Source organism: Siniperca chuatsi, linkage group LG7, assembly GCF_020085105.1.
Source record: "Siniperca chuatsi isolate FFG_IHB_CAS linkage group LG7, ASM2008510v1, whole genome shotgun sequence".
NCBI classification, from domain to species: domain Eukaryota; kingdom Metazoa; phylum Chordata; class Actinopteri; order Centrarchiformes; family Sinipercidae; genus Siniperca; species Siniperca chuatsi.
This window is the reverse complement of record NC_058048.1, coordinates 382,876-527,054: the sequence shown is the minus strand read 5'-3', so window position 1 is coordinate 527,054 and position 144,179 is coordinate 382,876. Positions and strand designations below refer to the sequence as shown.

The following is a 144,179-nucleotide window of genomic DNA, read 5'->3' as shown; positions in this document are numbered from 1 at the left end:
AGATTCTTCCAGGTTGTTGGAACACCATTTCCTTTCAAGTTTTCGTGATATTTGCTTTAATTTGCGGATTTGGGGGTTATACCATGGAGCTAACCTTCTTTGTTTTATTATCTTCTTTTTTAGAGGGGCGACAGAATCAAGTGTCGTTCGCAGTGAGCCTGCAGCACTATCAACTAGATCAATTGGTCTTGTCCTCTGTTATATTGAGACATAACATTGAATTAAATGCAGATGGGATCGCTTCCTTGAATTTAGCCACAGCACTGTCAGATAGACATCTAGAGTAAGAGTTTTTGCCTAATGGCATGTAGTTCAGTAATAGCAGTTCAAAAGTTATTAAATAATGGTCCAATAATGAACTGTGCATGCGCCAACGTGCATGCTGCCTGTTGCCGTAGCTCCATCTCATCGTCTTACTTTTTCCAACTTTTAGCTTTCCTTTTTCTTCAAATCTTGAGTAACTTGTGTGTAAGTATAATTTACACTATGCTCTTTTCGAAAATGAGAGTAGAAAGTGTTTTAGTACTTTTTTTTGCCGTGAAACTTCTTCTCCTGCTAATCGGTCAGGGCACCGCTGCAGAACAGCTGTTTGGCCGCATTGTTTACATGTGGGAACAGCTGATCACACTGAAGCCGAGCGGCATGGCGCCCAGGACAACCGATGTCCCCACTGAGATCTGGAGGAGGACACACAGAGGATGCAGAGGTGGAACGAAGTGGCGAGGGAAGAGAGAGGGGTCCAGACAAAAGAGACTTAAGAACAAGAGATTTAAGCCGTGTCTGCCTTCTCTCGTCATGGGCAACGTGAGATCACTGGCGAATAAAATGGACGAGCTAACGGCGTTAGCCCGGAGTCAGACGGAGCTCCTTGAGTGTAGTTTGATGTGCTTCTCAGAGACATGGGTACACCAGAATATCCTGGATCATGACGTTTCCATCGACAGCTTTCAGACTGTTCGGGCCGACAGGCATCACACCGGGAGTGATAAGCAGAAAGGCGGCGGGCTTGCTGTTCTGGTCAACAACAGATGGTGTAACCCTGGTCACGTTACTATCAAGCAGAGTATCTGTAGCCCAGAAATTGAACCAGAAATTGAACTGTTAGCTGTGGGACTCCGGCCATATTATCTGCCACGTTAATTCTCACATGCCATTGTTGTGGCTGTTTACATCCCCCCCTCTGCTAACTTGGCATCGGCGTGCAAAGCTATTCACACCGCCATAGCACAACTCTAGACTCAACACCCGAGTGCACTCATATTAATCTCGGGTGACTTCAACCATGTCAGTGTTTCAACAACACTGTCTAATTTCACCCAGTATGTGAGTTGTCCCACTAGAGAGGAGAGGACACTGGACCTGCTGTATGCTAACATTAAGGACGGGGGTAGCTCAGACCACAACCTGGTTCACCTCAAACCTTGCTATGTGCCTCTGGTTAAAAGGCATCCTGCAACCACAAGGACAGTGAGGAGATGGTCAGAGGATGCCTATGAGACACTGCAGGAATGTTTTGAGGTGACAAACTGGGATGTACTCTGTGAGCCTCATGGAGAGGACAATGATGGGCTCACTGCGTGCATCACTGGCTACATTAACTTCTGTGTGGACTGCAGTGTCCCAACTAAGATGGTCCATTGTTATCCAAATAACAAACCGTGGGTAACAAAGGACATCAAAGACATCCTGACTGCCAAGAGGAGGGCCTTTACCAATGGTAACAGAGAGGAGGTGAGGGCAATCCAGGCTGACCTGGAGCAGCATGAAGAGCATCACTGGCTTCAGACAGAGTGGCAGCAGAGGAGTTGAAAGCAGCTTGGACAGGGCCAGCGAACTTAATATGTTCTTTAACAGATTCGACACACCGACTCCTGCTCATCCCCCCTCTAACTCAGCTGCTGTCAGACTCGTCTGAGTCCACTGCTCCCCCCTCCTCCATCTTCCTGGGAGAGTCCTACTCCACCCTCAACTGGCTCTCAGGCTAACGGCCCTCTCATGACTGATGACTCCCACCCTCCCCCACCTGTAACCTCTGCTGTGTGCCTGACTGCTGACCAGGTGAGAGGACAGCTGATGAAATTCCACTTAAACACAGCTGCAGGCCCCAATGGCGTTTGCCCCGGAGTTCTAAAAGCCTGTGCCCCCCAACTATGTGGAGTCCTTCAGCATGTCTTCAACCTGAGCCTGAGTTTTCAAAGGGTTCCTATTCTGTGGAAGACATCTTGCCTCGTTCCTGTGCCGAAGACGCCGCGTCCTAGTGGCTCCAAGGACTACAAACCAGTGGCCCTGACCTCCCACATAATGAAGACCCTGGACATACTGGTGCTGGAACAGCTGCGGTCCATGGTCAGACCCCTCCTGGACCCCCTTTAGTTCGCCTACCTGCCCCGGCTGGGAGTTGAGGACGCCATCATCTTCCTGCTGAACTGCATCCACACCCACCTGAACAAGCCGGCAAGCACGGTGAGGATCATGTTTTTTGACTTCTCCAGTGCTTTCAACACCATCTGGCCAGCCCTGCTTGGTGAGAAGCTGGCAGCGATGCCCTCGTGTCCTGGATTGTTGACTACCTGACTGGCAGACCACAACATGTGCGCCTGCAGCACTGTGTCGGACAGCGTGGTCAGCAACACTGGGGCCCCTCAGGAGACTGTCCTCTCTCCCTTCCTCTTCACCATCTGCCACCTTCAGATGTTTTCTGATGACTCTGCTGTGGTGGGATGTATCAGCGGTGGTGATGAGACTGAGTACAGGGCTGTGGTGGGCAACTTTGTCTCATGGTGTGAGCAGAACCATCTGCAGTTTAATGCGACATAGTCTAAGGAGCTGGTTGTAGACCTACGATGGGCCAAGGAACCAGCGACCCTGGTTTCCATCCATCAGTGTGGACATTGTTGAGGACTACAAATACCTGGGAGTACACTTGGACAATAAACTGGACTGGGCTAAGAACACTCAAGCTGTTTACAGGAAGGGCCAGAGCCGCCTCTATTTTCTGAGGAGGCTGAGGACCTTCAACATCTGCCAGACAATGCTGAAGATGTTTTATGAGTCTGTGGTGGCCAGTGCTATCCTGTTTACTGTTGCATGCTGGGGCAGCAGGTTGAGGGTAGTGGACGCTAACAGACTCAACAAACTGATCTGTAAGGCCAGTGACATTGTGGGCATGTAGCTGGACTCTCTGGTGGTGGTTTCAGAGAGGAGGATGCTGGCCAAACTACATGCCATCTTGGACAATGTCTCCCATCCACTCCATGACGTGCTGGTCAAACAAAGGAGTACCTTCAGTGAAATACTCATCCCCCCATAATGCACCACAGAGCACCACAGGAAGTCATTCCTGCCTGTGGAAATCAAACTCTTTAACTCCGCCCTCTAAGTGTTAGTCTATATGACCCTAAGTTACTAAACTGGACTTTGGACCATTAACATCACTGCAATCCTTGAAAAAATTGTGCAATATTATCTGTTTAACACTCCGGTGCAATATACTCTGTTTTCAGTTTAATTTACTGATATTTATTCATCCTTATATTACTGCTGTGCAATATCCACCATCTCATAATTATCTTAACTTGACAGTACATGCACTATTACTTATTACTTATATTATTACATTGTATTATTATACCATACATACTTATCAGCCGGTAAATCCACTTTGTACTTTACACTTATTTTAATTTTATACTTATATCCACTTTGTACTTAATTTATCTTACCTGTACTACAGTGTATTATATTTTGATTTGCTTAGAACTTCTATTCCTGTGTGCACTGACGTGATTGAGCAGCTGTAACAAAAGAGTTTCCCCTCAGGGATTAATAAAGTATTTCTGATTCCAATTCTGATAATGAAGGATTCTGTGGAAAGACCACCAAATGTTCAATTTCAATGCCTTATACCAGAATAAGGTCGAGGGTGTGTTTAAAACAGTGAGTGACTTCATGTACACTCTGACAAAAGCCAATTGAATCTAATAATGAGATAAACGCACTACTATCATTTTAAACGTCGACATGAATATGGAAATCACCTACAATAATTACTTTATCTGTTTTAATGACTAAACTTGATTAAAATTCAGAATAAGTACCAGGTGCGATGTACACAATAACAAATAGAATTGGCTGTTGTGTTTTCCAGGTTGGGTGTGAAAGACTTTCGAATTAGTTATAAGTTTGTGGTTGATTTAATAGGCTTGAGTCGAAAATGGCTGCAACTACATCCTCGGCCGATGCCACGAGGAATGGGAGTATTAATATGACTGGGCGGAGTGGATTCATTTAGGGTAACACAGGGCGACTGTGGCTTAGTGGTAGAGCGGGTCGTCCACTAATCGGAAGGTTCGATCCCAGCTTCCGCCAGCCCCCATGTCGAAGTGTCCTTGGGCAAGACACTAAACCCTAAATTGCTCCCGAGGGCTGTGCCTTCGGTGTGTGAATGATTAGTTACTTTGATGAGCACTTCTGCCATTTGTGTGTGAATGTGATATGTAGTTGCAGCGCTTGAGTAGTCAGAAAGACTAGAAAGGTGCTATATAAATACAGTCCATTTACATATTCTTCATGACCCAGCCAGGTTTCAGTAAGACAAAATAAGTCAGTATGATACTCTGATATTAAATTGTTCACTAGTACACCTTTAGATGACAGAGATCTGATGGGTCCACGTTTAATTCTCCTATTGTTCTATTTCAGCATTCTTGTTTAGGTTTTTATGTATATCACCTCTTCTGTTAACTTTTGTTTTTATTAATTTAAGTGGTCGGGGGGCGGTTTTTGCGTGGGTAACTGCCACTGGAAGCGCAGAGAAGGACTGCAACTCTGCCTCCTGGTCTCAACTCTGAGTTGTCATGGTTTAGGTCCACTAATAAAATCAGTCAGATTTCTGGATATGAGAGCTGCTCCATCCAAAGTGGGATGAATGCCATCTTTCCTAATCAGACCAGGTCCCAAAAAGTCCGGCAATTATCTCCAAAGCCCACATCGTTTGCTGGACACCACCTCGACAGCCAGCAGCGGAATGAAGACATGCGGCTAAGCATGTCATCACTGGTCAGGTTTGGCAGGGGCCCAGAGAAAACTACGGAGTCCGACATTGTCTTTGCATATGTACACACTGACTCAACTTCATTACCACCAACATGAATAGCGATCTTACTGTATTTACGTTTGTCCCTAGCCAGCAGTTTTAAATAGGATTCAATGTCGCCCACTCTGGCCCCAGGAATACATTTGACTATGGTCGCTGGTGTTGCTAACTTCAAGATTCTCAAAATGAAGCTGACAATAATCAGAGTTGGTTACTCAGCGGGTGTGTCGCTGAGTGGGGAGAAATTGTTAGAAACAAACAGGTTGGTCATGAACCATGGGCTTCTGCTTAGGGCTATGCCTTCGGACAGTCACCTAGCCTCCCTGGTTTCCCGGCTGGTCTGGAGCTGCCGGGAAACGGCTAACAGGAGCTACCTGTGGTCGGTCCGCACTGGCTACTGAGTGGCTACTCACTAAGCCTCACCTCCAATGCCACAAACTACATTTATTACATGTACCATTATAACTAAAGGAGGCAGAGGAATAGCTAAACATTTGAAACACCAAGCAAGAGAGAATGAGAGGGAGAGAGAGAAGCCATTGCTTGCTGCTAAGCTAAAGAATGGTAGCTAGCAAAAAATGAATAGCGTGTAAACTGTGGGATTAGCGAGAAAGTTGTTAAATGAAGGAGAGAGCTATGAGTGCTTGAGCAGAACTAGTGTACGTATAAATGTATAGCAGATAGTTTGTCACTATAATGAAGAATCGAACAAAATTAACTGTGATGAGCTAGAGCAGCAAAAATACGCTACTAGTAAAACACAAACACCGGTGACCGGAAATGAGACAATACGCTTACCGCAGCACGTCAGCACGTGATTGTCTGTTCTTTGCAAAGAATAAAACTTAGACAAACACTTTGGTATTTCTTGGTGTTTATTTCAGGTCTCACAAGTGAATTCTTTTTTTCCAACATGGTGTTTTTGGGGAAGTATTGTGTTTTAACGATTGTATGCAAAACAAAACAAAATTGTGCTGCCACGTAGGGTTGGATGGTTGAACTTACAAGTGCTGGACTTTCTCTCTCTCTCTCAACCCAACCGGCAGCGGCGGTTCTGAGTCTGGTTCTGCTCGAGGTTTCTGTCTCTTAAAAGTTTTTCCTTGCCACTATTGCCAAGTGCTTGCTCATGTGCAAATTGTTGGGTCTCTGTTAATAACATTATAAAGAGTACGGTCTAGACCTGCTCTATAGGAAAAGTGCAATGAGATAACTTCTGTTATGAATTGGTGCTATATAAATAAAAAATAAAAAAAACTAAACTTTGACACTGGAGATAGGCTACAAGTCCTGTCTCCTACTTGTTGTGGTTGTGAGGTTTAGGTTTAGCTACTAAAATACGTGGCTAAGGTTAGATTAAGATGGTGGTTTTGGGTGGCTTCCAGTCAGTGGAAGCTTTTTCAATATTTAACCAAGACCACTGTCTTTTCTTTAGTTGTCAGAAGAATTTTTTTACATAAAACACTGTCACCCCATGGTTTAAATGAGGAATATGACATAAAACCCTTCTTATAAAAACAATAATTACAAAATATAATTTCCTTTATTCCCTCTTTGATTATATGTCTCTCCCTGGTGCCAAGACCTACAACAAATACTGACTTGTTTCAACCTATTAGAGATGGGCGGATGATACCGAAGCTCCAAAGCTTCTTTCACTCCTGTGAAGCGCACAGTTTCAATACACTGTGCCGGATCTTGTGTCAAATGAAGACTATCACGTGACTGATTATGTCCAAAGCTTCAAATGCCAGTGGTACTTCAGAATGCGCTTCATTCCGTTTGACAGTTTTGAAAGTTTTACAGCTAAACTGTGTGATCAGCACATTAGTGGGATAAGAAGATCATAAGTATGAGAACATTTCCTCCTGATACCAAGTAATAATGTAATAAAAATAATAAGTTAATTTAATGAATATCACTCTCCAATCACATCACATTGCGACTCATATGAAATGTCACATAAATATCAACCATGAAGTTTAAAAACATGAGCCAATAGTGACTAAACTACACCAAAAAGGTAAATTAATGTTTTGTGTCAGCAAGAATATTTTATATCTAGGCTTTTTGGATAACACGTAATTATTTTACTGTAACATATTGCACATCTTTATTTAATGCAGCACCTTTGAACAAAAGTATACACATTTAATAGTAACACGCAGGATTCTTGGACTTTTATTTCACACATATGAGACTACAACTATTAAAACTAGTAATATCAGCGAGGTGTGGTGGCGCTTCGGCCCCAGTCTTGAAGGGCTGCTATAAGTGTTACAAGCCACCAGATGTCACTGTGTTTGCTGAGTTTGAAACCCTGAAGCTTCAAATCACTACTTCTAATGCATATTCTGCACAGTGTACACATATTTCTTTTTAAAAATAGAAATGTATTACAAAAATGTAAAAATATAAGTAAAATTTAAAAAAAATTCAGAAATGCATATTCCATGTCTACATGGCTACAGTCCTTTCTTTTGGACGTTATGTGTTTTCACTATATTTAGCAAATTGACTGATGTATTATTTTGTATCACGTGATCTCCTAATCGTAGGTGGACCTTTTTCAGGTATATATAGCCAGTTTTTGTTCACATGGATGCTTGCAAGATCTTGTAGGTCAAAATGTGGCATTTTAATAAAAACTTTTGGGAGCTTGGAAATTTCAGTGTGCGAGCAGCGTCTCCTTTTTCTTTGTTGTTGTTTTTTGTCCTGTACTGTCCAGTCACTGTTCAGTCATACTAGAAATGATCAATTCCAGCATTTCAGATTTGCTTCTAGTAACAACTAGCTAGAAACAACTAGCTGCCTGCAACTTAGGAGAAATATACGGTGGCCCTGAGAGCTCAACGCACTGCACCTTAAGAAAACACATGCAAATTAAGAAAACATCTTCATCAACTGACAACACGAGCAGCATTTAGAAAACACACTGTAAATAGAGAAACACGCTGCAAATACAAAAAACACAACCAAATACAGAAACGCTGTACAGCGGACAGGGCTGGGACACACTTTTTGTCCCACCAAAAAAACATGGATTTTAGCTCCTTTTCCAACACCACTTACAGATAGCGGACTTCAATTACTTCATGAGTCACAAACCATGGCATGTCCCAGCCATGTGCATCACTTTTTAGTGTCCCCTGGAAACTGTGTCCCTTGTTGTTGTCTGTGCACCGTTTCTGTATTTGGTTGTGTTTTTTCTATTTGCAGGATTTTTTCTAAATGCTGCTCATGTGTTGGTGAAAATGTTTTCTTAATGTGCTTGTGTTTTGTCTATTTGCATGTGTTGTCTTAAGTTGCAGTGTGTTGAGCTCTCAGGGCCACCATAGAACACATTAAAATTGCAAAACACTATGATAATCTTTGAAAACTGGTCAGCAGAGATGTTAAGTATAAGACCCTATTCTGACACTCAGTGAGGGGGGGAGACACAGGTTTCCCCAGGCTACAGCAACATCTGGAGCCCTGCCTGCTCCTCCTCCAGGCATCCCTCTGTAGCCCTCACAAACACACGAACTTTTAACTGCTGTTTGTAAGTGTAAGAGGTAGCTCCAGGTAGGCAACTCTTTTTCAAGAATTCCAGGCATCTCTCTGCCAGCAGTGGGCTGGAGCTCAGTCAAATGCACAGTCAGTGTGAGTGCAGATCAATGTGTCCTCCTAACTCACTGTGGACTGACGCAGCTTTTAATCTGTTCCTGGACAGAGATATTCTCACAATCAGTTCACCCTGAGCAAAGAAATCACATTTATGATCTAAACTAAACACTGGACTGTTGATATAAAGCCTGGGGAGAATGTGATTTGGATTTGGAACAGTTAGAAGAACACAAAGACATTTACATCAGTAGAGCAAACCAATTCTCAAATAAAAGATAGTATTTTGATTGTGATTGTGATACAATCAAAAGCTTTAAACCAGCTACTAAATTGACTAAATGAGATTGTTTTGTCAACTAATGAAAACAGCGTTTATGTACAGAAACTCAAAGCAGCAGAGTTATTATAATTCATCCTGTGAGGAACGTGAATGTCTGTACCACATTTCATGGCAATCCATCCAGTAGTCGTTGAGATATTTCAGTCTAAACCAAAAATGTCAACCTTGTGGTGGTACGAGACAAAATAGTTCATGGCAATAAGTCCAATAGCTGTTCAGTCTGGTAGAATGACTGGCAGAACAACCAAGCAACCAACACTGACATCCCTACATCCATACCATCAGTGTGGCTAAAAACTGAACTGATATGACAGCACTGATGTACACATGTACACATTAACAAGTTGGTGAGAAAATGACATTCCCTCTAACTAAAGGTAAAATCAGTCAACAGTCCAGTCCAGAGTGTCAAATTAGCAGCCAGTGTTTGATGGCATGAAGGAGACCTGAAATGTTTGTTCTGCCTTTAACATGTTGCAAAGCAAACGTTTTGGGTCAAGCCTGTAGCCCTGTCTGACCTTGGACTGGACTCAAGGCAACAACAGCAACCCACATCCACACAACCTGGAATACTGTTACACTTATCAGATCCAACCAGCAGACTGTAATCTGATGCTGATAAGCTAACATTTCACACTGGCTGGAACCTCTTATAGGATATCAGCACCGAGCTGAGTGACAGTAACCAGCATATGCTGATTTGGCCTTTTGATTTGGGTGCTGTTCACATGATAGTTTCAAGGTGGATTCATATGGTTTTGAGGCTTGTTCATTTAAAAAAAACTGTATTTTAACCATTGGCAGCTAGTGGAAAATTTTCTAGATAGGGCTGTGCCACATCCAATCAATTTCAGCAAACATCGCAGTATGATTTAATGCAAAAAAGTGAAGGTATCATAAAGGAATTCCTACTTTGCAGATAAATATTTAACTATTTTTATCCAACACAAAACAAAGCAGTAAGTAATGCCTTGACAAACACATCAGTGCATCTTATTTTGGTCACCCACACAGGCGAATTCAGTATAAAACATGACACTTGAATGGACATAAGCATGGGAATCAAGTGCTCTGAGGTGTAGAGATAGTAAACTCTAGCAAACTTCTGCTTCAAAACTCTCTCACAAGTGAATTAAATTGAATTATACTTAAAAATAAATTGTGGGGTCCCTGATAACCTGAAGGGGTTATCCCAGCCCACATGTTTAAGTGTCCTTGGGAGTCTCAAGGGCTGTGCCTTCGGTGTGTCAGTGTGTGTGAATGATTAGTTTCTTTGGACTGATGAGCAGTTAGCATCTGCCATCAGTGTGTGAATGGGGTGAATGTGATATGTAGTGTGAAGCGCTTTGAGTGGTCGGAAGACTAGAAAGGCGCTATACAAGTACAGTCCATTTACCAATACAAAACAGTTACAATGTAATCCTTTAGCAGTGACAGCATGCAGTCCAACAGCTCTGTTTGTACCGTCTTTGACTGCTTTTAAAAAAACAGGAAGTTAGCTGTCAAGCTGCTCCTCCAGCACACTGTCTAGGCTACAAAATCCACCAATCCCTTGAAAATGCCAGGGTTGTCCGAGGAGTCAGTCTCGTCATGCCCTCGCAAGGGCAACTCAAAAGCCCCACAAAACTTCACACGGTCAATTATTTTGGATTAAATGAGCCTGTTTTTATCCACCTCCTCACTGTGTTTCCTCACTGCAATCCTGTGGCCGGCGTCCATCTGCCTAGTGACGTTCACTCTGCCTAATGTGGCTAACGTTAGCTGGACAGAATTATCCATGTGTGTCCTCATGTGTCCTTACTTTCTCAGGTGCTTCATATCCCTCACTCCTGTAACTGTCCATGCTGGATCTGTCCCCGTTGTTTAAAAAGCAAGCACAGGAAGCAAAATAAGGCATCAGCATGACTGTAGCCAGCTAACCAGGCCTTCCTGGTGTAGCAGAGAGAAGCCTCGCACACACTGCTTCTCTTTCTCGCTAACCTGCTGTCTGACTGCGACGTCAGGTTGATCTGGTTGACCTTTCGGATTAGATTTGAGGACGCTGATTGGCAAAATTTTATGTCATACGTTCATATCTTTGGCTAAACTGCTACACAGACCCGCCTCCTGTGGGCGGTTTCTCCGTCGACTCAGAGCTGCTGAGACCTGCAGACAGGCGGAGGGGATGTGTAGGAAAAGCATATATGTTGCAGATGATTTTCTATCATATTTTACACATATTACTGGGTGCACTCCATTTCAAACACAAAATAATTCATTTAATTTATTATTATTAGTAGTAGTAGTAATGTTTTGTTTTTGTGGCACAAGGGGGGGAGGGCGCCCTAGCGCCCTCTATTGACTAGCCGCCACAGCTTTCTTGGTTAAACAAGAATTAAAATCAAAGAATACATTAGAGCATCTCATCAGAAGCAGAATATGTGCACATACACATATTCATCTTACAGCTGCCTGGACTGACCCATCCTGTACTTCAGTCTGACACACTTGACAGTAATTTTGTTTCACAGGAAATTACCTTAATTCACTGAGTTCCAACTCAGTGAAATGAATTAGGGCAATTGTCAGGGGAATAAAAAACAAAACACAAACCAAAAAAGTCAGTCTGAGTCAGGGGACACACCAAATAGACCTGGGGATGATTCAACCAGATTTCTAATGTAGTTGACCCAAACAGAAAGATAACAGACAGCAGCATGATGCTCCAACAATTAAAAAACAGCAGCCTAGCTACCACTGAGGACACTGAGGTATTATACTGCATTTTATTTCATTTTATTGTGAATTTGTGGGATTTAGCAACCCGGGTTGATTTAAAAACTTCCACATGGTGGACATTTTATCAGCTGATTCCAGTATTCCAACTGCTCTTTAAGTGTTCCAACAAAAAGAACATGGAGCTGTTTTAAGCTGCTGATCAGTTCCAGTCTTTGTACAGAGAGCGGTAGCCGACATGAGTTCTCTGTGAACTGCTGCTGCTTCTCGGTGGAATCTTAGCGTAGAGCGGAACATCTGAGGTCAGGATGCTTTTTACTAGGAAATGATAACTTGAGATATTCTGTATCTGTCCTACGGACTAGCCTACTGAGGCAGTAACGGGGACGGTACATGAGAGACCAGCGGCAGAGTAAGCAGAACATGAGTGGACTTACGAGGTTACAGAGCTCAGAGGCTGCTCTCTGATCCATCTCCTCGGTGGGGACGGCATCTCCCCGAAACCCCCGATAAACTCCCGCTCCGTCTGTGTCCACGATCCCAGTCCTGTCTGCCCCCCCCTCTCTCTCTCAGTGTCTATGTCTAGCTCTCTCGACTCCTCCTGCTGAACCGTCATCACATGAGCGCTCACACAGACAGAGGCCGAGAGACATTAGGCATGAGCAAGGAGAGAGAGAGAGCTATCGCTCTCACCAGCTGAGGTGAAATTCTGTCAAATTCAAGTTTGCTTTATTGACATGAGTATCATTTAACATCGTATTGCAAAAGCAGGTTGTACAAGGTTACAGCGGTCTAACAGTTCATAATGTAAGAAAAAAAAGAACACATGGTCCGCATATTACAGCTACATTTATAGACACAAACTTGCCTACACTATAGCCTACAGCTTCTGTACAATCCTACCCTCATATACTATAAGGAATTGGCTGTGATAATGTGAATTAGCCATGGAAGATGACATAACCAAAAGGAGTCTGATTTCGAAGGAGCTCAGTAGTTTCATGCATTGAGGTTTCTCCTCAGGCTGTGACGTGCTCTGACAGATTCTGCTGCTTCCATTCCAATGTCATTTCCCAGAAGTTACTCATGGATTTTGTTTTGGTCTGAGTGTGTCCAATCTGTGATATTTGAGTTTTATTTTGGTAAAGAACTTGGTTCTTGTGTCTTTCTACAGGCTGCAGTGTGGCAGGAAGTGTTGCTCCATCTCTATCGCATGTTGTTGGCAGATCTGACTCAGTTTGTCTTCTCTGGCTTGCCAGGTTTGTCTGTGTCCAGCAGTCTCACTCTGTGTTCTTGTCTTTGTGTTCATGTGAAACAGCATCAGTCAAGGCTCAAGTACCGTCAAGTACTGTCCTAATGTGAACAAATGTCCGCATCTATTCAAGACAAGTGCAAAATCTAAGTGGCACATTGCCAAGAAATTTCATGAAGTCAATTATGCTCCTCCTCATCCACATTCCCTTTAGAGCTTTAGAGTTTAACTGGGCGCACAGACCAAATTGGAACTCCATAAAAAGGAGAAAAAAAACGCAAGGTGCTGCATTGGTGAAATTAGTGACCATAAAATACCACCCAGGAAGTCCAGTTTGAGTAACACCTGTAGATCTGTTTGTGGCTTTATCAGACATCAAATACAGCACTGCACTGTGCAGTGTCTGTGACAAAACAATCTCAACTTAGGTCCACTTACTAGCTTGGAACAATATCACACACAGTCTTCATTGTTGCTCAGTTGTTGTGGAACTGTAGTTGTTGAAACTTTCCATTGGTTGGAGATTTTTACAAGTTCTCGTCCATATTGGCTTAAAACTTGATCCTGAAAGTTCATTGTTGACTTTGGAAACAGCAGTTTGACAAATCCATCTCAACTCAAGTTCCACTTACTCACTTGATCCAAAGTGTTCAAACCTCTCACACAAACTTGTTCTTTCTAAGAGTTAGATATAATGCAGCTAAATTTGTAAAGTTAGCATTTCTACTAAACATAATTGTTGATGTCCTCATGCTCAGTCTGTAATGCCGTTCTGACAGGTTGGTACGGCTGCACATGTAGATGCAGCGGCTGGTTACTCCTTGCTATATTTTTGTTTTAAACTGTTAGTTTTTTCTGTCTTTATTGCTGAAACATCATTAAATGATGTCTGATTGGAGTTGATTTAAAGGGCTAAGCCAAACTTGTTCAAATCGACTGGATCAGGAGATTTTGACTGTGGCAACGGCTGCGCATGTAGATGCTGTGGCCTGCAGGCTAGCACCCAGACAGCTGGGATAAGAGCTATGCTGGCCCAGTTTGGACTAAAGGCTGCTCCTGATTAATGTCCGGTCTGGATGAAATGGGACTCAGGCTGGCCAACCAACAGGAAATCAGATACTGTTGTGCCCACATCTTTGCAGAGACCTGCTCTACCAACATCCCGGATCAAGCACTCGACGGGCGGACCGTGTTGCGTGCTGAAGGAGCGCAAGACTCCAGCAGGATGAGGGGAGGCGGACTCTGTGTTTACATCGATGGTGCTTGGTGCTCAAATGCAGTCAAAGTGGATGAACACTGTTTCCAGATGTTGAACATTTTATGTGAAGATAACAACCATATAATTATCTTCGCTGTTTTGATGCTGATGTCTTGCATTCCCCCAGACACAAATAAAAAAAATGCACTGAATTATTTCCTGGGTGTATCCGTGTATGTATATATGTAAATAACTGTAGGATGTATATATTGTATGTGTGCAGCATGAAGGACTACTAACTTAATTTTGTTGTACAACCTTGTGTTGTATAACGATAAATTAACCTTGTACCTTGCATAGGGACACAGGAGGAGAAACTTCCTCTGAAACTGAAAAATTGGATGTTTTACAGAAAGATGATGGAGTTTGTAGTTTTTCAGCTGGGAGGTTTCATCAGAGGGTCTGACTGTGGGATAGGGTGGTCCATATAAGTATAATAATATGATGGTCAGCAACTAGGACTCTCCAAGAATACTAAGTTAAAAATGTTGGTTATTATTATATTAGCCTGTTAGTATTTAAGAGACTATTAAGTGTCCTGCCTTAAAAATAAAATGACTGTTGCGGTTAGTCCATAAACTGTAGCACCATGGATGTATTTTCCAGTCTGCGGCACCCAATGAATAAATCCTCTGTGTGATAGTCAGCGTAAGCCATTTTGAAAATAGATGTGTCCCTGCAGGCTCATTCTCCAGAAATAGCCGTTTATTTGTCGGTAGTGACTAATAACTGAATTTAGCTTCACTGAGCAGTCTACTCAGCAGTCACACATTTACTGTATGCAGACTTCCTCTACTCTAACCTCTTTTTCTTTCACCTGGGACACGTTCAAATGGGCTATCACTGCATGATAACACTTAAGTCAAATTCAGCGTATGTGAACAATCCACCTTGAATAAGAGCAGCAAAGGCCAGTGGCTATTGAGTGAAAGGGACAAACTCTTAGCAGGGCAAAACTACCAAACCAGAGACTCAGAAACTATAACAGAATTTAAAAAGGTCTGTTTACTTTGAACACAAAACTGTGGATTATCCAGATTAGCAGCGACACTTACTGAAAAGAAATGTTAATTTTCAAATGTCCTTTTTCAGTGCAGTGCAGAGTATTTTTCATGTAAATGTTTTCTGGGAAACCTAGTGGGTGGGTGGGGGTGTTCTACAGTTAAAGACTCTAAGATCTTAGTGCTGCTTTGACACCACTGACCATCACATCCTATTACAGAGACTGGAACATGTAATTAGTTTTACAGGAACCGCACTAAGCTGGTTTAAAATCCTATCTATCAGATCGATCTCAGTTTGTACATGTTAACAGTGAGTCCTCCGTGTGCACCAAGGTTAGTCACGGAGTTCCGCAAGGTTCTGTGCTTGGACCGATTCTGTTTACCTTATATATGCTTCCTCTGGGCAATATTATTAGGAAACACTCCATAAACCTTCATTGTTATGCGGATGATACCCAATTATATCTATCGATCAAGCCTGATGAAACTAACCAGTTCGCTAAACTTCAAGCATGCCTTAAGGACATAAAGACCTGGATGACCTGCAATTCTCTGATGTTAAACTCAGACAAAACTGAACTTATTGTACTTCAAGACACATTATCTAAAGGTATAGTTACTCTAGATGGCATTGTCCTGGCCTCCAACACCACCGTAAGGAACCTCAGAGTTATCTTTGATTTGAAACAAACTTCAAGGACTGCCTTCTTTCACCTACACAACGTTGCAAAAATCAGGCACATCCTGTCTCAAAATAATGCCGAAAAACAAGCCCATGCATTTGTTACTTCTAGGTTGGACTACTGCAACTCCTTATTATCAGGCTGCCCGAATAAGTCTCTTAAGACTCTCCAGTTGATCCAGAATGCTGCAGCACGTGTACTGACAAGAACTAGGAAAAGAGATCATATTTCTTCAATATTAGCTTCTCTGCACTGGCTCCCTGTAAAATCCAGAATAGAATTTAAAATCCCCCCCCCCCCAACCGCTCTCTAAACCTCTCCCTCTCTCTCCATCTCTCTCTCCATCTCTCTCTACGAACCCTTCTCTCTCTCTCTCTCTCTCTCTCACAACCTAACACGGCAGCCGCGGATGGCCACCCACCATTGAGCCTGGTTCTGCCCGAGGTTTCTGCCTGTTTTTTCTTGCCACTGTCACCAAATGCTTGCTCATGGTGGGATTTGTTGGGTCTCTGTAAATAATATTATAAAGAGTACGACGAGTACGTAGACCTGCTCTATAAGAAAAGTGCATTGAGATAACTTCTATTATGAATTGGCGCAATATGAATAAAATTGAATTGAATAGAAGTGAGAGTACAGTGATGAGTATCAAACCTATCACCAGCAATGAGTGTTGAATGATAAACTGCTTCTAATGGGTTCAGAGTGGTGCCAGCTGCATTTCCATTTATTATGTCCCCGTATTCCAGTACAGAAAGAAATACTGACTCGATGGTCCTTGCTCTGCTAAATGGTGGAAAGCTATTTATTTATAAGAACGTGTTCTCATTTGACTGCAAAGTGAGTCCCAATAGCCAATATTTGGGTGTAGTTTTTATGGGCTTTATCAAAGATCGCCAGCTGCTGCGAGACACAAACAATAAGGTGTTCCACCATTGCTGTTAGAAATAAGTTGTTATGTAGCTGTTACTATGTGTGACGTTGCTTGTTATGATTGGCCGAACTAAACTTACTGCAGGCAAAAACAGGAGAACATTTACCTGGGAGCAAACAAAATAAATGCCACATTTAAGCAGAGTGAAATTTCACCTTGTATGTGTGTTGTCATCCATGTTTTTAAATGTAAATTTTAGGTTGTTATATAAGTTACAATGAACCTTCACAGGTTTATAAATTCTACATTAAAACCAACTTGAAGTTTCATAAAAACTCCATAGCTTTTTTTGCTAGTACTTCTATTCTTGTGTGCACTGACGTAAATGTGAGCTGCTGTAACAGTTTCCCGTCTGGGATCAATAAAGTATTTCTGATTCTGATTCTGATCCTCCTCTTGTACAATATCCAATCTTAAACAATACACCAGTTGAGTCTAAGCATTCAAAGGTATTTGAGTCCTGGTCACAGAAACTGCCCCCTTCTGTTCAGAGCAGTGTAGCCATTTTATGTGTAAGAGATGTTTTTCTTGGTGCCAAGCATGCCCATATAATCTGCTGTCTGTGCCTCCCTTGTGCTGCTGTAAGGGGGGGTAAAGGCTCCAAGGTTGAGGGGTGTTAGGGGGGCTTTTGGCCCACAAAAGACTCCTTTGTCTCTATGAACAGTGCCATGAACACAGAGGTAAAACGAGCCTGCACCAGTCACCCTCACAGGGGTAAGCATGGCATTGTTTAAGTCCTGCCCCCCACACACCCTTCTCCTCACTCCGTCTTTGCCCTGCGAGCAAGGGTGTAGGTTTCATTTCAACATTGGGGGGAACACGTGGGATGACTGTGGCTTAGTGGTAGAGCAGGTCGTCCACCAATCGGAAGGGTGGCGGTTCAATTCCAGCTTCAGCCAGCCCACACGTCGCAATGTCCTGAGTGTATGTGAATGCGTTACTTTCTTTCAATTGATGAGCAGTTGGCACCTGCCATCAGTGGGTGAATGTGATATGTAGTTGATGCAATTTTATTCGTCGAAAAAAACGGGAAAGGCACTATGTAAGTGGACAGTCCATTTACCATGACATAAGCGTGGGGTCTTTTTCAGAATTTAAGTCATTAAACTGGACATTGATCATTACATCTCTGCAATACTTGAAATAATTGTGCAATATCCTGTTTTAATACTCTGATGCAATATTCTAGTTTTTCCTATTTATTGATATTGATATTTATTAATACCTCTATTACTGCTGTGCAATATCCACTGTCTCATAATAATCTTAATAGGCTACACTTAACTTGACAGTACATGCACTATTACTTATTACTTATGTTATTACATTGTATTATTATACCGTATTATCATCATCAACCGGTAAACCCACTTGGTACTTCGCATTTATTTTATACTTATACCCACCTGGTACATAATTTATTTTCTGACCTGTATTATAGTGAATTGTATTATATTTTTTGCTAGTACTTTCCTGTGTGCACTGCCGTGACAGTGAGCTGCTGTAACAAAGAGTTTCCCTTTGGAGATCAATAATGTATTTCTGATTCTAATTCTGATTTTCATGCACCAATTGTGTCAATTTATGGTGAAAATTGTGGTTTTATTTGTCCAAGTTCTGTCTGAAATTTCTGCCTCCAACTCAATATAGTGGAGGTGAATTTAGTGTGTGGTGCTCACAGCGCTGAAATTTAAAAAAATTCTGAAGCAACTTACTCATAGGGACTTTTTCTTTCCTGCAAATATTTGCAGAGCTGAATTTCGCAATAATTTGAAACCTACGTTGTTAGCTTGCTGGCAGTCTTCCTTCTTGCCTTTGCTGGCACACTGCCACATTTCTTGGGCCGTTACCTGCTCATAAAAACTCCATAGCTCCATAGCACTACTAACCCCACTGGGTACTTTTACATAATATTTTATACACAAGTCATATGTTTGTTTCAGTTTTGAAGTTCTAGCATCCTTGCACTGCATTGAAAAAAATAGTCAAGTGCACTTGTTAACAAATTTTCTCACGATTCGAGTTTGGCAATCCATCACAGTATATATCACATCTGCTGCACTGCAATGCAAAGATAATGTACCTTTCACCAGAGAAACAGTTGGCAGTTGAACATGCAGATTGAACTGCATTCATATAATAGCAATAATAAGTAAAACAAGTTTTAAAGGGGCACTTAACTGATTTCATACATCAAGATACAAAAATATCAGCCTGTGAATAATACAAATAGTTGTATAATGTCTTGTGTGGCTCTGGAGGAGCATTGTGAAGTCTGAGAAAATAATCCTGATGATGTCAGTGATGGTATCAGGGTGATCATCAAGGGTTAGGGACAAATTCTTAATAGAAAGCCTGCATTACAAACTGGAGGTGGAGTTTGAAAGAGCAGTTAGAAACTAAAGGGCAATCCAACGCCTTTTTGAACACTTGCCCATGTCATGGAACAGATAGTCTTCCATTTGATCATAACAATCCACACTGACTCTGAGATGTGTGTGTGATGTGTCACTATGAATAATTTGGAAATGAAGTGAAATCAGTGGCTGCCTTGGAAAGTGGGACAACTTTCAACAACAACTCTCTTTGGAAAATGGTCAGCAGTTTTGAAAAGTACATGTGATTTGTAGCAATTGGGCTAAAACACATTTAAGGTTGGCCAACAGAGGGAGTTGGCAGTGAGAGGGAGGGTGGAACACTTGAGGAACAGCCATGACAACAAATTTAGGTTAGGTTAAGATTCTGTTGTCATCAGAAAAAGAAATCAAGCTGAACATGAAACATTGTCATACATCTGGAACTCAACTCAGGCTGTTGGATGGGTATACTGGCCCTTTAAACTCTAACCTGCCAAACACACACACTGAGAGGAGGCTCTCAGACTAATGGATCTCTGTTTCCTGTCACACATGTGTGTGACTCCTATTCCCTCTTCTTTTTAATCTTTCTCTTAAATTTCTCTCTCCCTCTCTGCTCTTTTTTCAAAATTTTCTTCTTCTCACACAAGCCATCAGAGTGATTTTCCACTTTCCTGCATTTTCCTCTCCTTTGCTAGATACTCTTTTACCACTCACACATGCAAAATGGCAATACGTCATTGGGGAGGATATATTAGCAGGAGAAAGATGCCTCTCCCACACACACACAAACACATGCATACACACACTCTCTCGGTCTGAGAGCAGCAGATTACAAGCTCCAGCAGTCATCAGTAGAAAGGTCAGGCCTTCACTGTGTCAGCAGAGACAGACTGGCCTAATTCGATTCCTCCTCGTCAACTTTCAGGGATACATATTCATTATGAACTCCTCTTGTCCTCAGAGAGCCACTGAAACTCTGTCTCTCTATGTCTCGCTCACTATTAGAGAGACAGACAGAGAGATGCTGAAAAACTGGAGCTGCTGTCAATGACCAGAATAGCTCCATGAAGTCAAAAGTGGATCATTCATCTCAAGGACAAATGGGCAGAGGGACAGTGTTTGAATGGAGACACTCTCAGCTTCTTTTATTGTAAATTTAGATGGAACTGACTGAAGATGTTTGCTCAACGAGTGGCAATGCCTGAGGACGGTGATGTCGATGAGTTAGTAGGCCAGATTTCAATTCTGGTTGGTTTGGTGACATCTGTGGTTACTGGTGGTAGCAGTATGTGCGTTTTAATAATACAGACTTCAGTTGAAAATTACTCGTGTATCTCCCATTGGGGACAGAAAACACGCCTAAAGCAGCTACTCAGAAATTCAACAGAAGAAGAGCAATATTTTTACAGTGCACCCGAAGAAACTGTGTGCCATGCAGACCCAGGTCCTCCCAAGAACAATGACACCATCCATCGGTCAAATGCCTAACTACAGCCCATGTTTACATTTATCTGTGAAGGACTTCAAGTGGCTGTATGAATTATGACTCTTGTATGTCAAGAGCAAAGATTAAAGTGGCATGACATTGTTATAGAGCCATAAAACGCTGTAGGAAGGAGGTCGATGTTGGAGGGTAGATTGATGAGTTGTCTTTCGAACTGGATTTTGCTGTTTGTTTCTATTTCCTACCAACAGTCAGCATTGGTGTCATCAACCAATACCATGATCAACCATGATCATTCCCTAAACTTTATAATAATAATAATAAAACTTTATTTATAGAGCACTTATCAAAACAAAGTACAAAGTGCTTCACAACAAGAAAAATAAAATAACACAGTGAATGACGAAATATAAAGAAATAAAACACATGAAATACAGAAAAGCAATAAAATAAATAGTAAAATAAACAGCCAGTTCAGGTAAAATCAGGATCTGCTTTCAGATAAAAATGTGTTTTGAGACGAGATTTAAACGAAGACACTGACTCAGACAATCTAATTTCTTCGGGCAAGTTGTTCCAGAGCCTCGGGGCCCTGATGGCAAAAGCTCTGTCCCCCTTAGTTTTCATCCTGGACTCAGGAACAGACAGGAGACCCCTGCCCGAAGATCTCAAACTACGTGAAGGTTCATAAGGGATTACAAGGTCTAAAATATAATCTGGGGCCAGGCCATGAAGAGCCTTAAAAGTAATCAACAAGATCTTAAAATCAATCCTAAAACCAACAGGGAGCCAGTGTAAAGAGGCTAAAACAGGTGTTATGTGGTCATACTTCTTGGTCCTGGTTAACAGCCTAGCAGCTGAGTTTTGTACAGTCTGCAGTCGTGTCAGAGTTTTTGATTAAGACAAGTGAACAGGCTGTTACAATAATCAAGGCGTGAGGAGATAAAAGCATGCACAACAGTTTCTGCATCACTAAGATTTAAAATAGATCGTATTTTTGCAATATTTCTGAGGTGATAGAAACATGATTGGACAAGCTTAGTGATATGTTGCTCAAAACATAAATTGCTATCAAACAGGACACCAAGATTTCGTGCAGCAGGCTTGATATGTTGTGACAGGTTACCAGTGGATGGCAGTATTTGTTTAGTGATGTGTTGGGGCCCAATAACAAGGATTTCAGTTTTATTTGAGTTGAGCTGAAGAAAATTTATCGACATCCAATTTTTTATGTCAGACAGGCAGTCCTGCAGAGAACTTTACCAAGTAGTTCTTCTTTTAACCATGATGACGAAGGTTTTCTAAACTTATTTTGACCCAAACCACAGTGTTTCCCTGAACTTAACCAAATAGTTTTTGTGCCTAAACCTAACCAAATCTTAACAATAGTAATGGCAGATCATAAAATGGTCGTATGATTTTTGTAACAGTGATTTGTAACAGATTTGGAAAGCACTGACCAGCGATGTCATCCTCCTGATATGGGAGTCAGATAATTTTTAATAGCAAACACAAAATATCTATTTAGTACTGTAGTTTTGAAGACTGGTTGAGATTTCGATTGTACCAAAGTATACTGAAACTTAGTGTCTTAATTATTAATTATTTATTGGCATCATAATTTTTATAGGGCTGCAACTAACAATTATTTTCATTATCAATTAATCTTCAGATTATTTTCTCAATGAATCGATTAATCATTTGGTCTATAAAAAGTCAGAAAATAGTGCGAATGTTTCTCAGAGTACAAGGTGACATCTTTAGATATCTTGTTTTGGCCGACCAACAGTCCAAAACCCAAAGATATTCAGTTTACTATCATAGAAGACTGAGGAAACCACAGAATAGTCATACTTGAGAAACTAGAAACTTAAAGCCACTGGCGAACGAAATCCACAATAGCCTTCTAAATATGTAATTAATGGTCTTATGTACATAATAGTAAGCATTCAAAATATTGTCATTTAAATTTTTGTACACTTTCCTGATATTGGGTTTGAACTGGGCGTGGTTACGCTCTGATATTTATTACTGATATTTATTGTGAAAATTACGCAATTATTTCCGTGAACCAAATCCAGGACCCACATAAACAGTTGCAGCAAAACCTCTTGGCTCCCACTCAATCTGCCTCTTTGAGTCTGAGCCAAGTCGTCTCTATTTAGCCTTTTGCACTTAGCTAGTTAACCATATATCGCCTAAATTTGATATCTCTCTCTCTCTCTCTCTCTCTCTCTCTCTCTCTCTACTCTTTCCCCCATTTTAATCTCTATCATTATTTTATTTTCCAACTGCGGTGGACTCCGCTTGTAGAGGAGGGCCCTCATGAGGGTTAAAACCCGCAGAGAATTTGCAACCTGGTGAAGATGGTCAGAGGCAGCCATTCGGCTATTTACACCCCACATGAGCGTCGTGCGCAGGTGATTGTTGGCAGCCGTGGGTGTTTAGTTTAGGCCGCGGGTGTTGAGTGTCAACCGAGGGAGATTATTGAGGTTATTGGTGTTGAGCGTTGGCTGCGGTTATCTATTTTCGTCCGTTGTATGGCACTAGCTAATGCTACAGAGCCATCATTTTGCATTTCATTCATTCATTCACAACAAATAGGGGCATCTTCGCTAACTATGCATGTATATGCTAAATATTCTACTCAGGAGTAATATGGATGGCAAAGCGTTTCTCACCATTCAATGACCAACTGAAATGAAAAATTTTCAGATGGAGGGCTGACATAGGCGGATCCAGGGAGGTTCATCCAGCACTGATGAAGAGCTCTTGTTGCTGCTGTGTATGACACTCTTCATTCACAGCTTGGATTCATAATTTTCTGTGTGGAGAAGATTTCTGACCAGTGTCAAAAAATAGAATAATAGGCTAAATATACAGTGTATCAGCGTGTTGGGTAGAGTACTCTTGACTGCTAAAGAGAGCAGATGCATTTTTAGTTAAAATTCTGGACGAATGGAGATGCAGACAGCAGACAATGTCAATAATACAGTAATGGTCGACCTGACACACACACACACACACACACACACACACACACACACAGCTGAATTCCCTCACAGTGGAACTCCCCAAAATCAGACATGCCCAGGAGTAACCACAGAGAAAGGGCACCCATACCAGCTGGGACTGGTGTGTGTTGTTGTTGGGACATCAATCTGTTTACACAGTCACATTGTGGGGACTCGCCTTCCTTTTGGGGACAAAACAGCATAATGTAAATCATACAATTTTAGGGTGAAGTCTTGGTTTAAGGTTAGGGTTAGGTTAAAAGAGAGGTGGTCTACGGGTTAGAATTGGGCAAGCAGGGGTTATGGTTAGGGTAAGTCTCCAGGAAATGAATGTAAGTCGATGTAATGTCAACTGAAACACGACTGTCTGTGCGTGTGTGTGTGTGTGTGTGTGTGTGTGTGTGTGTGTGTGTGTGTGTGTGTGTGTGTGTGAAGCTGAGAGCCTCAAGAGTTAGAGAGGAATGGTATTTATAGGTAGCAATCCACTTGCAAGGAAAAGACCTGCAGGGTTCAAATCACACAGAGGTCTATTAAAGAGAAAACCCTACAGGTGCAAGAAAGAAAGAAAAAAGATAGAACAAAAGAGAGAAAGAAAGAAAGAATCTTGTGAAATCCAAATAAACTCTTTCTTGCTACTCAAGGAATTTATTAAAAGTAAAACAAGGATCCCAGATTCAAATGACCATGGGAAGAAAAAGTAGGAGTGATGTTTGGAAGTCCTAACTGCCTCAGAGCACCTTGGTAGACGAGGGTCTTGTAAAACTGTCTTGCTGGAAGGCATAGCGGTGTAAATGACCAGTACAAGTTTATGAAAACATTCAATAAATAGTAGATATGGTGGTGAGCATAGAAACGGAGTATGTCCTCGGCGGGAGCTGGTGTTTTAAAGGCTGGAGATGGTGAGGATGAGGTCAGACAGGAAGGAGAACAGAGATTGTGACCCTGGCTTCCCTCATACTCGCCTGTCAGTTAGCACTCTCAGCTTTCCCCTGAAAACAATCAAGTTTTTATAAAGCTGAGGTGGCCTGTCATTTCCCAGAGTGCAACCTGAAATGTGACCCCACTGTTCACATATCCAACAACCCCCCAACACACACACACACACACACACACTCACACTCACAGACAAAGTATTAGGCCAGAGGCGAGAGTGGAGTATTTAGCACACACAACACTGAGAAATAACAGTCTCTGGTAGCTTGGCATTAGCAGGAAAGCTGATGTGAGCACCTACCAGAAGAATCATGATGCTTAACCATCTAATCAGACAAGCCAAAGTTGTCACAGCATTTGCAGTACCAGGAGGGTAGGCAGGAGAGGAACGTTACATGTTTGCAGCTCGGCTGCTTATATTTTATAGCAAACCAATTAAAAATACAGAAGTGGGAGGTGCTAGGAGCCCTCCAGCCCTATGAGGAGGGACATTAGCAAAGCTGCTACACTACATGTTCACTGTTTTCCTCCAGTGCACCTGCCTGCCTTCACAGCTGCACCTGCCTGCAGGCCTGTTGAGTTTTATGACTGCTATATTTGCTTTTATAGATTTGTGTGTGTAGAGCCACAGGCACAGTGTTTGCCATGAGTGAATGTAACATCAGGGTGGGAGTGAGGACTGTCTGACTCTGTGGATCTCAACCAAATGGCCACCCCTGTGGCCCAAAGTTAAAGTTAAAACGTGAGTTAAACAATGTGGAAGAGACTGTATGTGGAGATGCAGTACCACTAACTACCACCAGATACTGGCTCCAAGAAATCTCTGACTATATTGAAAAGTATAACTTCTACCTCATGCTAAGAGATGGACAGCAGGGGCCTGGGGTGCTGAGGTAGCTCCAGCCTCCATTTCTGCTCTGTTCTGCTCTGTTCGTTTAGTTTCTCTCTGGATCCTTATTGTTAACCGTTAACCTTCTTTATATTTTTGGCATTGTGTACATTTTGGATATCTGTTATTGATATTTTATATTTGCACTCTTTATATTTGCTCTCTTTCCTACTTTTTTCCCCCATTTCCCTCAATATAAGATAAGATAGAACTTTATTTATCCTATCACTTTTTCCATAAAGATTTAATAAAGATTTCATAAAGTTTTTGTTGATCACATCAGTATTTGATTACTTTTTAAATGTACTGTACTCTGCTGATAGCAAAATTCTAAGCACAGTGTCACTGTGTGTTTAGCATTTTGAGCAAAGAAGCCATAGTTTGTGTAATAAAGTGAATTTGTGAGAATCAGAGAGAGAGAGACTCCCCCTCCTCTACTTCAGTTTTTCAGCCAACAGATTGGTCTAACTTCCCACTACAGCATTTTTATTCTTCACATTCTAAGCCATTGGTACTGATGATACAGATGTTGGGATACCAGCTACACACATCCCACACACTCAAATACAAACATATCAGCTCTGCTCTAAGCTGCAGTATTTAACCACATTCTTTCACCCATGTATGAAATAACTGGAGAGAGAGAGACAGATAGTGTGTAATTAGTTTGGTTGTAGCTGTTATTAGTGGTGGAAAGTAAATAAGTATATTTACACAAGTCCTATTTTGTCACTTTAAGTATATTTCCAGTATTGTATGCTACTTTATATATTTACTCCACAGAGGGAAATGTTGGACTTCTTACTCCACTACATTTACTTGACAGCTAAAGATATTTTTCAGAATAACATTTTCATCCAAAACAAAGGATTAGTTTATTAGTTTATAAAACATGGTGTATTGATAAAAATTATACTACCCAACAACATAAAATGTAGTTTGAATCAGCTCCACCTCACCAAGCTTACCATTAAAATACTGCATACATGTTAATGCTTCAAACATAAAATAATCTACTATAAAACTCTGAAAGGAGTCATTCTGCATATACTTTACTTTAGATACTTAAATGGTCGGTCTCCAGCAGCTCCTGAGAGAAATATCTGGCTCTTTAGCTGCTAAATGCTCCACTATGTTCACCAGCTGCTCTCTGACTGTCTCTGTCTGCTGTTTGCTGCTGAGCAGCTCGTGTACAGCGGCTTTTTCAGAGCTTTTTCAAAAGCTGAAAACAGCTGCCTTCTGCTGCTGGAAACAAGGTTGATGAGAGTGTAGAAAACCAAAAATAAAATAAGCTATGAGACATTAAAAAGCTCCATAGAGCTGAGGGGACCTGCAGAGTCAGTGATAATTCTCTGTGGGTTCATCACTATGAGCGACATCTTTCACATTACATATAGTAATTTCATCAATTTTTAATATAAAAATATTGATTAGGGCAGCTTCAAGTAAAGTTTTGAATGCAGGACTTTAACTTAATGGCGTATCTTTACAATTCGGTATAATTTTTACTAAGTACATAAATGATTGGAATACTTCCACTATCTAAACACACAGAATACATTTTTAAAAGCTGAGAAGAAGCTGCATGTACTATTTTCCTTCAATGAACCATGCTGAAATTTGGACATTTATGGCCATTTTGGCACATTATTGATACAGAAGTAGTTTATGAATTTCAGTTTGCAATATGATTTTTATTTAACTTGTGTTGGGCCTCACCTAACCTCACCATGTGTGAGGGACAAAGACAGGCCTACCTGGAAAGGCCAAAGCCTAAGAGGCTTGACTGAGAAACAAAGAACAGACAATAGGAAGTTGCCAAGCTGACACAACCGTTAATTCACACCTGAATGTGAAATTGAGACGACATCTCGTTTGAACCATCAGTTGAATCTAAACAACGGACTCCTATTGGACGAGACATGCGAGACAGCTATGATGACACACCATTTCCACAGTAACCTGTTCACTAAAGGAGGCACATCCATCTCTCTCCATGATAACTGTCGTTACTACAAGAAGATGCTTTTCACGTGAGCTTTAATTTCCCTAGGAAGAGTCTTAACTCACTGGATGAGAAACAGATTTTGTGTTTGCTGAAAACTTTTTGGATCCTGATCGTTTACTCCTCATAAGGATCCCTTACCTGCAGAAGGAAGAGACACGGACTGACCGTTCCTTCACAGAGTGCAAGATCACCGCTGAACCCCTCTCCCTACCGACGTTGGCCACTGTTTTCCTTTGCTCCCCCGAAAGCCATTGGACCCGGCTTCATCAGCGTTCGAGCGGAACACTCCACCGGACAAACCCAACCAAACTGACGCATCAGTCACTAGCTGAGAGCAAATTCAAATAAGAGGCTTGTGTCTGGGTAGAGATATGTTTTATAACTGTGTGTTATTTTACCTAAATTTTATTGTTGTGAATTGTGCTTTGCTTTTTGAAAATGTGACGCTGCGCTCGAATTGCTGTGTGTTTCTCTGTGTTAAGACGGTGTAGTCCCTCATTCTTCCAGGAGTGTTCTATCGTAGAAAAGGTTTCAGTCGTAGTCATCTGGACACTGTTTTCAGAATCAAGACGTTTCGGCTCCCATCCGGAAGTCATTCTCTGGCTGCACTTAGCAGTGATGAAGTAGATGCAGCCAGAGAACAATAGGCCTGATTACTGATTACTGGGCCATCTTGAAACTATTATGTCAGTTTCAGGTGAAACTAGCTATTTACAGATACTCAGGCAGATTCCTTCCTGAGGGCAGGGCTTATGTAACTCAGAGTAGTTTAAATTTCCAGTTCCCGTCCAATTTTTTCACAATTGAGAATGACTTCCGGATGGGAGCCGAAACGTCTTGATTCTGAAAACAGTGTCCAGATGACTACGACTGAAACCTTTTCTCTGTGTTAAGCACGTTCCATTTTGTATCAGTGCCACGCTGTTGGGCCGTTTTAACCTTGTTAGCTTTAGCCACTGTGGGAGCTAATAATGGTGCTTTATCAAGGTCCAGTAACACGACCGTTGAATGAAAGTCTACTGCCGGATTACTGTGTAATAAACAACTATTACGCTTTGTCATGGCATTTGCCTGTGGTTATTGTGTGTACATGTTGTGATAATAACAACAGTCAGTGCTCAGATTCACCCTTCACTGTTCCCTCTTTTTAAATGTACAATAGTGCCTTAAATATCAACATTTTGAGACTGTTTTTCACATTTGGTTATTGGTCCCTGATCCCCAGGAAGTGCCCCATAATTATTAATCTATATTAATAATTTTAATCATATTAATAATTGTATTAATATTCATAAATATCTTTGATATTTCTGCTAATAAACAAACCTGCCCTACTTGAATCCCAACACTTCTAAAGCAAGCTGTTCTGGCCAGGACTGTATTTCCACTTTAGTTTTTGTGTGGGCAGCCTTTAACAGCACTCATTCCATCTATGACCCAGCCTGCTTTCATCAGTGTCTGCTACATGCCGATAGGCTCACTGAGCCCCAGCACACTTATCAGCAAATCAATAATGCTTTTTTAAACCTAGAATCTGCCCAGTGCAGTTTTCCACCAATCAATGAAACTCAACTAAACTTCCACAACCAGCTACAACAGCTATGCTTCAATCCACAGGCCTTCACTTCCTGACTCGTGTCCAACTATGTCCAAGCCCAGTGCAGAGTGCATTTTGAATTTGGCCAACATTGCATTAACTAGCAATTATTTCAGCTTCCAAAATGATTTCTATGTTCAATTGAAGGATATAGTGATGGGTAGGAAAATGGCTCCCAATTATATTAGTATATACTCTATAATATATGGGTCTTTTTGAAAGTGTTTTTGTGCTGAATCCAGCTAAGCTTTTTCTATGATATTATTGAACAAACTAGTGGGTTTTCATCAATATTTAAATTCTTGTCCTTCATTCATGTTCATTTGCACTTTACTCTGAAGTATGATTGTGAACGCATCAGAGTCCTTGATGTATTGGTGTATAAATGTGGTAACACAATCCAATGTGACCTTTTTGTAAGTTAATGGATAGAATTCTCCATTCTGAGAGGAGATTTTAGTTTTATCCTCAAAGATTCTTGAATCTACCCAGTAATCAGTTACATCGTGGTCGGATGCAGTGAAGACAACTTATTCAGCACAAGCCGCAGACCTATCGGATAGATTCTTAGTGAGAGATATAAAAAGGAGCGGATCGAGGCAGCAAGGGCATGTTATGATCAGGCGACCCAAGACAAAATTCTCGAGTCCAAGAAAACCCCAAAAAGTTTCCAACACCCCACTGAGTTCAACAAAGTGTTCACCGTTGAATTAAAAAAAACATAATTCATAAAGTTCAATAGTTCAATGTATTGTAATGTACTGTAATGTAGCACATTTTTGAGGAACCACCCAGACCCAGGAATTTGAAAAATTGTTTGGTTAGATCTGACATGCATACAGCTGAGTCAGTTACCCTACCCGTTCTTCCAGACAGTAATTACAAATAAGGAGATTGTGCCAAATGCTCAGGCCCATCCTACATCCAGGACAAGGTCAAACTATACACCCCAGCCTGTCCACTATGTTCTGCTACTGCCAATGGCTGCCCTCACTATGAGGGGGGCCCAGCTACCACTCAACAAAATCACGACTGTTTGCAGTCCTGGCGCCGCAATGGTGGACAGCAGAAACTCTGCACATCTTCTGTTGCAGACTGGAAACTCATTTGCTCAGACTGCACCTGCAAAATTTAAAACAAAACTTTTCTCTTTTCTCTCTTATTGTTTCAAAATGTAGCACTTGAAGCAGTTCAGCATATTTGATGAAGCTGATGTACTTGCATGATTCTTGCAGTTTTTGGATTGTATCAACATGGTTGAATGCACTTGTAAATCGTTTTGTGATACATTGGTACTGAAAAGGTGAAGAGTCCAAAAAGATGGGGGGGTTGTGAAAAATGGACTCCTCCAACTTGAGACTTTTTCTATATATTTTCTTAATACTTTGTCTTCCATTGGTCTTAAAGAGGATTTTAATGTAAAGCCGTTAGGGTTAGCTCATTCTCCTAGAGTTCCAGACCTTCACTGAGTTATTTATAAGATTTATTAGATTTGGGATGATTTTCGATTTGTTAAAATGTTTTCTAATAGTGTGGTTAGTCTATTTGAATTTTGTCTCCAAACATTTTGCCTATTAAATGTAGTCTGTTATGTATAGTTCTGTCTTGTTAGGCTGTACTTCTCTTTTTCAGAAATATATTTTTAACAAAAGAGTTAAAAAGAAAAAAAAGTTCATTAAAAAAAATTGTGAGGAAAAAAGCAGCACTGTAATATGCTGCTTTTTTCCTTCATTGAATCTGTTATCATAAGTAGAGGATGGGATGTGCACACAACTACTCTCTGTTAGAATATATCAGGGCCTTGAGAAGTCTGAGAAAAGTACTATGTCATCAGGAGTTATTATTTTTGTGTCCGTTTGACTCATTTTGTTTTGACAGAAAGCCTGCATTACAAACTATGTGCATGGAGTTTGAAAGATGGGTGTTTACCAGGTAGGAAGGGTCTAATGAAAGACACTATTGAGTTGCATTATGGGAAGTGTAAGATCCAGTGTTTTTGGAGCTTGAACTATACCAGGGACTAAAAGTCAGGATATGTAAACCATGAGGTTTAAACATCTTAAACAAATGCCACTCATATAGTTAGCTACAAATGGGTTTTGACAAAACCTTATTTAACCTGTGTGGGCAAAAACAAAAGTCATTATTTTAACATGGGCATTATCCTCCAACCAAATCCTCAAATCTCCTAGAAATTATATTTCTATATTACAAAAATATTTTCCCGTTTCCCATTTACGTTGTGATAATAAACATAATCGCTGCTTGGATTATGTTCAAAGGCAACGTTTTAGAGAGTGAATGCACTACATTTATCTGCAGCACTGGAGTCACATGAGGTAGTTGGGGTGGATTCAATTCACTTCAAATCAGTTTTATTTATATAGCGCCAATTCATAACAGAAGTTATCTCATTGCGCTTTTCCTATAGAGTAGGTCTAGAACCGTACTCTTTATGTGGATGGCAGCAGTACAAAGTTCAGCAGTTTGATAGCAGAGAGTGGTGAGTGCTGTCTGTGGTTTAGACAACAAAAACACTTTGGTTAAAGTTAGTGAAAGATGGTGGTTTCAATTAAATAAACATGTTGTGTCTCATATTTGTGTTGAACTTTACAGTCCATACACATAGCTGATGCTCTTATTCAGGAGATAGAGCTGTTTTCATCCAAATAACTCACTACTTCCTTTAACGTACTGCCTCTGTTTAGGTTCAGTTATTCCGGTTTATCTGTATTTTTAAGTTTGGAATACCCAACTCCCTACTAGTGGTCCTCTTGTCAGTAACGAAATGTTATGACTATAACTTCTGTTTCCCGAAAGAGAGGAATGATGTACCACATATGTACAAATATACAGTTCGATAGCCGCTCTTCACCAAGCTCAGTTCACAATGGGGCAACCAAGCATTGTTCCTTGTTCCTCTCCTTCAGGGAACAGAAGTTATAGTCATAACATTTCGTTCCCTTTCGATACCCTTCCTTTTCGGTACAACAAATATATCATGGGACATCAAACCAGAGTCAAACCCCCAGCACTCTAGTGCATCATAGACCCAGCAGAAAGGACAGAATGAGCCACCGAAGGGGCTGTCACATCCAAACGGTAAAACCAAACAAAAGTGTATATCACTTTTGATATCACTCACAGATACCCCTTTAAACAAAGCCCATAATATTGCCATGTCCCTGGTCAAAAATGCTCTCACACCATGAGGCAACGGAAGACATCTGCTACTGTAAGCCTGGGAGATAGCCTCCACAATCCAGTGAGCAAGCCACTGTTTAGACAGGGCCTTGCCCTTGGCTGGATTAGCAAAGCAAACAAACAACTGGTCACATAACGCACACTCTGAGTGCAGTCTATGTAGGTGCGTAGCACATGCACCCTTGTATGAAAGAAATTTCAGAATCAGAATCAGAATCAGAATTCATATCTGCAGATTCAATGGGCCACAAAGAGCCTCAACAAGCCTCATCCACCCCACAGTTCTTGACGCATATATCCAGCCAGAGGAAAGAGAACTGCTCTGGGTTAGCAAACTTTGTGCGACAGAACTAGCGCTGCCTGCTCTCTGTTGCTCTGGTAACCCATAGCAACGGTTCTCTCTACCCACTGGGAGGGTGCGCATGCACGCCATTGAGGGAGGTGAACTGCTAGCCGACTGACCTGCAGCACGGTAGGGGAAGGGCTATCGACCCCTTTATTTGAATTACAGTTTCTTGAATACTGTAGCGTAATCGTGCTACCGAGAGTTCGTCTTGGCCCTGAGATACCACGCTGACACCAGGGTTGCAGTGTATGTTCTTTATTTTTGGTTGTTTCTTTTCTGTCTCTTCTTCCGTCCGCTCTCCAACCGCCTCTCTTCCTCTGCAGCTTAAAGCTAACCATACCCACCTCCACATACCCCCACCGCCCGACTTAGGCCGGGGAGCCATCCGGCCCAACCTACTCCCCCCCCCCATGGGAACGGGAGAGGAAGTCGGCCACGGCCATCTGCGCCCCCGGCCTATGGATCACTTTGAACTTAAAAGGCTGGAGGGCCAGATACCACTGTGTGATCCGGGCGTTGGCATCCTTCATGCGGTAGAGCCACTGGAGGGGGGCATGGTCCGAACAGAGGGTGAATGGGCGCCCAAGCAGGTAATACCGCAGGGCCTCGACCGCCCACCGGATGGCCAGGCACTTTTTTTCGATTGTACTGTACCTGGCCTCCCGCTCTGACAGCTTCCGGCTGATGTATACGACCGGGCGGTCAACACCCTGCACCTGCTGGGACAAAACGGCCCCCACTCCCCTGTTCAACGCATCAGTCTGCAGAACAAAAGGGAGAGAAAAGTCAGGTGTGTGGAGGAGAGGCTCCCCACAGAGGGCTTGCTTTACCCTCTCGAACGCCAGTTGGCACCGCTCCGTCCACTGGACCGGATCTGAGGCACCTTTCCGGGTGAGATCGGTCAAAGGACTGGTCAGCTCTGCGAAGTTGGGAATGAATCGCCGGTAATAGCCGGCCAGCCCCAGGAACCGCCTCACCTCTTTTTTTGACTTAGGCTTTGGGCAGGCGGCAATCGCAGCCGTCTTGTCTACCTGGGGGCGCACCTGCCCTCTACCCAAGTGGTACCCCAGATACCGTACCTCCCTCCGTCCAACCGCACACTTCTTCGGGTTGGCGGTGAGACCGGCCTGCCTCAATGTCCCGAGCACCACAGCCACCCGCCGCACATGATCCGCCCAGCTGTTGTCTATTCACCGCCGCCTGCTCCTGGTGCATCGCCACGATTTCACCCAGCATCTGGGCCAGCATCGCCACCGGCTGCACTTGCTGCGGATCCGTCATAGTACTCTCAGAGCTAAGTTACGTCGGGCGCCAATTGTAGCGTAATCGTGCTACCGAGAGTTCGTCTTGGCCCTGAGATACCACGCTGACACCAGGGTTGCAGTGTATGTTCTTTATTTTTGGTTGTTCTTGCTTTCTTTTCTGTCTCTTCTTCCGTCCGCTCTGCAACCGCCTCTCTTCCTCTGCAGCTTAAAGCTAACCATACCCACCTCCACAAATACAAAATGCACCATTTATTGATTTCAACAGAGGAACGTTTGCAAAATTCACACAGTGAACTGAAGCCACCTTAATTAGGGTACTGGAAACGTGACAAACATTGGGAACATTCGTCACCTGAGAAGCATTTAACATTAACGCACCTAAACTGGGGGCAAATACCTGAGTTAACAAAAGTGCATTTGTGTGCATGGGGGCAATGTGCTTGGGAGACTATATCAGAAGAGTGCAATGCCTTTTGGGACTGGACCCCTGAACAGAACATGGCAGATGCCTCTTGGGCAGCAGTGTCTCCCTGCTGCTGAAGCCCCTCTCCACTCAGTCCCAGAGCTAGGAGGAGTGTGGTTTCTTCCTCCTAGGCGCTGAATCCCTCTGGAGGCCTGGCGGCAGCCCCTTGCTTTATGCTGAATAGCACAGAGTTTGACCGGGTGATTGCAGCTATGTTTGCCACAAAAGATTCAGTGGATGTATGAGCTCATAATTCATATATTAAATATTTTGCCAGTAAAAAAAGATCTATGTCTATAGGCAGTCAGTGGACCAAACCACTGTGAGGCATATGAGAGGATGTAATCTTCCAAAACTTAAAAGCGCATTAGACTCGTAGTAGAGAACGAGATCTGTTCAATTCAATTTTATTTATATAGCACCAATTCATAACGGAAGTTATCTCATTGCACTTTTCCTATAGAGCAGGTCTAGACTGTACTCTTTAAAATATTAATTACAGAGACCCAACAAATCCCACCACAACACTTGCCGACAGTGGCAAGAAAAAACCTCGAGCAGAACCAGACTCAATGATGGGAGGTTTAGTAATAATAATAGGAATGACAGCTATAGGAATAATAATGACAGTATTAGTAACAGAGCCAATAACAACAACTGTAGTAACAGTTGTCGAGCAGGAATACGGGGGCAGCAGGTGGCCCACAACCACATATCCAGTCTCTGCAGCTCCGGAGGCAGAAGTACCTGCTGAAAGCGACAGAAGGAGAGAAAAGAGAAACAAGAAAGCACAAAACTACTGGAGAGAGAAGATGTCGAGTTAGTAACATGCAGTAATAGGATAAAAATGCATACAGATGGAGAGGGAGAGAGGAAAGAGGTGCATCATGGGGAGTCTCCCAGCAGTCTAGGCCTATAGCAGCATAAGTAAGGGATGGTTCAGGACTCACCCAAGCCAGCCCTAACTATAAGCTTTAACAAAGAGTGGAGATGGTGTTTGTCTCCTGAACCCAAATTGGGATCTGATTCCACAGGAGGCTTTGTTACTGTTATTGCCATTATTATTCCTATGACTATCATTCCTCTTATTATTACTGTATTAATATTTATATTACCACTACCATTACATTATTGCTATTGCTTTTAATTAATTCTATACTGGTGAGTCAAACTTCTTCTCCTCCTTTCCAATGCATGCAATTTCAAGCCAGTGTTTGTTGGAATCAGAAGAACTTACTTTGCTTGCCTTAGTGGATTTAGGTGCTGATGAAAATTTCATGGATGAAAATCCTGTTTCCCAGGGGGGAATAACTTTGGAACCTCTGGCTACCCCGCTGAATGCTAATGCCTTGGATGGGAGACTCCTGAGCTGAGTCACATTCAGACCAGTCTCATTCTCTCAGGAAATCATCGAGAGAAAATCTGGTTTCACTTCATCTTGTCTCTTCACACTCCAGTAATTCTTGGACAGCCCTGGCCCATTGACAAAGTTGTAAGTTGGAGCTCTTTTTGTCATTCTTCATACTTGCAATCCTTCATACTTGCTCTCCCCCCTACTGCCAGTTTCAGTAATCCCAGATCTGTCCACCATTCCCATTGAATATCATGACCTCAGTGAAGCCTTCAGTAAACAACAAGCTCTTTCTTTACCTCCACAACACCCCTATGATTGTGCAATTGATTTACTCCCTGGAGCCCTCCTGCCTTCCAGTCGGATTTATAACTTGTCCCGTCCTGAAAGAGTTTCTATGGAAAAGTACATTAATGACTCCCTAGTAGCTTGTGTCATTCAGCCATCCTCTTCTCCTGTTGGTGCTGGTTTCTATTTTGTGTCCAACAAGGATTGCACCCTACATCCCTGCATTGACTTTCGAGGCTTGAACAACATTATAGTTTAAAATAAGTATCCACTGCCCCTGATCAACTCTGCCTTCAAGCCCCTTCACAGAGCTACCGTCTTCACAAAACTGGACTTAAGAAACGCCTACCACCTGATCAGATCCGAGACAGAGACAAATGGGAAACCACCTTCAAAACCCCCCTTGGTCATTTCAAGTACTTGGTTATGCTCTTCGGTTTAACCAATGCCCCTGCAGTCTTCCAGTCTTCCTTGTTAATGATATGCTTCAAGACCTTCTCAACCAAAAAGTGTTAGTGTATCTGGATGACATCCTGATCTTCTCCCACAACATCACAGAACACGTTCAACATGTTTGACAGGTGCTGCAACGGCTTCTGGAGAACAAGTGGTTTGTAAAAGCTGAGAAGTGCAAGTTTCACGTCAGCTCAGTGAGCTTCCTGGGTTACATCATTGAAGGTGGGTACCGTTATCCTAAACAGATCATACACATACACCTCTAGTTTGGCCTTTAAAGACAACTACACAGACAACAGCTCCCGCTTCACATGTTCCTTTGTTTCTGACCACGTGAGTTCATGCTCGTGCACGCTAGACATATGGAGGCAGAAAAAAGAAACATATACACATGTTTTTGCTTTGTTTATCTTTTTAATAAATGCTTGTGTAAAATTATGCTGGCCTCTTTAATGTTGCACAAGAGTGAGTAATTTGCTAACCTCTTCTATATTGAACTCCAAATCCTTCAACCTACTAGCTATCAATGGTAATTTTGGTTATAGTTGATATGTATTATCTTTAAAAAAAAAAAGAAGAAGAAGAAGAAATGCAGCCGTGCTAGTGTCATGGATCGTCGGTTTTGACGGTTTGCTGAACTTGAGCATGTTCTGAACTGTGCATTTTCAATAAAAACACTTAAACCAGGTTTTGGTGCTGTGTGTCTTAATGGGGGTCAAATGAAAGAATTTTACATTATTATTTAATTTCCAATTAATTATATTAGTTTAAGTTGGACAAACAAATCAATTTCACTTAGTTAATGTAATTATTTTATTTTAGCTGTATTTGACAAAAAATTGTTGGACTAACTCAATTCAATTATATTGCATGGATGTACTTAGTTTGAGTTGAGGCTACATATATACCTATATATGGAAATCCTGCTTGAATTGAGTTCATCCAGTGAGTTACTTTTTTGAGTGATGGCTAAGACTAGAAGACCATATTTTTGGCCAGGGACAGCATTCATTCAGTCCACCCCTGGTAATTCCTTTGTCCTTGCCACAGAAGGGACATGGGCAAGACAAGTAGGTGGGAGTGAAGTGACACAAACAGGTAGTGGAGAGGGAAGAAGGGAAGGAAAGAGCAGCTTCAGAGAGACCAGCAAGACATCTGTCCCCATTCAAGAAAATAAGTACCAAAATGATTGGTAATTGTTTTGTTGAAATAAATATTTATTTTTACTTAATTTAAAAAGTTTAACTCTGTTCTTTTTGTGGTACTTTCTTAGTACTGTTCTCTTTTAGTCGGCTAATGCTAACAAAGTTAGCTACCTAACACTAAATAGCTACACAGAAAGAGCTATCTCTGTAACGTTGACATTAGCTGTCACTCTCTTATTTACCCCCTATATATAATCTCTCTTCTAACAAAGGTGTGTTTGTTCAGTGCCATTTTTCTTCATGTTGTCACAATGAATCTTTAGTTACATGCCTGTAACTTTTAAGAAATCACTTTAAACATGAAAAAATAGTAGACTGAGAGCATAACCATAGGTAGCTATGCTAATAGATAACTCTAACAAATGCAAACTAATGTAACATAGCCCTTTCATGTTACTTATGTTACAGTAACTAACAACGTCATTACGATAAATCATTTTTTTACATAATTCACCCAAATTCTGTTGATGTCACTTCTTTTTTCATCTTTGTTAATGTTAACATACAACACAGACAGAAAAAACAAGATTCAAACATTTACTTATCGCTATATTAATTGAACAAAATGTCATAAGTGAGGCCAGCCTCAGCATTAAGTCAGAAATTACTCAGCATCTTCTCCTTGCCCTGGTGCCCTGTCTTGGATCCACTGTAATAAAAACAGTGTACAGTGATCAAACAAATAATTTGAAACTCGAAACTCTTGAAACACATTTTTTATGGTGGGGAAGAATGTCAGATAAAAAAGGGGAAAAACTATAGCAGGGAAACTCGTCTTCTGGTATTGCAGGAAGTGAAATGGGGGGAAAGCATAAGGAAAGTCTCTAAGATATGACACAAATCCACCTTGTCAGATCACAAGATAGGGAGGCATGATCGTGGTACCCATCCAAACATGACTATCACCTTGAAAAAGAAGAGGCATTAGTTAATTACATTGGGTGGATGGCAGAGCATGGATTTCTGTTAACAAAAAGTGTAATAAGTGTAAAATGATCAAAAACAAGTTTATTAGCCTGCGCTATGGTGGTAAACGCTCCACATAAGCACTGGGCAGAAGGATGCACTCTTGTTCACTAAGATATAGTTCCAGCATGTACACATAACACCCCTTAAAACCACAAAAAGTTGTTTTCATAAATCTGTTTGTATACAGATTAAACAAACAATATACAAAATGTTAACCAGTGAGCTTTATAAGAGATCTACACCACGGACTTCAACTACCACACAGAGTCCTGCCACCTTCAGAAGTTTTTTGATGACTGTGCTGTGGTGGGATGTATCAGCGGTGGTGATGAGACTGAGTACAGGGCTGTGGTGGGGAACTTTGTCTCATTGTGTGAGCAGAACCATCTGTAGCTCAATGCGACAAAGTCTAAGGAGCTGGTTGTGGATCTACGGAGGGCCAAGGCACCAGCGACCTCGGTTTCCATCCAGTGTGGACATTGTGGAGGATTACAAGTACCTGGGAGTACACTTGGATAACAAACTGGACTGGAGAGCACTCCAGCACCAAGAACACTCAAGCTGTTTACAGGAAGGGCCAGAGCCGCCTCTATTTTCTGAGGAGGCTGAGGTCCTTCAACATCTGCCGGACAATGCTGAAGATGTTTTATGAGTCTGTGGTTGCCAGTGCTATCCTGTATGCTGTTGCATGCTGGGGCAGCAGGCTAAGGGTAGCGGACGCCAACAGACTCAACAAACTGATCCGTAAGGCCAGTGACATTGTGGGGGTGGAGCTGGACTCTCTGCCGGTGGTGTCAGAGAGGAGGATGCTGGCCAAACTACATGCCATCTTGGACAGTGTCTCCCACCCGCTCCATGACGTGCTGGTCAAGCAAAGGAGCACCTTCAGCGGAAGACTCATCCCACCAAAAAGCACCACAGAGCGCCACAGGAAGTCATTTCTGCCTGTGGCCATCAAACTCTTTAACTCCTCCCTCTAAGTGTTAGTCTGTATGACCCTTGGTCACTAAACTGGACATTGATCATTATATCTCTGCCACACTTGAATAATTGTGCAATATTCTGTGTACTACTCCCGTGCAATATTTAGTTTTCCCATGTTAGTTTTTCCTATTTATTGACATTGATATTATATACCTCTATACTGCTGTGCAATATCGTAATAATCTCAATAAGCTACACTTAACTCGACAGTACATGCACCACTGCTTATTACTTATTAATTATTTTATTACATTGTATTATTATACTGTATTATCATCATCAACCGGTAAACCCACTTGGTACTTCACACTTATTTTATCTTATACTTATACCCACCTGGTACTTTATTTTCTGACCTGTTTTTATAGTGTTTTATAGTGTATTATATTTTTTGCTAGTACTTTCTCCTGTGTGCACTGACATAAAGGCGAGCCACTGTAACAAAGAGTTTCCCTTCGGGGATCAATAAAGTATTTCTGATTTAGAGATGCCGGTAGATGTATTTTTTTCATTTTGGCCCCAAAAGCGAGTTTGGACAGTGCCAGGCAAGCCGTTTACCATGTCCTGACTCCAGCTCGATACTGAACGCACAGACATGTAACTGAGATCAGTCTTCTTGTTTCACAATCAGAAAGAAGGATATAAGAGATTTGTTTCTTTTGCTGCTATTTTCCCCTTGCTCTAAGTGAAATTAACTGTAACAAAATCTTCCATGCCATCGGGGACTGGGACAATGGTGAGGCTGCCCCCTAAAACACAAACTGTTTGAGTGTGTGTTTTTTACTTTTACATCTTATTGTTGTTTGAGTTTGTTGCCAAGTTACCTTGTAGTCTCAAACTGTTTATATGCAACATTTCAAATAGGACCATTCCCAGCTGCAAAGGTAGGCAGAGGTACCTAGATTACACACAGACACAGGCGGCAAAGAAGAAAGAGAGGGTGATAAGGAGTGGGGGAGGCTTTGTTCAAATGAAATAGTCACAGAAAGGAAAATGAGTGAAGAGTGGAGCATAAGCCATTCATACTACCATAAAAAACACAGTAAAAAGATCCCTTCCTAACAAAGCAGCTCAGGCCGAAGTCAATCAGCCAGACTTGTAGGATGCTGTTGTCCACTTTGATGTCCCACTGAATATGTGTTTTTGACTCAAGGTCAATGGCTGTATCCACCCCCTGCCATAGTATTATCTAAGAGAGAGAAAAAAAGAGGTAAACTGTCCTGGTCCAAATCTCATTCAAACCCACTGAGGCTTTTAGATTATCTAGGCTCCTAGGCTGTCTGACAGCAGAACATTTTTTACAGCTAAATGCTGATAAGACAGAGGTTCTGGTTGCTCCAGAAAAAGTTGCCCCCATGATTATGCAGAATATTGGGCCTCTTTCCTCTGCTGCCCACTCCAGTCACGTAATTTAGGGGTAATATCTGATCAATCCTCATCGTTCAACACCCATGTTAAACAGGTGACCAGATATTGTTTTTTCCACTTAAGAAATATTAGTAATCTAAGATCTGTAGTTTCAACTGCTGAATTAAAGATGCTTGTACACACCTTTATCTCATCTCACATTGACTATTGTAACACACTTTTTTCCTCACTTAGCATGTCTGCCCTGGATCACCTGCAGGCAATGCAGGATGAAGCCGCAAGATTACTGACTAGGTCAAACAGACGGTCTCACATTACCCATGTACTCAGATCTCTTCACTGGCTCCCTGTTGCATACAGGATCCAGTTTAAAATTCTCACTATTAATTAAAGAGCATTGCACGGTCAGGTTCCTACATATATGGCTGAATTACTAGGCCCTTACTCAACAGTTCGCTCTCTTAGGTCTAATAAGCGAAATTTGCTGTCTGTCCCACGCACTCGCCTTAAGACCCGTGGTGAGGGAGCTTTTGAGGCCGTAGCACCAAAACTTTGCTCTGCCCAATGGGCTGCTGATACTATGGACTCTTTTAAAAGGCAGCTAAAAACGTACCTTTTTAGACAAGCATTTGGGTAATCTGTATGCACCAGGCCTGCATCTTATGTATTTATTGTGTATTTAACTACGTACTGTATATCTATTGTGTATTTTATTACGTAATTGTATCTATTGTGTAGTTTTATTATGCACTGTGTTTTTAGTTGTACTTTTCTTCATGTGGCTCAGGTGGTCATCTTATCTATCTCTTTCTTGTATGCTAATGTTTTAAGCACTTTGTGACTTATGTCTATGAAAAGTTTACTTACTTACAAACCAGCTAACCTTCATAAAGATCTCCATTTCTGGGACCTACAATGCTTTGTCACTTATTACTGACCCTGTCCCAACTAGCTTTAAGACTGTTATGGTTAAACCTCTACTTAAGAAACCACAACTTGATCCAGGGCCTAAAATCAACTAGCCTCTAACCTTCCATTCTTTTCAAATGGTACTAGAAAGTGTCTCAGCAACTTTCAGGCCACATATTTAACAGTAATCTTTTTAAACCTTTTCAGTCTGTTTTCAGGGCCTGTCACTCCACTAAAACTGTACTTACTAAAGTGTTAAATGATCTTGTGCTTACCATGGATTCGGATTCCACCTCAGTGCTTCTATTACTGGATCTCAGAGCAGCTTTTGATACCATAGAAAATTTCCTAGATAATATATCCAAGAGATAATACAAAGTAAAGCCTTCTCCTTCGCACATGTGAATCACACTTTTTGAGTTGATTTCTTTTTACTTGACAACAATCTATTACATTATGTTAGATCATGCGAATACCGTATCATAGCTACCTCAGATGATGCTCCAACATCAGTTTGTATTGATTTCCCCTTTGGTAAAACTTATAACCCCTAAATTATGGATATTTGGCTCGCACATGCTGTCAGACTGTGGGTTCAAAAAACAACAATATTAAATCAAAATTTTCTCATGTGAAATATGGAGTACCTCAGGGCTCTGTTCTTGGCCCTCTGCATATAATTTGGCCAAGAGGGGAAATATGAAGAGAGAAGGGCAGTCATGGAATTGTAGCGAGTTCAGGACACACCACAAATTCACCACAGCACCACAGCTCTTTTTGGATCGCTTTTACTGAATGAGCCTTATGATACAACATGTGACAGGGACTGCATCAGTTCACACCCTCTTCTCAGACTATATAACAAAATATTTATATACTCTAGATAACATCTATTAATTGAAATGATCATATAGTGGTTATTTTTGACAATCATACCTGTAATGATACATGTGTGAGGGACTGCATCAGTTCACACCCTCTTCTCAGACTACTGTGAGGGATGCTTCACATGTCTAATCCATCACTAGTACAGGCATTTAGTGACAAAAAAGGGGTGAACCTCGCACAAATTGCAACAGAAAATCTGACTAATGTTTATTACTCATAAAAGTCTCCTCTATAACATGTAAAAAGTAAAAAGAGATCCAAGTGGTGGAAAGTGTTTTTACAAAAGGTATATCTTAACCGTACCCTGGTAAGTTAACGTGTTTATGTTCATCAACATTTATGTTGATTAGTGCCAAATTGGCAGTCACTAATATTTTGATGTCCATGTATAGTGATGTTGCTTTAAAATATTATTTTTGGAAGCAAGACAGCACTGGCGAATCAATTGCCCGCTGCATGATAAGGCATAAGGGATGACAAAGTGCTGCTAGTCGTAACCAACAATGGAATCAATATTGTGAAGGCTGTACGCCTGTTGCGAGACTGAGAGGAGAGGTGGAAGGTCCCGCAGACTCTCAAGTGCAACCCGACACGGAAGCTGAGGAGACAGACATGGAATGGTTTAGGTAAGAATGCTGGAAAGCTAGCTAATAAGTTAGCTTAAAGGCTTTGTATGTAAGACGCCTACATATTATGTTTTTGTCAGGGAGCCTACACAGACACTACCGTCTCCACCCACCACAATCATTAGATCCCAATCACCAGGCTACTGATTACACTCACCTGTCAGCAATCACCCATCTGCACTATAAAGCAGCACTCCTCCCGTTCACTCACTGTCTGGTCTCAACCCTACCAAGTTGGTTTACCTGACTCACTTCCCCGCAGAAAGTCTACCTGTCCTCTGGATTCCCCTCAGCCCGTGTGTACCCTCGTCTCCTGGCTCTACAGCAGAAACGGACTTCCTTCATCAGATAAGACTTTAACAAAGACATTCCAATATCTCGTTTACTTACCTGCTGTTTGCTTCATCTGTGTCCATTGCCTGCTTTTGCAAATACATCAACCATCGTATCTGCACTTAACTCTGTGTTTGCCTGCTGACAGAAGACCAGACCTTTAAACATAATCATAGCCTGTTCATCTGGAGATGGAACGCTTGGCTCCCGCCACAGAAAATACCTTTGAAGGGCTGGTCAGCGCCCTTCGAGTGGCTCTATCTCCAGATCCACACCAACAATCTGCCTCTGCTAGTCCCATGGCCCTTCCCTCCAACTATTCGGGTGAGGCGGTTGAATGTAGCGGTTTTCTACTCCAGGTATTAGGGTTACATCGTACATAGGGTGCATCGAAATGCACTCGCATAAATTCACAACAGAAAGAGCTAAGAAAGAGTTGCATTCCTCATCTCCCACCTCTCTGGAAGAGCGTTGCTCTGGGCTCTAGCCATCTGGAACTCTCAATCTCCCCTTGTTAACTCCTTCGATAACTTTTCTTCTCACTTCCAGGAAGTGTTCGGTCTCGCTACCGGGGAACTGGCCGTGTCCGACCAGCTCTTCTGCCATCGGCAAGGCAGTTCTTCAGCACACTGGATAACTGCCTACTGCCAACGTCTCAATCCATAGCTCTGAGCCAAGATGGTTATCTATGATAACAACATAGGAATGGAAAGCTTTATGCAGAAAACCGTAAAATTCGCTCAGCTACTAAAACTAAATAAAAACTAAACTAAAACTACTTATGCACTCCTAAAACTAAACCGATGTCAAAAACCGAAATGAAAGACTAAGTAAAAATAAAAACTAATGACAAATTTCAAAACTATAATAACTCTGGTTGCAACTTCAGAAACAGCTTAAAAATCACATACCTGCTTCGAGCCATTCACCGAATAAAATTATCTTTGCCGGCAACAAGGAGGCACTTCAAAAGGATTCATTGAAAGAAATATTTGTTTCTCTCATGCGAAAGACTAATTTTTCAGTCCATAAAATTAATAGAACAGGTGACTCATTAAGTTGGTGTGCTAACATGAAGATTTTTTTTCTTTTTTTTTTACAAGGTAAACTTTTATAGATCCCTCACTTTTATCAAAAAATGGGTTTTCAAGAGTTTATTTCTGTTTAATATGTTGTATAATCTTGTGTTGATTTACTTTATTATTAATAATAAAACAGATCTTTTCCCAAAACTCATAAACCTTCTCAAATTCCCAGACCATATGCATGAATGTTCCCTCTTGCTGGTAGGGACAAAAACTACAGTGGGGATTTGCAGATAATTTAATGAGGAAGCGTTTCTTTGGTGTCCAGTACAATCTGTGACAAAATTTGAAATGAATTAATTGATGGTTTGGATTTTTTGATGCACAGAAAATATTTTTCCATACTGTCTCCCAATCAATCTGGTCTACAGATAGCTCTCTTGTCCAAATTGTGTGCAGTGGTAATTGTTTTTGCTTAGCTTCAAGAAGGTAAGGATAGACAGCTAACACTACCCTTTGTTGAGAAGGGTTAAAGAGCCAACAGGATGTGTTTCGAGAGCTGATCCCCATGGGACTCCATATGCTCTGAGGGCTGAACACAGTTGCAAAAACAAAAAAAAGGAAGATGCCGGTACATTAAAAGATGCAACTATATTTTGAAAGCTGAGCATCCCGTTATCATTCCATATGTCAGCAAGAGTCCTTATTCCCTGCTTTGACCACTGTTCTGATGTGAATGGTTCAGAACCACATTTAATATTCCTATTACGCCATAGGGGAGTCTGTAGGTGCCATTTGTTGTTGTAACTTAATTTATTTCTCCACTGCTATGAAAGTGTTAATGGTGTTTGTTACAATGCGACCGAAGGATTGTTTACAATACTTTAAAGAGAGTCCAGAAAACAGTACATCCTCAAGTCTGATTGGTCTAACAATTGCTGCTTCTGTTTCTCTGCAAGGTGTGGAAGCTATAGAGTCAAACCATGTCTTGACTGCTCGCAGTTTGAATGCTTTATGATATAGCTCAAAATTGGGAAGGGAGAGACCACCCTCCATTTTGGTCCGTTGCAACGTCACCAGTTTTAACTTTGGTTGTTTGCCATTCCAAAGAAAAGTGCGAATTAAAGAGTCAGGTCTTTTCCACCATTTTAAAAGAGGTGGCAAAAGAATCATGGCACTAAGAAAATTAACCCTAGGTAATATATTCATCTTCACAGTCGAGACTCTAGATTGCAGTGATGCAGGAAGTGTCCTCCATCTGTCAATATCTCTTTTAAGCTTTTGAAAGACACTATCATAATTGATATATACAATTTCTTTTAGAGAGGGCTGAATAAATATCCCTAGATAAGTTATCTGATTCATAATTAGGATAACTGATGGTGTCTGGGTACTCTGAGCTTTTTTGTTTAAAGGTGTAAGAGATGATTTGGGCCAATTGATCCTGTATCCGGAAAATTTCCCAAAGCAGTTAAAAATTTCTAGTATGTTTTGGATTGCGTCGAAATCTGAAAAATACAGTAAAATGTCATCTGTGTAGAGAGATATTGCATGTTGGGTATCCTTGATTGAAATGGAACAAATTTGGTCTTGTCTTATTTTTTTTGTGCTAAAGGTTCGAGAGACAATGCAAATAACATTGGTGAGAGGTGGCATCCTTGCCTCTTAAGATATCAAAAGGTTGGGAGTGTAAGCCAATCGTTGCTATAATTAGTGAGGGTTATAATAAATGATTTGTACTATATTAATACATTTCTTATCAAAACCAACTTTATCTAACACCATCCATAAATAATCCCAATTTAATCTATCGAAAGCTTTATCTGCATCTAAGGATAAAACTGCCCAAGGGGAATTTCTATCCTTACTTTCATGAATTACATGTAACAACCGATGTATATTGTCTGCAGCCAAACGATGTGGGATAAAGCCAGATCGATCGCTATGAACTAATTTACAGATATATTTTTCAAGATGTTCAGCTAAAACCCTAGCATATGTCAGAGCGGGAGCGTTAGTGCGCATGCGCCAGCCGCATGCTGCCTGTTGCCGTAGCTCCGTCTTGTCGTCTTACTTTTTCCAACTTTTAACTTTCCTTTTTTCTTCCAAACTTGAGTAACTTGTGTGTAAGTGTAATTTAAACTACGCTCTTTGCGAAAATGAGGGTAGAAAGTGTTTTGGTACTTTTTTTCGCCGTGGAACTTCATCTGCTACTCGGTCGGAGCACCGCTGCAGATCAGCTGTTTGGCCGCATTGTTTACACCAGGGAACAGCTGATCCCGCTGAAGCTGTTGGCCCGGAGTCAAACGGAGTTTCGTGAGTGTAGCTTGATGTGCTTCTCAGAGACATGGCTACACCAGGATATCCCGGACCATAATGTTTCCATCGACGGCTTTCAGACTGTTCGGGCCGACAGGGATCACACCGGGAGCGGTAAGCGGAAAGGCGGCGGGCTTGCTGTTCTGATCAACAACAGATGGTGTAACCCTGTTCACATTACCATCAAGCAGAGCATCTGTAGCCCAGACATTGAACTGTTAGCTGTGGGACTCCAGCCATATTATCTGCCACGTGAATTTTCACATGCCATTGTTGTGGCTGTTTACATCCCCCCCTCTGCTAACCCCGGTATCGGCGTGCAACGCCATTCACACCTCCATAGCACATCTCCAGACTCAACACGTGAGTGCACTCATTTTAATCTCGGGTGACTTCAACCATGTCAGTGTTTCAACAACACTGACTAATTTCACCCAATATGTGAATTGTCCTACTAGAGAGGAGAGGACACTGGACCTGCTGTATGCTAACGTTAAGGATGCATACAGCTCTTCCCCCTCCCCCTCCCCTCCCCTCTGGGTAGGTCAGACCACAACCTGGTTTACCTTAAACCCTGCTATGTGCCTCTGGTTAAAAGGCAGCCTGTGACCACAAGGACAGTGAGGAGATGGTCAGGGGAGGCCTACGAGACACTGCAGGAATGTTTTGAGGTGACAAACTGGGATGTACTCTGTCAGCCTCATGGAGAGGACATTGACGGGCTCACTGAGTGCATCACTGACTACATTAACTTCTGTGTGGACTGCAATGTCCCAACCAAGATGCTCCATTGTTACCCAAATAACAAACCGTGGGTAACAAAGGACATCAAGGACCTTCTAAATGCCAAGAGGAGGGCCTTTACTGATGGTAATGGGGAGAAGGTGAGGGCAATCCAGGCTGACCTGAAGGTGAAAATCAGGGAAGCCAAGGAGAAGTACAGGAGGAATCTGGAGCGGAAACTCCAGCAGAACAACATGAGGGAGGTCTGGAGCGGCATGAAGACCATCACTGGCTTCAGATCGACTGGCAGCAGAGGAGTTGAAGGCAGCTTGGGCAGGGCCAACGAACTTAATCTGTTCTTTAACAGATTCGACACACCGGCCCCTGCTCATCCCCCCTCTAACTCAGCTGTTGTCGTCCCTCAAGCTCCCCTGAGTACTCTGCTCCCCCCTCCCCATCAGGCTAACGGCCCTCTCCAGACCGACGACTCCCCCCTCCCCCACCTGTAACTTCTGCTGGGTGCCTGACTGCTGACCAGGTGAGAGGACAGCTGTTGAAGCTCCACTAAAGGCCTTAATTAATAATAATTGTGCAATATTCTGTGTACTACTCCTGTGCAATATTAGTTTTCCCATGTTTGTTTTTCTTATTTATTGTATTGATATTATATACCTCTATTACTCTTGACAGTACATGCACCTCCACTTATTACTATTACTTATTACATATTTGGTGACACTGTATTTTATACTGTACTTTCATCATCAACCAGTAAACCCACTTGGTACTCGAAACTTAGTTTATCTTATACTTATACCGACCTGATACTTAATTTATTTTCTGACCTGTTTTATAGTGTTTATAGTGTATCATATCGTTTTCTAGTACTTCTCCTATATGCACTGACGTAAAGGCAAGCTACTGTAACAAAGAGTTTCCCTACGGGGATCAATAAAGTATTTCTGATTCTGATATATTTTTAAATCTGAGTTAATTAAAGAAATTGGTCTAAAAATTTGAACATTTAGTATGATCTTTTTTTGGAATTAAAGAGATTAGAGCTGTATTCATTTGTTTTTCAAAGTGTCCCTTTTGGATTGCAGCATTTATTGCAGCATGCATAATTGGTCCTAATATATCCCAAAAATTAAAAATTAATTCTGGGGGGATCCCGTCTGGCCCAGGTGATTTTCCCTTCTTTACCGTTTTTAGTGCTGCATGCAGCTCCTCAAGTGTTATAGGTTGGGTCATTTGTTCAGATTCACTATGCGTTAATTGTGGTAAATCAATGTCCTGTAGAAATTTATGACATTCAGCCTTATCAGCCTTTGGCTGATATAGCTCTTTAAAATGTTCTGCAAAAGTATTGTTTATCTCTCTAGGATTTGTTACTAGGCCTTTTGTAGGTGAGTGAATGGTATCAATAATAGCCCTACCTTCACTTTGTCTGAGTTGTAGAGCCAGTAACTTACTGGGTCTTGGCCCATTATAATAATACTTCTGACGGACTCTATGCATAATGAATTCAGCTTTTCTTTGGAGTAAATCATTTAGCTTTGACCTAGAACTCTTTAAAGCATTTTCAACTGATCTTGAGAATTTCTTCTTCAAATCTTTCTCATAGGAGAGGCAAATTTTTTCTAATTCCTCAATTTGTGATTTTCTTGCTTTTATTTAAATGTGATGAGAAAGATACAACGAAATCTCTAATAAAGCCTTTTGTAACCATCCATACCATCATGTGGTTAACCACACCATTGAGATTTATGCTCAAAAAGTCTTTCAATTTATTTCTAAAATCTATTAAAAATGCAGAATTTTGTAGAAGAGATGTATTAATTTGCCATCTTGGAGACCTCTCATGTGAACAATAAATAAACTTTGTCAGAAGAGGGTTGTGGTCAGATATTACAGCAGGAAGGATTGCGATGCTCTCAAAACACATCCTGAATTCACAAGAACATAAAATATAATCTATTCTAGAATACGTCTGATGCCTTGAAGAAAAAGTGTAATCTCTAACCAAAGGATTCTGAACACGCCATACATCTATGAGATTAAAAGTGTGCATAAAGGACTTAAAGTTTACAGATGTTGTCTCTTGCGATTTGGAAAATATAGTAGTGGATTTATCAAGCATCAAATCAGCAAGTGCATTCATGTCCCCTCTTATAATAAGAGCATATTCATCCAGGAGTAGCAACTGATTAGTTAACCACTGAAAAAACTTTACGTCAAAAACTGCTGGGGCATAGACGGAGACAAAAGCTATTTTCTTGCCTTGAATACTTGTGCAGAAATAGCTCAACCTGCCAGATTTATCATTACTATATCTTTCAATAAAAAGAGGAAGGTTTCTTTTAATGAGTATAAGATATCCCTTTGATTTTGTTCTATCACTAGATGCAGCAATGACTTTATAAAATTTATTTTGTACACGAGCAACATCGCTTGTTTTTAGATGAGATTCTTGAACTAAAGCCACATCTACGTTGTGTCTGTTTAAACTATGCAGAAACTTTGTTCTCTTTATAGCACTATTTAAACCTCTGATGTTAACTGAAATCATTGAGATATTAACCATTATCAAAGGGACTGTAAACTTTAACTATATTAAAGGGTAAATGAGTTTTTTTAGACAACACTAGTTTGATTGCACGTTTCGTTACTAACATAAACAAAGAGATACATGGCGGGACAAAACACCCCCTCCACTCTCTCCCAGACCGCTAGATATTCCCCAACTTGTGTATCGGAACCGTGACAGTATCATACGTCCCACTGATCTGAAACTCACCCGCTCCCTGTCGTGTGTAACTTAGATGTCAGAAACAAAAGTTAACAGGAACAATAGAACACGTTCAACTAAAAGAATGCCTTTCTGCGTTAAATACTCTCAAAATTTGTTTTGCCCGGAACAAGAAAGAAATCCTGAAGATAATGAAACGACATTTAACTTATTGACATCGCCGAAAGTCAGCTGCCGTTTTGCCCGCGGAGTGTCTGCGATCTGAAGTCAGAACTCCTCTGCTTCTTGTGGCGAAGAGAAAGACAGTTTCTCACCGTTGTGCATAACGCGCAGAGTGGCTGGATAGATCAAAAAAGATTGGATTCCTGAAGCTCATAACTCCTTACGTGTATCAGCAAAACTTCTCCGCCTTTGCGAAGTGTAGGCACTGTAGTCAGCAAAGAATTTCAGCCAATTCTCGCCATCCAGAATTGGTCCCCTCTTGCTCACCTCTCTTGCCCCATCTAAGATAGACTGATGGTCTTGATATCTTAGCACTTTAAAAATCATAGTGCGACCCGTCTCCGTGGACCTCTGCTGTCCATAGATGCGGTGGGCTCTTTCGATCTCTATCGGCCTGTCTGAGAGCGAGGGGATCCACTTTGGAAGCATTTCTGTGAGAAAGCGTATTGCGTCGCCTCCAAGTCGAACATTATTGCGTCTTTCTCGATCTTCCAATTCTGCCACCTTTCTTGAAATTTAGACTGACTGATTTGCAGCCGACAACGTCTTGTTTCAGGGCTCTCGTCTCACGTTGGATATTGTACACTTTGTCGATAAGCCCGCGCACAACGGCCATCTGTGATTGAAATTCGGCAGTCAGCGACTGCATGCACTGTGTCACATCTTTCATCGCAATATGCACTGCGTTCCGGACAACTTCTTCCAACGTATCTTGTTGTTTCGTTAAAGCCAGAGAAATGACGTCCACCATGTCTTCACCGCAAATTGAAGATTTCATCCGTTTCCCAGTCGGGGTTTTTGCAGGCAAGGATGCAGCCTTCTTGTTGGCATTCATCTTGTTTAAAGGTATGTTTAGACTGTTAAATTTGTAAACTTTAACCTGTTAAATATTGATAAAAGAGGGAGCGTGCTAGGAGCTCTAAAGATCGGCAGCCATCACGTACGAAGCGTCACTTGATCCACATGAATGTTTTTTGATTGAGAAAAGTGAACAGGCTGTTACAATAATCAAGGCGTGAGGAGATAAAAGCATGTACAACAGTTTCTGCATCACTAAGATTTAAAATAGATCGGATTTTTGCAATGTTTCTGATGTGATAAAAACATGATTGGACAAGTTTAGTGATATGTTGCTCAAAACATAAATTGTTATCTAACAGAACACCAAGGTTTCTTGCAAAAGGCTTGATATGTTGTGACAGGTTACCAGTGGATGGCAGTATTTGTTTGTGATGTGTTGGGGCCCAATAACAAGGATTTCAGTTTTATTTGAGTTGAGCTGCAGAAAATGTATCAATATCCAGTTTTTGTCAGGCAGGCAGTCCTGCAGAGAACTCAGCATACTAAGGTCAGTGGGCTTGACAGGGAGGTACAACTGTGTGTCATCCACATAACAATGAAAAGAAATACCATGTCTGCGGATGACATCACCCAAAGGAAGCATGTATAAGGAGAACAGTTTTGATCCCAGAATTCATTAAAAGGTCATTAGTGACTTTGAGAAGGGCTGTCTCAGTGCTGTGGTGTTGACGAAAGCCAGATTGGAACTTTTCAAAGGTAATATTGTTTTCCACAGCAGCAAGAAGCTGCTTGGATACAAGTTTTTCAAGAATCTTCAAAATAAAAGGCAATTTGGAGATTGGGCGATAGTTATCCAGGAGGGTGGGATCAAGCCCAGGTCTTTTTAGGACTGGCTGGACACAAGCAGTTTTAAAGTAAATAGGGACGCAGCCAGTAGACAGCGAGCTGTAAAAAATAATTTGTAAAAGGGGTGCAATACAATCCATAACTTCCAATAAAAACCTAGTTGGGATTTTGTCCAGAGGGCTGGAGGACGCTCTCATAAGCAACATGATATCTGTGAGTTCAGGCAGCGTAACAGCAGAAAAATTGCTCAAAAAATCCCTGAGCAGGTGATCCACATCTAAAAAGGCAGGATTGGGGGTGATATCTTATTAACTCCACCTTTCCAGCAAAGTGCAAAAGAAACTTTTCACAATCAGCATCACAATCAGCAGGGGCACAAGGAGAGGCTGGGTTAACTAACTGATCCACAGTCTTCAATAGGAATCTGGGGTTGTGCTGATGGGCAGAAATAAGGGCAGAGAAATGACATGTTCTTGCATCCTTCACCATCCTATTATATAGGAGTAATAACTCTTTCATGGCCACAAAGTGGACCTGGAGACCTGATTTCTTCCATCTGCATTCTGCTCTTCTGCATTTCCTTTTACATCTTCGAATACTGTTATTTAACCATGGCTGTTTTCTAGTCTTTGAGTTTGGTCTATATTTCAGAGGAGCTATGAGATCTAAGGTTGAAGAACACAGGTAGTTAAAATAATCAACCAAATCGTTGGTGTTGGAGGAATCAGGAAACCCAGTGCCAGGAGAATTGAACAGTGTACAGAATTTTGAGGCACTATGCTCATTAAGGACGCGTGTGTACTTAGAGCAGGATTAGACAGTACTAGCAGCCTCTAATTCACAGTTAAAAACAATGCATTGGTGGTCAGATACAAACCTGTCCCTGATTTCCACAGATGGGGTTTTCAGGCCCAGACTAAAGAGTTAGGGATATTTAAAAAATCACCAGCAAGGGCATTAGAGTCATCAACATGAATATTAAAATCCCCACAAAGAAGAATTCTATCATAATTTAAAACAAGACTGGATAAAAACTCAGGGAATTCCAACAAGAAGGAGCCAGCTGGTTTAGGGGGGCGATAAATAATAGCAAATATTTCCGGAGGGGGCCGCCAAGTTTAAACATGAGCACTTCAAAGGAGGAAAAATCATTGCAAGCTATGAGGTTACACTTTAAATGCTTCCTATAGACTGTAACAAGGTCACCACCTCGACCACAAAAACCTAGGGCGACTAAAGCAGTCATAATCTGGAGGGCACAATTCAGCCAGCTGACTGTGATCACCAGGACGTAACCAGGATTCAGTTAAAAACATAAAGTCTAAATCAGTAGAAGAGATAAAATCATTTAAAATAAACGTGAGGATCTTACATTGAGAAGAGCCATCTTTAAAAGTCTGTGCTGGTTCAGATTTGAGGTTGAGACTGGAGGTAGGGTTCTGGCCCAGATCTTTATTAAGTTATTATTATTGCTGTGTCGGCTGTGTCTGTTTCGCATTAAGGACCTATGCGAAATTACCACAGGAATGTTAAAAGTGGCACTAGAGGGATCCGGGCTCCAGATAGCAGCACTATGATCAGTCCACAAGGGGGAGGTAGTGACAGCAGATGGTGCGTGGCTGTTTTTGGTGGGCAGAGACGAGGAAGAAGAAGGGCGAGGGGAAACCGGTGATGTAAATAGTCAACTACGTGAGGAGGACAGCACAACGTGCTGCAGGTTAGCCGCCTGCATGCGACTACCTGACTTTTTTGGGTGAAGACCATCTCGTGCAAACAAGGAAAAATGATCCCAGAATAAGTTAAAGTTGTGAATAAAACTAACGTCATGTGTGCTGCAGAGAGACTGGAGCCAGGTATGAAGGCTGAGGATCCTGCTAAAACGGCCAATTCCCCGACCCAGTGTAGGAATTGGACCTGAAATGAAAGCACGCTTTCCGGTGCTGTTGAGCAGGTCAAAGAGGCGGATGAAGTCTGCTTTCATCAGCTCCGATTGCTGACGGGCAGTGTCATTGTTACCGACATGGACTACGATTTTCGTGATAGTCGTCGGGAGTGCAGCCAGAAGTCCGGGAGCTTTTCGAGGATGTCGGGGGTCATAGCTCTGGGAAAGCAGCGTGTGACCACATTAACAAAGCGGATATTCCTCACTATGGAATCTCCAACGATCAGCGTGGTGGGGGGATAAGAGGAGGCAGAGTCGGTGATCGTGGAGACCTCCGAGTTCCATCAGCTGTCCCTGGGATAGTTGTGGCCAGGGATTGCTGCAGCGAGGGGGTGGCGTCCTTCTTAGCAGAGGAGTTCTCTGTCTCAGGACGAATGAGACCCCCAGAGCTTCTCCTGATCACGGCCTCTTTCAGTAGCTTGCGGCGAGAGGAGGAGGAAGACCGCTGGAAAAAGGGAGCGTCCCTTCAGTGGAGGAAAGTCGTGCGTATCCAAGATGTCAAACCTGTTGGCCAGCGGGAGGTCCCGATGTGAAAGTGGAGGAGGCAGGCGCTTTGCACCATGTCTGTCCTTACAGGCAACAGTCCAGTGCTCCGGTTGGCGTGTGTTACGGGTCCGGTCTAGGGGGCAGACCCACACAGAAGAAAACCCTGAATATCTGAATATACAGGAAAATAAGAGACAACAGGCAGTGAGCTTTGGTTCTGTGCAGCCTCGCTTCATTGTATCTTTAATCATAAAATATTCAAAAAGCATTTTTCAATATGTTGTCAGAATCTGCCAATCTAACAAAAACCATCTGGCCTTTCACACTCAAACAGTTCCTACCAAAATGTGTTCAGAATTCCTACCAGAATGTGTTAATTTTAGAATTAATATGCATCTCTGTGTTTTTATGCATGTACAGAAGCGAACTTGTTACTATTTATACTAGAAATTATACTATTATAAATTATAAATTATAAAAAATTAAATTAAATTATTATAAATTATATTATTATTACTATTATTATACTAGAAACAAATCTGCACATTGACACATTTTACACCCCAACATATTATTACAATAAACATAGTTTTTACAATTCTTGAACATTACTTTCTTAACATTACAACATCTTAACATCAAAAAGTGATATCTGAATACTACAACCATGTCCGGGATACTACATGCTTATTTCGCATGGGAGTTCGAGTTGCGGAGGGGCGCCGCCATCACAAACTCGTGTTCGCCTGACGGTGACTAGCAGAACTTAAAACAAAACTTTTATGTGGTCTACCTTTACAAACCCACTCTTAGGTTGGCTATAAACAACCAAAATAGTATACAGTTCTCTTGTATACATGTTTATGTGTGTTTTACATTATATTACCTGAATATACAGGAAAATAAGAGACAACAGGCAGTGAGCTTCGGTTCTGTGCAGCCTCACTTCATTGTATGAAAGAGAGCGGCACAATCTGTATCAAGAAGGGCCTGGCTGGGAGGCCCGCCACTGGCTCACTACACTGCCCCCTTGTGGCGCACCCTAAGAATGCAAGAGTACCTCACAATTAAACAAAAGCATTTTAATAAATTGATTCAATGAGGATTTAGTGCATTTTATCAGTAAAGGAGCTACTTATAAGTGTAAATAGACATCATCCAATTATACAATAACATAAAATGTGACTGCACATTTTGTGTGCGTCACACGCTCCCTGACAACAGAAAATTTACAAATACAAAAACATTTACAAATACATCTTTGCTCTACATATAACAACAGTCCAATGTCTTTGTTATCTATTAATAAGCAGGTAATGGCATGTGATGTACAGGAGCAGTAAATGGATATACTACTGGATATGCATAATGCTGTGAGATAAGTTTGTATGGTGCATGATACATCACCGGGCTAGAGTCCATTCCCCAGATAGGCACAGCTGGTGGCAGGAAGGCTTCTACTGCGTGGACAGCTGGTGGTGGCTGGTAGATGGACTTGAGTGAAGGCTGGCCCAGGGAGTTGTAGGTGAACATCTGCGGCGGCTTGCGGGGACAAGTGGACCTCCGGACCTGTGGCTCATCCTCTTCTCGTTTTGTCTGTCTTTGAGCTCTTGTTTGATGTGTTTGTCTTCCACAGGTGGAACTCTGGGAGGTAATTCCACTGGCAAATCATTGACTAATAAAAGGAGATTGCGATGAAGTGTCCTGACTTTGTTACTTCCGTTTTCAGGTGTCACTTTATAAACAGGGCCATCTGCAAATCTCTCTTTTACTACATGGATGGTGTTCTCCCAGTATGATCTTACTTTACCAGGACCCCCTCTCTCTCCCAGGTTACGAACTAACACACGGTCACCTGGTTCAAGGAAAGTACCTTGCTGTGTTTGTCATATGATGCCTTTCCTTTTGCGCTTGACTGTTGGCTATTCTCCGTGCCGATCTTATATGCCTCCCTCATCCTCGCAGCCCACTTTTCTGCATAACCTCGAGGAGTGCTGGTATCTTGTTCAGGGTGTAGGTTGAAGATTAGGTCCACAGGCAGTCTAGGATGTCTGCCAAACATTAAGTAGAATGGGGACATACCTGTGGCCTCGTGCCTAGTACAGTTATAGGCGTGAACCAGGTGATCTCTCCATCTCTCCTTTTCCTTCTCTGCCAGGGTCCTCAGCATAAATCTCTGAGGACCCTTCCATAAATCTCTCTGCTGGGTTGCTCTGGGGATGATAGGGAGTTGTGCGTGAATGTCCCACTTTACTCAATTGCTGCAAAGTTTTGAAGAGGTCATTTTCAAATTCCCTTCCCTGGTCATGGTGCAGCTTGTGCAGATAGCCAAATTTGGGAATGAAATCTTCAAAATGTTTCTCTGCAGCTGTCTTGCCAGATTTGTTTCTAGTGGCGTATGCCTGGGCGTATCTGGTAAAATGATCACCGGCAACCAGGACATACTGATAAACACCCTTACTGGGTTCCAAATGTAAATAATCGATGGACACGAGCTCAAGAGGCTAGTGGTGATACTCTCCATAGGTGCTCTAATGTGGGAGACAGGCTTTTTGCTTTTGATGCAGGGGCACTTTCTTGTCACATAAGTCTCTACATCTCTTTTCATGTGGGGCCAATAAAAGTGGTCCCTGACCAATGTCAATGTCTTTTCCGTGCCTACATGACTCATGTCATTGTGTAGAAGCTTGAGAGCCATTTTGTGATACAGCTTAGGGAGGACAAGCTGGTGTCTCTGATTAGTCTTTCTGAAAAGCAAACTGTCCTGGAGATGTAATCTGTCCCACTCATACAACAGTCTTCGGGCTGGACCACTAACTTTGCTCTTAATGTCCTTGGTTAGTGTTTTGACAGTCTCTTTGAGCTTTACAACTTGGCCTATGATAGGGTCATCTTGTTGTGCTTTTACCAGTTCAGCATGGCTTAAGGAAGGTAGTAAGTCTTCGCTGTGCTCATCACATAGGTTAACGAATTATTATCCGTGTAAACAGTAAAGTGTGGCGCATAGTAAAGATAGTCTCGGAACTTTTCGCAAATGGCCCACTTTAATGCCAGAAATTCTAATTTACCTGAATGGAGGTGGTGACTTCGTTCTGCAGGTGTCAGTGTTCTGGACCCGTAAGCTTCCCACTTTGACACTGGTACAGGACGGCACCAAGCCCCCGCTCCAAGGCGTCAGTGTGCAGCATGCAGGGAAGGCTGAAGTTTGGGTAGGCGAGTACAGGTGGGCTTGACAGAGTGGAGATGAGCTGATGTAGCGCCCGCTGGTGTTCTTCAGTCCAGCATATAGATGTTTTTGACGGCATCTGCATGCGTTTTGACTTTACTGTTTTCTTTGACTGGTTGGGCGTATTGGTGTAACTTGTGTCTTTTGCTACGAACAGTTCATACATTGGTTGTGCAATCTTTGAGAAATCTTGAATATACGTACGGTAGTAGCCAAGAAACCCGAGCAGTTTACGGACTTCTCCAACAGTTCTTGGAGTTTTGTCTTTGAGAGCTTGAATGGCCTCCAGATCTTTGGGATCAATACGAACTCCATCAGCAGAGACTAGGCGTCCAACGTAGCGGACTTCTTTTTTAAAGAGTTCACATTTGGTTGGCCTGAGCTTCACGCCATGCTGTTGGAGTGCCCGTAGGACACGTCAGAGTCCCTCAACATGTTCTTTGAATGTCTTAGCATAACAGAGGATGTCATCCAAATACGGTATGCAGCACTCGTCCCTCAGTGAGCTCAGCATCTCCTCCATGCCCCTCTGGAAAGTAGCTGGCACGTTTGACAGCCCAAAGGGGATGCGCACCCACTCATACAATCCCCACGGGGTGATGAATGCTGTCATGTGTCTTGATCCCTCAGCCACATAGCCCTGATGGTAGGCTTTCCCCTGCTTTAAAATGGAGAACCCGCTATATCCCCCCAGCGTATCAATAAGATCTTGGATGCGGGGCAGGGGATGTCTATCTGGGACTGTCTTTTGATTCAGGAGCCTATAGTCTATGCAAAGACGGAGGGTGCCGTCTTTCTTACGCACACAAACCACTGGAGCTGCATAAGGGGACTTGGACTTGACTATCCACTGCTTGGCCAGAAGATCTTGAATGTATTCTTTGACTTCCCTGTAGAGTGGTTTGGGGATAGCAGAGTACGTTCTTTGGACGGGAATGTCATCTTTTAGTGTTATGTCCATTTGGAGACTTGGGATGCATCCTATGTCATTGTCGTCACGGGAGAATGCATTTGACTCTTTATACAGCATTTGTTTCACTGCAGCCTGTTGCTCTTCACTTAAATGACCCACATCAACTGGAGGGTGCCACAGCTGAGATGTGGACTCACTGTCTGTTCTTTTTCAATACAATCTGGTGTGCTAGAGTCATTTACTGTGGCATCGGCTGTTTCTATGATCTTGTCAATAGATTGGATGCTAGTAGTGTTAAATGGTCTAAAATAATGTCACGCTGTGTGTGATTACCAACTGGATTCTCAACATAAGGTCGCTTGCCTTTGTGTACTTCAACCAGTCCATCACCAATGTCAAGTTGCTGCAGCTTGGTATCGGGAGCAGTAACTTCAAACAGGGCGACAGGGGCGCTGAAATCAGTTGACAGGTGACACCTCAGGTGGGTGACTTGACCAGGCCGTATGACAGCACCTTGTCGGTCTACTCTAACTCGAGCACATTAAAAGCTGGATTCATGAGTCTGAATGAAGTTGACAATGGTCTCAGCTTGATCAGCTTGAATCTGCATAGCGTCTTTGAGTAGTCTAGAAATGACTGTGACTATTTCTTTTTCACTCTGATAGTGAGATCTGGGTTGTCATTTTCAGGTAAGTTAAACAGCAGTTCGATCCAGCCATCATAAGGGACAGACTCACCGTTAACTGCAGTCACATGGAGGGGCTTGTCTCCCAGTAACTCATTGAGAGGGCGAATCTTTTGTTGAGGGGCAAAAGTCTTTCTCCAGCAACAATGCTGACCTAAGCACCAGTGTCCAGGAGCACGGTCACTGCATAGCCGTCTAGGTTGCACTTGAGGAGGCATTTCTGTCCTAAGATTTTTGCTACTCTTTGTGATGCAGACATGACATCGGCAGAATGGCAAGCAGCATCATTAGCTGAGTCATTTTCCTTCAGTTGTGTTGGTAAGTATTGCTGTGCCCTTGGTTTGTAGTCTTTGGTTCTTTTCAAACATCCCATTGCCCTGTGTCCTTCCTCGCCGCAAGTGAAACAATGGTTGCAATTAGTCTTTCGGTGAGCAACACAGTCAGGGCAACCAAACTTGCTCTTTTTCAGCTGCTGGCGGGGCCTATTAGAACAATGGCAAGGACATGTTGGACTTGATCCATTTGGTTTCGACTCTGGCTCTTTAGGTTTTGTCTGGAGAGAGCTTAAAGCATCTGTCAAGGTTTGTACTTGAGCGCGGAGTTGTCGAATGAGCTCATCTTTTGCTTTTAACTCTGGGCTGGGTTTTACTTTTGTTCCACTGGGCTCACCTTCATTACTGTGGGCAAAGGCAGTTTTGCGGGGTGTTACATGGCCTACGCGCCTTTTACGTTCACTCTCTTCATTTGTAGTTTTAGTCATTTGCTTTAAGAGCAAGTCATCAGTCACCGTAGGATCAGAAAGGAACTGTTTTAGCTCTCGTCTAATGTCCTCATGTTTCTCACTTAAACCTTGGTATACAGTGTGCAGGAACACATTTTGGACCGTTTGAGCTTCATACTTGATACCACAATCAGACTGGTAAACCACGTCGAGTGGCAGCCAGCTTAAAATCATTTAACATCCACACGTCCGATGACTGGAAACTTTTACCAAGTTAAAACATATAGGTAAAGCAATGACCAGGAAAACAGTGCAGCGTAGAAAACTTGGCTTAAAAACTCGCTAAAAAGTCAATTTATGATGGTTTAAGACGAAGCTTCTAGTGACGCTTCTGCCGGGTGCATATATACAGCCATTTTATTGCTATAACATTAAGATTTCCCTTCATTGGAACTCAGAGGCTAAAACCAGGAAAAACAGGCCAAGACCAAAGTTTATGGACAGGTGTCTAAGGATATGTCAAACAAACGTCTTTAATGTTGTCATTATGGGGTATTGTTTGTAGAATTTTGAGGAAAATAATTAATTTAATCCGTTTTTGAATAAGGCTGTAACATAACAAAATGTGGAAAAAGTGAAGCTCTGTGAATACTTTCCGGATGCACTGTATAGAGGAGACAAGTGTTTTATGCAGTAGTATTGCTGTAATATAGCTTCTGATCACCAGTGGCTGCACTGAGCACAAATCCTCACATTTGGACTGAGGAGAGTCAGACTTTGTCGTCCAAACTATAGTATGCAGGCAATAGGTGTAGCAATCCACAGACAGAAGGGAAACGACAGGGAAGTGAAGGGACGGTCAACGAGAGAGAGAGCGAGAGCTGCAAGACACAAACAGCTGTTTCTGTTTCTATGCGCCTGCTGATTTTGACAGAGAATCGTTCATAAATTAAAAAAATATTTAGCATTCTGCTAGTGTTACATTCTTATGAGTGCTTTGATTAATAAATGTATTCTTTGATTTTGAAACAGTAGCCTTATGTTGTTATTTTGCCTTTCTGGGGCTATTGCATGGTTAAATCAATACATTATATTTTATGAAAAAAATGAGAATCAGTCACTTCATCCTGATGCCGGGCCTGTTATTGCACAATGCTCATTTTGCCCACAACGACAGGTCTTACACCGGCATTACCCTTCAGTAGTAGACTTATCTAAAGATATAACGTAAAAATCCCCACATACTTGGTTGTGAGAAGAAGTCCTATCCATACCACTGTCAGGAGTATCGTAGCAACACTGTCATGCATTGTCTGATTGGGTAGTGGAACATAACATGACAAACAGGCTGAGGGATAACAGAGCAGGAGGGTTTTCTTCTATCTTATACAAATCGCCCTGTCTTAATAGTCTAACCTGTAATATTTCTCTCCATAGACTTGCACTGAATTGATTCTCAAAATTACAGAACAAAGCGCATCCCGTATCAGTTCAATACAGAAGACATCTTTTGGCCGCCCACCATTGAGTCTGGTTCTGTCCAAGGTTTCTGCCTCTTAAAGGAAGTTTTTTCTTGCCACTGTCGCCAAATGCTTGCTCATGGTGGGATCTGTAAATAATATTATAAAGAGTACGGTCTAGACCTGCTCTATAGGAAAAGTGCAATGAGATAACTTCTGTTATGTATTGGCACTACATAAATAAAACTAAACTGAATTGAATTGAAAGGTCGAGGGTGTGGTTAAAACAGTGAGTGGCATAAACGCAGTACTAAGGCTATCATTTTCAACGTCCACATGAATATTGAAATCACCTACAATAATTACTTTATCCGGTTTTTAAGGACTAAAAACTCTGAGAATTCAGATAAAAATTCAGAATAAGGACCAGGAGCGCGGTACACTATAACAAATAGAATTGGCTGTCATGTTTTCCAGATTGGGTTTGAAAGACTAAGATGATGAATGCCGCTTTTGTCAGAGTGTACATTTTTATTAATATTAATAAATATATTTGATATTTTGCTAATAACCAAACCTGCCCTACCTGAATCCCAACACGTGTAATGTTATCACAGCAAAACCTGCTTGATTCTTTCCTGATTCTGGGTCTCTCGAGGCTGAGCCATCCACAAACAGTTCTAGGTCTGCATTGATCAACGGCACGTCCTCTAAATCTGGCCTAGGAGAGCAAACTTCAGTTATTATGGCTACACAGTCGTGAGCTTCCACATCTTAGTAGTAGGGTTAAGAGTTGTACATCTTGTGACAGTGATGCTTGGCATTTCCAATATTACTGTGTTATATCTTATCCATCTTGCTGCTGACAAATATGTTGTTTTCTGTTCTAACAAAATCATTGAAACTGCATGTGGTACAAAGTCAAGTCAGTACATCCTACAATGTCATGTGATGCCATTTCTGCTTTCTCAGAAGCGGCTACAGCTCTGAGGCATCTTGGTAGTCCTACAGAGTCAAGTTTGGATTAAAAAAATATACTACAGGTCTTTGTCCTCCTCCATGTTCTTGTAGCAAAACTAATGTTGTGACCATTTTCTCGTCAACAGTCTGTGTAAATGGCTTAGCTGAGTTAGGCAACCCCAGTGTGGGTGTTGTTTGCAGTGCTGTTTTTAAGTAAGAGAATGACTTATCAGCTTCCTCAGTCCAAATCACTTTGTCGTTAGCTGTTAGGCCTTTCCAATGAGCCACTGCAGAATGAATTACCTCACTAACTCATTACCTGTTTTTTTGTTTGTGGTTTTGGAACCTTATGAATGGCTTAAACTCGTTTGGGAGAGAGGGATTTGCCCTCTGCAGTAATCACATGTCCCAGAAAGGTCACTTGTTCTGAAACCCATTGCAATTTACTTAGACAAGCTTTTTGCCTTTAAATGGTGAACATATCATCAAATCATCAACGTACTGTAACATAGCACTCCCTCCAGGCAACGTCAGTGTTTCAAGAGTTTCCTTTAAAGCTGTGTTAAAAATTGCAGGAGATTTTCAGAAACCCATACATAAATGCCTCCAAGTCCATGTTTTACCTTGGAATGAAAATTAAAGCCAATATTGTGAATCTTTATGCACTGGGATGCTGAAAAATGCATTCAACTACTGAAAACCCTTTGCTGCTGGGAGGCACCTGTGACAGTATAGTATGAGGGTTTGTGACATTAGGAGCTCTAGGATGCACTGCAGCATTTACTGCACTATAATACAAAATGTTTAAAAAGGGTCAATTGACTGTCAGCTGCCAAACAAAAACCATATAATTAAAGTAAAATATCCTAGTGCAAAAACAATTATTTTAAAGAAATTTTCAATAAATGTTCTGCAGAGAAACACTGTTATTTTACAGATTTTTCCTAAATTACACCTTCAGTAAAGTGTGAACACATGCTCAAGACTGTAAAATCAGTTTTATTTGGTAAGACAAAATAAAGTCTCTAAAAATACTGTATAAAACAGATTAAAATCATTCAAAACTTAAACTTGCAGTGTTTATGTTTAGATTGCATGTTTAAATGTTGTGTAAATGAGATTCTGAACATTAAGCATAGCAGCAAACAACTATTTGCCATATAAAGCTATAGTGGAGTAATGGCGTCCTGGACGTCACACCCCCTCTGCCTGTGTTGTTATTGCAGCCTCTCTGTGCTTTGTTTCTACATGCATGTTAGTGCATGTGAGTCCCTCCTGTGAAACTGTTCGTCTGTGGGAAGAGTTGTTTTTTTATCACCTACCGCAGTGAATAAAGGATTTATTACAACCAAACCAGAATAGGTGATTGTTGGAACAGTGGAAAGGCTAACAAATACGGTTTTAGTGAGTTTTATTTTGTTTCTGTCCAGTTTGAATGAAGTGTGTTTTATGATGATCTGCCAAATAAAATTATTGTTTTCTCAATGGAGTCTGGTGCGCCCATTTGTTTTGGTCTGAGATGCTGGTGCTCTAGTGCGACATTTAGTGGCAGTTAATGTATCTTACAGCTCCTTTAAATATGTAAAGTAATGTTAAAAACCATGAAAAGTACAATCTAAATACAATATGTTATGATTTAGTTTTGTAGAATTACAGTATTAACCTTAAATTAAATACATTTTATATTTAAACTACTGTACTGATTCACAGTAGAAAAGTTTCTTCAAATTCTCATAAAACATAAGCTTTAAGATTACTGTGAGATATCGTCATCTGAAAACATACTGAAGAAATTGAAAATAAGTTAATACATCTACAAGATTTTCACAGTTTCAATAAAAATGGGGTTGGAAACTTTATTACAAATCAAGTAAAGGGGGGGTGGGCACACTAAGATTCACTGAAAATCCTTCAAAAGTAGTATTTCATTTTTAACATTCCTTAAACTAACTGATCTGCAGTACTGTCAGCTTTGAGAGTGCTAGTTATTAAATGTTTACCAATTTAAACATGCATCTAATGCATATCTTAGCACTCCCATCAGAAAAAATGTGAATCACCAAAACAAGGAAGACGTGGCTTCACAACAATGGACACTTTTCACAGATGTATCATAGCAACTTAAACACAGTTGTCGCTAAAGAAAAAACTTGCCAAGTAGTTTACCAAAATCAAACCAGCAATCTAACTGTATTAACTGCAGCTGCGTGTACCCTATGACATATCTGAAGGTCATAAGGGTCTTTCTCTGTGTTCTCCCGAGAATTAAATAAAGGATTGATAATGATTCTTTGAAAAGGGTCTATTCCCCTTTCAGTGTGCCAACTCAGAGGAAGGAAGACAAAAGTAAAAGTTACTCAGTTTTTCCATTGCCAGTGGGGGAAATGACTTAATTACTTAAGGTTTAGAAATAGTGGTTAAAATTGACTAATATCTTATATACTGCAGTATACTATTAGTAATGGACTTGTCTCCATCCTCCCCCGAAAACCTTGTTAAAATTCAAGCAAGTTTCTTATCATTAGTAATTATCAGTGTTGGAAAAGGGAATGTAAAAATTACTCAGAAAGAAACAGGCAGCTAAACAAATTGTACATAACAACAGATTTGGGCCAAATATAACAGCTCTCTAAAATCACTTCAAGACAAGCACAAGCTGTACTATATATTTCTGTGTAGTTAAGGAAATATTTGTAACACAAACCAAAAAGTACATTTTTTATAGCCTGAGTCTTATTTCCATTGATGGAAAACGACAATGACTTGTCCAGATCATATTTTACTCACACAACTACCAGCCTGATAGTTTTATCATCCATTGGTGCTATGTTAACTGAGTGTTAACTATCAAATGTGCATTTCCTTTAAATGAAAAACAAAACGACATCTGCAAGCTAGTTCAGGCAGTCAACTCGAGCTGCACTGCTACATACGTACGTCGCATTCCTCACTCTCTGCAGCATTCATCAAACGCATCCTCCCAATTTGGCAGTCTATTCTTATCTCTCCATACACGTCAAACACTAACAGCTGCTGTGCTGTATTTGCATGTAATTATCCCTTTCTACGTGATTTGATTGACTGCAATGCTATTTCAGACTGTAATAGGTGGGTAAATGGCATTAACATGCATTTACCCTGATAACTTTATAAGATAATCTGCTACCCCCAAGTGGCCAAAAAATCTATGAATGCAGGATAAAAATTTCACTGTAAAAATCTTGCTACACTGAATAAGAGTGAAATTATTTTAATCTCTGTGTAGGTGGGTGGACAAGAAGGAAAGATAGATTTTGAGTAAAAGAAAGACATGAAACACCAAAGTGAACAGGCAGTCTCATGTTCTCACATGTGCATAAAGCTCTTTCAACCCTCTAATTTGCCCCCTTGGAGAAATACTACACGAGAGAGAGAGAGAGGGTGTGAGTGAGAGAGTGGAACAGTGGACAAGTGAAGGGACACATTTCCCAGCAGTAGGCAAATAAACCATAGCTCACTCTTCAGACTAATGAGAGAGAATGAAGGCAAAGCTACAGTAAAGCAGCTAAAATGCCTCACAGTCTGACACTGTCATCTGCCACCTCCACTGGAACTAGTCAGACCGCTGCAGGACAACAGAGGGGGCTGGAGGGACCGTCACACAAATGTCCCACACAGCAATGATCCACACTGTCAGACTGACTGGCAACTGTTTGCTTTGAAGTTATCATCCACATTGTTATTGTGATGATCATCATAAAATAAATTAAAAGACTAAAGCCTATAGCAACAGTGTTCATCACAGCATGAACATTCTGATGATTTTGTTATTCTCAGAGTCTAAACATGGAAAGTTTGTCCGGAGGGTGGCACTGGAGGAAAGTCACGGGGTCATTAAAATTTAAAGGGTTTATTTCCTTGGTAGCATGAACCTGTCTAATTATGACATATTATGAACATATTTTGTCCTGATGATGGCACTAAAAGAAAGCTCATGGAGTGTCCAAAATGGAAAGGGTTCATGATCTGGGGAGCTCCGTAAATGTCAGACTTTGCATTAGATCTTAATATTTACTTTGTAAGTGCAATTGATTTTTGATCAGACGGTGGAGCTAGGGGAAAGCCAGGGGATCACCAAAAAACATTAAAGGATGATTCCAGTTTATTACAACTTAGACCCTTTTTCATAGTTTTGTGCGTCATTTCTATCAGTTATGCTACTATTACACACTGCAATGTAATTCCTGAGATCTGGGAACAAGGCGACGTTGGTACAATGAAGTCTGATGGGGCAAGAAACATCTGATGAGCAGTCAGACGATCAGACAGATTGGAAACAAACCAACAGCTGATTCAGAACATCTAAACCACTTTATTTGGAAGTTAAACTGCAAGTAAGTCAATCTCATTATACAGGAAAACTGTGCACACAACTACAGTAAGTACAGCAGGTCAAAGCTGAACAGGAAATTTGAAAATGCATCTTATTCTCTCTGTGGTGTGGTCTTCTGTCCACAGCAAGCAGGCAGTGCAGGGAACACTGAGCTTTTGGGAAATGACTTAAGCCTGCCCACACAGGTTGTGTGCTGTGTGACAGTAAAGTTAAGAAGATAACTTTCTGTCACCTCTAACCCTCTGCATGATCACTCAATTATAGTCATGTGTTTTCTGAAGTTACTTGTCACAGCTGATCACACAATACAGGTGTTGTCACAAGCTGTATTTAGTTTGTCAGATGAATTTGTCTATAAAATAGTGAATGAATCTGGGAAATACTGTTCAATGGGTAGCATTTATGAGCCATGATCAAATGACAGTTTTATGCTTGTTAAGTGTCTGACAACAGAGACAGAAAAATATGTAAATGAAAATAAGTGAAAAGTGATTTTACACTGTATGTGATCACAGAGGGCGGGGGGGGCTGAGCAGAGGGTTAATGATCTGAGTAACCAGGCCTCGTCTGGCTCACCTCCTCACCAGATGCTGGCTGTGAAGCACACTTTTCGTATTTGCCAACCGAAAGGAGGAAGAAGAGATTTAGCTATTTTTCTGTTGTTTATTCATTTTGGTGTGGAAAGAGTTTTTCACAAAAACAACCTGAAAATCCTAGTGTGGACACATATTGTTTTCAAATAGCATTTTCTGGCTATTTAGCCAGCTTTGTGTAGACACATAGTCTGTGATGTATGTTTACAATGAACAGTTTGAGTAAGATTTTTACCATTCACATTCATTTGACAAATAAGTTTGTCTAACTTGTGTCAGACTTCTTTTTCTTTGTCATATGTATTTTTATTGAAGCAAAGGTTTTACAGTATTATGCTTCAGCTTTCCATAAAATAAAGCCAGTACAACAGAACATGGTGAACCCACAAGAACACACACCTAACATTGCGAAGACTGTACAAAACAAACAAAAAATCAAAAGAAAAAAAAAGAAAAAACCCAGTGTTAGTATTATTGATAGGAATTATGACCAAAACTACAAAAATAAACCAAATCTATCCATTAAGAAAAATCCTTGGACAATGGATTTCATGTCAATTCTGGAGGGTGCTGACCAACATGCTGACCCTGCTGCTCGAGGGTCAAAAACCAGTGTTGACTTTTAACCTCCAGTCATGTGGCTCTACTATTCTTGTGTCACCAGCAAAGAAGCTCTCTGTGACTCCTTGGTTAATATGTTAACTATTCTGAGGTCACACAGTGATGGAGTAACGTGTCAGTTGTTAATGAATGAGGTTGGTGTGAAAATTAAGACCAGTACCACATATTTTAAACCATGTCGTGCAGCCAAGCATAGTCCAAACCCACAGAAGTTTATTTGGATTTCGAGTTTAGATGCCAAATGTTTCCAAAGACACCAAATGCCAGACTGAACTTTATCCCTAATATTACCATTAAATGTTATATTTCTCTCAATAAGGGATTAAGATGTGTTATTATTTGATATGACAGGTAACTTCAGAAAACACGTGAATAAAGAAGAAGAAAAGATGGGGACAAACCATGTGGACACAAATACATGCATGTATGCACACATTTTTACACACACAGATGCACCACCTTATCAGCAAACCCAATTTCTCACAGCAGCAGCTGCGGGACACCAACCAGAAACAAGCAGCTCTTTGAATGAACTGTGACAAGGTGTTGTTCTTTTCCCCCCTCCCTCAGTCTTCTGTCTTCCGGGAACACTAATAGGCTCCATGCAGAGTAATGTGACCAATTGAATCATCCTAGCCCCGGAGCTGGAAGCTGTAGATCGGAGGAGCAGAGAGCGCCGCGCTCATTCCGGCTCCCACACCGAGAAAACCTCTCTGGGGTGACACTATCAGTTTCTGTTCGGGACTCCTCTGGGATTTTACACACTGTCCTCCAAGGAACTATTGGCACTCTTTCCATCTGCCTCGGTCCCTTTGCCCACTTGGCAGACCACAGACCAGTTCTTAGGTGAAAAGGTCAGAGGGCCTCTGTTTAGCCCTGACTGCAGCTCTAGGTGAGTACAAACTCCAGCATGTGATACTGGACAGAGCTAAGGCCCTGATACCAGGACAATGAGTGAGTGATCAACTCTGATCTGATCAGTGTTGGTTATCTGTTAAGGAGCCTAAGATAATGTAACTTGTTGAATCCATAATACAAAACAGGATTTGTCAGATGACATCAATTATGTGCACTTTATACACTTTGTTAATCTTTGTTAATTACAATAAATGCAGAAAAGAAATAGTTCCCTAACTGTTTTATCAGCTAAAACCATTTCTACAACCCAGAGGTGGTAAACTGTCTGTGGGTAGTCCAGGTTGTAGATACAACAAAAGGCACAAGGGCATCTGAAAGTCAAGAGAACCATGTTCATTTTTGTCACTAGATCGTCAAATAGATTAGTTTTTCTATTTTAAACATTTATGTTGTGTGATAAAGTGGCGTTAACAGGGAATAGATGAAGTGAACAGCTGCAGACTGAATGTTACATAAACCCCTCTGCACCCCTCTGAGCTGGCGATAAAGAGACATTTCCACTAACTTGCATTCTTAACTTGTACGTTAGCACAGTTAGAGATGGGAAAATGGCTGACTAGGCACCATCACGCGTAGCCATCATTACTAGGAGATGACTGCAGAAAGTCTAAATATTCCACCAGCCTCAGGGACTTCACGCTTCTCGGATCAGTTACACAAAGTGTTGTTTGTTTGCATAGTCATAAATTCAACAACTCACAGGGAGGAAAAAACTGTTACCTTAATGGAATAATACTTCAAGTTGAAGTTATGGATTCAAAAGTTTACTTAAATAAAAGTGAGGACGTGTTCACAGTTACACATTGTCTTTGTGTGTCTTTCACATATGCATATTTTTGATACTTGACTTAGTAAAGGAACATTTCCCCCAAGCATACCATGATCCAGACAAGTACAGTACTTGATATTACATAGGCTACTTTTCTTTGATTGTAATCATTTATAAACTTAGATATGAGTTAAACTCAGTGAAGCAGACATTATTGAAGTAGCATAATACACACGCTGCATTTACAGGAAATCTGCAGAGACTTTATCTTCATCTAGTGTATATACTAAAGCAGAATATAAAAGCTGGAATGTATGAATGTTGTGTGATTGTGTCTGTTTTTGAAGGTTTAAGCTTTAAGGTTAATAACAAGCACCATACACACACTGCAGACTGATCTCTGTCTTTGTCATTACCCTGTCTTCTAAGAATTCACTTTATATATTACGTACGTATTTGCATGAGCACATGTTTTGAAAGGAACATACTGCCACCCAAATTATGTTGAATGAGGAAGCAAACATTTTTAATGAACATATCTGCAAAGTATATATACAATATGTTTTGTGTTGTCATATTCATGACAATACCTATGACACTATGTCATGTACATGTTTTGCCAAATACAGAATAGATGGATATGATACACTGAGAAACATCATACTGTCTTGTAATGTATATAATTCATCCTATTAAACTACCTACAAACCTTGAAGTATTTGGTACTGAACTACCATATACAAGTGCCCATAAACATGGATGACATAATACATATTTTAAGTTCATATAAAGAATTAAATTGGACATTGTACAAGATGTGACTCTTTACAAATCATTTTTCTTGTCTACTTTTTTCCATAATGTTATCCCATACTTACTGACATAGACCAATGTGTTTATTGTACTGTATATCTTAACTTGTTTACATTATTTTCCAAGACTTTATTTGATTTTCAAATAGCTTAACATTAATGAATGCCCTCCAAATTTCCATTTTCATTGTTGAATTGCATTTCCAAAACTAACAAAGGATCCTGTTAAAAATCAAAGTAGAAATAATTATTCAGAAGCATTGGTACCTTAAAGGAATGGCACAAATTTTGGGGGAAAATGCATATTCATGTTCTTTCAGAAAGTGAGATGAGAAGATTGATATCAATCTCATGTCTGTGAGTTAAGTACAGAGATAAAGTCAGGACCATAGACTGTATAAAACATGGACGTAGTGTTCGTGACATCACAAATAGGTTTCTGAAGCATTTTAACATGGGGCTCTATGGGGATTGACTCGCTTTTGGAGCCAAAATACACCTACCAACACCTCTAAAGCTCACTGATTAACATGTTGTATATGAATTGTTTAATTTAAACCATGTATTGTTGAGCAACAGCCGGTCACAGTGACTGTGTGCAGCTTCCTGAAGTCTTTTTGTCACACTGAGGTTGTCACATTTGGTATCGTGCTTGGACCAATCAAAAGTGACCATAACTGGCAACCCATTCTATAGCTGGAGATTCTGAAGAAGTGCTGAGCAGGTAGATAAACAGTTTTTCCTCAAGAAATAGTTTCAGCATGTAACCACCCCAGAAACCACAAATTTGGTTTTTACATTTCTGTTTATATACAGAATAAAAAACAATGTACAACATGTTAATCAGTGAGCTTTAGATGTGTTGGTAATAATAAAAATAACTTTGTTTGTATAGCACATTTCATGCAAAGATGCAGCCCAAAGTGCTTCACAAGACATATCATATCAATAATAAATTGCAAAGGCAATTGGGGAAAAAAGCAAACATAAAAAGTTTGATAAATCAACCTAAATTAAAAGCCAAGTTAAAATTATCTTAAAAATAAAAAGGTCTTTGTTTTAAAAAATATGTTTATGGACTTTGGACAGAGCCAGGCTAGCTGTTTCTCCCTGCCTTCAGTCTTTATGCTAAGCTAGGCTGACTATGTCCTGACTCCAGCTCTGTACTTAACATACAGATATGAGATTAATATTGATATTGTCGTCTCACAAACACAGGAAGCATTGTATAAATAGTCCGTTTTACTGTACTCTAATGTGGTAACTGTATGATCCAGTGACAGGGCTGACAGACTGAGATCCAGTACAATGAAGCCTCAGCCAGCCATATCTCTCATGTGACGACCTTGCTGACTGTTATCAAGCTGCTGTTTCCCCCAGCCTCAGCACAAAGACAAACTTCTTACCAAAATCAACTACACATTCACCCGACACACTCCTTAATACCCTGCTGTTACTTTAGCTTATGTCCCAGATAAGCCCTCAGTTGTTTTGTGTTTGCTTCATAGATGAACACAGAAAGTGGTCTGATGTTGATTATGCTGTCCTTATTTAATGACAACTACTGAACTAACTAAAGATTTTTTTAGTTTTTAGTCACTGAAGACCCAAACCAAGTAAGTTTTTTGTTTGTGTTTTTAAAATTTAAACTGGTTGAAACGTAACCAGGTATTTGAAAATATGTCGTCTTCTGTTGTTGTTAGTGTGTACTTTCCAACAGTGCTACTGTATGATGTTATCGAACATAATTTTAAACTTTTAACATCACTCCTCATGGCCTCACACTGGATTTATGGTTTTGTTCAAACATTAAATCTCTCACTCTCCCTGCTTTTTGTATTTTAAAGCTATGCAAAGTTCACAGCAAATGCATCAAAAGAAGTTGCAAGTGCATAATAAATGCATGTGTAAAATTATGGTAAATGTATATAGTAATTGGTGAACAAGACAAGTGGAGAGCCATGCAGTGCAGTAAGTTTAAAGCTCCCCGCAGATGAAAGACGCATTCCTACACTGCATGTTGCTGTGTTCCTCAGACAGATTCCCAGCTGGGACCTGCTCTAATCTCCTGGCAACAATATTGACATAGAAATAGAAACTCTGACGAGGACAGGACTCTAGCTGTCTGCTTGTCAAGACTGCCTTCACATACATCTGGTGCTCAGAGTTCCTCTATACACATATGTCCTGTCTAAATTAGATGCATGGTGATTCTGTAGATACAGCTTAACCTTGGGATTTTAAAGGAACAGTCCTTTACTGTTTTACCCAGACTTAAATGAAAAGATGGATATCAATTCTCTCTATCCGTCCAGGACTTGTTTAGCGTAGCTTAGCTCAATGGAAATGCTAACCTAGATCTATCAAAAATGAAATGAGTCTAAAAGTCTTGAAGTGAGGCTGAAAGTGTAAAGTTGGTCCTTTTGGTGCTGCTACAGGAAATCTGACAGAGGTGTGGGCTCAAGTCATGACTTCGACTCAAGTCATTAATCTGACGACTTTAGACTTGATTTGACAAATCACAAAGACTTTAACACCAATAACTCATGACTTCTCTCGGACTTTAGCCTTTTGACATGTAATGATATACTCCCCAAGTTGTGACAAAGTGTGTGGATCAGCTCTTCATTTTCCTGACAACTGTTATACTTTGAATCCCTGTGACAGCAACGAATCACATTGGACGAGCAGGAAAAAAAGGTGTGTTTGTTGTCTCTCTGTACCAGCAGAGAGACAACAGATGATACCTCAGATTATTACATACAGATGTAAAGACGTTATCACATAAAGAAGTTATCACGTTCACTGCCTTAGTTTAGCATGTTAGCATGCTAACATTAGTTAATTAGCATTAAACTCAATGTACAGCTGAGGAGGAGGACTTGAATTCTGTACAAAGTTTCATGACAATCCATCCAGCAGTTGTTGAGATATTTCAGTCGGGACCAAAGTGAAATAAGGAAGGTTAATTTGCACATTGTTTATTTACACGGGTAGAAATTTAAAACCAAGACAATTTAGTTTTAGCAGGTAACAGTGGAGCTGTTTCTTGAACAACAACAGCTGACTATAGTTACTGCTCACATCATCTAAAAAGTCCTGTCCTCATTGCCAGGTTTGAGCTCTGAGCTCCCTAACTCTGAGCTAACTTGCTAACAAGATACAACATCAACATCAACATACAACATAAATCAGACAGCTTTGGCGATGTTTGAAGTCTCACTTTTGACATTGCTAGTCAAGCTGTTTCACCATGCTTTCAGTCTTTGTGCTAGGCTAGGCTAGCACATCTCAGATCTACTTCTGTACTGGACACACAGAGATTAAAACTGATATTGACATTGGCTGATAATTTGTGCCTAAAACCTTCCCACAGTCTTATGAAATATCCCTTTTGTCATTTCGTTTCAGAATCATACTCACCTTGACTTACCCTGCTTGAGATCCACCTGCAACCATGACAACCAAATCCAACAGTGGTGTTCTGGGTGGTAAGGCTTCCTCCTCTCCTCTCTTGTCGTCTCCACCCCGCCAGCGCCTGGTCACCAAAGACGGACACTGTGCCCTTCGTCCCCCTTTGTGCCCTTCAGGCTCGTGGCGCGGGGCCTCGGGCAGAGCCTGGCTGCTGGCCCTGCAGGACCTGTGGGGACTGTTGGTGGGTCTGCGCTGGAGATGGGTCCTGCTGGCCTTCTGCGCCTCCTTCCTGGCCCACTGGCTGCTGTTTGCTTGTCTGTGGTACTTGCTGGCCCACCTCAACGGAGACCTGGCTGTGCAGGATCATGATGCCCCCCCACAGGGGCATGTAGTTTGTGTGAAGCACATTACCAGCTTCACTGCTGCCTTTTCCTTCTCCCTGGAGACACAGCTGACCATTGGCTATGGCACCATGTTCCCCAGTGGGGACTGTCCCAGTGCCATAGCACTGCTGGCTGTGCAGATGCTGCTTGGGCTCATGTTGGAAGCATTCATCACAGGTACAATGCCCCTATTCCTAAAGCCTTCTCATCACAAACATCATTAACTTTGAAGTCACAGTCTCAATTATAAGTTTAATGGACACATTAGGAACCAAACTGGCGAATTACCGTATTGGCCAAAAATTAAGAAGCTATTTTTTCTGGACATTACATTTGAAAAAGTGTTATGTTGTCATGTCCGAGGACTATACATTTACATATTCACAACACCAGGTGTGTCAACGTCTGTTTCCCCATCGATTTGTGTTTCCCCTTCCATCAATCTTAGCTCAAACCCTAACCAGTCGACTTCTGTGATGCTTAACCTCAAACAAACCTTCCCTTACCTTAATCTCAAACAGTTATCTCTGAAACACCTAACCATATCCTGACCTAAGACCTAACCCCAACCTCAAAGGGCAGAGCTTTGGGAAACACACGGGGAAACACTGTTTGAAGAGGAAACAGAAAGCGACGTAAGACCTGTTCTTGTTTTACAGAGTGAGATTTTTACATTATGAAAGTGTTGCATTATGGGTTGTTTGTAGCCATAATGTTAAGCCCTAAAAGCATTTAATGAAAGGTTCAAAGGTTTATGAAGCACTGAACCATTATGAAGCAATTGTGCTGAAAATCAATCTGTTTCAAAGCTTTTGATGCAGACAAAATGTGACATCTGCTGGGCGACCTTTGGTATTGCATTTATACATAAAATCCAAGACTATGATGACACAGTGAGTTATTATAAAACTCAAACCTGTAATTTTTGATATTTTGTTCAGTAAAGAATGTATTATAAAAATGAACCACTTGTAAACAGAGTCTACTGCTCTGCTTATAAATAGTGTTGCAGATCTTCCCTTATTCCAAACCATTATGAAACCTCTCTGATATGAGAGTGATGTAACCAGTCTCAGTATGACCTCATTGTTTCTACAATCCTGGCTACAGCCTCTGTAATGAAGACGCTATGTCAGAACTGTGCAGTAATCTGATAATAACGCATACCCTCTGTCATCAGAACAGTGGTGGAAAGTAACTAAGTACATTAACTCAAGCAATGTACTTAAGTACATTTGTAAGGTACTTGTACTTTACTTGAGTATATCCATTTTCTGTTACTTTATAGTCCTATTATATATATTTCTACTTCACTACATTTCAGAGAGAAATATTGCACTTTTTACTGCACTACATTTATCTGACTGCCATATTTACTAAGATTTTACATTTAAAAAACATATGATAAGCTTATAAACACATTGTTAATATTAAACCAGTGGCTTGTGACCTTACAAAAATGCTGTGTGTAGCCCTTTGCCACATTTTATGTCTATGAATTGTTAGCAGTTCCACCAAAGAGACATTTCCCCCCTGAAACATCATACACTTTGAATAACTGTTTGAGGTCCCATTAATCATCTTATGACCCCTCAGATTTATCTGGGTTGAAAACCACTGGACAAAACTGCCTGACTGTATCTAAAGAAGATAAACTAGCTCGACCTCGAACAGCAACAACAGTAAAATGCTGCTTACACATTGATGCATCAGTATTAACAATCTAATAATGTCGTATAGAATAACATATTTTTTTCTGAATTTTTCTGAAGAACGAGTACTTTTACTTTCGGTACTTGAAATATATGATGCTGATAATACATAACTTAAGTAAGATTTTGAATGCAGGTCTTTTACTTGTAATGAAGTATTTTTATGTTCTGGTATTGTATGCATAAAGGCATGGGATGAATTGAGGTTTATCTTTCTTGGTCTTTCTTACTGTGGTTCAGTTCAATTCAGTTAAATTTATATAGTGCCAATTCCTAACAGAATTATCTCATTGCACTTGTCCTATAAAGCAGTTCTAGACCGTACTCTTTATAATTATTTACAGAGACCCAACAATTCCCACCATGAGCAAGCACTTGGCAACAGTGGCAAGGAAATACTTCCTTTTGAGATGCAGAAACCTCGAGAAGAACCAGACTCAGGGCGGGCGGCCATCTGCCCGCTGCCGATTGGGTAGAGAGAGAGAGAGAGCGAGAGAGAGACCAGGTGGAGCATACAGTAGCACAATGCAAATTCCACATAGAATTTTAAAATAATGTAATGGTAGTGGTAATATTGATATTAATAAAATAATAATAGTAATAATCATGATCAGAATTATAATGATAATAATAATAAGACAAATTATAATAATTGTAGCAGCGGGTATCAAGCAGGAACATGGGGGCAGTAGGTGGCCCGCGATCACGGATCCAGACTTTACAGCTATAAAATGAATAAAATAAAATAAAATAAATACCTGCTGAAAGCAACATAAGGAGAAAGGAGAGAGACAAGAAAGCACAAAATTATGGGAGAGAGAAGATGATGAGTTAGTAACATGCAGTAATGGGATAAGAATGCATACAGATAGAGACCAGGAGAGAGTAGAGAGGTGCATCATGGGAAGTCTCCCAGCAGTCTAGGCCTATAGCAACATAACTAAGGGATGGTTCAGGACTCACCTGAGCCAGCCCTAACTATAAGCTTTATCAAAGAGGAAAGTCTTAAGCCTACTCTTACATGTGGAGATGGTGACTGCTTCCCAAACCCAAACTGGGACCTGATTCTACAGGAGAAGAGCTTGATAGCTGAAGGCTCTGGCTCCCGTTCTACTTTTGGAGACTCTAGGATCCACAAGTAACCCTGCACTCTGGAAGTGAAGTGCTCTAGTGGGGTAATAGAGTACTCTGAGCTCTTTAAGAAACGATGGTGCCTGACCATTAAGAGCTTTGTAGGTGAGGAGAAGGATTTTAAATTCTATTCTGAATTTTACAGGGAGCCAGTGCAGATAAACTAATATTGGATATATGATCTCATTTCCCAGTTCTTGTCAGTACACATCCTGCAGCATTCTGGATCAACTGGAGAGGCTTAAGGGACTTATTCGGGCAGCCTGATAATAAGGAATTGCAATAATATTGCCTAGAAGTAACAAATGCATGCACAGAACCTTGCAGAACTCTGTGACTAACTTTGGCATGCATGGCGGATTCATTGTTAACATGTACAAACTGATATCGAACTGATAGATAAGATTTAAATCAGCTTAGTGCAGTTCCTTTATTGGCAATTAAATGTTCCAGTCTCTGTAATAGGATGTAACGGTCAATAGTGTCAAATGCAGCACTAAGATCTAACAAGACTTGATTTGGTGGGATTTGTTGGGTCTCTGTAATAAATATTATAAAGAATACGGTCTAGACCTGCTCTATAGGAAAAGCGCAATGAGATAACTTCTGTTATAAATTGGTGCTATATAAATAAAATTGAATTGAATTGAAGACAAGTACAGAGACAAGTCCATTGTCTGATGCAATTAAAAGGTAATTTGTCATTTTCACCAGTGCTGTCTCTGTGCTATGATGCACTCTTAATCCTCTGACTGAAAATCCTCAAATAAACTATGGCAACTGCTTTCCCAAGGATCTTAGAGAGAAAGGGAAGGTTAGATATAGGTCTCTACTTGGCTAAAACCCCTGGATCAAGAGTGGGCTTTTTAAGAAGAGGTTTAATTACAGCTACTTTAAAAGAGTATGGTACATAGCCTGTTAATAAAGACAGATTGATCATATCTGGTAGTGCTAACTAAGGGTAAAACCTAAGCAGCCTAGTTGGGATGGGGTCTAAGAGAGTTGATGGCTTAGATGAATAAATCGTTGAAGTTAGTTGGAGAAGGTCAATGGGAGTAAAACAAGCAAACTAAATATATATCAGGTTTTACAGCTGTTTCTAAGGTTCCTATCTTTAAGGATAAATCATTGTCGGTTGAGGGCAGGACTTGATGAATTTTGTCTCTAATTAAAATTTTATCATCAAAGAAACTCATGAAGTCGTTACTACTGAGGGCTATAGGAATACATGGTTCAACAGAGCCACGACTCTCTGTCAGCCTGGCTACAGTGCTGAAAAGAAACCTGGGGTCGTTCTTATTTTCCTCTATTAATGATGAGTAGTAGAGTGCTGTGGCATTACGGAGGGCTTTCCTATATGTTTTAAGACTATCTTGACAGACTAAATGAGATTCTTCCAGATTGGTGGAACGCACTTTCCTTTCAAGTTTTTGCAATGTTTGCTTTAATTGTGGGTTTGGGGGTTATACCATGGAGCTAACCTTCTTTGTTATATTATCTACTTTTTTAGAGGGGCAATAGAGTCGAGTGTCGTTCGCAGTGAGCCTGCAGCACTATCTACAAGATGATCAATTTGGGAGGGACTGAAATTAGCATAGGAGTCCTCTGTTATATTAAGACATGGCATTGATTTAAATACAGATGGAATTCCTTAAATTTAGTTACAACACTATAAGATAGACATCTGGTGTGAGTTTTTGCCTAATGGCATGTAGTCCAGTAACAGGAGTTCAAAAATTATTAAATAATGGTCCGATATTGAAGGATTCTGTGGAAAGACTATTAAATGTTCGATTTCAATGCCATATACCAGAACAAGGTTGAGGGTGTGGTTAAAATAGTGAGTGGGTGTATGTACACTCTGACAGAAGCCCATCAAATCTAATAATGAGATAAACGCAGTACTAAGTCTATCATTATCAACGTAAATTAAAAACACCTACAATAATTACTTTATCTGATTTAAGGACTAAACTTCATAAAAACTTGATAGAAATTTAGAATATGGACCAGGAGCACGATACAGTATAACAAATAGAATTGGCTGTCATGTTTTCGAGGTTGAGTGTGAAAGACTAAGAACAAGGCTTTCGAATAAGTTGTAATTTAGTTTAAGTTTAGGCTTGAGTCGAAGATGGCTGCAACTCTACCTCTTCGGCCATTGCCTCGAGGAATGGGAGTATTAATATGACTGAGTGGAGTGGATTCATTTAGGCTAACATATAGTAGTTGGCTGACTTTACAGTCTAACAATATTTTTTAACCTTTTCATCTATCACCTGCACAGTCAAATACTGTACACAGAAACACAGATTCAGTGAATGGAGCTAAGGCAGGGGGTGCACGGTGGCAGAGCGGCTACAGCTCCTGCCTCCCAATAAGGAGATCGTGGGTTCGTGGGTTCGATTCCCGGACCGGACCAACATCACACAATCTCTCTGGGTGGAGTCTGCATGTCCTCCCCGTGTTACTGTGGGTTCTCTCCGGGTTCTCCGGCTTCCTCCCACCGTCCAAAGACATGCATGTGTAGGTTAATTGATAACTCTAAATTGCCCGTATTGAATGAATGTGTGAGTGAATGGTTGTCTGTCCTTGTCTGTGTCTGTGTTCGCCCTGCGACGAGTTGGCCACTGTCCAGGGTGTACCCTGCCTAAGGCCCGAAGTCACTGGGATAGGCTCCAGTCACCCGCGACCCCCTAACGGGGACCAAGCGGTAGAAAATGGATGGATGGATGGATGGAGCTAAGGCAGACTACAAGTGGGGTTAATGTAAGAATTCATCCTCCAACACCACACAGGCCCTTTTTAAAGTGAAAAAAACATTTAAAAACAATTATTTCATGTATGAGAAAGCATTTTTACGAAGCATGCACAACCTTTACAGCCTACATATAAAAAAGTTTGGATGATCACAGGGGGGATGGCCCAATGGCACCCCCTCTCCATTGGGCTGCATTGTAAATCATCGTGATGCTGCTCAGCCAATCAAATCTGGGCATAACCACTGCGAGTCGAGTCAGTGAGTAAACACACACACATGGAGAGTAGAGACGTGACAAAGAAACAATTTCACATGGCGTGCTCTAAAAAGAGAAAAGTAGACAGCAAAAACTGAACTTTTAATCAAGAATGGACAGACATCTTCCCACAGGCAGTTCAAAACCAGTACGTCTCATTTGTTCCAAGATTGTGGCGATTATTAAAAGCAGCAATGTGAAGCACCACTATGAGACAAAGCACAGAGCATCTTTTGAGCAGGTTAACAAGGGGAATGGATTTTGGTCATTTTGCTAACAAGGGGGATGGCAACCCCCCCCAAATCGCCTACTGCATGTAACCACATTGAGCTGTAGCTCTGGTGGTGTAGTGGGTTGGCCATTAATCATAATGTTGGCGGTTTGATCCGCGGCTCCTTCTGACCACATATCAAAGTGTCCTTGAGCAAGTCACTGAAGCCCAAATTGCTTGTGATGTAAAAAAAAAATAGGAGTCACTTTGGACAACACAAGCTGTTGTTTATAACTAGAAATTCAGATTTCAATTGCACTCCTCCTGTTTCTTCTCTGAAAGTACACCTCCATTATCCCATCATCAATTGGACTTATGTGCTAACATGTCACACTTGCCTATTCATTTTGTGCCTCTGGAAGATTTTGTGGTTTTACCTCTGCTGCTATTGTCAGAATCTGATTTATTATGCTACAAATTACTGCAAAGCAGCATGAGACAAACATTTTCAAGTAACAAGTTCAAAACATCTCCTCATATTACATTGTCTCATTGTCTTAACCTTCAGGTGCATTTGTAGCCAAGATTGCACGTCCCCAGAAGCGAGCAGGAGCCATCCAGTTCAGCCCCCAGGCAGTGGTGGGACAACACCAGGGCCAGACGTGCCTCATGCTACGAGCCACCAACCTGCTGCAGCGACCTCTGGTGGATGTAAAGGTGAGTGCTGTGATATACGAGGAGCATGAAGGTCAGGCCCTGCACCAGACCTCTCTGGACTTCCACTTGGATCATCTGGGCCAGCAGCCCTGTCCCTTCTTCATTTTTCCACTCACCTTTTACCACCCCCTGGACCGCCGGAGCCCCCTCTACCCCGCCCTATGTGAGGGCATGTCCAACCACTTTGAGTTGGTGGTCTTCCTGTCAGCCTTGCAGGAGGGAACTGGTGACTCCTGCCAGAAGAGGACCTCCTACCTGCGCCAAGAAATCCAGTTTGACCGTCGCTTTGTCCCCGCCTTGGGGCTGGATGCTCGGGGGAGATACATGGTGAGCACCCAGCACTTTGACACAGCCCACTCAAAGGAGCCTTTGAACAAGGACTGCGTGGTACAGATCAACGGTGATGGCAGTGACAGGATGGAGTAAGGATGCTTAAGGGGAGGCCTCATAGGGACAGTGGGAATTTCTGAGGGATAACTGGAGAGGGTAACAATGGGGCAGATATTTTTGTCAGGAGCTACTTGATTTAATTTGGTATATCTGAATTTAAGAAAACATTTTTAATTAAAACGTATATAAGACATGGATGCTGCTGCAGACGTCCTCAGCTCCTCCCTCCAATCTGATCCCCCACTGGCTTCCAACCCATCAAAATATCCAACTGTGTTGGTTGGAGTGCCTGGCCAGCAGGGGGCACCATCTTTGGGAATTGAGTGTGAACAAATACTGTTTATTACAAGTTGGGTATTATTTTTGTCGCTCTGGCCATCATTACTTTTGGTTTCACCTTTAAATAAAGTGGGAGCTAATTTGGCATGACTGTTGTTATGTCTTGTGATCTGACTGCTTTGAAGTGTTGGACCTAATTTCAGCAATGTCCCTGCATTCTGAGTACAATGTTATCATACCTGATTGAACTGATGGCCAGAGTTACGAAAACAAAACTGTTGTAATAAACTGCAGTTTTCTTTTAAATTTAATCAAAATGAATTTGCATTTCATTATTCTTACTTTTTGTGTGAGGTTTTGTAACTGGATTGAGTATGATCAAGCTATATTTGAAAATATTTAGGTCATTTGTGGTGGCACAATCAATTTCAAATTCAGTTCCAGTAATCAATATTTTATTAACACTGAATCAAATGACTATGTGTAACATGAAAGTGGGCATTCATAGTGATGGCTCCACAGAGAATTATGACTCTACAGAGATTTTTAGTGTCTTTCAGCTCATTGTTTAGGTTCTGAAGCACATTTGGTGTTTGGTTCAGTCTCTCCATTCTCAACAACCTGGTTTCCAGCAGCAGCAGGCAGCTGTTTTCAGCAAAAAAGCTCTAACTGTGACTGAGACTAGCTGGCGAACATAGTGGAACATTTAGCTGCTAGAGTCAGATATTTCCCTTGGCACAGACCAAAAACAGTGCTAAAAGAGAGTGAATATTGGACTTACATTCATCAGGTGGACACAAACACCACTACACATTAATGATAATGTTGCTCTGATTTGTTAATATGTGACAGTTGTGTACTGTCAGCGTGTTCTTCTGCCCCAAAGTGGCCAAAAAAAATTGATGTAGCTTATAAAGCCCCATGTGTATTTGAACATTTCTGACATTGTTGACAATATTTTGAAAAATACTATGATCACATAAACATTTTACACATAGGGGGTTTTAGAAAAACAAACAGAGAGATTTATCTACAAATGAATGAAGACAGTTTTCTCTTCTCAGTCCCTGGATGTAGTGTCTCAGAAAGTTGTATCCATCACAGTTTGAACTTGAAATTTGTATACCTGAATTTATTGAAATTTAGTTTGATCAATTCAGTTTCACAAAAAAAATATATTTTCCAAACTTCATATACAAGTTAGGAACAAATTCCAAATTAAACCATGTCTTGTGTACAATTTCAAATTCTGAACTACGAATTCAGATTCACCACATTCAGATCTAATAAATATCTGCCCATAGGTTATCAGCGAGACTAAATAAAGGGTAGGACCAATTATGATAGGAGTAAAGATGAATGGAAATTACAAGGTTGGCAGATGGAGTTGGGGGTAGTCAAAAACTTTTTTATTTTCTAACTTCTATAATCAGCACATTATGTCACACTTGAATTCTCCACAATGTGGCACGTGGTGCAGTTTTTAGCAAAGAGATTCTGGGTTTGAACCTGGCTGACCGGCTGGGGCCTTTCTGTGTGGAGTTTGCCTGTTCTCCCAATGCCTGTGCAGGTTTCCTCACACAGTCCAGAGACATGCAGATTAGTTTAATTGGTGATTCTTAATTGCCCGAAGGTGTGAATGTGAGTGTGAATGGTTTTCTGACTCTATGCGTCAGCCCTGTGATTGACTGGCAACCTGTCCAGGGTGTATCCTGCAACTCACCCATTGTCAGCTGGGATCGGCTCCAGACCACTGTCCCCACCCCCAATGAAACTGAAGTGAATATTTTCCACTTTGTGAGAGAATTATTTTTGGCACAGAAGGTCAGTTTAAGTTGACAAGCCTCAGCACCAGCCCTGTAAAACTGAATGTGAAATTAGCAGGTATGGCAGGTATATTGAAAGTGTTGAAAGAGAGTACCAATAAGGAAGGGACAGAGTGCAACAACTCTTCTGTCATCTCTATAAAAGGGCATTCATGTTGCTGATCAATGACTTCTTCTACTGATGTTTGTGGACTAGCAACAGAATTGAAGGATTACACTGTAGAATAGCAACATGACCTGACAATTACAACAAACCATCAGATGGTTGTAATTCCACTGTCAATATTAAGCTGCTAAGGTTATTCATTGGAAGCCTTTTGAAACAAAGACATCCATGTCTTAAAGTGAGCTATCTAACATTAGACTGACCTGAAAGAAATGACATATGGCTCATTAGTGACTGATATAATGATACTGACTGCTGATTGATTTGTAGATTAATGCCTTTATTTTGAAAAATCATTGCCTAAATCATTATGCAAAGCAGAAATTAATGTATTATGTTCAATTTGTACAATAATAAATGTCTCTAGATTTAGCAAAGAAAGTTAGGAGGTTAGAAAGAAGTCTAAATGTTGTAGAAAATAAGTCTTTGTATTTGGAGTATTTTCCTTTAAAGGCTGTTGATATGAAGATAATCACTGTGTTATCTATGTGGTTGAAAAGAAATCATGTAGCAATTTCAGGCATGAGAGGAAACGTTTCACAAAATGTGATTGTGAAGGATGAGATCTCAGTGTATCTCACATGCTCCAATACCTTTGTACAGTGTACATTACATGAAATAAATATTTTCTAAACAAGCTTGGAAGTGAGAAGGACCATTATTTAATTTAGCTTGTGGACTCGTGAACTCCTACATCATAGTTACCATGGTGACTAACAGTTATAGATACTGTACTGCAGGGCTATTCAATAACAAATTCAATTGGGCCAGATTTCAAAACCAGGAAATGTAGATGGCCCAGACATTTTCAGTAGCCTAAACCGTTTTTTTAGTTTTTGGTAATGACAAATTTTAAACAACTGCAAATGAATGTAGTAAAAAATAGCAGGCGTTTGGAGAAGGCAGTAAAATAAACAAATACTTGCCAGTTCAGGCAGGGTTAAACTGACGGTTCAGCGTTGACAGAGACATATTTTCAGTAGGGCACTTCCCTACTTGACTTGACTGTCAATAGCCAGATGTTTTGAAAAGCTACTAAATGTGGTATGAACTCATATGAGAAAACGTTGATTTGTGAAAGATATGATTGGCGGTGTCGCTACATCCGTAAACATCCTGCCCGATCGGTACTGTGCATGTGCAGCTCTCAACAGAGATCAGAAGGAAGCGAGATGGCTCAATCATAAGTTACTTCCATACACTATATATGTAGTGTACTTATTTTGTCAAATATCAGATTTATGTATGCTGGGCCACTCGAAGGTTGATTCTGGGCCGGATGTGGCCCGCGGGCTGCCAACTGAATAGGCCTGCTGTACTGCATGGAGGACTTGTGCTTCTCCATGCTGGTGTAAGGCTGTACTACACATCTGTGCTTTGACTGAAATCGTCTTTAAATATATCAGTAACGTCCATTTGATTATTGTCTTTAAGTGATCAATAAATAGGCCTAATCCTGGATCCAGTGATCCTGCTGTTGACTTACAACCTGTCACACTATGGCTTTTAAGTAGTCTTAAAACCCACACCTACATAAAAAACAGGCGCGTGCATGTGACACAACTGCACAGAATAGTATTTGTGAGCGGAAAACCATCCTTGCAAGGGAGCATTTCTGCTCTGCATGCACAAATGCAGTCCCGCAAGCACGGGGCTGTAAGGTATGGAAAGCCCAAAGTGCCACTAAACGCCTCTATTTCCCCATGATTTACATTAAAACACTGTTTTTCACATCATTTTATTTGTCAAAAACAGCGCCATTTTCGACGCTTTAGTGAGCTGCCATAAAACGCAGCTTTTCACGCCGTTGACAACCCGCCAATGCGCTTGTCATGGTGTTTTTCCTTATGGTAATGAGTCCTTCCTTTTGTTCTGCATAGCCAGTAAGTTTAAAGTTTAAAGTTTCTTTAACCAATCAGTGAAGAGTAAAGACAGACCAAAGCAATGCATCAATGAAAAGTGCCTGCCATTGTTATGTTGTTGATCTGTGTTGTCTTTGTGAATTGTACAGTATTCCGGATTCAGAGGATTAAATATTGATTTGCCTGAGAATGTAATCACCTTGCCTGCCTTCATTGTCTTTTAAAATAACCTGTATTAATCATAGTGTAAATATAACTGTATTGGGTTGTCTGTCACTGCAAGAGTTGGGCAAGGCTATAGCTTGAATTTTACAGTTTACAGAGGATCAAATATTGATTTGCCTGAGAATATGATTACCTTACCTTCTAAAATAACCTGTATTAATCATATTGTAGTGTAAATATAATTGTATTATCTTTTTAAAATTACCTTTATTAATCGTTTTTGTATGAATGTAACTGCACTTGACTGTCCCTGAAAGTGATAGCTACTCAATTCCAAATTACTCTTATAACAGGTATCTGACAGTAGTGTAGTGGTCTGTGTGGGGTCTGTGTGTGGGCTCTGCAGTTGAGAGATAAAGATTCAAAACTCATGCTCACACATACACACACATACATATAAAATTAATACAACAAAGTGGTTCTCGGACTTGTATACAAAGTGGCTTCACAAACACTGCAGCATTTTCTGCTCGTATTTCATCATATACTTCGGAACAGTATTACATATTCCTATATAGCTAACATAATGACTTTAACAAAGCGTGTTACACCTGCTCATGTTGTAGCAACATAATGGGAGGTCACATGTCAATGAAAAAACAACCTTTATATTGAAGAATTACAGAGAAAAAACATATCGGCGCAAATCAGTGTCTAGGGGTTTCTGGTGATCTGCAGAGTGCTGGTGAAGGAAGATGGAGCCATCCAAGGTGGAGACTGCGGCATTCTTCACCTCACACCCAGCTGTGGGACGCTATCAAGGCAACCCGGCACACCTGCACCCACTTACTATCTGCAGGAGGAGACATATACACCAGCAGAGAACACAAGACGGGAGCCGTGGGGAAGGCAAGCAGTGTAATGGATAAATATAACATTTGGTACATATTATGCATTTATTATGTATTGGATTTTCAGTCAGGATCTAGAGTGCATCATCTCCACATTTAAGAGTAGGCTTAGGACTTTCCTCTTTGATAAAGCTTATAGTTAGGGCTGACTTGGGTGAGTCCTGAACCATCCCTTAGTTATGCTGCTATAGGCCTAGACTGCCGGGAGACTTCCCACGAAGCACCCCTTTCCTCTCTCCTCTTCTCCCTCTCCATCTGTATGCATTTTATCTCATTACTGCATGTTACTAACTCGACATCTTCTCTCTCCCGTAGTTTTGTGCTTTCTCATCTCTCTCCTCTCTCCTTCTGTCGCTTTCAGCAGGTATTTCTGCCTCCAGAGCTGCAGAGACTGGATCTGTGGTTGTGGGCCACCTGCTGCCCCGTGTTCCTGCTCAACAACTGCTACTACAGTTGTTGTTATTGGCTTTATTACTATTATTGTCATTATTATTCCTATGACTATCATTCCTATTATTATTACTTTACTAATATTAATATTACCACTACCATAACATTATTACTATTTTAAAATTCTATGTGGAATTTGCATTTGCATACTTTTGCAATGAGAAAGTCATTGTAAGGCAGGGCATCATCAGAAGGCAGCTGCAGATGGGGTTTAGTTTAAGAAGTAGGAGAATTTTCTCAACCCATAAAGGAACACTTAATCCTTCAGTTTATCAGAAAAATTCAGCAAAATTATATTCATAATCACCAAATTTAGAGATACATGGTTTTCACTGGACAGGAAGGGTATGTTCTAAAAAAAATTAATCTGTAAAGTAACTAGTAACTAAAGCTCATAGGAAATACTCAAGTAAAGCACAAGTAACTCAATTTAGTACTTAAGTACAGTACTTGACTAAATGTACATTCCACCACTGGATCAGAGTGATGTTGAACGTCAGCAGAAGATTGAGCAATGGGAGCTTGGCTTAACTTGTGCAATTTCTCGGTAAAGCCACTGCTACCGCTGGTGGTGCTGCCACGAACAACAGAGGTCTCCAGTTCTTATTACCAGTACAATGGACTGTCATTGTTCATTGGCAATGGCCATGGTAGTGCAGAGGAATTTCACATGTCTAACCAAACCCCTGGCCACAGATGGTGCAGTACGGTGAAATGTCAACGCAGGATGGTCCTGCAGAATCAATCAGCAACTGATGATTCAAAAGCAGATGGAATCAAGGCTTCAGGCTGCGCAGGAGCCAAGGAGGAGAAGGCTGCAGGGCGACAAATTATATTGTTAAGAGATAAGCAATATATGAATTTAGACACTGGACAAAACACTCACATTCATTCCACAGTTATATTTAGTCAACAATGAGAAATGACTGCAACATTAAATGGTGTTTTAAAGAAGCAATAGATTATCTACTTAATCTACTAGATTAATACAGTATTGTTTAAATTGTGTATTTCAGAAAACATTGGACTTGGGTAATATCTGAAAACAAATTAGAATATTATTAGTTCCAAATGAGAATGTCACCATGAAGCAGGGCATAATAAGAAGGCAACTGCAGACAGAAGTGGAACTCCAGTGGGGGCTGCAGCAGAGGCAGATGAATTTAAGTGATGTGGCACCTCAGCTGAAGATGGAATCTTGGCGGTATTAAGGCTGCAGACTTTGGAGGGGCCATGGCGGAGAAGGCTGTGATACTGTTTAGAGATAAGCAACATATAATATGATATTAGACACAAACAAAATTCTGGCAGCAGGGTGTGGAATGATATTGTCCAGACTGAAATATTCTCTGCAAGCCAAAAAACTACAGTTGTAGTTTATATTATGTGTGCCACCTATCTCTTTCTTTCTCTCTGTCTGGGGGTGTCAAAAGAGCGTGAAGGGGGTGGGGAGAGAGATGAGAGAGGCGGAGAGAGAGAATGGTGGGTGGTGGAGGTGGAGGGACCACCTTGATTTTAAAATAACAATAATGTAATGGTAATATTCATAAAGTGTTATAGCTTGAGGTTTTGTCATTTCCTGTTTTATTTTGTAGTGTGTTCCTCTCCTTGTGTGTCTTGTGGTTTTACTTCCTGTCTTTGATTGCTTTCCCTCCAGTTTTGATTTTTGGCCATCTGCCGCTGCCGTGTTAGGTTTTGAGAGAGAGAGAGAGAGAGAGAGGTTTTGGGGGGGGTAGGGTTAGGGAGGCACAATGCAAGGACCACGTAGAATTTTTTTTTTAATATAGTAGAATAGTAATTGTAGTGTTAATATTAATAAATTAGTAATAATAGGAATGACAGTTATAGGAAGAATAATGTCAGCATCAGTAACAGAGCAAATAACAACAACTGTAGTAGCAGTTGTGAAGCAGGAACACGGGGGCAGCAGGTGGCCCACAACCACAGATCCAGTCTCTGCAGCTCCGGAGGCAGAAATACCTGCTGAAAGCCACAGAAGGAGAGAGGAGAGAAACAAGAAAGCACAAAACTACGGGAGAGAGAAGAAGAGTTAGTAACATGCAGTAATGGAATAAAAATGCATACAGATGGAGAGGGAGAGAAGGAGAGAGGAAAGTGGACTTTATACTTTACATGCTGCCTGTCAGATTTGTTCAGCCTTGCTGGACTCTTTGCTTGGTTTCTACTGCTGCCAGCTGGTAACCCATTTCCTATTCCTGGACCTGTATATGCCTACCTGCCTGTTACCTGTTTGATGCCTGTCTGCATACCAGTCTGTCTGCTTGTACCTGCCTGTAAGCTACTTCACCCTAATAAACACTGTAGCCATGCGGCTACTTCATCCTCATACCGCTTCCTGGTCATCTACATTTGGGTCCACATACTGCACCCCATATGACATAAAGTAATAATAATAGGAATGATATTCATAGGAATAATAATGACAATAATAGTAATAAGGCCAATAACATGGGCAGCAGGTAGCCCACAACCACAGATCCAGTCTCTGCAGCTCCGGAGGCAGAAATAACTGCTGAAAGCAACAGAAGGAGAGAGGAGAGTGACAAGAAAGCACAAAACTACGGGAGAGAGAAGATGTCAAGTTAGTAACATGCAGTAGTGGGTTAAAAATGCATACAGATGGAGAGGGAGAGAAGGAGAGAGGAGCTCAGTGTATCATGGGAAGTCTCCCAGCAGTCTAGGCCTATAGCAGCATAATTAAGGGATGGTTCAGGACTCACCCAAGCCAGTCCTAACTATAAGCCACAGGAAAGGAGCTTGACAACTGAAGGCTCTGGATCCCATTCTACTTTTGGAGACTCTAGGAACCACAAGTAACCCTGCATTCTGGGAATGTAGTGTTCTAATGGGGTAATAAGGTATTATGAGCTCTTTAAGATATGATGGTGCCTGACCATTAAGAGCTATGTAGGTGAGGACAAGGATTTTAAATTCTGGATTTTATAGGGAGCCAGTGCAGAGAGGCTAATATTGGACAAATATGAAAAAATGAAGGATTCTGTGGAAAGACTATTAAATGTTCAATTTCAATGCCATATACCAGAACAAGGTCGAGGGTGTGGTTAAAACAGTGAGTCGGCTTACGTACACAAAAGCCAATCAAATCTAATAATGATATAAACACAGTACTAATGCTATTATTTTCAACGTCCACATGAATATTTAAATCCCCTACAATAATTACTTTGTGTTTTAAGGACTAAACTTGATGAAAACTGAGAAATCAGATAAAAATTCAAAATATTAACCAGGAGCGCGGTACACTATAAAAAATAGAATTGGCTGTCATGTTTTCCAGGTTGGGTGTGACAAGACAAGAACAAGGGTTGATTAATAGGCTTGAGTCAAAGATGGCTGCAACTCCACCTCCTCGGCCAGCGCCTTAGGGAATGTGAGTATTAATATGACTGGGCAGAGTGGATTAATTTAGGCTAACATATTTTTGATTACCCAGCCAGGTTTCAGTAAGACAAAATAAGTCAATATGATACTCTGATATTAAATAATTTACTATTACAGCTTTAGATGACAGAGATCTGATGTTTAAGAGTCCACATTTAATTCTAATATTTTGTTGTGCTATTTCAGCAGTGGTAATTTTATTTAGGTTTTTATGTACAGTGGTGTGAAAAAGTGTTTCCCCCCTTCCTGATTTCTTATTTTTTTGCATATTTGTCACACTTAAATGTTTCAGATCATCAAACAAATTTAAATAGTAGTCAAAGATACCACAAGTAAACACAAAATGCAGTTTTAAATGAAGGTTGTTATTATTAAGGGAAAACAAAATCCAAACCTACATGGCCCTGTGTGAAAAAGTGATTGCCCCACCTGTTAAAACACAACTTAACTGTGGTTTATCACACCTGAGTTAAATTTCTCTAGCCACACCCTGTGTGTTCCAGTATGTTTTCCCCTCCTTGTGTTTCCTGGCTGTCCCCTGTTCATTACTCTGTCTGTGTGTGTGTGTGTGTGTGTGTGTGTGTGTGTGTGTGTGTGTGTGTGTGTGTGTGTGTGTGTGTGTGTGTGTGTGTGTACGTTCTGGTCTGGCTTCCTGATCTCCTGCCTGCTGATCACCAGCACACCTGTCATCAATCACTCATCAGTCTCCACTGCATATCTACCAGGCTCTTCCACACTACCAGCGCCAGATCGTCTCTGTACTCTTGTACGAAACCCACGTAACGGCTCCTACCTCGACCCCAAATAAGTAATTAATTCTTTTTCACTTTTTTACTTGTAGTAACTTGATTGTGTCTCTGTCACTCATAGTTACTCACTGCTGGTGATCTCAGCCACAGTCAGTCCTCGGACCTCTGCCAAGCTTGTCTCTTCACCCACTGCCACGCTACACGAGCCAGCTGCCTCGTCTGCCCTGCCAATCTCACCTCCGGAGCCTGCTGCCAATCGGGTCCAGCCAACTATCTCTACGGGTCCGCCACCTGGCCAGTTCAGCTCAATTCCACTACGCCCGCCAAACCAGAACCTGCCTCCTCGGTCTCCATCCAGAACGTCGCCACTTCTTCCTCGACCCGGACCGGTCGAGTCCTCGGGGGTGACGGTGAACTACGTCTGACTTCTGCACAGATATTAAGCACTACTTCTAAATAAATCTGTTGCAAAGATACCCAGCTCTGTTCTATTGTGTTCTGCATTTCAGGTTCAGTGATCGTGCATTACGACAGTTCTCAATCAAGAAATCACTTAAATAGGACATGCCATGTGAAGTAGACCAAAAGATCTTCAAAAGCTAGACATCATCCAAAGATCCAAAGAAATTCAGGAACAAATGAGAGAGAGAAAGTAATTGAGATCTATCAGTCTGGAAAAGGTTATAAAGCCATTTCTAAAGATTTGGGACTCCAGCGAGCCACAGTGAGAGACATTATCCACGAATGGCAAAAACATGGAACAGTGGTGAACCTTCTCAGGAGTGGCCGGCCGACCAAAATTACCCCAAGAGGGCAGTGGTGACTCATCCAAGAGGTCACAAAAGACCCCACAACAATTTCCAAAGAAATTTCAGGCCTCACTTGCCTCAGTTAAGGTCAGTGTTCATGACTCCACCATAAGAAAGAGACTGGGCAAAAATTGCCTGCATGGCAGAGTTCCAAGACGAAAACCACTGCTGAGCAAAAAGAACATTAAGGCTCGTCTCATTTTTGCCAGAAAACCTCTTGATGATCCCCAAGACTTTTGGGAAAAATACTCTGTGGACTGACGAGACAAAAGTTGAACTTTTTGGAAGGTGTGTGTCCCATTAAATCTGGTGTAAAAGTAACACCGCATTTCAGAAAAAGAACATCATACCAACAGTAAAATATGGTGGTGGTAGTGTGATGGTCTGGGGCTGTTTTGCTGCTTCAGGACCTGGAAGAATTGCTGTGATAAATGGAACCATGAATTCTGCTGTCTACCAAAAACTCCTGAAGGAGAATGCCATCTCTCCGTAACCTCAAGCTGAAGCGAACTTGGGTTCTGCAGCAGGACAATAATCCAAAACACACCAGCAAGTCCACCTCTGAATGGCTGAAGAAGAACAAAATGAAGACTTTGGAGTGGCCTAGTCGAAGTCATGACCTGAATCCTATTGAGATGCTGTGGCATGACCTAAAAAAGGCAGTTCATGCTCAAACTCTCCAATGTGGCTGAATTACAACAATTCTGCAAAGATGAGTGAGCCAAAATTCCTCCACCGCACTGTAAAAGACTCATTGCAAGTTATCGCAAACGCTTGATTGCAGTTGTTGCTGCTAAGGGTGGCCCAACCAGTTATTAGGTTTAGGGGGCAATCACTATTTCACACAGGGCCATGTAGGTTTGGATTTTGTTTTTCCTTAATAATAACAACCTTCATTTGAAAACTGCATTTTGTGTTTACTTGTGTTATCTTTGACTAATATTTAAATTTGTTTGATGATCTGAAACATTTAAGTGTGACAAATATGCAAAAAAATAAGAAATCAGGAAGGGGGCAAACACTTTTTCACACCACTGTATAACTCCTCTTCTGATGATTTTATTCATTTAAGTGGTCGGGGTCAGACAGCATCACTAAGGAATTGTCATGGGCGTGCACAGATCCCGCTGTTGTGAGTCTGGTTGGTTTTTCCCTCGAAATGTACATTTGGCAGAGGCGCCATCTATTGTGTTTATGTAAGTATACAACACATAGCTTGAGAGTCATAGCTTGTGATTTCCCAGGATGAAAAAGCTAAATACGCTAGCATATGTAGCTAACATTAGCCTTGTTATGCAGTGTGTCCATGCTTCAGAACTTAAACATTTGCAGATGAAGCCGGTGCACAGATTGAAATAAAAAAAACTGTCTGATTGTAGAAATTAGACTATCACTGTAAAGTTTGATTAGCTGAGAAGCCCCCTCCCCGGCCCAGGTAAATGCATACTGTGAGTCAGGAGGAATTGGTGCTATACATGTCTAAATATTTCTGTGTAGATGCTCCCGCAGCTAAGTGATGTATGATCTGAGTTGTTGAATTTAAATCCCTCTTTTCCCTCACACGTCCCTGTAGTGATGCTATTGTCATCCTGCTCCCTGGCTGTGCAGCTGACCCATGCAGATCATCTTATCTCAACTTGGGACATCCTTCGACACTCCTCTACAACAAACACTCTGTATTTACTACTGTCTTTATAAACATGTTTCAGTACAAGTTTGTCCATTATTTAGCTGGTAACCAGTGTATTGTAGTTATTGCAAAGTTGACCCATCCTTTGTCCTTTACAGTGTTAGGCAGACACAGCCTTTGATTTTGTACAGGTTTTTGGCCAATCAAATATAGAAACGGAATGATGCCTCTAGTCTCATGCCTTTTCCTTCATCCTGTTCCTAGCCAAGTTCAAAAACATCTACTGTAACAAGTTAAATAAGAAAAACTCAACAGCATTCAGCTTACACAAACACATACAGTGCATTTGGAAAGTATTCACAGCGCTTCACTTTTTCCACATTTTGTTATGTTACAGCCTTATTCCAAAATGGATTAAATTCATTATTTTCCTCAAAATTCTACAAACAATACCCCATAATGACAACGTGAAAGAAGTTTGTTTGAAAACTTTGCAAATTTATTAAAAATAAAAAATGAAAAAAATCACATGTACATAAGTATTCACAGCCTTTGCCATGACACTCAAAACTGAGCTCAGGTGCATCCTGTTTCCACTGACCATACTTGAGATGTTTCTACAACTTCATTGGAGTCCACCTGTGGTAAATTCAGTTGACTGGACATGATTTGGAAAGGCACACACCTGTCTATATAAGGTCCCACAGTTAACAATGCATGTCAGAGCACAAACCAAGCCATGAAGGCCAAGGAATTGTCTGTCGACCGACGAGAAAGGATTGTATCAAGCCACAGATCTGGGGAAGGGTACAGAAAAATTTCTGCAGCAGTGAAGGTCCTTTAACTCCCACGTGAAACAGACTACCTTTTTTCACCTACGCAACGTTGCAAAAATCAGGCACATCCTGTCTCAAAATCATGCTGAAAAACTAGTCCATGCATGCACAGAATGCTGCTGCACGTGTACTGACAAGAACTAGAAAAATAGATCACATTTCTCCAATATTAGCTTCTCTGCACTGGCTCCCTGTAAAATCCAGACTAGACTAAAATCCTTCTCCTCACCTACAAAGCTCTTAATGGTCAGTCATCAGCGTATCTTAAAGACCTCATAATACCTTATAACCCCATTAGAACAATGCGCTCCCAGAATGCAGGGTTACTTGTGGTTCCTAGAGTCTCCAAAAGTAGACCGGGAGCCAGAGCCTTCAGTTATCAAGCTCCTCTTGTGTGGAATCAGGTCCCAGTTTGGGTTCGGGAGGCAGACACCATCTCCACATTTAAGAGTAGGCTTAAGACTTTCCTCTTTGATAAAGCTTATAGTTAGGGCTGGCTTGGGTGAGTCCTGAACCATCCCTTAGTTATGTTGCTATAGGCCTAGACTGCCGGGAGACTTCCCATGATGCACCTCTTTCCTCTCTCCTTCTCTCGCTCTCCATCTGTATGCATTTTTATCCCATTACTGCATGTTACTAACGCGACATCTTCTCTCTCCCGTAGTTTTGCGCTTTCTCGTTTCCTTCCTCTCTCCTTGCTGCCCCCGTGTTCCTGCTCGACAACTGCTACAACTACAGTTGTTGTTGTCATTATTATTCCTATAGCTGTCATTCCTATTATTATTAATTTATTAATTAACACTACGATTACATTTCTAGTATTTTAAAAATTCTAGGTGGTATTTGCATTGTGTCTCCCTCTCCCCCTCCCCCAAAATTTCTCTCTCTCTCTCTCTCTCTCTCAAAACCTAACACCAGCGAGGATGGCCGCCCACTATTGACTCTGGTTCTGCCCGAGGTTTCTGCCTCTTAAAAGGAAGTTTTTCCTTGCCACTGTCGCCAAATGCTTGCTCATGGTGGGATTTGTTGGGTCTCTGTAAATAATATCATAAAGAGTACGGTCTAGACTTGCTGTATAGGAAAAGTGCAATGAGATAACTTCTGTTATGAATTGGCGCTATATAAATAAAATTTAATTGAATGTAATCCTTGAATGCAGACGTGAAGCTAGGTGAGACAAGCGACCTGCCAGCCAATCAGAAGAAAATTGAGTCCCTGCCTCAGCTCATGGGCAGATCTTGATATTTCGTCATGTGGGGGGAATCACTCCAGGAGAACAGCGGGGATAGGGGCAGAGAAATCAAAATAATCAGATCATTTATTTCATATAAAATATCAATTTATATCGTTTATAATAGATTATCAATGTGTTTTCTTGCAATATTCGCTCGCGGCGCGCCGAAACTATCGCTGCTGAGCGCGAGCTGACAGCGGACCTCTGCTCCTCACCGCTCTCTGTCTGAAAAGCCAATTGATTAACATGGCATTGAGAATCTGGTCAATTTTCAAAATAAAACACCCTGTGCAGACTCCCAGTCGTATATCAACATAAAACACAACTAAAACAAGACAAAAATAGAAACCATTTAACTACGTATCCTACTTACTTAACATAGTAGAACCAGAAAAGTCAAGAAAAAAGGACCAAATCAACAACGTTGGGCAGGTAAACCGCTCTGCTTTTGAAATGCTCCCGGTGGGGTATGAAGCCGCTTGGAGAACGTAAAATCGGATTGCAGACACGACGTTATAGAGCCTTGTCTGGCGGAATCCCGGCGTGAGGAAGGTTTTCCGCTTGCAGATACTGTTCTGTGCGCTCGTACGCACCTGTTTTTTTATGCGCGTGGGGTTTGAGACTAATTAAACGCCATATCACACACCCGCAAAAACAACTCATTCTAACGTTAATGCTTTCTTATACTGTCTGTAATGTTAAAATTAATTTCTTAGGACTTTTAAACACAGTCAATATATAGCTCAATATCACAAATTTGCCTCAGGGGGCTTAAATCTGTACAGCATACCACACCCTCTGTCGTTAGACCCTCGATTGAATGAAGAAAAACTTTAATGGGGGAAAAAATGGAAGAAACCTCAAGAAGAGCAACAGAGGAGGGATCCCTCTCCCAGGACGGACAGACATGCAATAGATGTTGTATATGTAGTACAATTACAGTATGGACAATCAGGAAGACACAATTGTAGATAGATTGTAAACATATATGAAGAAGGGATCCGGGAGGACATTGTGCAACTTCAAGTGTAGCAAAACAGATAGAACCTGAGCTCAAGCACACCATTCACACAGGTAGGAGAAAAGAAACAAACACACAGAGGGAGAGAGAGACATGGACAACATGCACACAACTGAGAGATAGAAAGACAAGAGAAACATAAGAGGACAGGCTGAATCTATTGGAGGACAAAGATCCAGAACCAAACATCTGGAATGAGGCAGCCAGGGGATAGGGAGAGGTGATGTTTTTATTGTCTAACTAGACATCCATTAATGAAATGCTGTACAATTATTTACATGACACTGAGCACTGTTGGCTCACAGCAGGAAGGTCTTGGGTTTGCATGTTCGTCCATGTAGCGCAGGTGAATCTGAGACTCTAAAAGGCCTGTATGTCACTCTGTATGTGTTAGCCCTGTGATGAACTGGTAGCCCATCTAGTACTCTGACCCTTGCCTAATGCATGCTGGGATAGGCTCCAACCCCCAGTGACACTGTACAGGACAAGCGGTTTAGAGAATGGATATTAGGGATTGTGTCAAGATTATATTAATATTTATGAAGTGTATGATTTTCCCAATAATGCTACTAAGCCTCCTTCATGAGTAAAAATTTGTATTCAGTATTTTTTAAGTTTTATTTATCCTTTATTGCAATTAAGTCAAACATTTCCATTCTGACAGGGAGTATAACAACACGACATCTTTACAAGTGACCAAAAATATATTTCACTTACCTTTTTTATATTTGGCAAATTATAAGTCTCTGCTAAAACAAATAACAATATATACTATTTTATTTATGAAAAAATACATTGTCAATTTCCACAACAAATACCAAAGAAGGTATGTGATACATACAGTAGTTTTGTTATATGACAATTCGAACATGCTACATCTTCAATACGTTACTACAGAGTAAATAAAGGGCCAGATACATGAACTGCACTTAACAATAAGCACTGCTTAGGTCAGGGTTTCTCAGCTTTTTAGGGCCCATGACTCCACTTTTAGGTTCCAAAATTGATACCAAAGTTGTCAAATAGTTGTGTGAAGGGTTAGGGATGAGCTTCATATATAATTGATGTTGATTCTAATTAGTTTATTTTTTAGTTTCTCTTTATTTTTATTCTAACATATTATACATATAAATATATTTCAGTTCCATTATGCTGTATATTATTTATTAATTTTCTTACTTTTAATTTGTTAATATCAATGCAGTACATTTGTATATCTCCACATTTAAGAGTAGGCTTAAGACTTTCCTCTTTGATAAAGCTTATAGTTAGGGCTGGCTTGGGTGAGTCCTGAACCATCCCTTAGTTATGCTGCTATAGGCCTAGACTGCCGGGAGACTTCCCATGATGCACCTCTTTCCTCTTTATCTGTATACATTTTTATCCCATTACTGCATGTTACTAACTTGACATCTTCTCTCTCCCGTAGTTTTGTGCTGTCTCGTCTCTCTCCTCTCTCCTTCTGTCGCTTTCAGCAGGTATTTCTGCCTCCAGAGCTGCAGAGACTGGATCTGTGGTTGTGGGCTACCTGCTCTCCCTGTGTTCCTGTTCGACAACTGCTACTACAATTGTTATTCTTATTACTAATATTACCATTATTATTCCTACGATTCAAAAACACATCTACCAACACCTCTAAAGGTCTCTAGGGTATTTATTCTGTTTGGACACAGCCAGGCTAGCCTGTTGCCCCCTGCTTCCAGTCTTTATGTTAAGCTAACTACATTCTGACTCCAGCTCTGTACTTAACACACAGATTGATATCTATATTCACATCTCACTCTTAAAGAAAGCTAATAAGCCTATTTCCCAAAATATTGAGCTATTCCTTTAAGTATCACATAGCTGCATAGCAAAGCTATTGATATAACACTTTGTTACTAACCACACAGTGTTAAACACTGTGTGGTTAGTAACAAAGTGTTATATCAAGTGTTATATCAATAGAGACTATATCAATAGAGACTGCAAGGGCTCATAGTTAAATTAGACTTGACATACAGTAGAGTGAGCTCTGTGGCTCAGTGACAGGATGCTTCAAGTTGAGTCTGTAACACACCCGTCACCCTGTGCTTTTCATTATTGTACCACACTGTAGAATAGATAGATAGATATAAGATTCCGGAGACCACATCATGAAGAAATATGCATGTCTCTTATTTTTCTGTCATTCTGACCCCTTCTGATGCATTTAATGTTAAAATGTAGACTTGAAAGAACCCTGAAATGGGATCCTTCTTACATAAGAGATAAGAATATCGCCAAATGCTTGCTCGTGGTGGGATTTGTAGGGTCTCTGTAAATAATATTACAAAGAGTACGGTCTAGACCTGCACTATAGGAAAAGTGCAATGAGATAACTTCTGTTATGAATTGGCGATATATAAATAAAATTGAATTGAACTGGTCATGGTTAGTACTATTTAGTCTGTGAAAACAGTATCTTCTGAGGGTCTGGAGGAGCTTTGTCAAGCCTGAGAAAATAACCCTGATGACATCCTAATGATGTCATTGGGCTTGTAGATTACAAATTTATAACATAAAACATGTGTTACAAACCGGGGCCGTGGAGTTTGAAAGATCTTTACCAGGGAAGAAGGGTCTAATCAAAGTTTATATCAAGTATGGCATAGGGAATGTAGGATCCAGTGTTTTTGGAGTTTTTCAAAAAATCTGTCTCTTGCAAATCCCCCAACTTTATGGAAGTGCAATACTAAATCACTGGAGTACCCCTTTCAGACCTACACTACATACACTTTGAGAAGCCACAAATTAACACTCTTCAACCAAACATAAATTCTTATGTCACAGTAAAGAACCCCTTAAAGTCTGTTTTAAATAAATGATACAAACAATGCTGGCCATTCATTGGCCATCCAGTAAGCCTTTCCGCAAAGACACTCAAAAAGACATCACTTAGAAAACAGTTCCAGCATCTGGAATTGAATCACATGAAGAATCATTATCATACCTACAGTTAAGATAGCAAGTCTACTCTAATTTAGAGGTAAACCACCTGAAGCCTTACTGCTATTTCCCCAAGACTCCCAACCTTGAGGCTGGGACCCAGCTTCAGTCACTTGTTATGCATACAGGGCTCAAGGACATTTCTAATATTGATCTATTTTACATGGAAAATAAGCTAAATTGATGTAAAATATATTAGAATCTCCAGACTATATAACACACTTGCACTGCATGCATGCTTTTGAAAACAGAGTATTAAAGTACACAATACTCAAATTCACATGATAACTGTCTAATTGCTGTGGTCATGAGAATTTAGTTTATTTGCTTTCTTTCTGAGAGTGGAATGAGATGAGGGATATTCATCTCATGTCTGTGTGTTAAGAACAGAGCTGGAGTCAGGACGTGGTTAGCTTACCTTAGTACTAAGACTGAAAGCAGAGTGAAGCAAGGTCTTGGTCCTCTCAGCTCACTCACAGAAAGAAAGCAAAAAAACATTTCCCAAAATGTTGAACTATTCCTTTAAAGATAACCTCCCTGATTTTGCAACTTTAAAGTTCACAGTTGAGCTTTAGTGGTCATCTGGGGATTTTGGGTGCAATAACAAAACCAGGGAGTGTATTGTTAGTGGATCAAATCATCAAAAGCTGGTCCAGACTGTTTCCTCCACATACTGTATACTGTTCATGAAAGCCAATCAGAGTATGACCTGTTTAATGTTGGATCAGTCAAAATCAGTGGCTAAAGTTGCATAAGGCTTCATTTGCCACGAATAATGTGATGTTAATATGTACTATTATTACTATCATAGTTATTCATACAATTATCTATTACTATACTATTTCTATTACATTGCAGATTGCAGAGTATATGTTCATTTAATTACACCCATTGTAACAGTGTTAGCAAGGTGAGGATGAAACAAGATCATATGACAAACTGTAACATGAAATTAAAAATGCTTCAAAACAACATATGCAGAACGTACTGAATACAGCTTCGCTTAGCCTAAACAAGTTAAAATTCCCATGAGATGAAAACTTACAGATCTTGTACAAAGGGACACACAGAAAAGAATCCACACAAATGCACAATAATATCTATGAGATTTCCATGAATTTGGAGAGTTTACTACATATTTCCTTACAAATCTGAAGCCATGTTTTTGCCTTATTGTTTTCTGTGAAACAGAAAGTCTGATATGAATAAACCTCGCCTGTGAGGTTTTATCAGGTATTTTCAAGTATTTTAGTGAGTATTTACTTTAATGCATCTTTCTATTTTGTTATAAAGTGCTAAATTCTGAGCGATGACATTGGTTAAAGTATAAGTGGAGTGTGAAGCTATTTCTAAAATCTCAGTAACACTGACTGTGCATGTCAGTGTAGTTATCCGCCTCCTGTTGTGGGTCATGAGCAGAAGGTAGACTGCAGCTGCTTGAAGGCAGCTTGTCTCTGTTTTTTCTCCACTTCCTGTCTCTTGCGTTCTTCTTTTTCCTCTCGAATCTCAGCCTCAAACTTGCTGCCCAGAGACACAGCCTGCATCTGGTAACACACAAAATGACAGTGTTCCTTCCTATTAACACAAATCATCCTTTAATCCCAAGTAGCCCTACATGGCTGCTTTCTTCTGCCTTAGTTTTAGTCTAGGACCAGGCATCACCTTGCCTGTTTAACTGATCCAAACTTCTAAGTGAATGGCTTTAACTTCATCTGGCATCTTTTGCAGAGTACATGTACCTACTGTAACTACTTATGTAAACACTTCTATTTTGTCAGAAAGCAGCTCGTGTTGTGAGCTACAGAACCTATTGAAAGAGAACGATGGAGGTCACTGTTGTCCTGTAGACTTTTGCTTATCTTCTTTACCAGGGGTCTCATTTATAAAACTCCGTAGGATCCTTACTAAAAATGTACGTACGCACAAAAGGCGAAAATGGCTTGCGTCAAAACAAATTCTGATTTATAAAACTGTGCGTATGCACACCTGAAGGCAACTTTCCCTTTATAAATCACAGTCCACCTGGAAATGTGCACAGGTAGATCAGCCTCATATCCCGCTCTCTACACACCCACATTCAACCATAGGAAGTCGACAACACAAAGCACCACACGAATATTGATGCATATAAATGAGCCTGCTTACGGTGAATCATGGCAACAACAGCCGAGAGGGAGATGAAAAAAAAAGAAGTTTTCTGACACAGAAGTCGAGGTGCTTGTGAGGTGGAGATTAGAAAGCAAATATTGTTTGCAGGCCATAGCAGCGGGTCACAAACAAAAGGAAATGCAATGAGTTTAACAGAATTATATTATTCCCAAAAGGGGCTTCAGGCAGAAAGGTAAACATTATATATTGTTGATCATATCAAACACACCTAACCTGTCGGCTAATTCCCGCTGGTAACAGCCAGTTGCCAGAAACACCAGAGTGGTTAGTAGCCTACTTGTATTTCTGGGATGGCGCGGTTCCGTCGGGTTGGTTTGTCTAATGCTGGACCCAGTTCAGCACATAGATCCAAGAGCATGGCTCTAAGGAATCTAAAATCGTAGGCCTATTAGCCAGTCATCATCATGGGCCAGGAAATCTTCGTGGTCCCTGAACACTCGTTCTCTCCTGATCCTTCCATTCGCGTTGTCCTCTGCAGTGGCAGCACATCCATCATGCAGCATTACGCACGAGTGTCACCGCATGTCTACAGCAATCATACTGATTACTTCACACCTTCTCAAAATGATCGTGTCATTCAGTGGTATCCACCACACAGAGATATCATTTGAAGGTGGAAGTTTGACAGGTGAACCCATTTTTTATGTGGGTTTTGTTATGCTTGGCCTGCATTATGATTAGGGCTGATAATGAGGATATGGAGTGTAGCGAGAGCTGTCACTGGCTTTATTTCCAGACATTGCTAATGCAGACAATCCATATGTGCAGGTGGTGAAGGTGTGCTGGGTGAGTCGAAGCGAGAAGACAGAGTGTGTGCGCCACCGAGGTGTCTCAGTGTGCTCTGTGCGCCTGACAGCTCGTCGTGTTCACTGCAGCGATTTTATACACAAAACCTAACAACTAAAATCTGCTATAGGCCTAGACTACTGGGCTTGTATCTTTTACAACTGAAAGGTGCTTAAGGAATAGTTATGGCTCACTACAAGTGCAAGTATAAATAACATTGCTGGTTTGAATGTTTATGATAACGTGGATCTATAATTAACGTTTGATATTAAGTGAAATTAAATGTGTGTGAGGCATCATTATACAATCTGGCTTCAATTCATCACCTCACCATCTGCGTCGCCAGTTTCCCTGTCTCCAAAATGTACGTACACATGGGTCAGAGTTTACTTACAGATACGCACATTCTCCTGTCAGGTTTGGTTTTACAGATCATAACGTTTGCGTGGGAAGTTGTGTACACCTCTTTCAGGCCCCGTTTTGTGCATACACAACAGTTATAAATGAGACCCCCGCTCTATGCCTCAGCTCAACTTTATTTTGGAGGTCTATTGAGAGGTCCTTGGACTTGGGGACCTCTGTCTCTGGCCAGATGGTCGGAGTTTATTTATACATCTAAAATGTTTGCTATAGAAAAGTTGAAGGCTAAGTCCTGTGCACTGCAATAAAAGTTGTATATGTCTACCACTGTTGGTTTGTCCCTTTGTGTCTAGAAATGAGTGAGTAAAAATGTTATCATAAATGACTGAAATGAAATATAAAAATACAAGTCATAATGTTTAACATGCCTCTAACGAAGCTAAGGTCAAACTAAATATTATCACTCTGAAGGTGTAAATGTGAAAGTACAAGACAACATACAGTACAAACATAGAGTACCTTGGCTTCAAAAAAGTCTTTGGCCCCCATCACTCCCTCAGTGGAGACATTGATCTCAGACAGTCTGGCCAGAGCCATCAGACCACTCTCCTCTTGCAGCTCTCCAGCCGCTGCTCTCCGGAAAATCAGCAGGAACTGCAGGAAAATAGTTCAAATACATTCAGTAAAGTAATATTGTCTTCGTTTAGTTGTTTCCTTGCTGTGTTCATGTGAATAACATATAGCCTAATATGAAGGCTCTATGACGACGTTGAAAAATTAACCATTCAGAGCTGGAAATCGGCGGCCATCTTGGATTTGAATGTCAAAAATAGATAAAATCATCAAAACAACATCAATTATGAATTTCTCGACCCAAAAAGTCTCAGAAACCATGTACTGTGCAGCACTGTAGGCCAAATCATTGAAAAGATCATTTTCAACATGGCCAATGGTAGTCATTTTGGATTTGGGGCTCTCACAAAGTTAGCCTGCATTTTTGTGAGGGGCATGGGGGCTAAATTTGTTTTTTTAACCTTCATAAAATGACAAATCCACTGAGAAACAAACCTCCGCTTTCCACGATCACAGAACTGCTGGAGATGACCCAACTATCAGCTTGCCCTTCTCCACACTTCAAAATCATCCTTCATTCTTGAAGAAATTTTGGTGTCCTGTTTGATAGCAATTTATGTTTTGAGCAACATATCACTAAGCTTGTCCAATCATGTTTTTATCACCTCAGAAACATTGCAAAAATCCAATCTATTTTAAATTTTAGTGATGCAGAAACTGTTGTACATGCTTTTATCTCCTCATGCCTTGATTATTGTAACAGAAACAAGAGGTATGATCACATCAGACCTGTTTTAGCCTCTTTACATTGGCTCCTTGTTTGTTTTAGATTGATTTTAAGATCTTATTGATCTTAAGATCTTATTAAGATCTTTCCCATACCCTATCCCTTTCCCCCAAACCCCTCCCCTCTCTCTCTCTCTCTCTCTCTCTCTCTCTCTCTCTCAAAACCTAACACGGCAGCGGCGGATAGCCGCCCACCATTGAGTCTGGTTCTGTCCAAGGTTTCTGCCCTCTTAAAGGAAGTTTTTCCTTGCCACTGTCGCCAAATTCTTGCTCATGGTGGGATTTGTTAGTTCTCTGTATAAATATTATAAAGAGTACGGTCTAGACCTGCTCTATAGGAAAAGCGCAATAAGATAACTTCTGTTATGAATTGGCACTATATAAATAAAATTTAATTGATTACTTTTAAGGCTCTTCATGGCCTGGCTCCAGATTATATTTTAGACCTTTTAATCCCTTCTGAACCTTTACGTAGTTTGAGATCTTCAGGCAGGGGTCTTCTGTCTGTTCCTGAGTCCAGGATGAAAACTAAGGAGGCCAGAGCTTTTGCCATCAGGGCCCCGAGGCTCTGGAACAACTTGCCCGAAGAAATTAGGTTGTCCGAGTCAGTGTCTTCATTTAAGTCTCTTCTCAAAACGCAATTTCATCGGAAAAAATATCCTGATCCTGTCTGAGCTGTCTGTTTATTTTATTGTTTTTATGTATTTTATTTATTTTATATTTTATCATTCACCGTGGTATTTTATTTCTCTCTTTGTGAAGCACTTTGTACTTTGTTTTGAAGTGCTCTATAATCAAAGTTTTATTATCATTATTATTATTATTATTCATTCCCTGCTAGTCCATGGACACAGCACACCTCTATTCTGGTCTACAACACAGCATGAACACTTTTTAAACTGGAAAGAACCAAGTTGAGAAACACAGTAAGCAAGGTAATCAACACAGACAAAATCAGGGCCAGATGAACCCAAAATGAGCTGTGAGCCCCATTCAGGCCAACCCCAACCCCAAGTATGTTTGTGATCATTTGATTATATGCAAATTAATTGTATAATATCAACTGAAATATTAAAAGGAATGTATCAAGATCAGGTAAAAATACAGGAGCTGCCTTGAGGACCTTACCAATTCAGCTTATAATGTGCCTTCAAGGACCATAAGGGTTGCAGTTTGAAACTTTGTCCAGCTGGTAATCCATCTTTGGAAAAGACTCACTAACTACTTCTTAAGGGGACATCCTGTTATAAAACAACAGAGAAGCCCTATCTACATTGCCACCATCCGGGCGGCACCCCAGAGTGGTCCTGTCCTCCAGGTCAGTTCCGCCGTCTGCCCTGCTTTCTGGCCAACCGCCTGAGGTCTCCTGCTCGGCCTCTGTCCTGCCTCCAGGGGCCTGTCACAATCTGTCTCTCTATCCCTCTTCTCCAGTCACATTCCCTATTCCCCAGAACCCTTCATTGCCATTTTCCACCCATCCACCAGAGGCCCTCTGACTTTCACTCCTTTCCCCATCACCTGACTGCACTACCCGTCTACACACCTGATCTGCTCTGCAGTTGCCTGGCCTTCCCCACTCACCTACTCACCTGCATCTCATTCCCTCATCAGCCTTTCAGTTCATATTCCAGCCCAGTTCCATTCATTCCCTGCCAGACAATTAAAGTTACCATGAGCCTTGAACATTTCCAGAACCTGAACCTTACCCCTGTACCCCTGTGCCTGTATGCCTGCTTACCGGCCTGCCTGCCTACCTGTATCTGAACCTGCTGGCCTGTAAGCCTTTATACTACTCCACATATGAAATAAATCATTGAACTGCACCTGCTCTGTCGCCTTCATCTGTGTTTGGGTCCTATCCATGTTCCCTGTATTCACTGCATTGTGACAGGATTCATGATTTCAGCATATATGCAAATATAATTTGCAGTACGATTGGCACTTCTAGAATTTTGAGGTTGAACAGAGATCATAACATTTACGACAGGTGTTAGAGCCATCTGCAGTTAACTAGTGCTGTATTTATGCATACATACAGTAGATACTGTGTGCCATTTATATCTTTTTCTAAAATTCAGTAGTATTTATCCTCCCTCCTAACACATTAACATTTGATCTTTACTTGTTACATAAAAGTCTAAAAATGAGCCACAATTATCATAAATGTTAATGTTTCCCACACTCGCTAATGTGGGTATATTATGTGAGTGACTGTCTTTTTATGACCAAGTTTTTAAAGGTGATAATTAATATTTAGCAACCTCATCATGTATGAAATCACTTGCAGCATCACCGTACTGTAACAGGACACATCAGTCCCTACTGAAGTCACACTCTCACCTCTCTGAAGCTCAGCTTGCCATCAAAGTCTTCGTCCACCTCTTTGATCATATTCTTGAGGCCCAGGTGGGTCTGTGGAGCTCCCAGCTTCTCCATCATCAGCTTCAGCTCCATTAGGTCGATGAAGCCGTCTTTACCAGTGTCATACCTACAAACCACAAAACCCACACAATGTTAGGTCCAATTGGGCTGGAAGCATGATGACAGCCAACACAGCACAGTATTAACTCATACAATGATTATTTTTCTGTGTTTTGTCACAGTAACAAAACTCCACCAGCATTTTCTTATGCTAGGGTTAAGAATTGTTTGAACATTTTTGAGACTGGTTTCAATGTGATACCCGTGTTTTGGTGCCAGTCCCATGGAAAACCTATCTGAATGTGACTTACATTTGGTAAAACGGTGTAGTCCCTCATTCGTCCAGGAATGTTCCATCGTAGAAAAGGTTTCAATCGTAGTCATCTGGACAATGTTTTCAGAATCAAGACGTTTCGGCTCCCATCCGGAAGTCATTCTCAATTGTGAAAAATGGTCTGAGAACTCAGAAAGTTAAGCTAATCTGTGTTACTTAAGCCCTGCCCTCAGGAAGACTCGATTAACTTAAAGTTCTTCACAATTGAGAATGACTTGAGAATCACTTCCGGATGGGAGCCGAAACGTCTTGATTCTGAAAACAGTGTCCAGATGACTACAATTGAAACCTTTTCTACGACTTACATTTGGTAATTACATTTTTTTTAAAGAGACCCAAAAAATCTACCAATTAACAAGCAGCTCTGCTGAAAAAGAGCAACAGTACATGTCATTTTTCCTGCAATTCACTGTTCGCCGGTTGATGATGATGATGATGTGTTGTATGTCTGCGCTGAGAGAGACGTGCTGCAGTAAGTATATTGTCTCATTTCCGGTCACCGGTGTTTGTGTGTTACTAGTAGCATATATTTGCTGCTCTAGCTCATCAAAGTTAATTTTGTTCGATTCTTTATTACAGTGACACTACTACGTTCACTAGTTCAGCTCAAGCACTCATAGCTCTTTCCTTCTTTTAACGACTTACTCAATAATCCCACAGTTTACACGCTATTCATTTTTACTAGCTACCGTGCTTTAGCTTAGCAGCTTCTCTCTCTCACTCTCCTGCTCTCTCCTGCTCGGTGTGTCAAATGTTTAGCTATTCCTCTGCCTCCTTTAGTGATAAAGGTTCACCACCAACCTGTTCACGTTTCTAACAAGTTCTCCCCCACTCAGTGACACACCCGCTGAGAATCCAACTCTGATTATTTCCAGCTCCATTTTGAGAAACGTGAAGTTAGCGACACCAGCGACCATAGCCTTAGCACTGCGTTTATCTCATTTGAGTGTACATAAACCCACTCGCTGTTTTGACCACACCCTCGACCTTGTTCTGGTATATGGCATTGAAATTGAACATTTAATAGTCTTCACACAGAATTATCATTTTCATTATCGGACCACTATTTAATAACTTCTGAACTGCTTCCGGACTACACGCCATTAGGCAAAAACTCCTACTCTAGATGTCTATCTGATAGTGCTGTGGCTAAATTCAAGGAAGCGATCCCATCTGCATTTAATTCAATGTTATGTCTCAATATAACAGAGGACTCCTATGCAAATCGCAGCCCCTCCCAAACTGACCATCAACTAGATGGTCAGGTTGGGAGGGGCTGCGTATATTGCTGCAGGCTCACTGCGAACGACACTCGATTCTATCGCCCCTCTAAAACAGAAGATAATAAAACAAAGAAGTTTAGCTCCATGGTATAACCCCAAAACCCGCAAATTAAAGCAAACATCACGAAAACTTGAAAGGAAATGGCATTCCAACATAACACCAACAATAGCCCTCAGTGGTAACGACTTCATGAGTTTCTTTAATAATAAAATTATAACTATCAGAGAAAAAATTCATCACGTCCTGCCCTCAACCGGTACCGATTTATCTTCAAACACAGGAACCTTAGAAACAACTGTAAAACCTGATATATATTTTGACTATTTTGCTCCTATCGACCTACTTCAACTAACTTCGACGATTAATTAATCTAAGCCATCAACCTGTCTCTTAGACCCCATTCCAACTAGGCTGCTTAAAGACGTTTTACCCTTAGTTAGCACTTCGTTACTGGATATGATCAATCTGTCTTTATTAACAGGCTATGTAACACAATCCTTTGAAATAGCTGTAATTAAACCACTTCTTAAAAAGCCCACTCTTGATCCAGGGGTTGATCCACTATAGACCTATATCTAACCTTCCCTTTCTCTCTAAGATCCTTGAGAAAGCAGTCGCCAATTGTGTGACTTTCTAAATAACAACAGTTCATTTGAGGATTTTCAGTCAGGATTTAGAGTGCATCATAGCACTTTAAGAGCAGGCTTAAGACTTTCCTCTTTGATAAAGCTTATAGTTAAGGCTCGCTTGGGTGAGTCCTGAACCATCCCTTAGTTATGCTGCTATAGGCCTAGACTGCAGGGAGACTTCCCATGATGCACTGAGCTCCTCTCTCCTTCTCTTCCTCTCCATCTGTATGCATTTTTATCCCATAACTGCATGTTACTAACTCAACATCTTCTCTCTCCCGTAGTTTTGCGCTTTCTCGTTTCTCTCCTCTCTCCTTCTGTCGCTTTCAGCAGGTATTTCTGCCTCTGGAACTGCAGAGTCTGGATCTGTGGTTGTGGGCCACCTGCTGCCCCGTGTTCCTGCTAGACAACTGCTACTACAGTTGTTGTTATTGGCTCTGTTACTGATGCTGAGATTATTTTTCCTATAGCTGTCATTCCTGTTTTTACTAATTTATTAATATTAACACTAAAATTACTATTCTACTATTTAAGAAAAAAAAATTATATATCTCAAAACCTAACACAGCAGCGGCGGATGGCCGACCACCATTGAGTCTGGTTCTGTCTAAGGTTTCTGCCCTCTTAAAAGGAAGTTTTTCCTTGCCACTGTCGCCAAATGCTTGCTCATGGTGGGATTTGTTGGGTCTCTGTAATTCAAATTATAAAGAGTACGGTCTAGGCCTGCTCTATAGGAAAAGTGCAAAGCGATAACTTCTGTTATAAATTGGCGCTACATAAATAAAATTTAATTGAATCGAATACTTGTCTTGTTAGATCTTAGTGCTTCATTCGACACCACTGACCATCACATCCTATTACAGAGACTGGAACATGTAATTGGCATTAAAGGAAGCGCACTAAGCTGGTTTAAATCAGCTTAAATCAGATTGATCTCAGTTTGTACATGTTAATGGTAAGTCCTCCGTGCTCGCCAAGGTTAGTTACGGAGTTCTGCAAGGTTCTGTGCTTGAACCGATTCTGTTCATCTTATATATGCTTCCTCTGGGCAATATTATTAGGAAACATTCCATAAACTTTCATTGTTATGTGGATGATACACAATTATATCTATTGATCAAGCCAGATGAAGCTAACCAGTTAGCTAAACTTCAAGCATGCTTTCAGAATCAGAATCAGAAATACTTTATTGATCCCCGAGGGGAAACTATTTCGTTACAGCTGCTCACTATCACGTCAATGCACACTTGAGAAAGTACTAAGAAAATCAAAATATATTACACTATAATACAGGTAAGATAAATTAAGTACAAAGTGGATATAGAGGTTGATAAGTATGTACAGTATAATACAATGTAATAATATAAGTAATAAGTAATAGTGCAATAATGAGTACTGTCAAGTTAAGTGTAGCTTATTAAGATGATTATGAGACTGTGGATATTGCACAGCAGTAACAGAACTATGAATAAATATCAATAAATAGGGAATTTTAAACTGAAAACAGAGTATATGCTCTTCATGCCACTCCAGACCTCTCTCATGTTGTTCTGCTGAAGTTTCCGCTCCAGCTTTCTCCTGTACTTCTCCTTGGCCTCCCTGGATTACCCTCACCTCCTCCATATTACCATCGATAAAGGCCCTCCTCTTGGCATTCAGGATGTCTTTGATGTCCTTTGTTACCCACGGTTTGTTATTTGGATAACATGACCAAAATCCTTCTCCTCACCTACGAAGCTCTTAATGGTATGGCACCATCGTATCTTAATCAGAATCAGAATCAGAAATACTTTATTGATCCCCGAGGGGAAAGTCTTTTGTTACAGCAGCTCACCTTTACGTCAGTGCACACAGGAATAGAAGTACTAAGCAAAAAATATAATTAATTAATTATAACTATAATACAGGTCAGAAAATAAATTAAGTACCAAGTGTGAAGTACAAAGTGGGTTTACCGGTTGATGATAATAATACGGTATAAAGTAATAGTGCATGAATTGTCAAGTTAAGTGTAGCTATTAAGATTATAATGAGATGGAGGATATTGCACAGCAGTAATAGAGGTATGAATAAATATCAATATCAATAAATAGGGAATTTTAAACTGAAAAGCGTATATTGCACAGGAGTATTAACACAGAATAAAGATCTCATAATACATTATTACCCGACTAGAACACTGCGCTCCCAGGATGCAGGGTTACTTGTGGTTCTCCAAAAGTAGAATGGGAGCCTTCAGTTATCAAGCTCATCTCCTGTGGAATCACATCCCAATTGGCTCTGTTACTAATACTGTCATTATTATTCCTATAGCTTTCATTCCTATTATTATTAATTTATTAATATTACCACTATAATTACATTACTACTATTTTAAAAATTCTAGGTGGTATTTGCATTGTGCCTCCCTTTCCACCACGCCCACCACCCTCCCCCAAAACCTCTCTCTCTTACTCTCTCCTATCTAAACCTCTCCCTCTCACCTTTCAAACCTCTCTCTCTCTCAAAATCGCCAAATGCTTGCTCGTGGTGGGATTTGTTGGGTCTCTGTAAATAATATTATAAAGAGTACGGTCTAAACCTGCTCTATAGAAAAAGTATAATGATAGATAACTTCTGTTATGAATTGGCGCTATATAAATAAAATTGAATTGAACTATCCACACACATCCACATGAACACTACTGATTTCACTGACTAACACCTCATATCCAAAGTTCAGTTTATTTTCTTTACCACAATAAATAACTTGTATTTATTTGCATTTAGTGTCTTTTCCTATTTTTGTCATGGCCTATGGGCCATATTATGACAGACGTTTTAGTAAAGTTACAATGCCGAGGCCAATGTGGTGTGCACTCCACAGTAACGAGGTTGAAGGCATCACTTTTTTCACAAGATATTAAATTTTGCCAAACCTATTATCCATAGGTTCTATCATAATTACTGTAACACATCTTTTTTACTTTTTTCAAATGTACTGAAGTCATACAAAACAACTTGTAAATTTGCAACATTTAATATTGATGTTTTCATGAATGCAAGATATGATTTTAATTACTTAAACTGTTGCTTGTGTAATGGTACATTTTTGTTTTGTCAGACTAAATATACTTTAGAGTAAAAGCACATTCTTAAAAGCTGCCATTCATCAGTTTCCTATGTTAATTGGAAATATAGTGGTGATCTAAACTTTTAACAAAATAGTTAATAGTTATAAATGAAAATATTAAGATGATATTTATAGGTTACGTTTTGCATAGATCTTAGCAGAAAGTAAAAAATGAAAAGATAATGTTATGTGACACTGCCAACTGTAAGCTGTTCACTGCGTTTGGAGGTGGTCTTTAAGGCAATTAGCTACTGTACTTAAAAACATCATTTCCTCTAGGTGTCAAATTAACTTCATCTTTCAAAAATAGCCCAGAACTGTCATGTCTATTTTCAGGGTGTTCAATAATAACACCATTTAAGTTACAAACAAATGTAGCTATAACACTGTTGACAAATTTCCTGGCCTTGTCGAGCTTCACCAGATTGGCATCAGCCTTCCACCGGCACCTTTGGGTCACAGAAGAAAACATGGTCTTCATGCTAGGGTGCTGGAGGTGAAGCTGGTGCAGGTCCTTCATCATGTTGGCCAGCTTGATCTCCCCATGGCAGTGCCGCCATAGTGCATGATGAGGACATCCGGGACTGCTCTTCCTCTCAGGGACTGGGAAAAGAAAGCGAGAAGGCCTTTCCACTGCAGTCCACCCCAGCCAAGCCAACAGACACGGGCGTCCAGCATGCTGAGGTTGCCACGGTCTCTGCAGCTCTCACAAATGATCCACACTGTGATTATGAGATGAAAATATATTTGTGTAATAAATGCTTCAGGTAATGAAAAATATAAAGTTAACTACAAAGGGTGGCTCAGTTTCTCATGTTTACAATACTATTATGTCACATCTGTTGGAGTGGAACATGGAACAAGGGAGCAACACTTCAAAATATAGATGTCTTTAACATTGTTTGTTGTTGTTGTCCTTTGAAGACAACAGCTTAAAATCAGTCAAGTAGCCAAGACTGGTAACAGTTTATGCTGTGTGTAGCAGGCGTGGTGGAACCATCACAGGTGGCCATGACCTCAACAAGGACTGAAAGAAATAAACATCTTGTAACAAATATAAATTCTCAACAGTCATATCTTCATATCAGCACAGTGCTGTCGGTAGCAGTACACAAATCAAAATCACGGTGTGGGGAATTACAATCTATTTGTAAGCCGTTATGCACCGACGCATCCACACTGAGAATCAAACTGCAGATTTTCTAATTTCTTGTTTGGTATAATTCCTTAATAGACTAAAAAAAGCAGCAATAATAATTATGACTATGCAATGACATGTAGGTAACTTAACATTAGCTTAATAACGTTAACGTATTAAAAGTAACATTATAATCAAGTGACATCCAAATAAATGACTCGCAACTAAAGTTATATGAAAATCTAAATTCAGGTTAACTGATTTGCTTAGACATGTATTAAGTAAACATTACGCTAATTCATGGTAACTGGCCAAATTTCTGCAAGTCTAGACAAAATCTAGTGTTGCAAATTACAACCATTATGTTTAAATCTTGTGTAGTATAATCTCAATGACAGATAAATCAGAATTTCACGTTTTGTTGTATAGTTTCAAGTTATCTTACCTCAAGGTACCAAGACCGTGCCAAAAATAAATACCACAAGGTTGGTTAGCTGGCTAGCAATGCAATGTAGCATATAGCCTAGCTTCTTAGCCTAGCTCCATTGGCCTTAGCTAGCTTGGTAAATTCAAGCAAAGTGGGCGTGGTTCAGCAACCAGGCTTCATCGGCCCACCTCAGCTCCACCCATGCTCCACTTCTTTGCTGATTTTTGGTTATCCGGGAGTTGTGCCGAGTGATGCACTGCCAAGATGGTGATGGGCTCCGCCAACTTTGAACGTCAAAACTGCTTTTCAGAAACCTATGGGTGACGTCACGGAAACTACGTCCATTTTTATATACAGTCTGTGGCTGGGACAATTCATCAACATAATCAACGTCATCGATTACGGAAATACGTTGATTTGCATATTGTGCGTTGACACGTGCGTCACAATGAAGCATGGCTGCACCCAGTCAAAGCATGGATTCCTCCGGAGGACAAGCTGCAGCATTAAAACCTCACACACAATATCCCCTTGCTCTACCCCTCCCGTGTGGACAAACTGACAGTGGCAAATGCTCTGCAGAGAAACACAGAGAGAGACAGTCTCCTGTTTATGTAGGCCTACTTATGCCGTTGTTTTGTAAAAGCTTGTATGTGCACCTGTTGGTGCCAATGTCATTCGGTGCCACGTTGGTTTCGATTCGATAGGCGACATCATTAACAACAAGCCTCCACATGCGGCTCACCTGCTTTTGTGAAAACAGAATCGCGGGTAAAAAAAAAAAATCTATAACGGGAGCTGTGGGGTTTTTTTGGATGACAGAGCAGACACATACAGGGTAGGGCAAGCCGGTGTATGTGCAGACCAGAGGTCTAGGTGTGTGTGACTGTGTGTGGGGAAAGAGAACTTAAAGGAAAAAGCAAGGTGAGCAGATTAAAGTAGTTTGTGAGTAAATACTAAAATAATGTGGAGAATTAAGTAGAATTAAAATGGTGAAATAATAAATAACCTACTAGAAATAGAAATATAATTTGAAGGTGGTGGTATATTGCATGATGTTATGTGGTATAATTATAGTTGTCTAACTGACTTTTTGATGTGCACTTGGAATGTGAACCTGTTGGAGCCTCTGCTAATCAGCACTTGAGGCACACCTGATGGCAATTAAACACAGAGCGAATCTGATGAAGCAACATGTGAAATGTGTAGTTTGCTCCTTTTTGTTTTTAATGTGATCTGTTAATAAAATAGTGTCCATCCTAGTATCCTGGTGTGCGCTGGAATATTTATTTTTGGTTTACTGTGTTTTGCTGTACACCAGGAGAGAAGCACTGCTGTGCACGGGGTATCTTCAGTTTTTTGAACAATATTTCACTGTTAATGTAACGGTCACAAACATTAACTCATGGTTCGCTGCTGCCAAGTCCTGAGATGAACAGCGCTCTGCTATAAACATTCAGGGGAAATGTTCAACGTATCTAGTGAAAAAACAGGCTCTTATGTTAGTTGACGTTGTTTATTTACTTTCTAGCATTGCATCTAACCAATGACTAGGTAACACATAGCATGAAGTCAGCATGCAACAGACTCAAACCACCACCGGGCCGTCGTCTGCTGAGCTGCAGAATGATGTAGAGATGCTCTGACGCTAACCTTTCAATCTGCTACTGACTGACAAACTATAGCTGGCTAGCTACCTCGTTTATAGTTATAACCATTAGTGAGGTTGTTACATTTCCTGACACCAGCTATAGCTGGTATGATGCAAGTTCAGAGAGCTGCTTCTCGCCACTGTAGTTAGAATCAGAATCAGAAATACTTTATTGATACCCGAGGGGAAAGTCTTTAGTTACAGCAGCTCACTATCACATCAGTGCACATAGGAATAGAAGTACTAAGCAAAAAATATAATACACTATAATACAGGTCAGAAAATAAATTAAGTACCAAGTGGGTATAAGTATAAAATAAAATAAGTGTGAAGTACAAAGTGGGTTTACCGGTTGATGATAATAATACGGTATAAGGTAATAGTGCATGAGATTATAATGAGACGGTGGATATTGCACAGCAATAATAGAGGTATGAATGAATATCAATAAATAAATCGGCTCATATCGCCGATACTGATATATCTGCGATAGGCCAATATTGGCCGATAATATCGGCCGCTCTAGTTACAACAATGACAAACCCTGGTTCACAGCTAAACTCAGACAGCTGAGGTTGGAAAAGGAAGAGGCGTTCAGGAGTGGAGACAGGGAGAGGTTTAGGGAGTCAAAATACAGGTTTAACAATGCGCTGAGAGAAGCTAAACGACTGTACTTTGAGAAACTCCAACACCAGTTCTAAGCCAACAACTCTGCTTGTCTGGAAGGGACCACAAATTACAAACTTAAAGCCCCCCCACTCCATTAACGACTTGTGCCTGGCCAACAAACTGAATGAGTTCTACTGTCGCTTTGAGAGACAATGGGACAGTCCTGACACCATCCCCCATGACTCCATCCACCAGCTCCAGCTCACCAGCTCCACCTCCCCCACCTCAGCAGGGGTCTGGGCCTCTCCACAGCTGCCCACCCTAGAGGCACCCCCCTCCCCTGCCGCAACAACAACTCTCTCCATCCTGGAGAAAGATGTCAACAGACTGTTCAGAAGGCAGAACCCCCACAAAGCAGCCAGGTCAGACTCTGTCTCTCCATCCACCCTGAAGCACTGTGCTGATCAGCTGTCTCCAGTGTTCATGGACATCTTTAACACCTTACTGGAGACACAAACTGTTTCAGACACTCCGCTCCAACAGGAGGCTGCGGTCCATCAGGACCAAAACCTCACACCACAAAAACCATCTCATCTGCAACTGGCCTCATCAACAAGGCCCGGGACCCCCACTGACACTGACTCTCATACCCACCCAACACCCCCTTACATAGTACAGTATGCATATACTGTAAACCTTTGCACATGCCCATGTAAATATTTTGCACATTCCTGCACAATCTGTAATTTAAATAACATATTTATTATTTTCTTATATTTTTTATATTCATTAATATCTTATTAATATCTAATTTTATATTTTGTATTTATGATTCTTGACCTCCAGTACTTGCTTTATATTTCTGCTATTAGTATTGTTTTGCACCAATATACCAAAGCAAATTCCTTGTAAACCTACTTGGTAATAAAGTTGATTCTGATTCTGATATACTCAGAAATCTGCTGTTGCTCAATGAAAGCAGGCACGAGAGCGGGAGATGTAAAGAAGCGTCTAGCCAATAACATTAAAAAACCAATATACGTACACAGATGGACACATACTCACCTCACTCAAGTAACAACCTCCCCCTACTGCCGGCGACATTAGTGACCCTACCTCCATATACTTCAACTGTGGAATAATCTGTTTATTTATTTCTCATTGTAATCTTCTTATCATTCATGTTTTTTAAATTATTATTATTATTATTTCATCTTTGTTTAGTTAGTTATATATATGTATTATGTCAAGTTCTGTAAGTCACCCTGTTTTTCTTCTTCTGTCCTTGTGTATTTTATCCCCATTTCTATCATTGTTGTATCTGTAAAGTGACTATTATTTTGTTTTCGCAGCAATAAAAAAAAAAAATTAAAAATCAGAGTTTCGCGTTTTTTGCAAATTAATGTTTAAGGACACAAAATCACATAAATTGCATATTTATTCGTTTTGGACCAAAAGCATCGAAATTGTGAATAACCTTGTTTGTAAGCTTTCCAATAATCATACAACAATACTGTTATGTTTATTTTTGAAGAAGATATCGGTGTCTTTGGGTGGGGAGGGGATCCAAAATGGGTCAACTCTGAGAGCCCCTGTCTCCTGAATGGTTGGTCATTCTGGTCAAACCACGTTCTAACACCCTCTTACATACTCAAATCGAAAGGGGTGAGGTCAGAAAGTGATTGATTTCTGACAGAATTCCCCATGTGTGTCATTAGCCAGGGTAAATACAAAGCTACAATGCTAAATCTACAACATCTTTATTGGTGGGGGATGGACACTTCTATTGAAGACCTAATCTAGGTGTGACATGACCAGACTTTCAGATTTAAACCCACACTATGTTTAGTCAGGTGCTGAAGAACAAAGAAACAAAACAAAGTTTGCTTGCTGACAGCTAAAAAGTGTAGGACTTTATATAACATATATTTATACAGGATAAAACTAGCACAATGATACCACATGGAACATTAGGGTAAGAAACTATGGGACATGACCTGAAAATTTGCTGTTCAATTCACAACTTGTATCAATCAAGAGGTTTAGTACTTCATTTGAGTAAAAACTGATGCCACGTTGCCTGCAGCAGTCTGGACTGAGCCTCATTTTCCAGCAGCGTCCTTGTTAATTATAGATGCCTAAGCTTTTTGGCACAGGGGAACTCACTTTCTCTGCTAGTATTCTTCTCCATTTCTCCCATTAAGACCCATTCAGTTCAGCTCAGCTCTGATGCAGTACAAAAAAAAATGTACCACACCAAAGCAGCACATTGTAGATTGAATTTATGGGGAGATGCTCCTATTTCTCAATCACCCATCAACTTTCCTTTTGTATGTCCGTTCTCAAAACTTGTTCTTGAGTAATTCAAAATTAATTAATCAATTAATCAATGAATTATTACAGCTTGATAAAATGTTGTAAAGTGAAATATGCCTTTAAACCAAAAGCTCTCCGAGGAGGAAAACTGGGTCACCAGGCGGTGGATGCCCCATGGAAATGTGGACTGTGTGAATGGGATCAGAGCAGCAGAATAAGTGAGACTAAAGAGATTTTAGACAGGGGTAACTTAAGTTAAGTAACTGGAGTTTGAGAATGAGAATGACTTCCGGATGGGAGCCGAAACGTCTTGATTCTGAAAACAGTGTCCAGATGACTACGACTGAAACCTTTTCTACGTTAACTGGAGTTTAGAAGTGATATGGCAAAAATCTTCTACCATGGTATATGTAATTATATAACACAATACATTAATTGTTGTGTAAATTCAATAAATAAATGGTTTAAAATATCCATACCAACCATACTTCATCACATTTGATTATTTTCTTCTTTTAGCTTATTTGGAACTTCCATAAACCAACTCCTCCTGCTCTGTATTTCTAATTTCACTCTCCTCCTCCATGTTTTCTTGTCACTCTCTTCTTCAGTTGGCAAACCAGCTTAGAGGTACATTACCGCACCAAATGTCGCTCTCACATCACATAAGAACGTGGTAAGCAGTTCTGCTGTCCAAATCACGTTACTTGTGAGGCAGTAACTTAAGTTCCTAAGTTACTTTCCGAGATCACAAGAGAATCCAAATCTGATTTGCTACATAGCCTGCACTGAATTTATATCAGAGACACTGAGGGATAGCTCCTGCGGTGGAAACAGTATTGCCAAATCTCTACTGGTGGACACATTTCTACCATTGCAAGGTATATAATAATAATAATAATAATAATAATAATTTAAAAAAACGTTATTTATACAGCACTTTTCAAAATTAAAGTTACAAAGTGCTTTACATGGTTGAATCAGGGTTAAAACATTTCAGGACTAAGGTAAACACAATCAGGCATGTAAAAATACATACCCTAACCCAATACAATGAAATAAAATAAAACAATATAAAATAAAATCCCCAATAAAACTGTCACAGTCTGTCATGTTCTCTCCAGCCACTCCCCTTCACTCTGCACTCCCTCACCTGAATATTAATTCCCAGCACCTGTCACCCATCACACACCTGAACGTAATCAGCCACTCTACTCCTTCATAAATTCCAACTCCTCACCACAATCTGGGTCCGGTCTCGTTATGAAGGACAGACCTTCTACTCCTGCCTCCCATACTCCACGGACTCACCCACGACGCTTCGTAAAAACTACCGCTACTCTGAACCCCGAACCCCGAACCCCGAACCCGACTCCAGAAATCTCCAGTTCCCCGAGTGTGTCGCTCCAGCTCCGGCTCCTGTGTGTCTCCGGTCTCCCGAGTGTGTCGCTCCAGCTCCGGCTCCAGTGTGTCTCCAGTCTCCTGTGTGTGTCGCTCCAGTTCCCGTTCCCGTGTTCCTCTGTTCAACTCCAGAACTCTTCTGCCATCAGCGAAATAAGGGACGGTATCATTAACCCCTCTCATCCATTCATATTACCTTTGTGTATTAATAAACTCACTCAGTCTCTTCACCGTTGTCTCCGGTTGTTCTGTCTGTAACAGAAGACCGGACCATAACAAGGATGACGGCCAGAAACCCTGAGAACCCATTACTTCACCTGAGTGGTCTGGCCAAACGCTATATCCTCAGCCTCCCTAGTCCTTTTATAGCTGTGGACGAGTTACTACAGCCGGGGATTTTCTCTGGTGGAGTAGAGAACTGCGAAGAGTTTCTCACGAAGTGCTGCTTCGCGTTCCTATTACACCCAGATCAGTTCCCGTCTGAGCGGACACAGGTAGCCTTCGTGGTGCTTCGGCTGGCCGGTCCGGCACTGCACTGGACGGGTCCCTGGCGGTTAAGGAAGAGGCAGTTCTCCATTCTCTGGGCCTCTTCTTGGCGAGGTTCTGCCAGAAGTTTGGCCCTCCAAACCTATGGTCATCCACTAATCCCCAACCCGTCTGCCAGCCGCCGCCGCCCGCCTCCAGCCCTGAGGCTCAGCCGCCGCCGCCCGCCTCCAGCCCTGAGGCTCAGCCGCCGCCGCCCGCCTCCAGAGGGTCCCAGCCTTCGCCGTCCGTCTCCAGAGGGTCCCAGCCTTCGCCGTCGGCCTCCAGCCCGGAGGTCTGTCAGCCAGAGTCCCCAGCCTCCGCTCCGGCCTCCAGCCCGGAGGTCCGCCAGCCGCCTGAATCCCCAGGCTTCGCTCCAGCCTCCAGCCCGGAGGTCAGCAGCCTGCCAGAGTCCGCTCCGGTTTCCAGCCCGGAGGTCAGCAGCCAGCCAGAGTCCGCTCCGGACTGTTTTGTTGCTTCAGGACCTGGAAGAATTGCTGTGATAAATGGAACCATGAATTCTGCTGTCTACCAAAAACTCCTGAAGGAGAATGTCTGGCCATCTCTCCGTGACCTCAAGCTGAAGCGAACTTGGGTTCTGCAGCAGGACAATAATCCAAAACACACCAGCAAGTCCACCTCTGAATGGCTGAAGAACAAAATGAAGACTTTGGAGTGGCCTAGTCGAAGTCATGACCTGAATCCTATTGAGATGCTGTGGCATGACCTAAAAAAGGCAGTTCATGCTCAAACTCTCCAATGTGGCTGAATTACAACAATTCTGCAAAGATGAGTGAGCCAAAATTCCTCCACCGCACTGTAAAAGAGTGGCCCAACCAGTTATTAGGTCTAGGGGGCAATCACTATTTCACACAGGGCCATGTAGGTTTGGATTTTGTTTTCCCTTAATAATAACAACCTTCATTTAAAAACTGCATTTTGTGTTTACTTGTGTTATGTTTGACTAATATTAAAATTTATTTGATGATCTGAAACATTTGTGACAAATATATAACTTATGTTCATCAGGAAGGGGGCAAACACTTTTTCGCACCAATGTGCATGTGTTAAAATCACCTAAAATCAAGACTGTCAAAACGAGGCATAGTAAAAGCTGAAAGATCAGATTTTGGGCATCTGTAGATTAAAACACAAAGTAGCGGAGTCTTGCCATTAATCATAAAACCAAGTGATTCAAATGAGGAGAAGTTTCTAAGTGAGTACAGGGAACATTTAAAATTCTCTGTGAATTACAGCCAGTCCACCTCCCCAACCTGAAAGCCTAGGCTGCTGAAAATAATTTAAACCTGGACGACAAGCTTCATTCAGCGCAACACAGTCACCTGGACTTAACCACGTCTCAGTAAGCAGAAGGAAATCTAACTGCTTAGATAGAATGTAATAATTGCAGAAAATTTTTTTTGCCAGTGATCTAACATTCAACAGCCCAAACTCTACAGGTATGAGAGATGGAGATGGAACAGGACTGGCCAAAGAGGCATGAGGTGAGGCAGCAAGGTTGACTGGGATTGAAGAAGTGGTTTTAACTGTGATTAGATTGTTTCTGTGCATACCGTGAGTAGATGTTGGTAATGCACACTGCCTTTCAGTAATCATAACAGGAATTAATGAGTTTGCGGAGGAAAGAAATACAAAACCAGCACAAGCAGGACCTGCACTGTCAGGGAAAGGGTTATTATAAACAGAGCCAGATGCTGGGCAGGGTCTTGTCGTCATACCATCATATTGCCCAACACAGAAACCAGGTTGTGTTGAAATGCAGCGGGTGGACTACGGAACAACACTGCCTACTGCTTATTTATAGCCTGCTACAATTCTAGCCTATCTAGATTCTCCATCTGGGAAAATTCTGGGAAAATCCAAACAATGAGGACAGTCTCAGCAAAGGGCAGTCATCATCTGATTAACCACCAACCCAAACCTAATGGGGCAAAGGTCAAAGGACAAGAAGCCTGAGGGCCCGAGTAATCTCAAGTACAGTCTGCTGAATGAGCTCTATCTGGGGAATGCTCAGACCAGCCAATCAGATCTTTTGTTTTACTGACCAACTACTAATCTTCAATTAAATTGAAGATGCACCTGTGCAGATATCAGTCAGTAAACAGACATGTCATTCTGACAAGACAAGGTCTGACAAGACAAGAATCTACAGCCATGCTAGAAGCTCTGTGAGGCTGTACTTAGGCACAGCGATGGTTTGAGCTAAATACTAAAATCAGCATGCTAACATGCTCACATTTACAATGCTAAGATGCTGATGTTTAGCAGGTGTAATGTTTACCATGTACATCTTAGTTTAGCATGATAACATGCTAACATTTGCTAATTAACACTAAACACAAAATACAGCTGAAGCTGATGGGAATGTCATTAGTTTTGCAGGTATTTGGTCAAGTTACTAGAATACATTCTGTGGGAAAGATGAATCCAGACCACCAAGACATTTAGATTGAGTATGACTGCCACTGGAAGACACAATAAACTGACAACCCATTCAACAATTACAGCGAGGTTTACTGTTTCACAGTTTCAGCAGAGTCAAGCGTACATCACAAGGTTTATTTCATCAGATCAAATCTACATTTTCTACAGTATTTCTATAATCCTTATCTTAATTTTTTCCAGCAAAACAGAAAATTAAACAGCCCAAAAGACGGCCAAAGAGGAGCAAGATGTCAGAATCTCAGAAACTGTGACAATCCCATTTCCTTAAAGTGAAATGTGTGGAATGTCTTTCAACCAATGACACCTGTCCTGTCAATCACTTGTGGCTTTTCTTCCTTTGATTCTATCTGTACATGATTTATAACAGACAACGTCCAAAAAAGTTGTGACACAATCACATCAACATGTCCAGGTATTTGTTTGTCAGCTCTTTGTGTCCACCAGAGAGGATAAATAAAGCCTTAAGGCACAGTTACGTGTAGCGTGACATTATGTTAGTCTCCAAAATAAATAAATATACTCAGTTTCCTCTGTGTGGCCAGATAGCTCGAATAACACGGAGGAGGTCTCCAAAACTGTCAAATATGACTTCATGTTTATAACTCTCGGTTAATTTGGAATTACTCAGTACAAAATGGATCTAAATGGACTGGAACTAAAAAGGTGTGTAGGCATGGCTCCAGACTAACTTTTTTCACCACCATCCTGGAACCGTCCCAAAAAACAATTTTAACTGTCCTGAAGTGAATCTAAACCGTCCCAAAATCAAAATGTTGTTTGTTTACTTTGTTAGTATCATCTACGGTTGTTAGTTGTTAGTGGCATAATAAAAACACCATTGAGATGTTATAAACAGAATTTTTTTTAAATAAATAGGACACAGAATTTAGTAACACAGTAGCGGTGTTTACGTCACCACGACCACATGGCCCATACAGTCAAGGGAGACTGATAAGACAGAACTGATGAATGTCATTCAGACTTACATAAAATCACATTGTGAACATTACTGTCCAGGCTGGTAATTATTTGTGAAGTAGAAAAGCTACCATGGCTTTTGCCCTGTAGGCCGACATTGATATTTGTTTTGTCAGCTGGCAATTACGTGCTTGCTGCCGCTGGCTGACAGATTACACTCCATTTAAACAGTGTTCCCGGCCGTCACCAATAGGTGTTAAAGCCCTGTCAGACACAACACGACAACGGCACCACTACACTCTGAAACCCATTACTTCCAGTGGTTTGCGCCGTGCCACAACAACTAGATTGAACTTTGTGCGCAGAGTGCGCTGAACCCAGCAGCGAGTGCAGCGCAAATCGCGTTGTGTCTGAAAGGGCCTTAAAGTGGTGCACCGGTATTGTTTACAATGTAGCATTATCAGGGAAAAAATAATATACTCACACATAGCCAGGGTAGCGCCTGGCTAAAGTTAGCTAGCTAGTAGCAAGCAGCTGGCTAGACTGTTTCAATCAAATGATGTGCTCGATCTGTAACCAGCGCAACATATTTGCGGGGGGGATAGATAGACCGATACCGTGAGAACATTTCAGAATGATTATATTTTTCATAAGTCTCGCTAGTAACAGCATGAGAAGATGCACTCCGTTGTAGTCAGCGCTTGGTCCAGTTTGTCATTTGCTAAGTGATAGTTATACGTACATACATACATACAAAAATCCCTTTCGTGCCGGAGGCGTCCTGGAGAAGATCTCTGTTTGTCCCAAACACATTTTCTATTGTCCCTGGGACAACATGATGCCATTAGTCTCGAGTGCAATATGACAATATTCCACATCCTAAGAACTACTTTTCTCAGCCAGCTTTTAGCACACCAAGGCCCACACCTTTGCCTGCAGCCCAGTCAGGCAGCACACCCGACTTCTAATCCTGCCTATGTAACTTGTTCACGTAGCCTGGAGATGTTTTTCATCATGCCCAACCAGGCCCCATGGATATAGGCTTAGCCACCAGGTGGTTGCCAGCAAGCTGTCCTGGCTCTAGTGGAGGCCAGGTGTCCCTAATGTAGGGAAGGCCGCTTCATTCCAAAGATCCTGATTCATAGAGGTGTTTTAATCTGGCCCCTCACCTGGGAGACCTCACCTTACTGTTCTGCAGGGACATGCAAACCCCTCCAATACAATAAGGTGGTAATTCCAAGTGAAAGAGTACTAATTAAATGGATTGCATTAGTATAGTACTTTTATACAATTTGGCCTGTACTCACACACACTCGCACACAGATGGCAGCAAGCTACAATGCAAGGTATGGACCCAGGGTTGCACCAGACTTTCTGTTGCCAGACTGAAATACATTTCTATAACACAGTGTCTTGGCTAACCCGATAGGGTGATGACCTTATACATCTGAAAGGAGCTTGGAGTAAAACCGCTGCTCCTTTGTATCAAAAAGGAGCCAGTTAAGGTGGTTCAGACATTTGACGCAGCAAATCCTCACATTTCAGAGGCTGCAACCAGCAAATATTTGCTATTTTTGCTTGATTGATGATTAATTGATTATCAAAATTGCTGTTCAGTTGTTTTCTATCAAATAACCCATCAAGTAGTCTTTTTTGTGGGTGTCTGTAGAAAATCAGGTCGACTTTTGGTCTGGTTCTGGTCAAGCTAATTTTGAATTAGCGAACAAGATTGTGATTATGGCAAAAAAAAAAACTATGGTTGGCAGGGCTTGACAGTAACAGTTGCCAGATTGCCATTGGCAACCATTTTGAGAAATTGAGAACAAATTCTTGGCCTTTGGTTGCCCTAAGTGGCAACCACTTTTCGATTTCAAGCTTCAAAATCTAAAGCAGGATTGGCAATTCTCCCAGTATTTTTTTCTCTCCACCCACGCCTAAACAACACTTTAGAGACACAGTGTAGCTTACTGGTAGACTGTAGCTGCACTTTTCGAGACACCAAGGGACACACACAGGGAAGTGGGTCAGATCGTCTGAGAGTGTCCGTCGCCTGCCAACGCCTGGCAGTGCATCAAAAAAGCCTGCCGTTTGTTAGGCCGCCTGTCCTAACAGTCCAGATCTGTCTTCTCTTCACCCACCATGGCATTTAACCACTAACCATTCCCGAAAGTAGTAATTGTGGAAACCAAGAAAGTCTCGACCGAACAGAGGACGTTTGTACTGACACAATGGCATAGTCATCAGTGATTAGATTCATAGATTCAAGGAAGCGATCCCATATTCATTTAATTCAATGTTACGTCTCAATATAACAGAGAACTCCTATGCTAATTTCAGCCACTCCCAAATTGACCATCTAGTTGATAGCGCTGCAGGCTCACTGCGAACGACACTCGATTCTATCGCTCCTCTAAAAAATAAGATAATAAAACAAAAAAGGTTAGCTCCATGGTATAACCAAACCCGCAAATTAAAGCAAACATCCCGAAAACTTGAAAGAAAATGGCGTTCCAACTACCTGGAAGAATCTCGTTTAGTCTGACAAGATAGTCTTAAAACATATAGGAAGGCCCTCCGTAATGCCAGAGCAGTCGCCAATCAGTTGTGTGACTTACTAAATAAAAATAGCTTATTTGAGGATTTTCAGTCAGGATTTAGAGTGCATCATAGCACAGAGACAGCACTGGTGAAAATTACAAATAACCTTTTAATTGCATCAGGCAATGGACTTGTCTCTGTACTTGTCTTGTTAGATCTTAGTGCTGCGTTCAACACCACTGACCATCACATCATATTACAGAGACTGGAACATGTTCTGTGCTTGGACCGATTCTATTCACCTTATATATGCTTCCTCTAGGCAATGTTATTAGGAAACACTCCATAAACTTTCATTGTTATGCAGATGATAGCCAATTATATCTATCAATCAAGCCAGATGAAACTAACCAGTTAGCTAAACTTCAAGCATGCCTTAAGGACATAAAGACCTGGATGACCTGCAATTTTCTGATGTTAAACTCAGACAAAACAAAAGTTATTGTACTTGGCCCCAAACACCTCCGAGACACGTTATCTAAAGATATAGTTACTTTAGATGGCATTGTCCTGGCCTCCAGCAGCATCGTAAGGAACCTCTGAGTTATCTTTGACCAAGATTTATCCTTTAACTCCCACATGAAACAAACTTCAAGGACTGCCTTCTTTCACCAACGTAACATTGTAAAAATCAGGCACATCCTGTCTCAAAATGATGCCGATAGATTAGTGCATGCATTTGTTACTTCTAGGTTGGACTTCTGCAATTCCTTATTATCCGGCTGCCCGAATAAGTCCCTTAAGACTCTCCAGTTGATCCAGAATGCTACGGCACGTGTACTAACAAGAACTAGGAAAAGAGATCATATTTCTCCAATATAATAGCTTCTCTGCACTGGCTCCCTGTAAAATCCAGAATAGAATTTAAAATCCTTCACTTCACCTACAAAGCTCTTAACGGTCTGGCACCATCGTATATTAAAGATCTCATAATACCATATTATCCGACTAGAACACTGCGCTCCCAGAATGCAGGGTTACTTGTGGTTCCTAGAGTCTCCAAAAGTAGAATGGGGGCCAGAGCCTTCAGTTATCAAGCTCAACTCCTGTGGAATCACATCCCAATGTGGGTTTGGGAGGCAGACACCATCTCCACATTTAAGAAGAGGCTTAAGACTTTCCTCTTTGATAAAGCTTATAGTTAGGGTTATGCTGCTATAGGCCTAGACTGCCGAGAGACTTCCCATGATGCACCTCTTTCCTCTCTCCTTCTCTCCCTCTCCATCTGTATGCATTTCTATTCCATTACTGCATGTTACTAACTCGACATCTTCTCTCTCCCGTAGTTTTGTGCTTTCTCGTTTCTCTCCTCTCTCCTTCCGTCACTTTCAGCAGGTATTTCTGCCTCCGGAGCTACAGAGACTGGATCTGTGGTTGTGGGCCACCTGCTGCCCCACTGTTCCTGCTCGACAACTGCTACTACAATTGTTGTTATTGGCTCTGTTACTAATACTGACATTATTTTTCCTATAGCTGTCATTCCTATTATTATTCATTTATTAATATTAACACTACAATTAAAATTTGCATTGTGCCTCCCTCTCCACCACCCTTCCTCCCCCAAAACGTCTCCCTCTCTCAAAACCTAACACAGCAGCAGCGGATGGTCGCCCACCATTGAGTCCAAGGTTTCTGCCTCTTAAAAGGAAGTTTTTTCTTGCCACTGTCGCCAAATGCTTGCTTGTGGTGGGATTTGTTGGGTCTCTGTAAATTATATTATATTAAGAGTCTTATATTAAGAGTACGGTGTAGACCTGCTCTATAGGAAAAGTGCAATAAGATTATTCTGTTATGAATTGGCACTATATAAATTAAATTAAATTTAAATAAAAAAAAAAAAATGAAAAAAAAGTTTAAATCAAAAATCGAATTCAAGATTGACCTTGAAATCGAAAGTCAAATCGAATCATGGATTTGGAGAATCGTGACACCCCTATAAAATAGCTTCTAGAAAATAGGGAAAGCAAAACAAAATAAATCAGTTTCTAATATTTGCATTAGTGATATTTAAATATTGCTGTTACAGTCGGAACCGGAACCAGACAATGCTGCACATGCACAAGATGGACACGTTAACGGATAACACTTAAGATTCAAATTCTGTATCAAAGTATCAGATAAAACACAAACTTCAGTTCAGTTACTATTATAAAGCTTTTAAACATAATTTTATGTCACATTTAACTGCATGACATGTAACTGCAGAATATCTTAATTAACCAAAATATGAGGGGACAAAAATGGCAGCTATATTTTCAGTTTCGGCCACTTGTGGACAGCAGCTCAAGTTGTAATTAATCATTTAATATGAGCTTATAAAGTTGTTAGAGTCAACATGTTTGTAAACAATTGCTTGTTTACACATCCAGCAGACAGAGCAACATTATCATTCATTTGGAGTCGTGTTTCTTGTCACCCTACAAATCTAAGTCCAATATTCACTCTCCTTTTAGCTGGTTGGTGTCTATCTGGTTTGATCTCTACTAACTCCTAAGGGAAATATCTGGCTATCTAGCTGCTAAATGTTCCACTATGTTCACCAGCTAGTCTCTAACTATGTCTGTCTGTTGTTTGCTGCTGAGCAAGTAGTGTACAGTGGAGTTATCAGAACTTTTTCACTGAAAACAGCTGCCTGCTGCGGCTGCTGGAAACAAGGTTGATGAGAGCTAAGACAGTAAACCAGTGGGCAATAAAGCCAAAACTATGAGCTGAAAGCAGTGTTAATTTGGACAGCTATTTTAGATTCTGTCTTAGTCTTTAGATAAAAATGCTTATTAGTTTTAGTCATATTTTAGTCATTTTTGTCCGTCATAGTTTTAGTATAGATTTAGTCGACTACTAGTCATAACATTTTAGTCAACTTTTAGTCAAAATGTTTTCTCTCTTTAAACTAATTGATTACCATTAAAATCACACTAGTGCTGAAATAATCGAGTCGATTAATATGCCTACCTGGCCTTAGAGCTAAGAAATCATACACAAATATCTTCCAAATAAATTGCTGTGTAATCTTAGAAACAACAGTTTGACTAGGTAATAATGGCAATGCATGCACAAGGCTTGCTTTTCTGGTAAGGACACGTAAGTCAAAACGGATCGAGCATAATTACAAGTTGCTTATCCAAATATATAAATAAATAAATTTGCAGGCTATAAACATTATAGCAGCAACACGTGATGCGCACTGACATACTGGGGAACAGGTCTGAAAAGCCAACGCGGTTGTTCCTCATAGGTTTCACTCGAATGATAGGACAATATATGATAAAGCATTTCACTTGTCCGACCAAAAAGTTTACTTGTCCCTGACAAGTTTTAACATTAATTGTCAAGTCCTGCATGCTAACGAACTGACGTTAGCTAACACATTAAACCAGCCAACATTAGCCTGGAAGCCAGACTCATTCATTTATTACCACAAACCAAAAACTTCTTTTGGAGAAAAACTGGCTTCCAGCCATGCTAAGCCAATGTGGCTTGCTAGCAAATTTGCCACAAGTTGACATAGCCAACTGCCCAGTAGCATTGACTTAACATAACAGCAAATTTATATCCTTAGTTAACATTACGACTTACAGTTAGCACCTTCAAGTGTCTCTTCAGGTTGGTTGTATTCTTCCCACCTAATAGCCACAGGGTGTCTCTCCGTCTCGTATTTCTACAGCAGTGATCTTGCTAGGTATGCATCCTGCGTCTCTGATGCAATAAATTCTGAAAGGAGGCAGTGAACTCACTGTTGACACGTCCAAGGGACGTACCATATTTTCCCCCTGATAATGCTATACAACAAATCTGTGTTGAAAACATAAAAATAAACTAAAGAAAACTCGGTAACTTTTTCTTACCATCTGCGCATATACTGTATCTCTCCAGCACCAAACGGGAAGCAGCAAACAGGGTAGTTACTTTGGAAACAACCGAAAAAACTCCACAAATACCGTCTCATACACACACAATGGTGAATTAACAGTGTTATGACTCTGTGTTTAATTCGGTGTGTATCTGATCCAACAACCAGCACATATTTTAGTGAGAAATCTTAATTTTAATCATAATAATTTACTGAAATTATGTAAGTATGGCACAGTTTATCTATATGGATTATATTGATGCCAAATTGACAAGAGGACGTCATATGACACCTTTTATCTTGTGTTCCTAGAGAGTGTTTTTCCAGACATGTACACACAGAAACACTAGGTAAGCTAACTTCTAAAGTTTGATAAGGCTGTCTGACGTTGACCGCGGTTAGTTAATGGTTTAATTAATGGTTTACAGTCTAATAATGTGTGTTTGTATTGATTACTGACAGTGGCTGTTCAGGCTGATCCGCTAACTGTACTCAGTTTCTAACGGCAGTATGCAGTATATGGTTGCCCTTTGTGTGTGTGTTTTTAAAATACTTTCCTAATTAAACATGATGTGCTTGATGGTGTTATTTCATTTTCATTTTCATGTTGACCCCAAAAGAGCGTGGTGACATGTAAATATAAATGCAAAAACTGGGGGCGCAGTTTTCCTTTTTGCCTTTGAATATTGTCCACTGTACAGCAGGTTAAGTCTTTGAAAATGAAATATCAAATGTCGTTTTCATTTTCATTTTGACTTAAATAGTACTTGCATACATGGTAAATCAGGTTACATTGTTTATATTTCATTTTCAAATTTGAATTAACATTTGAATGATGTCCACTGTTCAGTGGGTTGCAACTTTGAAAATTAAATGTCAGACAGCTTTTCCATTTTCATTTAGTCATAGGACGCCCGTACAAGTATGTGGAAATGAAAATTGGATTATTGCATTTTCATTTTTACTCAAATAACACATACAAATGTGGAAAATTATAATACTATTGTGGAATTACATTATCATTTGAATATAGTCCAGTATTCGCTTAAATAAATTCTCCTGAACTGGAATATGACGGTAGGTTGCAGCTGATCATCTTCTCAGCATAGCAGATGATATGCTGCAGTCTGCACTGGTTTCCAACACAAATAAGCCACTGTTTACACCGATTTTTATTGTATATAAATTATCTATTTATATTAGTAGCCTTAAGGCTATGTTATAGGCTACATAAAATGTGTAAATATGACAAACACATTATATATAGGCTAGATATTAAATCTTTTGAAACACAAGATTATAGATCATCAGTTATAGAAAACACACTATATGGCCAGAAGTATATAAACACCCAGACATAAAACCCATACATGATTGTTGACCCTCATTCAAAAACCATGGACATTAACATGGAGTTGGTGTGTCCATACAATATACCTAGTGAAGGGTAATATAGGTACTGCCGTCATATTGCAGTTCTGATTCATATTCCAGGAGAATTGGCCAGTTTTTGCTCCGTATTTATGCATGGACCATGTGTTAGCTGCAGTTATTTGCTCTGCATCTTCTCCTTGAGGGTGTAATATGTTGTACAAATTGTGACGCTGTCTGAGACTAATTTGATTTTGGCCTGTCCTGAATAAAATGAACTTGACAGTTTGACGTGTCTGTGTTCTTGGCTGGGTTGTAAACAGTGGAGGGACCTCAATTCTACAGTTTTTTGGTCTGAAAAACATTGATTTTTTTATTGTGCAGCTGATGCAGCATCTTCAAACTATTTCCATGTGATTACATCAAAATAAACATTTGCTTCATTGATTTGTAGCACTACAATTATGTTTTGAACGGTGGCTTATTTGTGTTGGAAACCAGTAAAATCCCAAAATGGTGTTAAGTGCATGTACAGTGTGGTCACAAGTTGATCTGCTGTCTCCTGTGTTTAAGAGAGACGGCTGGCTGTTTAAGATGTTTTATGCTATGCCTACAATGCAGTAGTGGGTGATAATGGCGTACTGAGATAATCTCCCGACTTTTATTTTCTCACATTGGTTTAAGTTCGACGTCCTTTTTTTTTTGTTAAAAAGGGCTGAATAGTTCTTCTAGGTGACACGTTTACTCTCACTTGCTCTCTTCCTGTTTTGGACATATTCCTTAACAACAAACAACGTGTTCAAAATGCAACTGAGTACATGACAGGTTTCCACAAACAAGACTCCAGAGACGAATCAGATAGGTATCTTTTGACATTGTAATGCAAAACTAAACAAAGGCATTCACAATGACAGCTACGTATTATCTTCCTGTTTTCAACAGTTGTCATAACTATGACAACCACAGACGCATTCGGCTGAAATTCGCCAGTTAACATGGTCACTGGTTAAACCGAAACACAGGCCCAGTTAAGAAAGCAGTCCGTAGTAAAATGCACACACGTTACCACTAAAAAATACACTTTATCGACTCAGCTCTTCTGTCCTCTGAGGCGGGGGGTGATGTAGCGATTTGTGCTGGTTCTTTGACATGGTGTTAATTAGTTAATAAACAAATTAATTAGGAGCTGAGTAAATGTTCAGTAGCAGTCTGTAGCACCTCAAGCCGCGGCCCCTTTTAGTCGAGTCTGTTATGATTGGCCCACTTCTTCTTCTTCTCTACTTTGCATCCTTTTTGGCCATAGAGTGGCCATTTTTCACTGAAACTACTTTTCTGCAGATGTATTTCTGTGCAAAAGATAACTTAAAAAAATATTTTTTGATTTTCAAAACTTGACTGTTATTGTAATCCTAAAAATGATTCTTTTCACACCCATTTGGGTCACATAATAAAAAGAATTTGGTGGATTTCTAATAAAGATCTAATCGAAAAACCCCAAAACCTATTTACACCAACTATGTTTAATGTTTACAAGAGTCAAAAGTTCATTTAATATTTTCAGTTTAATGAAATACTTGATTGGTGGGGAACATACATTATACACACACACACATGCTGGCCAACTCTCCCAACTGGTCTGGGAGCACCTGGGGATCTCCTATGAGGAACTTGAGCAAGTTGGAAAAGTTATCTGGACTGCTCTGCTTGCCCTTTTCCCACCATGAATCTGATCTGGGCAAGCAGCTAGATAATGCATGGATGGATCTTATGCGACTTAATCATGGCAAATATCAACAATTTTACTTTATTTATCACAGACAATGATATTGTTTGAGGAGGAGGCATAGCATTAGCATAAAGACTGAAATTAAAATTAAACTCTGAGTTGCTCAATTTTTTCTTGTTTCCACAAGCTATAAATTGCAAGGGAAAGTATGACGTAAGCAATTCAAATATACATGAAAACATGTAAATATTGAAAAATATTTTAAAAATTTCTGCCATTAATACTACATAAATGTCATGCTTTCACAAAAGGTCTGGAAACATTTTTTAACTTTAAAACTCCTATCTTCATTAGTACAAACTGGTATGTATGTTCGACACCAGTAACAGGAAGCTTCAAATTTAAGGCTAGCAGTATTAACATTTAACAGGCCCAGGCTGTCAAAATATTGTATGTTGTCATAGTCATAGTGATGTAAAGACATCAAAGATAACATCAGTATGAACACATGCACAGAAGTGACAACAATATGTAGTCACTGTGGACAATTGTAAGAACATTTATCTGATTTAGAACAACTATTCAGCCAAATGGTGCGAAACAGAGATGTAATGTTGTACAAGCACTACATTATTAGCCAGTACTGTTTCTAAAGTTATGATGTAAAACAACAGAAAATTGAAAAAAGAGTTGCTCCTGTCACCTAGCGACCTTGACAACTGCCATTGACAATCGGCACACAGCAGAAATGGAGCCAGTAATGTTAATTATAACCTCTTTTTTGTTGTTGTTGTTTTACCATTTATTAGAGGAAATGGAGCTGCTTCACCGCTGCTTTTCATTCCACTGGATAACTTTAGTTACTAGTTACTTTGCAGATTCAGATGAATACAAAATATAAATCAACTAATAAATTATAATATATTATTATAGATTAAGCTACCCAGCAGTATATAAAGTAATTAAAATGAGCTCTACCTTCACCAGCTGCAAAATTAAAGTGATGAACACATTAATGCATCAATAATTATAATCCAATAATATAACATATAGGCCTGTTATTCTGAAACGGGCCATTCTGTAGGCTACTTTAACTTTTGGTACTTTAAGTATATTTTGATGCTAATACATTGTATTTTTACTTAAGTAAGATTTTGAATGCAATATTTTTACAGTTATTGCTGCTTTTACTCAAGTAAAAGATCTGAGTACTTCCTCCAACATTAACATTGGTTAAGCTGTGTACTTTTATACAACAGTAATGTTAACATTAGCATATCATATTTAAAATAACCCTAACCTTCCTTTAATATTAAATATTTGTTGGATATTTAATATTTTGTCATGAATCACCTGAAACGGGTTGAGTAGACAGATAAGCTTTATCTACCTTTAATCCTTATCTATCTAAGCTCTCCACACTTAATATCTAGCTATTATTAATTTTAAGTTTTTCTTTTTCTTCTTTCCCTAAACCAGCCCAGACCCCTGTACTGCAGGATAAACCCGAGTGTTCCTGTGCTGGACAGGTTTTTAACCAGCAAGACACAAGGCCTGATTTTTGGCTGAGCAGGGAGGCCCTGGCAGTGCTGCCGGACCTTCTCAACCAGGAACAGAGACACAGTTCCTGTGGGGTCCCACAGTTGAGATCCTGGTGTTTCTCTTCTGGCTGGTAAGTGGGGCATCATACAGGGTGGTCTCCAGAGTGTTTGGGATGCCTTGTTCCACTGTCTACCGCATCGTCCACAGAGTCACTGAGGAGGTGGTCCATTTGCCACAAGACACCCCAAACACACTCTGGAGACCACCCCAGATGATGTCTCACTGACAGAGACAACAGAGTCTTTATTGTCCATTCTCCTCCTCCTGGTCACCCACTTCTGTACTTGGTACTTGGCCCTGGTGTGTCCTCAGAGATGGAGGCAATTGGGGGGGTGCCTCTGGCCAAACACCTTATCCATGAGAACAAACAACAGCCAAGGTGCAGCAGTGGGTTTCCCACTCATGCCCTCTCCCTGGACACTTGCAATCCTAAGGCAGAGGAAATCAATCATGGCAGTTAACAACAACAACAAAAGTGTGTTTATTAACTTGCATGATTAAAACAAATATAATTTCAAAATCCCATATACATACTTTGTATTTGTTTTTTTAACTGTCCCATTTTTGGGGGGGCTTGCAAGGGAGTCACCTTCTCCAGCAGGCCCATTTTCTCCAGAAGTGTCCTAATCACAGAGAGAAAACAAGAGAAAAGGGAAACACTTATCATTCATGGTAGCACAGGGATGCACACTTGGGAAGATTGGAAAAGGTGACACAGCAAGACAGACACAAAATCCCCCAGAAATCATTTACTTGGATGCCCTATTTTGGGTTTAAAAAAGAAAAGAAAAAAGGTAACAAGTCACAGGTTGCATCCCTGTGACAGCACTACAAAAAATGGGTATTGCCCTATCTACTAGTTGTCTTATTATTATGGGCTTTGTATAGGATGAGGGTTAATTAAACTGTAACCTCAAGTACAAGATGATCAAATGGAGATAAATACCTCTAAGTTTCTGGCCCCGGTGAAGAGGTAATAATCAATCATTTTTAAATCTGTATCGGTACTGGAGTGAGTTGAAACCCAATACTTACATTTAAAAGTGTAATCATCCTTAGCCGCTGTCAACCTTACGTTTGGGGACGCCATTTTCAACACCGGAGCGCAATGCGTCTTGGGATAGGTTGGGCTGCAAAGGATCCACCCGTTGCACCATCCAAATTAGGGAAAAGAAGGCTGCATTTGTTGAGTAGGGTATCTCTGCAGACTGGAGACTTTGAATGTGCGGGGGAACTGTCCGTACAAAAAAACTGATGGATGGAGCATGAGTTGTTTGTGTACCTCCACCTTTATAATACTGTGAAGTGATTCGCTTCATTAAAAAGTGATTGACAATTGTTTCAGGCAGCATATTGGTGAAATTGGTTTTTGAATGACAGTGGATTGTCAGAATCTGATTGGCCAAATTAAAAAACATTGACAGTTACCACGCCCTCTCAAAGTCTGCAGAGATACAAACTTGCATTTGTCGGCCATTGAAGGAGCCTTTGAAATGGGACAGCCTAGTCGCGCCCGCTGTGACACATTCGGTTTTTAAATGCAGCCTTCGAAGGATGCAGCCCCTGGATCGAGACACAGCTATTGTCTCTCACACACTATCACACACGCATATGCTGGCAGCTCGTGTTAACTACGATAGCATTAGCCTAGCTTCGGTAACGTTAGTTGATATGGCTAACATTAATCCTAAACAAAAAACCCTGCGCTAAATAACGTTTACTATTTGTAAAATATCATCATAAGTAGTACTCTCACACACACACCATGCTGGCAGGCTAAGCTAACATTAGCTTATTGTCATTCCAAGACTAACATTGATTCTGCATCTAACCTAGCTAACATTAACCAGCTGCAATAAATAACGTTTCTTTTTCAAATGTTTTTATACTTATTTGTGCAATAACATCATACGTTCTACTTCAGCTTCACTGAGCTGTGATTACCTACCTGCTGCTTCACCATTACTCAAATGCCGCCATCTTCTTTTAATGAAATTTGACCTAGATCTAATAGCGACGTCACGGTCCTCCATTAGCCCATCGTGGGTTTAGGGGTTTAACTGGATGCTCACGCAGAGCCCCCTGCAGCCGGACCCAGCCGGACCCTTCGCAGTCTCCATTAGGTTGAGTGAGTTCAAAGTTGTGAAAACAGGGGTGTTTTGACTTCCTGTCTTAAAAGTCTTACAGTCTATTAAAAGCATACAATTATTAAAACAGAAACACATTTGTTGAGTAAAATATATCTGAGTATTATTTTTATACATAATCAATGTTATTTTTAACATAATATATCACTCAAAAATACAATACATCAGGTCTGCATATCTCTCCCGCCTGAGAAAATAATGTATTAAGAAGCGCCCTTCTCCTTATGAAAGTAACACCACCGAATGTTGTCCAACAAATGAGAATTTGGTCAGACAAGAGCATATCGACTAACCAATCGACCAACAGACCAGAAGGTGTCAGCCCTGAGAAACATAACAGATCTTGTGTGATAACACGCACAAGAAACTAAGTGTTTTTAGCTTGCTACACTGACAAATGTCAGCTCTCCCAAGAACACTGGGAGCCTAAAGCTGTTTGCATCTTCAGCCTGTGACAATATCTATGTCATTTAGTTCAATTCTTTCCCACACCAAAGCATCAAACGAGAAACAAGGGAAACAAGAAATGTTCTGAGGAAAGTGTAAGTAAGGTGAAACAATAAATACAACCAAAAATAAAAGGTAAATGATTTAGAGCTCAAACGATTAGTCAATTAATGAATAGACAGAAAACTATTAACTATTTTGATCGATTACTGGTTTACTAATTTTTCAAGCAAAAATGCCATTCACTTTTTCCAGTATCTCAATTGTGAGAATTTGCTGCATTTCTTTGTCTTATATGATAGGTTACTAAATATCTTTGGGTTTTCAACTGTTGTTTATCTTGGACATTAGGAAATTGTTATGGACATTCTGACATTTTGTAGACCAAATAATTAATCAATTAATAATTTAGATTAATCTTCAGGTTAACTGATTATTAAAAGATGCTGCCCTAAAAAGATTAAATATTCTATAACTAAGAAAATAACACATTTAGTTTTGACTCATTATCAGAGTCAGAAATACATGAGCCTTTCAGTGACATATCTCAGACTCCATATCAGAATCAGAAATACTTTATTGATCCCCGAGGGGAAACTCTTTTGTTACAGCAGCTCACTGTCACATTAATGCACACAGGAATAGAAGTTCTACGCAAATCAAATATAATACGCTATAATACAGCTAAGATAAATTAAGTACAAAGTGGATATATGTATAAAAGCTAAATAAGTGTAAGTACAAAAGTGGATTTAGAGGTTGATATGTACGGTATAATAATACAAGGTAATAATATAAGTAATAAGTAATAGTGCAATAATGAATACTGTCAAGTTAAGGAAAGTGTAGCTTATTAAGATGATTATGAGAAGGTGAATATTGCATATCATATTTCCACTGCTCTGCACAGATTATTTTGGCCAGTTGAGGTTGTCAATAAACCTAAACCCCTCAATTTCATTGGACATGGGTGGGGGTGGCATGCCAAAGTCTGACAACCATGGCTTTTTCAGCAATACAGCAATACCAGAAAAACTCACATCTCTCCTCTGTATGACACAACACTAGATGGACAAAATGTACAAGCAAGAAGGACGAAATGCCAGCTAATAGAGAAGAGGGCCTGCAGTGAGCAGTCAGTTTGAATCAGTCAGCAGAGTACGAGCCAGTGCTTTCACCTGGAGGCTTCACGTCAGCAGCAGAAGCTTAATCTCATCATGAGCTTCCAGCCCTACATGCTCTTTCAGTCCCAATCCCCACGACTACAAGTAAACATGTCGGACCGCTGTTACATATGTATATGGACTAACAAAAGAAACCTTAGCTTCAGCCTTACCGTTTGAACACAGTCTCCATGTCCTTAATCTGCTTGCGGGAGAACTCCTTGAACTCCGTGTAGGGGTTGAAGACGCGGGTCGGTCGAGGAGCAGCGTTGCCCTCGTTGATGTCCAGCCTGCGGGTCAGTTTGGCGGACAGTTCGGAGGACGAGTCGCCTCCGGCTGCCTCCGGCTCCTGCCGTCTTTGTGGGCTCGGGCTCTGTTCGGGCTCCGGCCTCGGCTCAACCTCCTGCGTAGCGGCCAGCCGTGACTGCAGCTTCCTAGCCAGCTCTTCAGATGCCATGCTGAGAATACAACGCTGCTCAGTGAGGAGAATGGAGCCTGACATAAAACTGCCTGTGACCTGCTGACAAGAAGGAGAACGGTGCTTCCGGTCGCATTTTTTTTTCAGAATAAGACACTTATCTCTACAACTGTAGAGGCCTTGACCTTCCAAATATGTTTTGTTTGGGTTCCACATCTGTGGTCAACGTTTAATTATCAGTGCCTGGATTTTTCAAAAAACAGTTTACAAGGGCATATTTTGTTTTTCCCTTTTCATTTAAAAAAAATAGAATTACAGCAAAATGTTGGCTTCATATTCACCTAATGCAGAAGATGGCGGTAATGTACATAAAAACCTAAACAAAAACGCTGAAATAGCACAACAAAATAGGAGAATTAAATGTGGATTCTTAGACATCAGATCTCTGTCATCTAAAGCTGTACTAGCTACTACTGTACTAACGATTTAATATCAGAGTATCATATTGACTTATTTTGTCTTACTGAAACCTGGCTGGGTCATGAAGAATATGTTAGCCTAAATGAATGGTAAATGGACTGTACTTATATAGCAGGAGGTGGAGTTGCAGCCATCTTCGACTCAAGCCTATTAATCAGCCCTAAACCTAAACTAAATTATAACTCCTTAGTCTTTCACACCCGACCTGGAAAACACGACAGCCGATTCTATATGTTATAGTGTACCGTGCTCCTGGTCCTTATTCAGAATTCTTATTCTGAATTCTCAGTTTTTTTAAAGTTTAGTCCTTAAAACAGATAAAGTCATTATTGTAGGTGATTTTAGTATTCATGTGGATGTTGAAAATGATAGCCTTAGTACTGCGTTTATCTCATTATTAGATTCGATTGGCTTTTGTCAGAGTGTACATGAAGCCACTCACTGTTTTAACCACACCCTCGACCTTGTTCTGGTATACGGCATTGAAATTGAACATTTAAATAGTCTTTCCACAGAATCCTTCATCGGCCCATTATTTAATAACTTTTGAACTCTTATTACTGGACTACACGCCATTAGGCAAAAACTCCTACTCTAGATGTCTATCTGATAGTGCTGTAGCTAAATATAAGGAAGCGATTCCATCTGCATTTAATTCAATGTTATGTCTCAATATAACAGGACTCCTATGCTAATTTCAGCCCTTCCCAAATTGAACATCTTGGTGACAGTGCTGCAGGCTCACGACACTCGATTATATCACCCCTCTAAAAAATAAGATAATAAAACAAAGAAGGTTAGCTCCATGGTATAATCCACAAACCTGCAATTAAAGCAAACATCACGAAAACTTAAAAGGAAATGGTGTTACAACAACCTGGAAGAATCTTGTTTAGTCTGTCAAGATAGTCTTAAAACATACAGGAAGGCCCTCCGTAATGCCAGAGCAGCCTACTACTCATCATTAATAGAGGAAAATAATAACAACCCCAGGTTTCTTTTCAGCACTGTAGCCAGGCTGACAGAGAGTCACAGCTCTATTCTTATAGCCCTCAGTAGTAACGACTTCATGAGCTTCTTTAAAGATAAAATTTTAACTATTAGAGAAAAAATTCATCACGTCCTGCCCTCAACCAGTACGTATTTATCTTCAAACACAGGAACCTTAGAATCAGCTGTAAAACCTTATATAAATTTAGACTGCTTTTCTCCCATCGACCTTCTTCAACTAACTTAAACGATTTCTTCATTTAAGCCATCAGCCTGTCTTGAAGACCCCATCCCAACTAGGCTGCTTAAAGACGTTTTACCCTTAGTTGGCACTTCTTTACTGGATATGATCAATCTGTCTTTATTAACAGGCTATGTACCTCAGTCCTTTAAAATATCTGTAATTAAACCTCTTCTTAAAAAGCCCACTCTTGATCCAGGGGGTTCAACCAACTATAGACCTATATCTAACCTTCCCTTTCTCTCTAAGATCTTTGAGAAAGCAGTTGCCATCAGTTGTATGACTTTCCAAATGACAATAATTTATTTGAGGATTTTCAGTCAGAATTTAGAGTGCATCATAGCACAGAGACAGCACTGGTGAAAATTACAAATGACCTTTTAATTGTATCGGACAATGGACTTGTCTCTGTACTTGTCTTGTTAGATCTTAGTGCTGAATTCGACACCATTGACCATCTCATCCTATTACAGACACTGGAACATTTAACTGGCATTAAAGGAACTGCACTAAGCTTAAATCCTATCTATCAGATCGATCTCAGTTTGTGTAGATGTTATGTTAATAGTGAGTCCTCCGTGTATGCCAAAGTTAGTCATGGAGTTCCACAAGGTTCTGTGCTTGGACCGATTCTATTTACCTCATATATGCCTCCTCTAGGAAATATTATTAGGAAACATGCCATAAATTTTTATTGTTAGGCAGATGATACCCAATTATATCTATCGCTCAAGCCAGATGAAACTAATCAGTTAGCTAGACTTCAGCTATGCCTTAAGGACATAAAAACCTGGACGACCAGTAATTTTCTGATGTTAAACTCAGACAAAATTGAAGTTATTGTACTTGGTCCCAAACACTTCAGAGACACATATAGTTACTCTAGATGACATTGCACTGGCCTCCAGCACCACCATAAGGAACCTCAGAGTTATCTTTGATCAGGATTTAACCTTTAACTCCCACATGAAACAAACTTCAAGGACTACCTTCTTTCACCTAAGTAACGTTGCAAAAATTAGGCACATCCTGTCTCAAAATGATGCTGAAAAACTAGTCCATGCATTTGTTACTTCTAGGTTGGATTATTGCAATTCCTTATTATCCGGCTGCCCGAATAAGTTCCTTAAGAGTCTCCAGTTGATTCAGAATGCTGCGGCACATGTACTGACAAGAACTTGGAAAAATGATCATTTTTCTCTAGTATTAGCTTCTCTGCACTGGCTCCCTGTAAAATCCAGAATAGAATTTAAAATCCTTCTCCTCACCTACAAAACTCTCAATGGTCTGGCACCATCATATCTTAAAGAGCTCATAATACCTTATTACCCGACTAGAACACTGCGCTCCAGAATGCAGGGTTATTTGTGGTTCCTAGTCTCCAAAAGTAGAATGAGAGCCAGAGCCTTCAGTTATTCAGTTAAGCTCCTCTCCTGTGGAATCAAGTCCCAGTTTGGGTTCGGGAGGCAGACACCATCTCCACATTTAAGTGCAGGCTTAAGACTTTACTTTTTGATAAAGCTTATAGTTAGGACTGGCTTGGGTGAGTCCTGAACTATCCCTTAGTTATGCTGCTACAGACCTAGATTGCCGGGAGACTTCCCATGATGCACTGAGCTCCTCTTTCCTCCTCTACCTCCCCATCTGTATACATTTTTATCCCATTACTGCATGTTACTAACTCGACATCTCTCTCCCGTAGTTTTGTGCTTTCTCATCTCTCTCCTCTCTCCTTCTGTAGCTTTCAGCAGGTATTTCTGCCTCCAGAGCTGCAGAGTCTAAATCTGTGGTTGTGGGTCACTTGTTGCCCTCGTGTTCCTTCTCGACAACTGCTACTACAATTGTTGTTATCAGTCTTATTACTATTATTATTATGATTATTATTCTTATCACTGTCATTCCTATTATTATTATTTATATTATTAATATTATCACTACCATTACATTATTATAAAATTCTAGGTGGAATTTGCATTGTGGGCCTCCCCCTTCTCTCTTTGTCTGTCTCTCTATCTCTCTCTCTCTCTCTCCCAACCCGGATGGCCACCCACCCTGAGTCTGGTTCTGCCCGAGGTTTCTGCCTCTTAAAGGAAGTTTTTCCTTGCCACTGTCGCCAAGTGCTTGCTCATGGTGGCATTTGTTGGGTCTCTGTAAATAACATTATAAAGAATACGGTCTAGACCTGCTGTATAGGAAAAATGCAATGAGATAACTTCTGTTATGAATTGGCACTGTATAAATTTAATTTAATTTTATTGCAATTCAGGACTTTTAATTGTAATTAAGTAGAGTATTGTTAGACTATTATATTTCTACTTTTACTTAAGTAAATATATTGCGTACTTCTTCCAACACTGTCTTTAGATACACAAAAAGTATGAATTTATGTTATGATTGATATGATGATTGACTGTAGGTTAATGTAAGCACAGTGAGCTTAATGCTCATTAGGCCAAGAGCATTTAGTTAGTGCATTTTCTTTTATGTAGTTCTGCAGTAATACAAATACAATAATCCATTTACTAAAATACTTATAACCCCAAAACATATCTCTTGGAACTGAATACATTTATACATATTTACACATATAGGCTCCTAGATATACAGGTAAGATATGTGACAAGTATAGGAGACAAAGAGTTACTGGTGTTTATAGTTACCATTTAGCTGTCTGGAGATACACATCCATATTTATGCCAGGTCCACCTTTTCTTTCATCTGTTATCATTTCATCATCCCTCCAGACTCTTTCAACTGTTTTGTCCTCCTCAGTGTCATTAATGAAAATGCACCAGCTCAATCCAGTTATTGCCAGTTGACCTTGAACCTGCCAGTAGAATTTATGATTTCTTTTCAGTTTTGCCTGGCATTTCACACATTTGACATTCCCCGCCTCAAAAATGTTACAGATGTCTGGGCATTTAAATTCTGCAAGCCCAAAACTAAGAGCTACATTAGGGTCATAAACCTTTGCTTCTGGGCTGGCACCAAGGT

General features: G+C 40.7%; 3 protein-coding genes and 1 long non-coding RNA gene across 7 annotated transcripts in view; 1 reads left to right on the top strand and 3 right to left on the bottom strand.

The window, feature by feature from the left end:
- gal3st2 (galactose-3-O-sulfotransferase 2) overlaps nt 1-12,384 on the bottom strand; it is a 23,918-nt gene extending 11,534 nt beyond the window's left edge. The window contains exon 1 of the mRNA XM_044202260.1: nt 12,191-12,384. Within this exon, the coding sequence (XP_044058195.1) occupies nt 12,191-12,369 (179 nt within the window). The 5' untranslated portion in view covers nt 12,370-12,384. The remainder of the gene's footprint in view (nt 1-12,190) is intronic.
- A 56,579-nt stretch (nt 12,385-68,963) lies between these two features.
- kcnj13 (potassium inwardly rectifying channel subfamily J member 13) lies at nt 68,964-84,831 on the top strand. Of its 2 annotated transcripts, none has more exons than XM_044202258.1 (3): nt 68,964-69,340; nt 74,359-74,921; nt 81,384-84,831. In XM_044202258.1, the coding sequence occupies exons 2-3, from the start codon at nt 74,405-74,407 to the stop codon at nt 81,956-81,958; spliced, it is 1,092 nt and encodes a 363-aa protein (XP_044058193.1). In that variant the 5' UTR covers nt 68,964-69,340; nt 74,359-74,404; the 3' UTR covers nt 81,959-84,831. The 2 variants fall into 2 exon arrangements, with proteins under 2 accessions (XP_044058193.1, XP_044058194.1); XM_044202259.1 differs by lacking the exon at nt 68,964-69,340 and adding an exon at nt 72,361-72,563.
- A 2,995-nt stretch (nt 84,832-87,826) lies between these two features.
- efhd1 (EF-hand domain family, member D1) lies at nt 87,827-139,606 on the bottom strand. 3 transcript variants are annotated; one of them, XM_044202255.1, is made up of 5 exons: nt 139,230-139,606; nt 107,265-107,412; nt 104,085-104,219; nt 88,666-88,835; nt 87,827-88,396 (listed from the first exon to the last, which is right to left on the bottom strand). In XM_044202255.1, the coding sequence occupies exons 1-5, from the start codon at nt 139,556-139,558 to the stop codon at nt 88,366-88,368; spliced, it is 813 nt and encodes a 270-aa protein (XP_044058190.1). In that variant the 5' UTR covers nt 139,559-139,606; the 3' UTR covers nt 87,827-88,365. The 3 variants fall into 3 exon arrangements, with proteins under 3 accessions (XP_044058190.1, XP_044058192.1, XP_044058191.1); XM_044202257.1 differs by lacking the exon at nt 87,827-88,396 and adding an exon at nt 101,622-101,794 and having other exon boundaries at nt 88,706-88,835; nt 139,230-139,605; XM_044202256.1 differs by lacking the exons at nt 87,827-88,396; nt 88,666-88,835 and adding an exon at nt 99,193-101,794 and having other exon boundaries at nt 139,230-139,605.
- Nucleotides 133,515-138,566, bottom strand: LOC122878829. The gene is made up of 3 exons (XR_006378543.1): nt 136,335-138,566; nt 135,834-135,922; nt 133,515-135,728 (listed from the first exon to the last, which is right to left on the bottom strand). It is a non-coding gene; the product is annotated as an uncharacterized LOC122878829 (long non-coding RNA).
- Nucleotides 139,607-144,179: the final 4,573 nt, after the last annotated feature.

Bases quoted from the DNA above. Each gene is read 5' to 3' on its own strand.
- efhd1 (XM_044202255.1), bottom strand. From the start codon at position 139,558: ATGTCAGGCTCCATTCTCCTCACTGAGCAGCGTTGTATTCTCAGCATG. The intron at 104,220-107,264 runs GTGAGAGTGTGA...ATTTTCCTGCAG, and splicing joins GCAAGCTGAGCTTCAGAGAG to TTCCTGCTGATTTTCCGGAG. The intron at 88,397-88,665 runs GTGACATTCTCA...GTCGCCCTGCAG, and splicing joins TTATTATGCCCTGCTTCATG to CCTTCTCCTCCTTGGCTCCT.
- kcnj13 (XM_044202258.1), top strand. From the start codon at position 74,405: ATGACAACCAAATCCAACAGTGGTGTTCTGGGTGGTAAGGCTTCCTCC. The intron at 74,922-81,383 runs GTACAATGCCCC...CTTAACCTTCAG, and splicing joins GTTGGAAGCATTCATCACAG to GTGCATTTGTAGCCAAGATT.